The 144,179-nt window shown below is 44.0% G+C and overlaps 1 protein-coding gene and 1 long non-coding RNA gene across 9 annotated transcripts; one reads left to right on the top strand and one right to left on the bottom strand.

Moving 5' to 3' along the window:
* Nucleotides 1-53,388: 53,388 nt before the first annotated feature.
* On the top strand, nt 53,389-112,452 carry LOC308578269 (receptor-type tyrosine-protein phosphatase epsilon-like). Of its 6 annotated transcripts, none has more exons than XM_081178520.1 (19): nt 53,389-53,582; nt 81,682-81,784; nt 82,100-82,173; nt 86,254-86,384; nt 89,483-89,573; nt 91,322-91,398; nt 91,528-91,564; nt 93,882-93,979; nt 95,712-95,831; nt 96,495-96,655; nt 100,713-100,848; nt 102,772-102,921; nt 104,369-104,462; nt 104,696-104,772; nt 106,163-106,297; nt 107,392-107,517; nt 107,785-107,936; nt 108,942-109,077; nt 109,907-112,452. In XM_081178520.1, the coding sequence occupies exons 1-19, from the start codon at nt 53,426-53,428 to the stop codon at nt 109,979-109,981; spliced, it is 2,130 nt and encodes a 709-aa protein (XP_081034646.1). In that variant the 5' UTR covers nt 53,389-53,425; the 3' UTR covers nt 109,982-112,452. The 6 variants fall into 6 exon arrangements, with proteins under 6 accessions (XP_081034646.1, XP_081034644.1, XP_081034645.1 ...); XM_081178518.1 differs by having other exon boundaries at nt 53,391-53,582; nt 86,251-86,384; XM_081178519.1 differs by having other exon boundaries at nt 53,392-53,582; nt 96,492-96,655.
* Nucleotides 106,328-124,711, bottom strand: LOC308578277. 3 transcript variants are annotated; one of them, XR_014003851.1, is made up of 4 exons: nt 124,634-124,711; nt 120,243-120,303; nt 107,543-107,590; nt 106,328-106,402 (listed from the first exon to the last, which is right to left on the bottom strand). It is a non-coding gene; the product is annotated as an uncharacterized lncRNA (long non-coding RNA). The 3 variants fall into 3 exon arrangements; XR_014003852.1 differs by lacking the exon at nt 124,634-124,711 and adding an exon at nt 123,678-123,807; XR_014003853.1 differs by lacking the exon at nt 124,634-124,711 and adding an exon at nt 123,440-123,492.
* Nucleotides 124,712-144,179: the final 19,468 nt, after the last annotated feature.

The following is a 144,179-nucleotide window of genomic DNA, read 5'->3' as shown; positions in this document are numbered from 1 at the left end:
ACACCCACTCACGGATTCTGCTAGCGACTAAGCAGCAGCGCAAAGGGCTGCTCAGTCAGGGAAAGACACAACCACACCTAAGCGGTTTGGAACGGCTGGAGATTTACACACAAGCAACCCCATTTCCCGTGACAGCAATCCGTGAGTCCTTTACGTTGCTTGTGTGCAAGAGGACCGGGGTACAGTCATGAGTCAAACCGGAGGAGCCGGCGCAGGAGAGGGGGCCAAAGGCGGACAGAGTCTGGAGGAGAGAAACCAAGACTTGGAGCAGCAACTGGCTCTACTAGCGGCGCGGCTGGATGAAAGGAGGACACATGACGCCCAGGGGAAGATTACCCCCATCGCAAGAAAGGTACGGGGACTTGTGCGGACTTTTGGGGGCAACCCCAGAGATTATAACGCTTTTAAGACTGAAGTGCAGTATGCGCTGGATCTGCAGCACGATGACTTTGCCGACGATGGGGGAAGAGTCGCTTTCGTGGTGGGGCACCTGCAGGGGAGGGCCAGAGATTGGGTCCGACCCTTAATGGCGGCGGAGAACGCGGCTTTGAAGGACCTGAGAAAGTTTTTTAGCGCGATGGATCACATGTTCGCGAGTGATGTTGAAGAGAGTGTGACTCGTAAAGAACTGATGGAGTGCAAACAAGGAAACCAGTCAGTGAGAGAGTACTGGTCGAGATTTGCTATGCTGATCCATAAACTTGGGTGGGATCTGAGTTCTCAACCAGTACAAATGTTATTTGAGGAGGGCTTATCCCCTTGGGTGAGAGACGAACTTTCCCGCTCACCCCGCCCGGAATCGATGGACCAGCTGACCAAGTTGGCGCTCGCTGTAGGAGTCAGGCAAGAGACGCGCGCGCTGGAAAGGCGGGAAGGGAGAGCAGAGCGTTGGCATGACAACCGCACTCCAGACGTGCCAGTGTCTACTGTGCCACCCGAGGAGCCAATGGAGATTGGAGGAGCGCGCGCGTGCGGGTTTTCAAACTCCAGCGAGGTGCGTAAGAAGGAGGGGAAAACCAGTAAGAGGTGTTTCCTATGCCAGCAGCCGGGACATTTTGCCAGAGTATGCCCTCAGAAGAAGGCGTGGCAAGGAATGGTGGGGGCAGTGGGGAGTGAGGAGGAAAAGAAAGAGGCTCCGGGAAACGGCCGTGCTTGGCTGCAGGAAGGAGGGCACAGCAGCCAGGCGAGCAACCAGTAGTAGTGCCCAAACCAGACCCCCCCCCCCGAGCAGCCATCGCAATAGAGGTGGTGCTAGAACTCCCAAACGGACACCCCATCAAAGTGAAGGTGCTGCTGTATTCAGGCAGCTCTTGCAACTTCTTTAGCAAGGATTTTGCGCTAGAACACCAGCTACAGGTGGTGCCTCTAGAACATCCCCTGCAAGTAACCACGATAGATGGGAGAGAACTTTTGGGAGGGGAAGTGACCCACCAGACCCCGCCCATGAAAATGACAGTTTCCAGACACACTGAGACAATTGTCTTTCACGTAGCCACCTTAGCAGGACCACCTATCATACTGGGAATGAGTTGGCTGGCACTGCACGACCCAGTAGTAGGGTGGCACCAGCGGACAGTCACCTTTGGGTCAGCTCACTGCGTAGAGCATTGCCACGGAGGGGAAGGCCTGAGGATGGCAGTAGCCAGGGTGGCAGGGATGGCAGTAGGGGAAAAAGGGAAGATACCACCTCAGTATGCGGACTTGGAAGAAGTCTTCAGCGAGAAGGAGGCGGATCGGCTACCCCCCCACAGGCCCTTTGACTGCCAGATCAACTTGCTCCCAGACGCTCAGCTGCCAGTGGGCAAGCTGTACGCCATGTCAGATAGGGAGATGCAGGAATTGCGGAAGTTTATTGACAAGAACCTGAAGCGAGGGTTCATAAGGGAATCGAGGGCGGTGGGGGGTAGTCCAGTGTTCTTTGTGGACAAGCGAGACTCCCATGAGCCCAGGCTCGTAGTGGACTACCGTGGATTGAACAGGGTGTCGGAACCAGTGACCTTCCCAATGCCCAGAATTGATGACATTTTGGCCAGGGTAAGGAAGGGGAAGATTTTTACCAAGCTGGACCTTCGGGGGGCGTACAACTTGATAAGGATGAGGGAGGGGGATGAATGGAAAACCACCATGTTCACCCCTCTGGGAGCCTTTGAGTACTTAGTTATGCCCTTCGGATTACAATCGGGATCGAGCACCTTTCAAGCTTTCATGCACCACGTGCTGGGGTCCCTGCTGTACAAGAATTGTGTAGCCTTCCTGGACGACGTCCTAATCTACTCAGAGAACGAGGAGCAGCATGTAAAAGACGTCAGGGAAGTGCTGAAGAGACTGCAGGAGCACCAGCTGTGGGTCAAATTGGAGAAGTGCCAATTCCACGCTCGAGAGGTGGAGTTCCTTGGCTATCGGTTGTCAGACAAGGGCTTGGCCATGGACCCGGGGAAGGTGCAGGCTGTGCTAGAATGGAAGCCTCCCAAGAACAGGAAGGACGTGCAGAGGTTCTTGGGGTTTGCAAATTTCTACAGGAAGTTCATCAAGAACTTCGCCCATCTAACGGCACCCATAACGGATTGTCTCAGCAGTAAGAAGAAGTTCGAATGGACAGAAGAGGCCCAGCGTTCCTTTGAAAAGCTTAAGAGGGCTTTCGCGTCGGAAGAGCAGCTCCTACATGTGGATCTGCGGAAGCCGATGAGGCTAGAGACGGACGCGCCAGACAGAGCTGTGGGGGGCATATTGCTCCAGCAGGAAAATGGGGAACAGTGGAAGCCGTGTGCCTTCTTTTCCAGGAAGCTGAACAAGTCAGAGCAAAACTATACAGTGTACGATCGGGAACTGCTGGCAATTCACGAGGCCTTTCGACGATGGAGACATTTTCTCATAGGCGCACAGCACAAAGTCCAGGTGTGTACTGACCACAAGAACGTGGAATATTGGAGAACGGCGAGAGTGCTGAACCAACGACAGGTGCGGTGGGCACAGGAGTTTTCCAAGTTTGATTTTGAGATTAGGTACGTGCCTGGGAAGGAAAATGTCAGAGCAGACGCCCTCTCCCGCAAGCCCGAATACGCAGAAGGGGAGGGAGGGCCAGAAGCACGTCATGTCATTCCCGAGGGCAGATGGGTGTGTGGGGGAGTGTTCGTCGGGAGGCAAGAGCTGGCCGGGTTGACGAGGGATGATCAATATGCACAAACCAAAATCCGAGAAATTGGTATCACTGGGGAAACTCAGGGGGGGGGTTCGAAGTAAAGGACGGGGCACTGTACTATAAGGGTGCATTGTACATACCTGAGGGGGATTTGAGGAGCAGAATACTCAAACAACTGCATGACAACCCCACGGCAGGACATTTTGGACAACATAAGACAATGCTACTGGTCACCAGGCAGTTTTGGTGGCCACGGGTGAGGGAAGATGTGAAGGAGTATGTACGTGGGTGCCAGTGCTGCCAGAGAGCGAAGGGGGAGAGGACAGCACCTGCAGGGTTACTGGAGCCCTTACCCACACCAGAGAGGCCATGGGAGGTGGTATCAATTGACTTTATGACGGACTTACCCAAAGCCAGGGGGAAAACGGCAGTAATGGTGGTAGTTGACTTGATGACCAAAATGTGCCATTTTATTGCGTGCTCGCATGCGGTGACTGCAGAAGAAACAGCAAAGCTGTTTGTAGAGCATGTTTTCAGGTTGCATGGCGCCCCCTTGAGGATTTTATCCGACAGAGGCCGGCAATTCACGTCCAGATTCTGGAGGAAGCTCATGAGTCTGCTGGACGTCGAGGTTGGGTTCTCAACGGCCAGACATCCAGAAACCAATGGACAAGCAGAGAGAGCTAACAGCATACTTCAACAATATCTACGCTGCTACGTCTGCGAGAGGGAGAAGGATTGGGTGGACAAATTAGCGCTGGCTGAGTTTGCATACAATAATGCAGAACATGTGTCCACAGGGATGAGTCCGTTTATGGCGAATTACGGGTGTCACCCCAGGGCTTTCCCCGGGGAAGGGGAGGGAAGTTGGAGTGTTCCCGCAGCTGAAAAATTTTGGAAGAAATGGAGGCTTTACACCAACAGCTTAAGTTAAACCTGGAAAGGGCCAAGGAAGAGTACAAGAGGCAGGCAGACAAGCACCGCAGAGAGGGAGAAACCATAAGAGTGGGGGACCAGGTGTGGTTGTCTACCAAAGGGTTGCCGTTCAAAGGAGGGTGCAAGAAGCTAAGGCCAAAGAAACTGGGACCGTTCGAAGTAGCCCAGCAAGTTAATCCAGTGGCCTTTAGGCTCAAATTGCCATCTCACATGAAACTGCACCCCATGTTCCACAGGTCCTTACTCTCACCGTTCAGGGAGGGGAGGGAATTTCTGGGTCAGCAAAGTGAAACACCCTTGCATCCACAGATGGAGGAAAGGGAATTCAGTGGCCATGCAGCTGAAATTCTTGATTCCAGGTGGAGAGGGGGACGAGTGGAATATTTGGTGGCGTGGGAGGGGGAGCCAGAAGCGGAAAATGCATGGGTCCCAGCAGAAGAGATTAGGGATGAGTATCTGCAGGAGGAGTTTCATAGCAGGTATCCGGGAAAGCCCAAACCACCAGAGAGGTTCTGGGGGGAGCAATTTGGCACCACCGATGAAGAGGAAGAGTTTGAGGGTTTTCCCGCCTCCGAAGAGGAGGAAGGGGAATTGTCCGAAGAAGAATCCGACTGGGGAGATAGGGGAGAGAGAAGAGACAGCAGCAAATGGAGAGGGGTGTTTGAATCATCAGATGGAGGGGAGAGTTCCTTCCGGGGGTTTCCTGCATCACCGTCCGAGGAAAGGACGGGGGGGGGGTTGGAGGGCCCTGGGAGGGAGGTGGATGTCAGGGAACTGACATCGGAGCAGAGGGGAGAGGCGAGGCTCCCGGACTCTGCAGGAGAGGGGAAGAGTAAGGGAAGAGAGAGAACGTCATCTGGGGAAGGAAGTTCAGGTGACACCAGGAAGAAGGGAGAGGCAGAGAGCAGCTCGGAGGCGAGGCTCCGAGACTCTTCCAGTGAAGTCAGTGAGGAGGGTGGAGGACCACCACTCGGCACGCCCACTCTGCGCAGAAGGCTTCCGCGCAGAGAGGCGAGGCGAAGGTTGTCCGTTAAGGAATTCTTATGCTGGAGGAAATTTAGGAGACACTCACTCACGGATTCTGCTAGCGACTGAGCAGCAGCGCAAAGGGCTGCTCAGTCAGAAAAAGACACAACCACACCTAAGCAGTTTGGAACGGCTGGAGATTTACACACAAGCAACCCCATTTCCCGTGACACATACGTTAGGGAAAAGTGTGCATCAAAAATACATATATTTGTGGCAATAACAAGCAGAAATGTGTTATTTTGGGGAAAATTGCTTGGAAAGAAATTAGGGGAAATGAGAACTAAAATTGTGTGTGTGTGTGTGTGTGTGTGTGTGTGTTTATTGGCTTATATAAACAAGAATAACATTATACAAGTTTTCTCATGTCATTAGTATGTCACAAAAATAGCATAATAATTGTGGAAAAATATCTGCAACATATGTTTCATTATTAGTGATCAGTGTATAAGTTCTTGGTTTATGAACTGGTTTAAACAATTAGGAAGAAGAAGAAGAAAAAAAAGACAAAAGAGGGAGAGGGGTGGGGTCGGGTGGTTATGCTTCTCTTATTCTACTTACCACATTTTTCGCTCTATAAGACACACTTTTCCCTTCCTAAAAAGTAAGGGGAAATGTGTGTGCGTCTTATGGAGCGAATGCAGGCGGGAGGCTCTGCTCAGTGCTCCCTTTTATTAGCCGTGTGGAGCTTGTGTGCGGCTCTTGGCTTTTCCCCAGAGAAAGAGCGCTTCACAGGCTCTTTAAAGGGAGCACAGGTCTTGGGGGAGCCTTAGCCATGCGCAAGTTCTCCCGGGCAACAGAAGCCTTCATCCTGCTGCCGGGGGCTGCGTGTGGCTATCCCAGAAGCCAGGACAGCAAGCGGGATCACTGCGATCTCGCTTGCTGTCCTGGCTTCTGGGATTCAGAATATTTTTTTTCTTGTTTCCTCCTCCAAAAACTAGGTGCGTTTTATGGTCTGGTGCGTCTTATAGAGCAAAAAATATGGTAGTGTGTGTGAGGGGTTGTGTCAGCATTACTTGTATGAGTTCTTTTACTATTCACTTGTATGGGGAATTATACTTAAAATTATATAGAACACAATAACTATACAGTGGTACCTCGGGTTACATACGCTTCAGGTTACAGACTCTGTTAACCCGGAAGTAGTACCTCGGGTTAAGAACTTTGCTTCAGGATGAGAACAGAAATTGCACGGCGGCAGTGGGAGGCCCCTTTAGCTAAAGTGGTGCCTCAGGTTAAGAACAGTTTCCGGTTAAGAATGGACCTCCGGAATGAATTAAGTTCTTAACCCGAGGTACCACTGTATATGAAAATGAAAAATGGATATGTAGGTCAACATTTAATTACCCTAGAATCATTTTATCCAATTCATCCGAGCAGAAGCAACAACCACTGGACAGATGATCTTAGGATTCAACATGCTAATTTCCAGCAGTGTTCTCAAACTTGCAATTGCCAGTAGTGTGGCACCTCTGTTTTTGGTTCAATATAACAATTTAAACATTGTATATTTGTCTATTAAGGGTTTTCCCCCAAAGCTAAGTACAACAAAATAAAATACAGATACAGAAGTATGCAAAGGAACACAAATGAAACACAAAAATTTCCTTTGCTGGGGGCAGCATGGAAGAAAAAGAAAAATTGATGTCCTCAGAAGGCATGTAAAAGGTGAGTTCAGGTAAGTGCATCAGTTAGACAAGCCATAGGTTCTGAAAAACCATGGGTACAATTAAAAAACCTACTTTTTTCTTACAACAGTCTTCCAAGGTAGGCCAGTATCACTTTCCTAACATAGCAGTGAGGTGACTGAGACTGAGAGGGAAGGTTCTTGCATCAAGTTACAAAATACATAAGAAGCTGCCTCGATACTCGCTCAGAATATCTGAATGGAATTAAATCTATCTATTCCGAACAATTCGCTAGATTAATAATGACCGCTCCCCGCTTAAAATGGGGGGCGCCCTTTGCGTGGACGCGTGCAGCCCCTAGATCTGGAGCGGCTCCAACAGCATAGGCTTGGCTTTGCCTTCCCTCAGGTGGGATACCTGGAGGTCTCCACCTACCTCAGTCAGTTGTCCAATCCCACCTGGGGGAAGCGTTGCCAAGGAGACCAGGCCAGGTAGGGGAGGGATTACCTGCCCACACAATAGAGGGAGGATCTTACCTAGGAATCCACACTTGGCTCCAGAGCTTCTCCAGGAAGGACGTCGCTGGACTTCCTCGCTCCAAAAGGAGGGATCCCAAGGGATAACGGGGGTAATGGACTTCAGGATACCCCTTCAAAAGGGGATCCTTTTCCTTAGGTGGGCCCTGATGCCCTGGGGTGTTGGGTGGTGGCACGGGGGCCCCACTAGCTGCCCCCCCATGCCTGCGGGGGCGTGTGGGCCGCGGGGGGGGAGGCAACGCCACGCGCAGCCCCTTCCCTTCCCCCGCCAGGCCTGGCGGCCCTGGGGTGCGGCGGGTGGTGGAGGGGGGTCCCCGGTCACCTCCCAGGGCCTTGGTGGCCCCCAGATGGCCTTTTCTAGGCCGCAGGGAGGCCCGCGGCGTTTCGTGAGGCCTTACTAGGCCTCGGGGGGGCTCCTCCGTGTCCCCCAGCCCTGGAGCCTCCCCCGGGCGGCGGGGGCCTTCCCGCCGCCCCCGTGATCGCCGGGGGGGGCCGCGGGCCCCGCTGTTGATTTTAAGCAGAGTCTCGTGCCCAGCGGAAGGATGAGGAGTACGTGCTGCATACTCTATATTGCTTTATTTACAGTTCAAAGCTGGTATATTACAGAAAGACATCTTGCCTCTGCCGGAGCAGAAAAGCATCCTCTCGACAGCTCGGAGAGAATCACACAGTGAAAAACAGGAAACCAGTGTACGTCACATCCAGCTTCCCTTTCCCGTGAGAAACTCCAACAGTACAGACTGTGGAATGTAAACACCTGTCTCGTGACAAGCCCTTTCGCTGCACAGTGAAGCAAAGCAGAAACCAACATCCTCCCCCTTTCTGTGAACATCACTGGGCAGCGTGTTCGTACAATATCAGTACAAACCCAATTTCTGCACATAGGTACAGTGTTGATCCTTTGATATAATCTTGGACAATACATCAGCAGGAATTTCATTACCTGGCATATAGGACACCGTTACGAGTCCCTTCTGAATACATTCCCTAGCATGTTGCACCTTCAATTGCAAGTGCTTCGTGCTTTGCTTACAACCTTCCGAATTCAGCAAAGCCAAACATGCTTTGTTGTCCTGGTAAACCTGGATTGGACATTTGACAGGAATTTTCATGTCTTTGCACAATTGTAACAACCATTCACAATCCTTAAGTGAATAAGACAGTGCATTCAGTTCAGCTTCACAAGTACTTAAGCTAACTGTTGTTTGCTTCTTGCAAGACCAATCAAACAGACCCTGATTGTACATGTAGCAAACTCCAGACGTACTTTTCCTGTCTGCAGTGTCACTTCCAAAACTTGCATCTGCAAATATCTCAAGACCACCAGACTTCTGATTGTTAAGTCTCAGTCTGTAATGCATAGTGCCTTTCAAATACCGCGCTATGCGTTTCAGAGCTTTCCAATCCTTGACACTAGGATTGTTGACTTGTCTGCTTAGCAAATTACAGCTAACAGCAATGTCAGGTCTTGAACATCTGGCAATGAAGTTTAGCTTGCCTAGAACACTTCTGTACAGTGTAGTGTCAGAAAACGCTTCTTCAGTGTCATCTACCTGATAACCTGTTGTCATCGGTGTGTCTACAGGGTTAGCATCCATCAGGTTTAGTTTGCTTAACACATCAGCAATTTTTCGTGACTGGTGTACTAGAATGTTACCATCTTGATCTCTCTCTATTTCCAGAGATAGGTAGTTGTTTACGTCACCAAGATCTTTCATGTCAAAGTGCTCTTTTAGTTGAGCTAGGGCGTTATTGTACATTGCGACATCTTTCCAAAAGAATAATAAATCATCAACATAAAACAAACAGTACAGTTTCTTTTGCCCCTCCTCTTTGACAAATACACATGGATCAGCTTTCCCTTGCTGAAAACCTAGAGAAAACAATACTTCAGTGAGTTTTGTGTGCCAACACCGTGCACTTTGTTTGAGACCATAAAGGGATTTCTTCAGAGCACAAACAAATCCCTGTTTTACCTGTACGCCATCAGGTGGAAGCATATAAAGTGATTCATTCAGAGATCCGTACAGAAAAGCTGTATTAATATCATGGTGACTAATGTGTAAATTTTCCTCTGCAGCTAGCTTGAGCATAAGCCTAATGCTTTCATATCTCACTGTGGGTGAGTAGGTCTCGTGATAGTCTTCACCTGGTACCTGTGCAAAACCTCTGGCTACCAATCTGGCTTTGTGTCTGACTATCTTGCCATTTTGATCTGTCTTCGCTTTGAAGACCCATTTGCTTCCAAGCAGTTTCATTCCTGGAACTACTGGAACTAGTTCCCATGTTTTCTTCCTTTCTAAGGAATCAAGCTCAGCCTTCATGGCATTTAACCATGGCTCAGCTTCCTTTGAATCCAAACCCTGGATTTCTTGGAAACTTGAAGGTTCAAATACCTTCTTGGAGCTTTTAACAGCTGTTACTGCTATTGTAGCAAACTCATCAGCAAATCTCTTTGGAGGTTTGCCTTTTGTGGCTCTCTGTGACCTACGAATTAGCCTTAAGTCTTCAACATTCTCCTCTTCCTTCTTAGGAGAAAAACGACCTATTGTGAACAATGGTTCCTCCAATTCTTGATCAGAGCTTTCAGAGGGTCGCATAGAGGCTTTCGCACTCTTGAAATCCTCTGAATCACCCGATTCAGTTTCAGATTCAGACTCAGAATCTTCATCAGTGGGTTGTTGTGGTTGCTTTTGACTATCCTCAGTCTTATCACCGTCATCAGGATAACATTGGAAAATTCCCACATTCTCCCCCCACTTTGCATTGTACTCAACACTTCTCGTGAGCTTTATTGTCTTAGAGTCAGTCATCATTATTCTGTAAGACCCTTTCTGATAACCTAGAAAGATACCATGCAATCCACGCTTGTCTAACTTGGAGTTTTGTGGTGAGCGAACCCACATGTCCGAACCAAAAATCTTCATGTGTTTGATGTATGGCTTCTTGCCAAACATCTTCTCATAGGGGGTACAACCAATCGCTGAAGATAACCTGCGATTGTAACTGTAAACAAAACACGAGAGAGCTTCGGCCCAATAATTCTCTGGAAGATTGGCATCATGCAGCAAGGTTTTTAACCCTTGAAGCAATGTCTGATTTGCCCGTTCCGCAAGTCCATTCTGCCATGGCGAGCGAGGACTAGACAAATCGTGTTGAATTCCTTTCTCAGTCAGAAAAGCTTCAAACTGCTGAGAAGTGAATTCTCCCCCGCGATCACTGAAAAGAGTCTTTATCTTCTTACCATGCACATTTTCCAACCAAGCACAGAATTCCTTGAACCTAGGAAAAGCCTCTGATTTCTGTTTGAGATTGTACACAAAAATATATCTAGAAAATGCATCAATGAGAACCATGAAGTACCTATTTCCACCCAAAGAGGGCGCTAGTGGTCCAACCAAATCAGCATGAACAATCTGGTATGGTTCTGTAGCTTGCCTACTAGACACCTTACCTTTCGCAGCCATTTTCACCTTGTTTGCTGCGCATGCTTTGCACTTCATGTGGTACCTGCAGGGTTTAATAGTCATATCTTCAACCAAGGTAGGCATTTTAGATACTGCCTCAAAATGCAAATGACCAAATTTTCTATGAAAATCATGAATACATTCTGCATGCAAACTTTTGTTAGAACCTGCAATGCAACAAGTGTCATCCTTTTCAACATCATCATAATACAAAACAAACAAACGATCAACATATTCAGCATGCAATACATAATCATTTTTCTTTGTGATGATGCACTTCTTGTTCTTGAAGGACACGTCAATGTTCCGTTCATTCAGCTGTCCAACGCTGAGCAGATTATGATTGGCGTCTGGCACATAAAGTACATTCTGTATCGATAAGTCCAAACTGTGAAGAACAACAGTTCCGTAGCCTTTACTTGGAATAGTGTGGTCATCCGCCTGGTGAATCGCACCTTCCTGCGGTGTAAAAGACACAAACAGTCTCTTATCGTTGCACATGTGGTGGGTTGCCGCTGAATCAACAACGAAGAAAGATCTAGACGTCTTCTGGACCTCTGCAGCCTTTGGAGTGAAGCGTGAAACCATAGCCTTGTGCTGCGTTGTCCTAGACACCGGACCTTTGCCTTTGCCTCGGCCTTTTCCACGCGATGAGCTTTCGCTGCGCTGCTCTGTCTTGGCCCTGGGATATCTGCATTCCCTCTTCATATGGCCTAGACGTCCACACGAGTAGCATTTCACTGCCTTCAAAGCTTTGGCGCCATCTGGTGGTTCCACTGCACTAAGGGACGACGTCTGTGAAGACTCCCCCTTGCCCATGCAGCTAGCACCCCGGCGATCCGCTTCATTCAATATCACGGCAGTTACATAGTCCACTGTCAGCTGAGCGGTTGGCTGCACAGCAATCTGGGTTGCAACAGACTCCCAACCTGAACCCAAAGATTGTAGTATCATGAAAGAATACACAGCCTCTGGAAAGTTCAGTCCTCTCTGTTGCAGCTCATGTCTCAGATTTTGCATCTCCATCAGATGTAAACGCACATCTCCACCTTCAGCAAGAGCCATATTATGCAGCTTGTTAAAGTAAAACATAGTAGATCCAGCTTCTGTCCTTAAGTGAGCCTCTCTCAAAGCGTCCCAAATTTCTCTGGCTGAGGTCTTATCACGCAATAGACAGAGCTCTTCTGGGGATACTATCAATGTAAGCGTTCCCCGTGCTTTGGAATCCTTAGCTTCCCATGCATCTGTAACTGGAACTGGGGGGGGGGGTCTGTAATCACCTCAAACAAACCCTCTTTCCGCAGAATTGCCTCTGCATACAGAACCCAGTCAGCATGGTTTTTCTTGTTGAGCGTAGGAATCCCACAAGCATCCTGAAGGGCCATCATGACTCTGGCATTAGCCTTCAGCGTCATATATGCTGCTTTAAATCTTGCTGCGTCACTGCTGCAGCTGCTTCATTCCAAAAGCGCACTTAAAAGTTACTTTCGATTTCCCCAGCATAGTGACTTGTGCCTGGGAGCCTTTTGCCTGTTCCCGGCAAAACGGCTTTAAATGTTCAAAGTCCAGCCATAAAGCAATTAACTAGAAGCTGGCAGGCTGCCCGGAGCAGTAGCACATACCTCATCAATCACTTTTACGCGCAGAGCAGATACCGTTCCGATCTGTCCCTCTGCATTCCGATCCTTTGCCGGCACTCCGATTCGACTTCTGGAGCCCATAACCACGTGTTCATTTAAAGCAGAGTCTCGTGCCCAGCGGAAGGATGAGGAGTACGTGCTGCATACTCTATATTGCTTTATTTACAGTTCAAAGCTGGTATATTACAGAAAGACATCTTGCCTCTGCCGGAGCAGAAAAGCATCCTCTCGACAGCTCGGAGAGAATCACACAGTGAAAAACAGGAAACCAGTGTACGTCACATCCAGCTTCCCTTTCCCGTGAGAAACTCCAACAGTACAGACTGTGGAATGTAAACACCTGTCTCGTGACAAGCCCTTTCGCTGCACAGTGAAGCAAAGCAGAAACCAACATCCGCCACGCGGCCTCCCCCGGCTCCGGAGGGCTGCCTGGGCCGCAGGGAGGCCTGGCTGGGCCTCGGCGAGGCCTTGCCGCATTTTGCAGCCTAGCCGGGCCTCTGGCGGCCCTGGGGCCTTTCCTGGGCGGCGGGGGCCTTCCCGCCGCCCCCGCGATCGCCGGGGGGGCCCGCGGGCCCCGCCACACGGCCTCCCCCGGCTCCGGAGGGCTGCCTGGGCCGCAGGGAGGCCTGGCTGGGCCTCGGCGAGGCCTTGCCGCATTTTGCGGCCTAGCCGGGCCTCTGGCGGCCCTGGGGCCTTTCCTGGGCGGCGGGGGCCTTCCCGCCACCCCCGCGACCGCCGGGGGGGCCCCGGGCCCTGCCACGCGGCCTCCCCCGGCTCCGGAGGGCTGCCTGGGCCGCAGGGAGGCCTGGCTGGGCCTCGGCGAGGCCTTGCCGCATTTTGCGGCCTAGCCGGGCCTCCGGTGGCCCTGGAGCTTCTCCTGGGCGGCGGGGGCCTTCCCGCCACACGCACAATCGCTGGGGTGGGGGTGGGGGCGCGGGCTGCGGCCCGTGCCCTCCCCGGCTCCGGGAGGCGTAACCGGGCCTCGGAAAGGCTCTGCTGAATAGTGCGGCCTAGCTGGGCCTACAGCGGCTTTGGAGCCTCCCCTGGGCGGCGGGGGCCTTCCTGCCACCCCCCCATTCCGTGGGGGGGCCGCGGGCCACACCGCATGGCCTTCCCCCACCTTTGGTCAGCCTTTAAGGCTGCAGGGAGGCCCTGCCGCCTCATATGGCCTACACCAGGCCTCTGGCGACCCTGGAACCTCCCCTGGGCGGCGGCGGGGGGGGACCTCTGCAGCTGGTGGGCATACCCGCCTCCCCCCCCAGATGGCCCCGGGGGACAGTGTGTGCCTCTGCTTGCCCCACCCCCCCATAAACCGTGGTGGGGCCTGCTTAGTGGTGGCCCCAAGTCTGCAGCCATTTCAATGGCGATCGCATGGCAGCAGCCATTGCGCCGGTGACTACATGGCGGCGGCCATCCTGGATCTGGCTGCAGGGGCGGTCATGCTTCGGTGGTCCTTAGGCGCACCTATGGCCTCATCAGGTAAGTATTGGTTTTGCATCTCACTATCATAGCTTGCCAGCAGGTGCAGTGGACAGCAGGCATCGCGCTCATTATCGACGAGGGGAGACTGCCCATGGACCTCAACTGAAATCTGTGCAGTGATTTTCTAAACTATTGCTTGTTTTATTTTGCAGCCTTTAGTAGCGATCCCTGCTGCGACTCAGTCCTTGCCTTATCTCCTCCCCTCCCATTATTTGAACCCTTACCTTTATCACTAGTGTGTGTTTGCAAATTGATAGCGGGCATTTTCTACCAATCATTGCCCCCCCCCTTGTTCTACGGATTCCCTAGCATACCCTACTCTATTAGCCCCACACCATGCCACCAAAGCGTCAGGCTGCTTCTCCGCCCCGCATTAGAAGGGGCACTGTAAGGGGCGCGTCCACCAAGCCTGCCCAGATACAGGCCACTGAACAGCGTAAGGCGCGTGCGACCAGGGAGGAGCAGCCCAAGAAGACCGCGCCCAAGAGGGCAGCAGCACCTAGAGGGTCTTTTGGGTCCATAAGCCCACTAGCCATGGCGAGTCGCGCCGGCAAGGGCTCGGCTGCCAAGCCGAGATGTACAGAGAGCTCCTCCTCTACCCGCTCCTGCCTTAGTAGCAGTCCCTCGCACCCGGTGCGTGGAGACAGTAAGGATAGGACCATTGCCCGGCTGAGGCGCCGCCTGGAGCAGCGGGATTCGCGCACAGGGCGCTCTGGGTCACCTCACAGCCGCAGGCAAGGGCGCAGTAGCAGCTCCGCTGACCGCCGTGTCCAGGAAGGCGCATCACGCTCATCATCCCTAAGTCGCACAGATCGCGTCATCGTGGGAGGAAACACCGCAAATCCAGGAGGAGAGCCACAAGTCCAAGAGGGACTCTTCTGGATCATCTAGTTCCTCAGGTAGGTCCAGCTCCACTGATAGTACACGGGGGGGAGCATCAAAGGCTATTGGGTTACAGGCCCCCACGCCCCAGGGCTGCCGCACTGGGTCTGGCGGTGCCGCAACCGGAGGCACAGGCGTGAACATGGTGCTATTGCGCTGTGTGGTGAGGAGGGCATTGACTCCAGAGGTAGCATTAGGAAATCCAACTTCAAAAGAACTGACCAGCCCCCAGGCCTTCGCCTGCGCGAGAAGTTGCGGGAACGCATCCTTAATGGGGAGTTTGTGGATTTGTTTGATCTGCTATCCCCTGCCTCTTCGACATGCCTAAAATCTAAATCCGCCAAGCAGAGGAAAAAAGATAAAAAAGTGAGTGTTGAGCGTACCTTTCGTAATTGGCTCACTGCATACACCACTTACATGGGTATTATAGTCGCTAGTTACCCTGACAGGGGTTGGCACCTGACCAACTACCTACTTATCATCCTAAAGGCTGAAGCCATGTATGGGGGGGGAGGCGGCACTTGCCTATGACCAGGCATTCAGGGAGCGGGCGGCAGGGGACGACACAGCTAGATGGGATATCGAAGATGATGACGTGTGGTCTGAGTTGGTTGCCCCATTCTTCAAGAAAGGGTCTGACAATGTGAAACAGTCCAAATACCAATCCAAGGCCCCCAAGAGATCTTGCTGGGAGTATAACAACGGTTCCTGCTTCAGAGAAAAATGCCGATTTGCTCATAAATGCGAGCGCTGTAGTGGATCTCACCCCACCACAAAATGTTTTTGGGGGTAGAAGTTTTTTCAAGGCTCCCGCGGATCAGGCGCAGGCACATCTCAAGACAAAAGAGAGGCCGGAGCCTCTACAGGCTCCTCTGGCACACTGCAAAGCAAAAACAATGCCCGCAAATAGTGTTCTCCTTTCCCTAGCCCCCTCACCCGTATCTATATCAGCAATGCTGCCTTTTTACTCCAGTACCCCAATAAAGAGGCAGCAAAATACATTTAGGAGGGCTCTAGGGAAGGTTTCCACATCCCAGTGGTAGTCACCCCTTCATGCACCAATCCCCCCAACCAAAAGTCTGTCTGAGATATGCCACACATTGCTGAGAAGAAGATCACCAAAGAACGTTTGCTGGGGCGAGTGGCAGGTCCCTTCTCAGAACCTCCATTTCCCACCCTCATAGTGTCTCCACCAGGTATCGTGCCTAAGAAGGCCACAGGCGAGTTTCGATTAATACACAACCTTTCTTACCCAAAGGGTGGGTCAGTAAATGATGCCAATCCTCAAGAACAATGCTCAGTCAAATATGCATCTCTTGATCAGGCAATCAGGCTGGTTAGGGAGTGCGGCTCGGGCGCGCTCATGGCAAAATGTGACATCGAATCGGCCTTCCGTTTGTTACCAGTCCACCCCAGGGACTTCTGGTTGCTAGGTTTCAAATCATATCTGGGTATTGAACTGGATTCTGTCAGCCAAACCTCTTGCCTGCCCCTGGCCGAACTCGCCACGTTGAGGGAATTGGTTACCACCACGATGGCCCAGAAAACGACTACGTTGCATCAGGTCCAGACACTCTTAGGACACCTCTATTTTGAAGGCAGGGTTATCTCGCCCAGTCGCGCCTTTTGCGCACGCCTAGCCCGTCTCATGGTTGGCGGTGTTGCCCCCCACCACCACATCAGGGTCACTCATACCATAAGGGAGGACCTCAAAATGTGGCTGACCTTCCTGAAAAGTTACAATGGGGTATCCTTTTGGCGAGATTGGCTGCTGCTTAAGGAGCAGCTACAGGTGCACTCTGACGCCTCTGGTCGCTCTGGCTTCGGTGTCTACCTCAGGGGTCACTGGCGTGCGCAGCCTTGGCCGACATCTTGGCACGCGGAGGGCATTACACGCGATTTAACTTTTCTTGAGTTCTTTCCAATCCTAGTAGCTCTCCGGGTTTGGGGGACCTTCTCAAGGACACCAAGGTGTGCTTCTGGTCAGACAACCAGGCGGTGGTAAGAATCATGGCGAAGCAATCTGCAAAATCCAACAGGGTAATTCGCGTGCTCCGTCTCTTCGTGCTGGAATGTCTGAAAGGTAACATCACCTTTTCCGCGCGGTTCATCCCGGGCCTCAATAACGACATTGCAGATGCCCTGTCTCGCTTTCAGATGGAGCGTTTTGGTGACCTAGCACCCGAGGCCGATCAACTCCCAGAAGCCTTTCCGGAGGACCTTGGGAACTCGGTCGAGAGAAGTGACAGCAGGGGTACTGAGCCCCCTTGCACCATCAACATTGCAATCCTACACCGGAGCATGGTCCCAATTCGAGGGGTTCAGAGATAAGTTTGGTTTACGACGCAGACGTGCAGCTAAGGAGTATGATGTTCTAATAGTTCACCTAAAGCGTAGAGGCATGGCCCCTTAAGACAATCAGCCTGCACAAGGCTGCTTTCTCATACTTCAGCAACTGTTTTTGGCTCCCAGACCCCTGTAACAATTTCCACGTAAGGAAGCTTTGCAGGGTGGCGTCACTCCCACCCGCCCATTCCAGATAAGAGGAGGACAGTAATCATTGAGATCCTCCGGCTGATATTGGATGTGCTCCCCAGTATCTGCTGGTCCAGCTATGAGATTAGGCTATTCAGGGCGGCCTTCTCCCTGGCCTTCCTTGGTGCGCTCCGTATCGGAGAGTGCGTTGGGGGCACATTGTCATCTCATCGCAGGGGCTTGTCTGTGGCTGATATCAACCCTGACAGGCGCATGCTACAAGTCAAAATCCGAGCCTCCAAAACCGATCAACTAGGTAGGGGTACCACGCTAAGTCTAGCCCCCTCCCCACACACTGGACCATGCCTGGTCGCGGACACACGCAAATTCTTGAAGGTACGTCCTCCAGGACCAGGCCCTCCCATTCATGCATCAGGCCGCCCCATGACCCGTTGCCAATTTGTTTCAATATTGCGTAAGGCCATCCATGCTTGTGTAGGTGACCCGGCACAATTTTCTGGGCATTCCTTTTGTATCGGTGCAGCAACCACGGCAGCTGCAAGCGGCCTCCCGGCAGAACACATAAAAGCAATGGGGCGGTGGCGTTCAGCTGCCTTCAAAGGCTACATTAGATACAACCAGCAGACACTGACAGATCCTTTCTTTCAGGCTCAACCCCCAAACTTCGGCCACAGCATAGTGCATTGGGCGGCCATCCATGCCACCACTGGTCCAGGCGGAGAACATCTGGGTCTGCAGCCAAAGATCTCCATTGCCTGGTTCGGACAACGGGGAAGGCGTTGGGATCCCCTGCTCCCTCAGTTGCGTCACGAACTTGCGTTCCACGGTGGGATGCCCAGCTCCCTCGGTTGCGTCACGAACTTGCGTTCCACGGTGGGATGCCCTGCTCCCTCGGTTGCGTCACGAACTTGCGTTCCACGGTGGGATGCCCTGCTCCCTCGGTTGCGTCACGAACTTGCGTTCCACGGTGGGATGCCCTGCTCCCTCGGTTTCGTCACGAACTTGCGTTCCGCCACCCGGCAAGCGCGGTTGTGCTCCACCTCTGCGAAAATGACTTGGTCGTGCGCAAAAGCATAATTTTGATCAAAACAGCGATCGCAGACCTGGAAAGCGTGCACGCCACTCACCCCAATATCACGATTTTCTGGTACGAACCTCTACCACGCTTGCATTGGCGTGGCAACATCAAACCCACTAGACTTAATTACACTGTGGAAAAAATCAATAGGGCAGTGCGCTCTGCAACCACTCGCATGGGAGGTCAGGTCATGAAACACCCCAACATTAAAGTTTACATGCAGGAGCTATTTCAGCCCGATGGCGTGCACCTATCGGACCTGGGTAACGAGCGTTGGCTGAGCGACATCAGGCATGGCCTGATTGATTGGTGGAGGATGGCAAAGGCGTCTTTCAGATGTTGGTAGTCTTGGCGGCGAGACCGCAATTGCGGTCTCGGGTGGCGGTATCAGGCCTTGGGCGGAATCCTTTTGTCCATCTTCCTCTTGCGGCGGCGATACCAGGGTTCCCCGTTAAAGGGGTTTTCTGGAGGGAGGCTTTGGCCGTACACCGAAAGGTCGTCATTGCTCCCTCCTGCGGCGGCGTTACGGGGGCGGCCATCTCTGCTTGAACATATGTTCTCCAGAGCCGGCCCATCCCCCCCACACACACTGGATAACCCTGATGCTCCCTAGGTCCCCGGCTGGGGACCGGGGAGGGAGAACGCCCAATGCCTGAGCCAAGGTCAACCCACATTTGAAATTTAATAAAGTTGTGGCCAATTTAATCCCATAGCACGTTGTCTTGAGTCGTTATTCACATGACGGGGGGACCGTGCAGGATCTGGGGACTCCGCCTGTCCACGCAATGACCGCTCCCCGCTTAAAATGGGGGGCGCCCTTTGCGTGGACGCGTGCAGCCCCTAGATCTGGAGCGGCTCCAACAGCATAGGCTTGGCTTTGCCTTCCCTCAGGTGGGATACCTGGAGGTCTCCACCTACCTCAGTCAGTTGTCCAATCCCACCTGGGGGAAGCGTTGCCAAGGAGACCAGGCCAGGTAGGGGAGGGATTACCTGCCCACACAATAGAGGGAGGATCTTACCTAGGAATCCACACTTGGCTCCAGAGCTTCTCCCACCCTACCCACCCTCAGTTAAGGTCTTATTTTGCAGGTTAACTTTTCTTCACAGGTTTTGCAGGTTAACTTTTCTTCACAGGTATGCGGGCGCTGCTACGTTAAGGTCGCTGTTAAAGGGCCGGAAAGGAATTTCCCTGCATTGGCAGGTTTCGCCTTTCCCGTAGCAAAACGTCACAACTTTGGCGGTATCAGGCCTTGGGCGGAATCCTTTTGTCCATCTTCCTCTTGCGGCGGCGATACCAGGGTTCCCCGTTAAAGGGGTTTTCTGGAGGGAGGCTTTGGCCGTACACCGAAAGGTCGTCATTGCTCCCTCCTGCGGCGGCGGCGTTATGGGGGCGGCCATCTCTGCTTGAACATATGTTCTCCAGAGCCGGCCCATCCCCCACACACACACTGGATAACCCTGATGCTCCCTAGGTCCCCGGCTGGGGACCGGGGAGGGAGAACGCCCAATGCCTGAGCCAAGGTCTACCCACATTTGAAATTTAATAAAGTTGTGGCCAATTTAATCCCATAGCACGTTGTCTTGAGTCGTTATTCACATGACGGGGGGACCGTGCAGGATCTGGGGACTCCGCCTGTCCACGCAATTAACAATACTTTAACGGAAAGAATTGAGATAACGAAGGGGACAAGGCAGGGCTGCCTGCTATTGCCATTATTATTCATAACAACACTAGATGTTCTGCTGGAAAAAAAACTGAAACAAAAAGAGTAAAAGGTATAGAAATTGGTTTAAAAGAATACAAATATAAAGCTTTTGCAGATGATGTAGTGTTGACGTTGGAACAACTAATAAATAGTTCAATTGAGGCAATGGAAAAAATAGAAGAATATTGTCATCTTGCTGGATTTAAATTTAATAAGAGCAAAACAAAACTACTAACAGAAAACATGGATAGTAAAGAAATAGAAGAGTTACAAATGAAAACAGGACTGACAATTGCAAAAAAAAGTAAAATACTTGGGGGTATGGCTAATGACAAAAAACATCAACTTATATAAAGATAATTACGAAAAGGTGTGGACAGAGATTAAACAAGACCTGGAAATTTGGACCAGAATGAAATTATCGTTGATGGACAGAATTGCTGATATTAAAATGAACATGCTTCCGAAACTGTTAATCTTATTCCAGACCATTCCTATTATATGTGGAACGAAACAATTTGACATCTGACGAAAACTTATTTCTAAATATATCTGGCTGGGAAAGAAACCTAGGATCAAATATAAAATCCTGACTGATGCAAAAGAAAGAGGTGGATTCTCCCAGCCAGATCTAAAAATTTATTATGAAGCATCTTGTTTTTGTTGGTTGCGTGATTGGATAGCATGAGACAATGAGGAGGTACTAGATTTAGAGGGATTCGATAATAGATACGGGTGGCACGCCTACCTGTGGTATGGAAAGACAAAAGTTCACAGAGGGTTTCTGCACCACATCATTAGAAAATCCTTGTATGAGGTATGGACTAGACATAAAAATCTCTTAGAACGTAAAACTCCGTGAGGTCTGACCAGAGCAGAATACAGTAGCACTATTACTTCCCTTGATCTAGATGCTATACTCCTATTGATGCAGCCCAGAATTGCATTGGCTTTTTTAGCTGCCGCGTCACACTGTTGGCTCATGTCAAGTTTGTGGTCAACCAAGACTCCTAGATCCTTTTCACATGTACTGCTCTCAAGCCAGGTGTCCCCCATCTTGTATTTGTGCCTCTCATTTTTTTTGCCCAAGTACAATACTTTACATTTCTCCCTGTTAAAATTCATCTTGTTTGTTTTTGCCCAGTTCTCTAATCTGTCAAGGTCGTTTTGAAGTGTGATCCTGTCCTCTGGGGTGTTAGCCACCCCTCCCAGTTTGGTGTCATCTGCAAATTTGATCAGGATGCCCTTGAGTCCATCATCCAAGTCGTTGATAAAGATGTTGAATAAGACCGGGCCCAAGACAGAACCCTGTGGCACCCCACTAGTCACTCTTCTCCAGGATGAAGAGGAACCATTGATGAGCACCCTTTGGGTTCGGTCAGTCAGCCAGTTACAAATCCACTGAGTGGTAGCATAGTCAAGACCGCATTTTACCAGCTTCTTTACAAGAATATCATGGGGCACCTTGTCAAATGCCTTGCTGAAATCAAGGTAGGCTACATCCACTGCGTTCCCTTCATCTACCAGGCTTGTAATTCTGTCAAAAAACGAGATCAGGTTAGTCTGACATGACTTATTTTTGAGAAATCCATGCTGACTATTGGTGATCACAGCATTCCTTTCTAGGTGCTCATAGACTGTTTGCTTAATGATCTGCTCCAGAATCTTCCCTGGTATTGATGTCAGACTGACTGGGCGGTAATTATTTGGGTCCTCTCTTTTCCCCTTTTTGAAAATAGGGACAACATTTTCCCTCCTCCAGTCTGCCGGGACTTCGCCTGTTCTCCAGGAATTCTCAAAGATGACTGCCAGTGGTTCTGAGATCACATCTGCCAGTTCTTTTAATACTCTTGGATGCAGTTCATCTGGCCCTGGAGACTTGAATACATCTAAACTAGCCAAGTATTCTTGTACTATCTCCTTAGTTATTCTGGGCTGTGTTTCCTTTGCTGAATCATTTGCTCCAAATTCTTCAGGTCGGGCATTGTTTTCTTTATTGGAGAAGACTGAGGCAAAGAAGGCATTGAGGAGTTCAGCCCTTTCTGTGTCCCCTGTTTGCATTTCACCATCTTCTCCTCTGAGTGACCCCACTGTTTCTTTGTTCTTCCTTTTGCTACAAACATACCCATAAAAGCCTTTTTTGTTGCTTTTAACCTCTCTAGCAAGCCTGAGTTCATTCTGTGCTTTAGCTTTTCTGACTTTGTGTCTACACGTGCTGGCTATTTGCTTGAATTCCTCTTTGGTGGTTTCCCCCCTTTTCCATTTTTTGTACACATCCTTTTTTAATCTTAATGAGGTCTCTGTTATTCTTCTCTCCCTTAATTTTGACCCAAATGCTCTCACTTTGGCTTTGAGGTTCTAAATCTTGGATCTCTTCACAGGTATACACATCCCTGACATATAACGCCACTCCTCCTCCTTTCTTGTCTGGTCTGTTTCTCTGAAATAGATTGTATCCCCCCATTATTACATTCCAATTGTGGGACTTATCCCACCAGGTTTCAGTGATGCCTATTATGTCATATTTAGTTTGCTGTACCAAGAGCTCAAGCTCATCTTGTTTATTTCCCATGCTTTGCGCATTAGTGTACAGACATTGAAGTCCATTAATCATTCCCCCGTGTCTCTTATTTAAGGATTTTTTCCTCCCACCACTAGGTCTGCGTGCTGTTTGCTCCATTTGGTCTATGACATGTTACTGGAGGGGGATGGTAAAGTAAAGTTAAAATCATTCAAAGAATTGAGAGGATAATTAACCGATTGGTTACAATACCACCAATTACAAGATATCTTTAAGAAAGACAATAAAAGCAATGGTTTTAGTAACATCCAATCAGAGATTAAGACAGAACTGCTGGGTAGTAATAAGAAAATGATATCAAAAATGTATAAGGTACTACTAGAGTGCAAAACAAAGGATGAGGAGGTAAAGAGTGTGATGATAAGATGGGCACAGGATCTGGGGCATAATATTGATTTTGAGAGGTGGCAGGTAATGTGGAATAAAACAATCAAATTTACGGCATGTGTGGCACTTAAAGAAAACTGAATGAAAATGATGTACCGTTGGTACATCACACCAAGTAAATTAGCCAAAATGTATAGAAGCCAAGATAAATTATGTTGGAAATGTAGGGAAGAAGAAGGGAATTTCCTACATATGTGGTGGACTTGTATCAAAGTTAAAATCTTCTGGGATACTATTTATAATGAATTTAAAAAGGTCAATACCTTTTAAAATTCATTATAAATAGTAAAAAGCCAGAAGTATTTGTATTAGGATTAATTGACGAGGAAATCCACCAAAAAGATGTTAACCTATTCATGTACTCCACAACGGCGGCAAGAATCCTTCTGGCCCAAAAATGGAAACAGCAAGAGCTCCCCACTCTAGACGACTGGCAGATAAAGATGGTAGAGTACGTGGAACTGGCAAAGTTGACGGAGAAAATTAGGAACCGACCCGCTGAAAGATTTCAAAGGGACTGGAGCAAATTTATAAATTATTTGAAAGAAAGTTGTAAACACCTAAAAACGTTTGTAACATTAATGTGAAATGTTTTGTAATGTGGAAAGAAGGAGCTAATTTACAAATGAAAGGGTGATTGTTAAATGATTATATATGGTAAAGAAGTGATTATAGAAATGTGACAAATATGTTAAACTAATAGGAAAGTCAGAAAGAATGATGGAAGGAAGTCGATGCTCGCTTGGAGCAGTAATATAAGCTTGGGATATGTATTATAAAATGAAATGAAATATGGAAAACTCAATAAAAACCATGATTTAAAAAACAACAACAACAGAATATCTGTCCGCATAGCCCTGATGGGGTCTCAGGGAGTGACAATTCTTCCCTAGTTCTTATTTAATCAGAGATGCCAGGGAAGGGACCTGGGACCTTCTGCATGCCACCGAGCTACAATGTTTCCCCCTCAAATACATAAATATGTGGTGAAGAGATTAGTCATTTGAAGAGAGAATTTTCCATGTTTGTGTCCTGATAATCTGATCAAGTGACCAGAGCCTGATTTCATGATGGCTCAAGATAGACTCAGCAGACCATTGGGGGTTGGGGTGTAGCATGAGGACACAGCCCAGGAAAGCCTGTTACTGTGGTTTCAGCTGACAATGACAGTCAAGGCCAAAGAAACGGATGCTCAGACTGATACAAAGTAATGTGACCATGGCATGTGTTGCCTCACCACTTGTACCATGTATCTCAGAAACAAAAGAAGCCGACACCATTCTATGTGGCCAAAGAATGGAAATGGAGATAAGCACAGCTGTGGTCACCTTGTCAAATATCAACGCAGCAGTCTGTTTGTCTTATGCCCACTCTAGCTGTCAGCTGAAATGTCCCGTGCTGCTATTATGTCATCCTGGCCACCCCAAAAGGTAGCCTGAGCTTGTGGGGACTCGCGAAGCGGGCAGTTCAGTTCAAGGGTGGCTCGGGGGCCAGTTAAACGACCCCCATGGGCTGCTTAGAAGCCACCCAGAGTGGCTGGAGAAACCCAGCCAGATGGGCGGGGTACAAAGAATAAATCATACAATGTTTTTAAACAAATAAAAAAAACCCCCTAGTTTAATCCATGGTAACATTAGCACTGTATACAGCAATGGGCTCCTTGAATATCTTTATGTATTTATTTAAAATATTTTTACTTTTGCTCTTGTTACCGGAGAATCCGAGGGCTCCCTTGGGCAGAAATCAAGACACCAACCAAAGCAATTTGGAGCAAATCAGCAGCCTGTAGGCTCGGTCTTTATTGAAGAAAGACTGTCGCGACAGGACTCCCACCGCCCACGAGGTGAAGCAAGATGGAAGCCCAGAACAAAAGAAGACCCCAACTTTTATTAGCTTCTAATCCCCTGAGTTACACCCCTAGAAATACATCGTAACTACATCATGACTACATTAAAAACAGGAGGAGTCAGGGGAGGGGTTGCTCAGGTAATCTGAGTACCATGACACCTGGCCAGAGCCCCTTTCCCCCCTCCCCATGAGTCATTTCCAGAAGACAAAAGGATAGGCGCAGTTTCCTGCCCCCTGAGGGGAATCCGATCACTGTCCCTTTGTCATAGTCCGTGTTGAATCCACTAGTGTATGCAGTTCGTTGTGTTCTTGATAGTCTTCTGTCTGAGCCCATCAGGATGACTATCAAGGTTGCCATGCCAACTGGGAAGGGCTGTAGTGTACGTGCCTCCTTGCTTGAGGGATTATGGCCACCCCCCTTTGATAGTCCTTGTGATATGAAGCAGAATAAAAGTGGTCCGGTGAAGATCCGATGTACGGCTGATTTATAGTGAATTTATGAAGAAAACTGTCCTAGAAGATCAAAGCGCTTTCGCTTTTCCGGAAGCTGGTTGCAACATTTTGATTAGATCAGTCACAGTCAATTGAACTCGGAAACTTTGTATTTGAGAGCTGTCAAAGTATAGGGAAGCGCGCCTTTGCCTGCAGTACCTGCGTGGCCGCCACAAGGGGCGCTGTTCGGTAGCACTGATTGGTTGAAGCGGCAGCCGATTGACCTCGAGTTCGGAGAGTTGGTCAACCCATAAGAATAGGGCGAGGTAGAGTTTCACGGTCTACTCAGGGAAAAGATATGAAAATAACAGGGGCAAGCTGCCAAGAGATGTTTTTTCTGTCAGAAAACGGGGCACTTTGCCAGAGTGTGTCCAGAGCGTCGTAACTGGCAGGGTGTGATGGCCTGGGAATCTGATTCAGAGACTGAACCGGAGGAATCCCAGCCTGCACAGGAGTCCCCGCCTCCAAGGCCGGCTGAGCCGGGGCAGGGCCTTGAGTCTGAAGCGCCTGCACCTGTGTCGGATCCTCAGGAGCAGACACCAGATGAATCCACTCTGGCTCCGGAGGTGATTGAGGACCAATTGCCTACAGGTGCGCCTCTCCCAGCCCTGTCAGGGGAAGGTGAGCCTCCCCCTGGGTCCAGTAACCCTCCAGCCTCTCCTGAGCTGCAGAGGCTCAGGGCAGAGAGGCGGAGGGAACTGGGTTCTCTCAGGAGGAGTGCTCGCCTTAAGGCCAGGAGAGGCGGGTCACCTGTGGGCCGGGACCGCCCCTGGCCTCAGAGAAGATAAAGGCCAGGTTGCGGGAGCAACGTCGTTGGAAACCTGTTTCTGCCAGCACCCAGACCTGTTCTTCCAGAGCTCCCGACCTTGCCCGGCCCCTCGCTTTGGACCCCGCTTCACCCTTGGGTGGACAGTCTCCAGACCCTCAACCCAGGACCGGACTCTGACCACGCCTCACTGTAACCTCCCCCTGGGACCAGCACACAGGGAATGGTTGGGGCCACCCAGCAGGCAGAGGCAGAGGAACCCCAGACTTCAGGAAACGGGGAAGCCTGGCTGGTGGTGAACCGAGGCAACAGCCAGGCGGGAGCAACAGCGAAAGTCCTCGGCTCGGACACCCCAAAGCAAGCATAATGTTGAAGGTGGTCTTAGAGCTCCCGAATGGCCACGCGGTGGAGGAGTTGGCTTTGGTTGATTCCGGAGCTTCGGCGTCATTTTTGGAGAGCCACTGTGGTGTAATGGTTAAGAGCGGTAGTCACGTAATCTGGGGAACGGGGTTCGCGTCTCCGCTCCTCCACATGCAGCTGCTGGGTGACCTTGGGCCAGTCACACTTCTCTCTGAAGTCTCTCAGCCCCACTCACCTCACAGAGTGTTTGTTGTGGGGGAGGAAGGGAAAGGAGATTGTTAGCCGCTTTGAGACTCCTGAAGGGGAGTGAAAGGCGGGATATCAAATCCAAACAACTCTTCTTCTTCAAGGAGTTTGCAGAGCAGCACCAACTGAACCTGAGGCCTTTGGATTTTCCGCTGCAAGTCACTACAATTGCTGGGAGAGAACTGTTGGGAGGTGAAGTGACCCATCAAACGCCTCCCATGAGGATGCGGGTGTCTACCCACTCCGAGGTCATCGCCTTTCACGTGGCCACATTGGCGGGTCCGCCTATCATACTGGGCATGAGCTGGTTGGCCTTTCACGATCCGGTGGTCTCCTGGCATCAACGGTCACTGATTTTTTTTTTTCTTCTGAAAAGATCAAGGCAGTTAACAAAAAATACAAAAATCAAGCCATAATTTAGCAATTTAAAATATTTGTTGGGAAAGCAGAAGCAGGAAAAGAAACCTACCCCGTACCTCTCCTAGCAGAGAAGCTCCTATGACAGCAAGGACCCCTTGCAAACAAAAAGATACAAGAAAGATCCTTCTTCTGGGGCCTGCCTGGTGTTAGCCTGTGTGTAGTTCAGATTCGGAAGTTTGATTGCATTTCCTGCCATTTTGGGTGCAGAGTGCTCTGTGTCAGAGCTGGCCCACACCTCCTTGCAGGCATGTCTTAAGCAACTGTCCAACTGCAGCAGCCCCATTTCCTTTGTAAAAGACGATGAGGAACCCAACAGAGGATGAAGTACCAAGGCACTGATGCCCCTGCTATTTGCAGAATTCTAATGATCCCAGCAGAGCTGATTCTCTACTGAGGACTTGTTGCCTCAGTTGGCCGGAATGACTGACTGCAGGTACAAGGCAGGGCAGACCTCGTAGATACCCAGGGCTTTAGCCCCCTCAATATTTCTAGGAAGGGTGCTCAGTCCCCCCAGTATTGAGGGGACCGCCATCCCCCACCACCAGGCTGTTGCTGTGGCCACAAATGACTGTCCCCAGCAGCCGTGGGAGGCCAAGGGCCCTGTTAGCCACGAGGGACATGCGAGAAATATGAATGGCCACGCCTGGCAGGGGAGGCGAAGATGGAGGAGAGGAGAGGGGAGGGGGAAAATTTGATTTAATCCATTTGCATTCTGCAGGGTATCATAACAGGTTTCCAAACAAATAAACAACTTTTAACCAAGACGAAGGAACCAGAATGATTGGCAACTCAAACTAGAGCAAAATCCTTAGTTTTTCACCCCATCTTAATGCAGCCTATGGGACCAAACAATTCATTTGGCGCCGGGCGTAGGTACCTGAGCGGGACGTACGACAGGTGTGGATGAACACATCTAGGTCACATTGAGTAATTTGACCACACAGATGGGCCAGTGAGTGAAAGATGAAGGAGAATTTGGAATGTTAATAACTCCTCCCACCCATCTCAGGCAAACTGGTGGGGCAGCTACATGCATTCTCGGAAAACACAAGATTATTAAATCCATTCCCAGCTGGATTAAATCCTGGCCATGGGGGCTCAGCCCGCCCCCCCCCCCACTATCCCCCATCGCCAGGTTGTAGTTATGGGGCTGCAAATGACAGTCACCTACAGCTGCAGGAGGCACACACCATAGGTAGCCGAGTGGGACATGAGAGAATCAGAACAGGTGGAGTCTTCACCATCTATCTCCTATGAGAGAAGCAACTGTGACAGTAAGGACCCCTTTCTAAACCAAAAGATACAAGAAAGCAGGGGTAACGGGTATATGGGGCTTCAGCCCCCTCAATATTTCTAGGCAGGGGGATCAGTCCCTCCGATACCGAAGGGGCCGCCACTGGCCACCGCTGGGTTGTTATGGGACTGCAAGTGGCCGTCTTGAGCAGCCACAGGAGGCATGGGATGTAGGTAGCCAAGTAGGACATGCGATGGACGTGGATGGACACGCCTGGGTCACATCCAAGGAATTTGACTGCAATTTGGCAAAAAGCTGATTACAGAATAGCAGCTGCCTCTTGAATTGTGCCCGCCATCCCTTCTCCTGCCTGTGAGTAGCTGCTTGGTCTGCCTATGCAGCTTCAGTCAAGTTAGCCTTGAAAAGTTTGTGCATTCTGGCCCCACCATTCTCCCCCCACCGCCGCCACTGCTTACCTATTCGCCTACTTTTCACCTTTGAATCCCTGGATTAGTACATGTGGAATGTGCACATAAGCACAGAGAGTGAAATTATGTGAACAGTCAAGTCCACAGTAATTTGAAATGAAGCATTTCCAGGTACAGGAGGTAATTATCCCTCAGGTGAGAGACAAATTTCTTTCAAGAGGAATTTCTTGGTAGGCTGAAGCAGTATTTGCCTTACAGCGCCTGTCACCAATATCTCCTGGAACTGAATCATAGGCCTTCTAAGCACCGATCATTGCAGGAAATTGTCAAGATCTAGTGGTGACCTGATGCTTAACAATGTAGCAGAAAATGTGATTTATTGTTTTTCATACCTCATTATCTACCACAAGATTCTCTGCGGGTCATTATGCCATCCACATCCTTCTTTGGAGGTCCTTTAAGCAGAGGCTTGACAACCATATGTCAGGAGTGCTCTCATGGTGTTTCCTGCTTGGCAGGGGGTTGGACTCGATGGCCCTTGTGGTCTCTTCCAACTCTATGATTCTATGGAGCCTGGCAACCCAACAAAGCAAGATGCATACGCGAGGGCACTAACAATGAGCAAAAAAAAGAGGCGAGAGCACAGTTTAGCCTTTTGAGAAGCAGAGGGGCTTATGGAATCTGTGTGTCAAGTTTTGCAACCTCTGGGGAACTTGCTTGTGATGCTGCAGTTACTTGGCACAGAGAAACGAAACATCACATCTCTCTTAACTGAACCATCCTACAGACTGGAAGTACTGTACATTACGAGTGCATGGCGAGTTGCTGCCAAATGTTTGCCTGCTTGATTTCCCTCGCACATAAGCAGACTTCAGCTGAAATCACATGTGGGCATGTAAGCATGAACTGAACTACTGACTGAAACACTGGCAGGCATTTCTGTGGACACAGATGTAATTTTCTTCCAGCTATGATCATGGGGACAGCTGTACCTGACTCTGTTTACAGTCCAAATTGCATTAACATTTCCCTGGTTGGAAAGACAGACACAGCCGAAGAGGGTACATCTGGTCAAGTGTAGAAGGAAGTCAGAAAATGGGTGATTGATACCCAAGTCATTTCTTTCCCCTGGGATGTAAACAGGTTTTGCCTTCTCACCCACGCCCCACCACTTTCATGTGACAAAGAGTGTTCTCCTTAATGGAGAGCGCTGGTTGCGGTGGGGTCTATCAGGCCACACACCCCCTCCTTGGTTGCCAGGCATGATTGAAAAGTTGGCCTGTGGCAATGATTAGTTGGTTGAGTTGCTGGGGCAATTTATGTGTTGCAATTTGGTGGGAGGGATCTAATGCTTTATACTCTGTGCACGCAGCTTGGAAACTTTCTCTTTGCTGTGTGCATCGGAACACCCGCCCGCCCTAAATTTAAGGGTTTTCTGCGTCGACCTTGCTATGCCTGTCATGGGGTCATCTGCTGTTGTGGCAGGGGACTGGTAGGAATTTTGTCCATCTGGCTGATTTGTTTTTTGCCTACTGCAAATCGTCACAACTTGTAAGTTGCGGTTAGGCATTGGTTATCAAATTGTTTGGAACAGGGGCAAGGATTGGCTGGGCCTGCCCCTCCAACGCTGCTGCGGAAAGGGAATTCCGTTAAAGGAACCCAGGGGCTTGCCATGTTTTCGTCCGAATCCCTGGAATGGGGCTAGGACCGGCAAGCCCTAGGGAGCATGCGGGGAGAAGTGAGGGCCTGTCGCTCAGCTCCATTTCTCCCCAATATTGTTTTCCCTTACTGGCTTTCGGTGGAATCCGGAAGTAAGTTCTGTCCCCAGGCGGGGGGCGGGGGGGGAACAGATAGTCTTAACCAATGCCGCACGTAGACAGGATTGGAATGAGTGGCACAGGGAAAGCAAGATTGGCTAAAACGAAAGCTAAACAACTGGTACAAACAACCTTGACTTCTCCGCCACGCAGATCATCTGTCCCAGCTGTTTTAGGGACACAAGAAGGGGTAGCTGAGCAAACACCATTAGAGGATATGGCTTCAGGAGGATCTGCAGCAGTCTTAGATCAAATTTTGGGACAATTGGAAATTTTAAATAAGAAGGCGGATGAGCATTCGTCCAAAATTGACCAAGCCACAGCCACTATAAGCAAACTGACTGACCAAGTTGCTCAACATACACAAGCAATTGGGAATCTCCAGGAAGCAACTGCAGAAAATCGCAAATTGGCTGAGGAAGCTAACCAAAAAGCCGTGGAAGCCAATCAGAAGCTTGAGGCAATAAAGGTGGAGGTAAAGCCCTTGCACAAACAGATTGGTGAACAGCAGGCCTACCTGTCTATGGTTGAACTGAGAAATAGGGAAAACAACCTTAGATTGAGAGCAATCCCAGAACTTGAACAGGGAGATTTGATCGGCTATTTGACATCGGAATTCTCAAAGTTCTGGGGGATAGAAGAAGATAAGGATTTTAAAATTGTAAGTGCTTTTAGATTGGGAAGAGTGGTGAGGAAGGACAGATCCAGAGACTGTTTGATCATTTTGAGATCCAAGCAAGAGAGAGATAAAATACTAGGCCTTCATTTTGGAAAATCACTTGACATTCAAGGCAACAGAGCAGAAACTTACAAAGATATTCTGAAACAACTCTTGGACCTTAGAGCTACATATACGGAATTAACAAAACTACTGAAAGGCAACTCAATTCCCTTTAGGTGGGAATTTCCTCAAGGATTATCCTTCAACTTCAAAGGAAAGAAAGTTAAAATTAAGACAGCAGAAGACCAACAAAAGTTTTTGAACGACCACAAAGAGGACCTTCAGAAAGGAGCAATAGCATCCTGGCCACCACCTCCGCCGGTACCTGCACCTACACCTGCACCCTGGGGACCAGAGGATTCAAAGGAAGAGACGCCACCACCAAAGGAATAACAGATTGATCCAGGATGACTCTGCAGCTTCTTAGTTGGAACATTAATGGCGGGAATTCCCCGGAAAAAAGAAGAAGAATATTTCACATATTGCAAAAAGAACAATTGGACATTATTTGCTTGCAGGAAACGCATGTGACTAGGCTCCATAGGAAAGTGTTAATCAATAAAAGATTAGGCCAAGAATTTATCTCATCGGAGAGAGTTAAGAAAAGAGGAGTGGTGATTTATGCAAAGGAGAGCCTGTCACCAAAATTTTTATTTAAAGATGAGCAAGGAAGAATTTTGGCTATTGAGATACAGACTCAAGGAGAAAAGTTTTTAATTTTAGGAATCTATGCACCGAATGAGGGGAAATCAGAATTCTATAAGAAACTGCATGAGACAATGCTGGACTATTTGGACTATACCAACATCATTATGATGGGAGTTATGAATGGGGTGGTCTCCACAAATATGGACAAGTCACAAAATCAAAACTTAACAAAAGACGGCAGACTACCTAAAACCTTTTTTGAACTAATTGACAATATGGACTTGATTGACATTTGGAGGACAAAGAACCCCCTAGGTAAAGAAGGAACATTCTTTTCTGAAGCCCATCTGTCTTGGACAAGATTCGACCAAATATGGATAACTAGAGGGCTGGCACCTAAGACCAGAAAAGTGGAAATCTGCCCCAAAACCTGCTCCGACCATAACGCTATGAAAGTGGAAATGAGACTTACTCCAATTGGTTCCTTCAGATGGAAAATAAATGACACCCTATTAAGAGATCAGGAGATTGTGAAGAAGGCCCAAAAAACTTTGAAAGACTACTTTGAAATAAATTTGAATACCACGGTGGAAAAAAGAGTAATCTGGGACGCAAGTAAAGCTGTTATGAGAGGGTTTTTGATACAACAGAACACGATAAAGAAAAGACTTTGGAATGAAAAAAAGATAAGATCTTAGAGAAGATAAGAGATGGTGAGAAAAAATTGAGATCAAAACCAAAATCACAGGAGGTTCTGAGAGAAATCAAATTCCACCAAGCACAATATGCTAAATTGATAAATCAAGAAGTTGAGTGGAAAATTAAACAAATGAAACAAAAATCATTTGAATCAGCGAATAAGTGTGGGAAACTGCTAGCATGGCAGTTGAAGAAGAGACAAAAATTGAATACGGTTACAAACCTAGAGATTGAAGGGAGAAATATCCAGAAACCAGAGGAAATTAGAAAGTGCTTCCAGAGATACTTCAAACACCTTTATACGCAAGGGCCGCAAAATGAGACGGAGATAGACCAATTCATAAAAATTAATGGGTTACCGAAATTATCTCAGGAAAAGAGAACAATCCTGAACTACAAGATAACACAACATGAAATTGAGGGTGCCATTCAGAATATGCAACTAGGCAAATCTCCAGGGCCAGATGGTCTTACCTCCAAGTATTATAAAACATTGAAAGATTTTTTGATACAACCACTATTGGAGGTTTGTAATCAGATCATGGAGGGGAAGAAGGCGCCGGAATCGTGGAAAGAAGCTTTCATCACATTGAAACCTAAATTGGAAACTGAAAAGACTCAACTTAAGAACTACCGTCCCATCTCACTCCTAAATGTGGATTACAAAATTTTTGCAGATATCTTGGCAAATAGACTCAAAAAAGTGTTAAATGAAGTAATTCATAAAGACCAGGCAGGCTTTCTCCCAGGTAGACATTTGTTTGATAACACTAGGAACATTATTGACATTTTGGAACTTTTGCAAACCAACATAAATACAAAAGCAGTGCTAATTTTTATTGATGCAGAGAAGGCCTTTGACAACATTTCTTGGAAATTCATGAAGAAAAACCTTGAAGGGATGGGAGTGGGACGGGGGTTTGAAAATGGAACAGAGGCAATTTACTCAGAGCAAAAAGCTAAACTGATAGTTAACAATGTGGTGACAGAAGAGTTTAAAATTGAAAAAGGAACACGACAAGGTTGCCCCATATCCCCTTTATCTCAGTCCTGGAGGTGTTTTTGAACATGATTAGGGAGGACCGGTTGGTGCAAGGAATACAGGTCGGAGTGAAACAATACAAACTGAAAGCTTTTGCAGATGACTTGGTTTTAACATTACAGGAGCCAGAATCTAGCACGAAAAGAGTTTTAGAATTAATTCATGAGTTTGGTCGTGTGGCGGGGTTTAAACTGAACAAGCAAAAAACCAAGGTTTTGGGAAAAAAATTGACAACTGAGGAATCAGAAAGGTTTCAGAAAGAGACAGACCTAAAAATTGTAAAGAAGGTGAAATACCTAGGGGTAAATTTGACTGCTAAAAACCTGAACTTATTTAAAGACAATTATGAAAAATGTTGGCTAGAAATTAAAAAGGATCTAGAAACTTGGTCAAGATTGAAGCTTTCCTTGTTGGGTCGAATTGCAGCTATAAAGATGAATGTATTGCCAAAGATGTTGTTTTTGTTTCAAACCCTACAGATTGTGGACAGAGTGGAGTGTTTTGGAAAGTGGCAGAAAGATATTTCTAAGTTTGTCTGGCAGGGCAAAAAGCCCAGAATAAAACTTAAGATTTTAACTGATGCAAAGGAAAGAGGGGGATTTGCCCTGCCGGACTTAAGGTTATATTATGAAGCCGCAGCCTTCTGCTGGATGAAGGATTGGTTACTGTTAGAGAACACTGATGTCCTAGATCTGGAAGGGTTTAATAATGCTTTTGGATGGCATGCATATTTGTGGTACGACAAGGTAAAGGTTCACAAAGGATTCAAAAACCATATTGTCAGAAAAGCAATATTTATTGTCTGGACAAAATATAAAGACTTATTAGAAAACAAGACCCCGAGAATGGTTATCACCAATGGAGGCGAAGGCCCGAAAAAGACTCAATATGGAGGCCGGTTGGCCGAAATATTGGGAAATAATAGAAAAAATCGGAGATAATTGGAGGTTGCAGAGTTTGGAAAAATTAAAGAATAAGGTGCAAGATTGGTTACACTACGCTCAAATTCAAGAGGTATTTAAATTGGATAAAAAGATAGGATTCCAGGTGGAAAAATCGAAGTTAGAGACAGAATTGTGAGAACCAAAGACTAAGGTACTTTCAAGAATGTATAACTTGCTGCTTAAATGGAACACTCAGGATGAGACAGTCAAATCAGCCGTGATAAAATGGGCACAGGATATTGGGCATAACATTATGTTTGAGGACTGGGAAAGGTTATGGACCACCGGAATGAAATTCACGGCATGTAATGCCTTGAAGGAAAACATTATGAAAATGATATATAGGTGGTACATGACCCCAGTCAAGCTTGCAAAGATATATCACCTGTCTGATAATAAATGCTGGAAATGTAAGGAGGCTGAAGGGACATTTTTTCACCTCTGGTGGACTTGTCCAAAAGTGAAGGCCTTCTGGGAAATGATCTACAATGAGCTAAAAAAGGTATTTAAATATACCTTTACCAAGAAACCAGAGGCCTTCCTTTTGGACATAGTCGGCCAGAAAGTGCTAAAAAAGGACAGAACCTTTTTTATGTACACGACTACAGCAGCAAGAATACTTATTGCAAAACATTGGAAGGCACAAGATTTGCCCACACTGGAAGAGTGGCAGACGCAACTGATGGACTATATGGAACTGGCTGAAATGACTGGCAGTATCTGAGAGTTGGGAGAAGAAACAACGGAAGAGGACTGGAAAAAATTTAAAGACTACTTACAAAAACAATATAAGTTATATGAATGTTAAGAAATTGCATGGTCTAGAAAAATATGGCTCCAGTAATTTGATTGTGAGATATAGAAACTAAGTTATAAGTAAGATAAGGTCGAAGTTTAAAGTAATACAATGTTTAATTTAAGGTACAAATAACTGACAAAAACTACTTTAAAATTAAAAAATATAACGTTTGAAAAGTACAAAATAAGATATGAAATAAGGTAACAATTTGCTGGTATTTTCTATTATAAAGAACGCAGGGTAAGGGAGATGTGAGGAAGTCCAGTTAGTTATATAAAAAAGTTTTTGAATAGTTATGTTTTTGTTTTTCTTTTTTCTTTTTTCTATCTATAGTGTTTGTTGGTGTTCTTGCATTTGGTGTTTTGTTTGTTATTCTGTTTGGTGAGGGGATTTTGTGTGTTTACTCTTTATTGTGTGTTTTAAAACTTAATAAAATAGTTTATATTTAAAAAAAAAAGATAGTCTTAACCAATGCCTAAGCAACCACTAACAATCATGTATGTTAATAAAGTTGTGGCCAAAATTATGCCAAAAACCTTAAACAAAAATTATGTGTGTGTTGTGAGTTATTTGAGGGGTGGCTTGGGGACCTTGACACGCAATTACACTTATCAAGTAATGGCAAGGTTGTGTGAAATGCCTGCAAAGCACATAGGGTGTTTCCCACATTCAGTACCAGAGAGAAAAGCAGGAATGTGTTTAAGCTAAAGGTGTACTGCAATGTTTCGTTATAAAGCTTCTGAATTTCATGGATTAGGAAGTACTGAAATTTTCTAATATATATAAATGTTTTAGCTGGGCTTCTATGGGTGAAAGAAAATCAAAAGCCTTTCTGCCTCGCCCCTTTCTCCTCTAAGAACGCTGAAGCCTCATTATCAACAGCTGTGTCTTTCCCCAGCTACCGTAAATTTCGCTCTATAACACGCAGATTTTTTCTCCTAAAAAGTAAGGGGAAATGTCTGTGCGTGTTATTGAGCGAATGTGTGGTCCCTGGAGCTGACTCGCCGGAGCGCAGGGGCAAAAATAGGCAAAAATCAGGCAAAAATAAGATCGGGCGGGCGGGCGGGCGGAGGGAAGGCGGAAGCTGCTGCTTTCCTGCATTCTGCCTCAGGGTCCTACTGCCCACCTGCTTCTGTTGCTGCGTTTGCTCAAACTCAACAAAGAGAAGGGAATCCCCTGCCCTCCTGGCAAGCAGAGGGTTAAGGAAAGGATCGAGTCCTTCCTTCTAATTCTTTCCGAGTCACACTGCGTGCAGGCTCCAGCCCACCACCTCCTCCTCTCCGTGCTCTAGGGACTCGCAGGCAGCCGAAAAACATGCAGGTGGGAGAGAGAGGGGGGGCTGGCTTGGGGGGGCCTTTTGCTTTCCTTTCCTCCCCCCCACCCCGTTAAACCCCCTCCCCTGCATTCTTAGCCAGCTGCTTCTCCGCACACCCCTCTTGTGCTCCTTGTCCCTTCTGTGTTTTTCCTTCCCACCCCATTTAAAACGTGGTGACAAAGCACGGATCCACATGGATCCTCAGGATTTTTGCACTGGGTCACCCCAAATTCACCATCAGATCACATTACATGTCCATGGCTACAGTCTGTACCAAAAGAATCGCGCACCCACTGTTGCCTGGGGCTGCAATGGTGCAAAAACGTGGTTACAAAGCACGGATCCACATGGATCCTCAGGATTTTTGCAATGGGTCACCCCAAGTTCACCATCAGATAACATAGCATGTCCATGGCTACAGCCTGCACCCAAAAAATCACGCACCCACTGTTGCCTAGGGTCGCAGTGGTGCAAAAACATGGTTACAAAGCATGGATCCACATGGATCCTCAGGATTTTTGCAATGGGCTACTCCAAACTCACTGTCAGATCACATGTCTGTGGCCACAGCATGAACCACAAAAATCATACATCCACTGTTTCATTTAGAATATTTTTTTTCTTGTTTTCCTCCTCTAAAAACTACGTGCGTGTTATGGTCTGGTGCGTGTTATAGAGCGAAAAATACGGTATTCCTTTTCCAGCTTCTCTTCCAGCTGGAGTCCCAATAGCATCCAAAAGAGTCACAGATTCTCCATTACTATTAGCAAACAACTATGGGAACTGTAAGTGACGATTGTTTAAATGTTTTCACACTTAATATTAAAACAGCACAATCTTTTGGAAACATTGGCTTTGAAATTTTGGGTCCGGGCCTAAAGCTTAAGCTTGAATAACGCCTAAACGCAATAGGCTATGCAAAGCTGCCTTTGCTTTTTGCTACTATAAAAGTTGTATTAATATTTGGTTTTTATGTAGTAGGAAAACTGATAAACCAAATGTTAAGTAGGTACAAATATTATGTCTAAGTAAATAATTCCCCCCCCCCCCACACACAAACAAAAAAGATAGTTCCCGTCCTCAAGTTTACAATCTCATTGCTAATCCTCTTTGGGTAGTCTGAAAGCTTTTTTTCTTTCTTTTTTAAGGTGGGGGAAACCCGAGATGAAAGTAGGAATGTGTTTAAGCTAAAGTTGAATTGTAATGTTTGTTTATAATGCTTCTGAATTTCATGGACTGGGAAAAGCCTCAATGACCTTGCTCCCAGCCCTCCCCTTGCTGCAAAAAATAAAATAAAAATATCTACAACCACAGGAGTTTTACCCCACATTGCCTTAGATGGCTAAGCTAACATGTTTAATTAGAGAAAAATCATTACTAGCATTTGTTAAGGATTGGAAGTTTCCTATGGACCTTTTGTGTGAAAGAGAAAATGAACTTGCAGTATCTGAATTTGAAGATTGAAAAAAAAATACTCTCTTTAACATTCTATTTTCTATAAACCAGTATCATACGTAGCTACTGAGACCCAGAAGTCCTTTTATTCTAGTCTCTCCCTTTAGTTTTCTTTCTTTCCCTTTGTCTTCTACTTTTGTTTTCTCTTTTTCTTGTATTTTCTTCCTTCTGACTTTCTTTCTGCTCTTTCTTAGCTTAAGTAGCTGTTTTAACTCAGTATATTATAAAATATATGTTTATAATGAATATTATTTCTGTCTGTCTTAGAATAAGTATCAATCAATAAATACAAACTTTTTTAAAAAAGGATTTTTACACCACAAACTCTTTCCCCAGTGTTCTGTCGCAAACTGTTCCCCCAAGGAAAACACCCTAGCAGTTTCTTGCTGCAGCCTCACCCTGCCAACCCCACAAATCCCACTCCCAGCCAAGTTCTGTATGCCTCACCCCTTCCTTCTCCTCTGTAAGTACCCCGAAGCCTAATTTGCAACAACTGTGTCTTTCCTCAGTTGCTCCTAATCCTGCAGATATCCTCCACCTGCTGTCCAGGGACCCAATACAGCATCTATGCAAGAGGGAAATCCAGAGGCCTGACATCAGCACACCCTGTGGCATGACTGCACAGCCTATAGTGGCAAAGGACTGAGGACCCCCGAAATTTTAAAGAAGGGGTGGGCCCCTTCAAAATTCCCTGGGACAGTGAGACTTTAACACTCCCTATGGTGTGCTTGAGATATCTAGGGGATCAAGGTACTCCCAAAATTTTCAATAGGCGTGGGCCCCCTCAAAATTCCCTGGGATCACACAATGTCAGCACACCCCCATGGTGTGCTTGTGACATATACAGGATGGGGAGGCCAAGGACTCCAAATTTTCAAGGGGGTGCCCCCCTCAAAATGCCCTGGAGCGGTGTGATGTCAGCACATGCCATCTAAGGGGACATGGGCTGAGTGTTAGTTTCTGCTCTCTTCACTGTGCAGCGAAGTGCTTGTCACAAGACAATGTTCACATTCCACAGTCAGAGTACTGTTGGGTTTTCCCACGGGAATGGGAGACTGGATGTGACGTACACTGGTTTCCTGTTTTTCACTGCTCTCTCGGTGTTCTTCGTTCCGAGGAGAAGGACGGTTGCTTCTCTGCTCCCGCAGAGGCAAGATGCATGTTTGTAATTTCTCAACATTGAACTGAAAATAAAGCAACGTTAAGCATGTGGCACGTACTGCTCATCATTCCGCTGAGTACAGGACTCTGCAAATACAACATTTTTGGTTATGGGCCCAGAAAGACGCAATCAAACTGAAGAATGGAGACTCCAGAAGCCGAGTCGGAATGCCGGCAGAGGGACAGAGAAACGGATCGGAGTTATCTGCTCTGCGCGTCGAGTTTGATTGATGAGAGGTATGTGCTCATGCTCCGGGCAGCCTGCCAGCTTCTAGTTTATGGTTTTATGGCTGGACTTTGTACTTTTAAAGCCGTTTTGCCGCGATACAGGCAAAGGCTCTAAGGCAAAGGCTTGGAGGCTGGGAAAGCGAAAGTACTTTTTACAAGTGCTTTTGGAATGAGGTTTGAAAGCAGCAGTGACGCAGCTTGTTTAAAGCAGCAATGATGGCTAATGCAAAGCTGGTTGATGCTTTTGGGATTCCTAAGCTCAATAAGAAAAACTATACGAACTGGGTGCAGTATGCAGAGGCTGTTCTGCGGAAAGAAGGTCTGTTTAATGTTATTACAGACAACCCCTCAGCTCCAATTACAGATGAATGGGCTACTAAGGATTCAAAAGCAAGGGGAACGCTTACGTTGATAGTATCCCCAGAAGAGCTCTGTCTGTTGCGTGGAAAGACCACAGCCAGAGAAATTTGGGACACTTTAAGAGAGGCTCACTTGAGGACGGAAGCTGGTTCCTCAATGTACTACTATGCCAAGCTGCATGGTATGGCTCTTGCTGAAGGTGGAGATGTGCGTACACACCTGATGGAGATGCAAAATCTGAGACATGAGCTGCAACAGAGAGGACTCAACTTTCCAGAGGCTGTGTATTCCTTCATGATACTACATTCTTTGGGTCCAAGTTGGGAGTCCGTTGCCACTCAGATTGCTGTTCAGCCAACTGCTCAGCTCACAGTAGCATATGTTACTGCCGTGATCCAGAATGAAGCAGATCGCCGGGGTGCTAGCTGCATGGGTATGGGGGAGTCTTCACAGACGTCATCCCAGAGTGCAGTGGAACCACCAGAGGGCGCCAAAGCTTTGAAGGCAGTGAAATGCTACTCGTGTGGACGTCTAGGCCATATGAAGAGGGAATGCAGATATCCCAAGGCCAAGACAGAGCAGCGCAGCGGAAGTTCAGCGCGTGGAAAAGGCCAAAGCAAAGGCAAAGGTCCGGTCTCCAGGACAACGCAGCACAAGGCAATGGTCTCACGCTTCACTCCAAACGTTGCAAAGGTCCAGAAGACGTCTAGATCTTTCTTCGTTGTTGATTCAGCAGCTACCCACCACATGTGCAACGATAAGCGACTGTTCGTGTCTTTTACACAGCAGGAAGGTGCGATTCACCAGGCGGATGACCACACGATCCCCAGTCAAGGCTACGGAACTGTTGTACTTCACAGTTTGGACTTATCGATACAGGATGTACTTTATGTCCCAGATGCCACACACAATCTACTCAGCGTTATGCAGCTGAATGAACGGGACATTGACGTTTCATTCAAGAACAAGAAATGCACCATCACAAAGAAGGACGATTTTGTATTGCATGCTGAAAATGTTGATCGTTTGTTTGTTTTGTATTATGATGATGTGCAGAATGAGACTTGTTGCATTGCAGGTTCTAACAAAAGTTTGCATGCAGGATGTATTCATGATTTTCACCGAAAATTTGGTCATTTGCATTTTGAGGCAGTATCTAAAATGCCTGCCTTGGTTGAAGGTATGACTATTAAACCCTGCAGGTACCACATGAAGTGCAAGGCATGCGCAGCAAACAAGGTGAAAATGGCTGCGAAAGGTAAGGTGTCTAGTAGGCAAGCTACAGAACCATACCAGGTTGTTCATGCTGATTTAGTTGGTCCACTATCACCCTCTTTGGGTGGAAATAAGTTCTTCATGGTTCTCATTGATGCATTTTCCAGGTATATTTATGTGTACAATCTCAAGCAGAAATCAGAGGCTTTTCCAAGGTTCAAGGAATTCTGTGCTTGGTTGGAAAATGTGCATGGTAAGAAGATAAAGACTCTTTTCACTGATCGTGGGGGAGAATTCACTTCTCAGCAGTTTGAAGCTTTTCTGACTGAGAAAGGAATTCAACACGATTTGTCCAGTCCTCGCTCGCCATGGCAGAATGGACTTTGCGAAAGGGCAAATCAGACATTGCTTCAAGGGTTAAAAACCTTGCTGCATGATGCCAATCTTCCAGAGAGTTATTGGGCCGAATCTCTCTCGTGTTTTGTTTACAGTTACAATCGCAGGTTATCTTCAGCGATTGGTTGTACCCCATATGAGAAGATGTTTGGCAAGAAACCATACATCAAACACATGAAAATTTTTGGTTCTGACATGTGGGTTCACTCACCACAAAGCTCCAAGTTAGGCAAACGTGGATTGCATGGTATCTTTCTAGGTTATCAGAAAGGTTCTTACAGAATAATGATGACTGACTCTAAGACAATTAAGCTCACAAGAAGTGTTGAGTACAATGCCAAGTGGGGGGAGAATGTGGGAATTTTCCAATGTTATCCTGATGACAGTGATGAGACTGAGGATAAGCAACAGCAAAAGCAGCCGCAACAACCCACACCCACTGATGAAGGTTCTGATTCTGAGTCTGAAACTGAATCGGATACTTCAGAGGATTTCAAGAGTGCGAAAGCCTCTATGCGTCCCTCTGAAAGCTCTGATCAAGAATTGGAAGAACCATTGTTCACAATAGGCCACTTTTCTCCTAAGAAGGAAGAGGAAAGTGTTGAAGACTTAAGGCTGATTCGCAGGTCACAAAGAGCCACAAAAGGCAGACCTCCAAAGAGATTTGCTGATGAATTTGCTAAAACAGCAGTAGCAGCTGTTAAGAGCTCCAAGAAGGTATTTGAACCTTCAAGTTTCCAAGAAATCCAGGATTTGGATTCTAAGGAAGCTGAGCCATGGTTAAATGCCATGAAGGCTGAGCTTGATTCCTTAGAAAGGAACAAAACATGGGAGCTAGTTCCAGTAGTTCCAGGAATGAAACTGCTTGGAAGCAAATGGGTCTTCAAAGCGAAGACAGATCAGAATGGCAAGATAGTCAGACACAAAGCCAGATTGGTAGCCAGAGGTTTTGCACAGGTACCAGGTGAAGACTATCACGAGACCTACTCACCCACTGTGAGGTATGAGAGCATTAGGCTTATGCTCAAGCTAGCTGCAGAGGAGAATCTACACATTAGTCACCACGATGTAAATACAGCATTTTTGTACGGATCTCTAGGTGAATCACTTTATATGCTTCCACCTGATGGCGTACAGGTAAAACAGGGATTTGTTTGTGCTCTAAAGAAGTCCCTTTATGGTCTCAAACAAAGTGCACGGTGTTAGCACACAAAACTCACTGAAGCATTGTTTTCTCTAGGTTTTCAGCAAGGGAAAGCTGATCCATGTGTATTTGTCAAAGAGGAGGGGCAAAAGAAGCTGTATTGTTTGTTTTATGTTGATGATATTTTATTCTTTTGGAAAGATGTCACAATGTACAATAACGCCCTAGCTCAACTGAAAGAGCACTTTGACATGAAAGATCTTGGTGAGGTAAACAACTACCTATCTCTGGAAATAGAGAAAGATCAAAGTGGTAACATTCTAGTACACCAGTCACGGAAAATTGCTGATGTGTTAAGCAAACTGAACCTGATGGATGCTAACCCTGTAGACACACCGATGACAACAGGTTATCAGGTAGATGACACTGAAGAAGCATTTTCTGACACTACACTGTACAGAAGTGTGCTAGGCAAGCTAAACTTCATTGCCAGATGTTCAAGACCTGACATTGCTGTTAGCTGTAATTTGCTAAGCAGACAAGTTAACAATCCTACTGTTAAGGATTGGAAAGCTCTGAAACGCATAGCGCGGTATTTGAAAGGCACTATGCATTACAGACTGAGATTTAACAATCAGAAGTCTGGTGGTCTTGAGATTTTTGCAGATGCTAGTTTTGGAAGTGACACTGCAGACAGGAAAAGTACGTCTGGAGTTTGCTACATGTACAATCAGGGTCTATTTGATTGGTCATGCAAGAAGCAAACAACAATTAGCTTAAGTACTTGTGAAGCTGAACTGAATGCACTGTCTTATTCACTTAAGGATTGTGAATGGTTGTTACAATTGTGCAAAGACATGAGAATTCCTGTCAAATGTCCAATCCAGGTTTACCAGGACAACAAAGCATGTTTGGCTTTGCTGAATTCGGAAGGTTGTAAGCAAAGCACGAAGCACTTGCAATTGAAGGTGCAACATGCTAGGGAACATATTCAGAAGGGACTCGTAACGGTGTCCTATATGCCAGGTAATGAAATTCCTGCTGATGTATTGTCCAAGATTGTATCAAGGGATCAACACTGTACCTATGTACAGAAGTTGGGTTTGTACTGATATTGTACGAACACGCTGCCCAGTGATGTTCACGGAAAGGGGGAGGATGTTGGTTTCTGCTCTCTTCACTGTGCAGCAAAGTGCTTGTCACAAGACAATGTTTACATTCCACAGTCAGAGTACTGTTGGGTTTTCCCACGGGAAAGGGAAGCTGGATGTGACGTACACTGGTTTCCTGTTTTTCACAGTTTCTCTCGGTGTTCGTTATTCCGAGGAGAAAGACGGTTGCTTCTCTGCTCCAGCAGAGGCAAGATGCATGTTTGTAATTTCTCAACAATGAACTGAAAATAAAGCAACTTTAAGCATGTGGCACGTACTGTTCGTCATTCCGTTGTGCACAGGACTCTGCAATATCAACAGAGGCCATCTGTGACCCACCATTTTAAGACACTGATTTTCATGAGAGCATATACTGTATTTTCCCATGTATAAGACTATATTCCCCCCACCCAAAAAAAATTAAGTTTAAAATTGGGGGTCGTCTTATACACGGAAAAATATGGTAACTAGATACAGTAAGGTTGAAGGCACAATGTAAACTGGACTTTGAAAACATATTGTTGAATAATGCATTATCTATAACTAGACAACAATGTAATGATCATCAATAAGTTTAATGTGTTAATTAACTTTCCAATGCCATTTGTGTTTCTTGTGAATGGGTTCCTGCTTCACTTCAGATGTTAATACAAGAATCACAGCAATTATCACCAATCTGCTAATGTAAAAGGTTAAAATTGTACCTATTGAACATATATTTAAGCTCTAATTGTCACCAACTGTGATTATTATTATTATTATTATTATTATTATTATTATTATTATTATTATTTTGCATCTCACTACCATTCAAATCTCACCATACAATTGTTTCATGTCATGCAATCTGACAAAGTGAACAGAGCCCATGAAAGCTCATGCTTATAAATGAAATAGTCTTTAAGGGACCATAGAATTATTTTTGCTGCAAGCTACTCATCTGGAAGCTCTCTCCCAGTAACAATTACGGTATAACTATTCAGTCTTTCAGAGCTAGGGTGTCCTTGTTCTTTTTGGACAGCAATCAGCACTATTGGAGCACTGCATATTTTTTGTCTCAGTTGGGAGATTTGTGAAGAAATCATGAGCAGCATGCAACTAACTCATTCCATCAGCACAACGACTGACACTCAGTTTACGGAACTTCTCCCTAACCTCATGTTTGGAGGTTCCAACAATCTTCCAGAGCAGATTTGGGGGAGGGTGTAGAAGGGGAGGAGAGACAGAGATAAATTTTGTTGTGCAAACATAACTCTTTACACTGATGGAAAGCATTGGCTGGATTGTGTCCTGTCTGAAACGTTATGTGCCTTCTGGGGGGGGGGGGAGAGCTATTTCATCTTCTAACATGTTAAAAGATTTCTGTTGACATTTTGTGCAGGTCATTTTGGCTCATTATTTTTCATACAGTAAAACACCAGAACATCCCTGCTGGATCAGGTGATGGTCCATCTTGTCCAGCATCCTATTCTCATGGCCAACAGATGCCTATGAGATGTGTGAAAGAAGGACTGGAACATAACAGCATCCTCCCCTCCTGTGGTTTCCTAGAACTGGTATAAAGTATTGCACTTGGGCAAAAAAAATGAGAGGCACAAATACAAGATGGGGGACACCTGGCTTGAGAGCAGTACATGTGAAAAGGATCTAGGAGTCTTGGTTGACCACAAACTTGACATGAGCCAACAGTGTGACGCGGCAGCTAAAAAAGCCAATGCAATTCTGGGCTGCATCAATAGGAGTATAGCATCTAGATCAAGGGAAGTAATAGTGCCACTGTATTCTGCTCTGGTCAGACCACACCTGGAGTACTGTGTCCAGTTCTGGGCACCACAGTTCAAGAAGGACACTGACAAACTGGAACGTGTCCAGAGGAGGGCAACCAAAATGGTCAAAGGCCTGGAAACGATGCCTTATGAGGAACGTCTAAGGGAGCTGGGCATGTTTAGCCTGGAGAAGAGGAGGTTAAGGGGTGATATGATAGCCATGTTCAAATATATAAAAGGATGTCATATAGAGGAGGGAGAAAGGTTGTTTTCTGCTGCTCCAGAGAAGCGGACACGGAGCAATGGAGCCAAACTACAAGAAAGAAGATTCCACCTAAACATTAGGAAGAACTTCCTGACAGTAAGAGCTGTTTGACAGTGGAATTTGCTGCCAAGGAGTGTGGTGGAGTCTCCTTCTTTGGAGGTCTTTAAGCAGAGGCTTGACAACCATATGTCAGGAGTGCTCTGATGGTGTTTCCTGCTTGGCAGGGGGTTGGACTCGATGGCCCTGGTGGTCTATTCCAACTCTATGATTCTATGATTCTATTCAGAAGCGTATTGCCTCTAGTAGCCATTGATAGCATTTGTCCTGCATGAATTTTTCTAATCCTATTTTAAAAGTATCAAAGCTGGTGGCCATCCTGAGGGAGCAAATTCCACCATTTAGCTATATTCTATGTGGAGAAGTACATAGGTAAAGGTAAAGGGACCCCTGACCGTTAGGTCCAGTCGCAGACGACTCTGGGGTTGCGGCGTCCATCTCACTTTATTCGCCGAGGGAGCCGGCGTAGAGCTTCCGGTAAGAAAGCTTTAAAGATGCTTCCATTATCATTACAATGGAACTTAGATTATAGAGTCCTAGAAACAAACACTAAAACAGCAACCTAAGTGGTTTCTAAAGATACAAAACAATTACGTGCTATAAATGCAACAGCAGCTGCACTAAACTTGGAACAGTAAATTCCTCGTAAGTCGGGGTGAACAAGTGTTCTGTAACCTGATGTGGAAGCCCAGTAGCATAGGAGCAATTTGCACCTCTAGAAGAAGGGGATTTGGAGTCAGGTGCCACTACAAAGAAGACTATATTCCATGTCTCCCCACAACAAGCCAAACCTTGTTCCATCAACTTGGATCCAAAGTTGCTTAGGTCTTTATGTATCAGCATATGCCAGTGCTATATGTCCTACAGAACTAATGTTATATGACTGCACAGGTATACCTGGTAGCCATGCTCAGGACCAACTGATGTTTCTGGACCATCTTGAAATGTAACCCTATCTAGAGTTTATTGCAGTAGTCTGGACATGAGGTGAGAGTATGGATCACAGCAGCAATGCTGTCGCTGACCAGGAACAGGCATAGCTGATGAATCAGCCACAGCCGAGATAGACAACCCTTGCTACTGATGTCAGGACTCACGTTGTCAATGCTGGATCTAGGAGTACCCTAAGTGTCAAGGACAGCATCTAGAACAGACTATTGAACCACCTCCCAGGCATGAGAACCACCAACCAACAGTAGTTCAATGTTCTCAGGATTCAGCTTCAGTTCATTGGCTGTCATCCAGGCACCAGTTCAGCATGGCTTCATCTAGTTCACATGGTATGGAGAAATAGGGCTGGGTATCACCTGCATTAAACTAACCATAGTTGGTGCTAAACACAGCACAGGCAGCAAAAGCTTCTGAACTCCTCCTACAGGTACTCACCTCAAATGATGAGGGAAAGGGAGTTGGAGCATGTGAGCCCAGGGAGAGATGTGATTAGTGTTTATGCAACACTAATCCATGTTTCAGCATTATGCTTTAATGGAAGCATTATTTGTTTATCATTTGCCTTTCCATTTAGAAAACTTCTGTACTTCAGTTCGGAACAAGATGGTTTAGAACATTAAAAACTAAAACCTTAGGATTGTCCCACTTGCATTAACCTCCCGTCGAAGCTTTGTGATCAGTTTCACACTAGCTTTGCTTCAGTGACTTTGCATTCTCAGGTGGCCCCAGGCCATTCGCTGGGTCAACAATTTTAAGACATAAACAGCTTCAGTAAAAGCACCACTAATAATTGTAGACTAAAAACACAGAAAAACAGCAGAAGCATTAAGAGTGATAGAATAATACAGTGGTATCTCGGGTTACAGACGCTTCAAGTTACAGACTCCACTAATCCGGAAGTAGTACCTCGGGTTAAGAACTTTACTTCAGGATGAGAACAGAAATTGTGCTCCGGCAGTGCAGCGGCAGTAGGAAGCCCCATTATCTAAAGTGGTACCTCAGGTTAAGAACAGTTTCAGGTTAAGAATGGACCTCCAGAACGAATTAAGTTCTTAACCTGAGGTACTACAGTGGTACCTCGGGTTACATATGCTTCAGGTTACATACGCTTCAGGTTACAGACTCCGTTAACCCAGAAATAGTACCTCAGGTTGAGAACTTTGCTTCAGGATGAGACAGAAATCGTGCTCCGGTGGCGCAGCGGCAGCAGGAGGCCCCGTTAGCTAAAGTGGTGCTTCAGGTTAAGAACGGACCTCCGGAACGAATTAAGTACTTAACCCGAGGTACCACTGTACTGTAAAGTCTGGGTCTGGTACCTACAATATTTGGTGTCAGTGTAGCTCCCATTGTAGTGCAGAAGTAGCATCTGGAGCTGAGCATTGTCCCAAGATCTTAATCAGAGATGAATCTCAGTGGTGTACCTTCACATGAAGGGATTGCAGGAGTTTTAATCCTTTCAAGTATGCATTTCAATCAACCACTTTGCACTGAACTCGTTTTTGTTTTTTGCAAAATTATTAAATGGGTAGGGAGCCTCAGGCAGTCTTCCAGGTCTCTCTGTCTGTCCTTTGGGACTCTCCTCAGGCTACACTTCTCACTTGACCTGTTTCACTTTGTCCTTCATTATTTGTTGCCTGGCAGTGATGTGTCCTTGAGCTCAGATGATGACTCTTCTTGCTGAGATGAAGATTGAGAAAGGTGTGTGTGTGTGTGTGTGTGTGTGTGTGTGTGTGTGTGTGGAAGCTAACCTACTGTCCAAAGGAGAAACTTGCATTCATTGTTCCATCCACTTCTGGCCCTTCCCACCACTGGAATGTGGCCCTTGGAATGTGGACCTCGGGCTGTAAAAGGATCCCCACTGCTGCTGTAAAAGGTCATGGTAGTTCTCTATAACAAAAGAAGTGATCGTATGCATACTCCATCTAGGCATGCTGTATGTATTGAACTATTTTCACACTTGTCTGTGTTAGAAATATTCAGTTTGTTTTTTTACCTTTTTCACATAATGCTACATTTATTTTTTAAAAAAAGTTTTGGGGATGTGATATGGATAGAGTTTCTTATGTTTCAGAAAGTGCAGGAAAAGCAGAAAACTGGCATTTGACATGGCTCAGGTCTCTTGCTATACAGCCCCATCTGCTGTACAAAAATATAGTGGCACCTCAGAAATGCTGTCCAACCCAGGAACGGGCATAATTTTACCATTGAAACATGTTTTACATCCTTCTTTAAGCTCACGCTATTCCTTTCATTATTATTATTTTTCAGAAATACTGTATAGTGTTTTTGCAACTAAGCAATGAAAATTCTACAAATAAACCTACAATTTTTTTTTTGCCAAACCTCTAGTTTCAAGCTGGCTATATTTTTTTCCTGGTGGATATAATTGTCCGCCACATGGTTTCAAAAGCTGCGATTTATCTGTGTGTCATTGGAATAGTCAGCTTGGGTATTGGATGATGTAGAACCAACAGGAGGAAGCAGCTTTTGATACATGTGATTAATAAAAATGAAGTCTGGCTACTAATTTACTTATTCATTGATTCATTTGTTGCATTTGTTTCCTGGCCCATCTGAACAGGTCATACTGGCCTAATTCGGATTTCCTGCAGAAGCCTTGGCTCCCCCTACCCTACAGGATTATAAGGAAGAGCTGGGAAACTTTCATTTGAATTTTAAATTACTTACACCATGTCACAATATTCAAATCTGGACAAAACATGGTTAGTCTTAGCTTGCTTCAACAATTTTTTATTTATTTATTTTTTACTTTAGACCACAGTTAATGAACTTGGAATTTTTTTTTTAGCAAACCATAGTTAAGATTAACAAGAGTTTAGGGTCCAGATGACATGTTAGTATGTGAATAATCTAAAATCTATTTTCTTTTAGTCAGACAAAGGTTTGGGCAATTCTCCAGTGGAAAAGGATTTCATAGCTGAGAGGCAGACATTGCACACACCACTGTATGCTCTTGAAGTGTTGTCTTTGTGCGTCGTTGGTAAGCTGAATAATCAATAGTGAGCTTAAGATGCTGCCTATACTAGGGATTGTAATGGGAGACAGAGAGGAGGGCAGTTTAGCAATGGTGCAGTGCTCAAGCCATTTACAGCTTTGGGAATCGTTTTTAGCTGTGCTGTGTACTGTCTTGTTTATTGCTTGTGTCTTCGAAAGATTAAAAAATAAGCAGAAATCATAAAACTACTTCCTTGCTTTAGAATTTTAATATATACTTTCCCTCCCATAGCATCTAATCATATATTTAGAATAGTTGACGGAAGTATCCATGTGAATTTAGAATTGAATTCGAGCTTTTCCTGTTTCTTATTTGTGAATCAAAAGTAGCCTACATATTCTCTTGAAGCATCTTCTGAACACATTTTAGAGATAAGTAAAGCTGAGTTGTGGGGCGCGGGTGGCACTGTGGGTTAAACCACAGAGCCTAGAACTTGCCGATCAGAAGGTCGGCGGTTCGAATCCCCGCGACGGGGTGAGCTACCGTTGCTCGGTCCCTGCTCCTGCCAACCTAGCAGTTCGGAAGCACGTCAAACTGCAAGTAGATAAATAGGCAGGAAGGTAAACGGCATTTCTGTGCGCTGCTCTGGTTCGCCAGAAGCGGCTTAGTCATGCTGGCCACATGACCCGGAAGCTGTATGCCAGCTCCCTCGGCCAATAAAGCGAGATGAGCGCTGCAACCCCAGAGTCGGCCACGACTGGACCTAATGGTCAGGGGTCCCTTTACCTTTACCTTTAAGGCTGAGTTATAATGAGGTTGGGGTGGCTATCATAATTGGTAAATTGTTGTCAACTTACTGGGACTTCGCGATGTCATTTTAAAAATGTTTGTATTGATGAAATCCAAGGTATGCCTTCTCAGAAGCCATAGCTCTATTGCTAAAGAGGAATAATTCGGACGGGTGTAAGAATCACCTCTTTGCTTCTCTCCAACCCCCATTAGGTTGTTATGCCTGTCACTATTTTGAATTTCCTGGTAGTAATCATTCTCACTACTACTGAAGAGATGCAAAAATTCTCTATTATTCATTCCTGTCAACTATAACTTCGCTACTTGGTGAACAGTGATACCATCTGGAAGATCTGTCTGTGTCACTAGAACTGTACTTGGTGTGCTGAATTTAGGTGTTCAGTTCTTCGCTTGTAATAATGTGTCTTAAGAAGAAGAAGAAGAAGAAGAAGAAGAAGAAGAAGAAGAAGAAGAAGAAGAAGAAGAAGAAGAAGAGTTTGGATTTGATACCCCGCCTTTCACTCCCTTTAAGGAGTCTCAAAGCGGCTAACATTCTCCTTTCCCTTCCTCCCCCACAACAAACACTCTGTGAGGTGAGTGGGGCTGAGAGACTTCACAGAAGTGTGACTGGCCCAAGGTCACCCAGCAGCTGCATGTGGAGGAGCGGAGACACGAACCCGGTTTCCCAGATTACGTGACTACCGCTCTTAACCACTACACCACACTGGCTCTCAAAAAGACTAGCTAGGAATTGAGTCAATTCTTGGATTGTATTTCATCCTTCAGTTATTGTCAGTGACTACTGAAATGAATATAGGCTGCCTGAGGCTAAAAAAATATGTTTTGTATAGTGCTTTAGGAAAGTCTGGTGATACAATTTAGTATTACAGTGGTACCTCAGGTTACATACGCTTCAGGTTACAATACGCTTCAGGTTACAGACTTCGCTAACCCAGAAATAGTGCTTCAGGTTAAGAACTTTGCTTCAGAATGAGAACAGAAATCGTGCTCCAGCAGCGTGGTGGCAGTGGGAGGCCCCATTAGCTAAAGTGGTGCTTCAGGTTAAGAACAGTTTCAGGTTAAGAACGGACCTCCGGAACGAATTAAGTACTTAACCCAAGGTACCACTGTACTGAATTGCGGTTCTTGACCCTTCTCTATCCACTCATGCCATTCAAAAAGTTTTTTCCTGACTTTGTCATCTCATATTAGAACCAGTAATTTTTGATAAATTATATTTTAAAGCCCTGTGTACTTTTAAAGGTTCTCTCCTGCACAAGTTCTGTTATGCCGCTGTCAGGATTTCTCTGCATGCTGGTATTGTATATTTACATGGTATAATGAGGGAGGGGCAGATGACAACTAGTTTTGCCTAGTTCATAATGTAATCCTATGTACCTTTAATGAGAAGCAAAATAATTTTTAAAAATATAGTAGGTTCGGTCCAGTGTGTATGTTGGGGCACTCTGTGAACACATTACAGAGAAAGAGAAGCAGCCAGAGTATTCTTATTTTAGTTAGTTGTTCAGGGCTTTGTAGATTGGTACACGAACCTTGTGCAGGAATTTATAGGCAGCTGGTGTATATGTTTTGGCCAAGGTGTGACATCCCACTGTCTCGCACTGCCTCCCACCGTCACCAGTCTATCTGCTGCATCAGTTGGTGTTCCGGGACAATGCCCAAGGCAGTTCTGCATAGCACGTCTCCCAAATTACTGTCGAGCCCTTCCTATAGGTCAGCCTTGCATTATTTGATTGAGCAGGAAGAAGAGGGACAGATGAGGATATGGGAGGAATGTGGAGAGCTCCCATGATGTGCCTGTGAGTATGGAAGAAGGAAAGGAAGGGAAAAGGGATTTGGTTACATTCAGTGGGATCTCCCGCCTCCCCCCCGGAGACTGAATTGAGCCTGCTGCGTGTGGGTTTTTAGGAGGCAAACCAGACCTGCAGTCAGTAGTATAATATCTAGTTATAATATCTAGTCGTATGATTACGAGTTATACTTAAATTATTTTATGTATTAGTGGAGCTGGTGTTGTAGCAGCTTCAAGCGTACCAGTTCCGACTGCATGTTTTCAGTGCTCACTTGTGGAAGAACAATAACAATCCAGCAACTCATCATATAAGAAACTAAGTTGTCAGCAAGAAAAGTAGACCGGAACAGCAGCAGATTGTTACAAAATGATCATCACACAACCTAGGAATTTGTTCCATTTTCTGCATATGTTGTTTAGTTTTATACTCACTAGAATTTGTGTCAGATTTCTTCTTGAACAGCTTGTAATCTCTGCCAGCTTTTGGATGTGCAAACAAGCAGCAACAGAGGAAATGTGGGTGACTCGCATTTCCTCTTTTTGTACTTCCATGTAATATGCAACGTGAGAACTTGTGCACCTTTCCCCTGGTGAGATACTGAAGGCCAAATGTTGAGGAAGAGGCAGAAACCCCCAGTTTGCATATCCCAGAAGAAAAGAGGAAGGGCGAGTGGGGCATGTGTCCTATCTTGCAGTTTCTGTGTAATGCCTGGAGCTCCCTTTTTTTTTTTTTTTTTTTTGGAGTAGCAAGTTTTTATTCTTGGTGTTTTTCAAATCCCTTAATTTTCCAAACTTGGAAGATTTGTGGTATAGAATAAGACTTTGGGCACTAGGGTGGTAGTTTCACAAATACTTATAAGACTTTGGACACAACAGATAAATCATATTCCCTTACAAAAGTCATTCTTTCAAAAAAATAAAATTCAAACCTCCTTCGTGATAGTATGAACATGACATGAGTATGTTAGTATGGGTTTTATATTTTTCTCTGTGTTTGCTTAACAGGTCCATGATGGAATACTCCTGTTCAGTCTTGCTAATTTCCATTAGTTTTCTGCACGGCGAAGCGTTGCGTGGCAATGGGACTGCATCACTTAATGATACAACAACAAGTAAGAAACACTGAATTTTGGGGGTTAGTCTGCGTCAGTACCTTGTTCATATAAATCTTCATTCCTTTGGTTTCAGATGGTGTTTCATGCTTCCTTCTTTAACATTTATAGCACCATGTCACATATCTTATGAAATCAATGTGGGATCAGGCTTGCTTTCTTCTCAACTCATACACGCTGAACATTATCTGTAATATGTATGAGTAATTGACAATTTCCCATTGACAAATATTTTGTTATGATGCTCTACTTTGGAAGCTTCTCTGAGGCTTTTCTACAAAGCGTGTTCTCACTAAAAGAGAGCACGTGTTGCGGATGGGGCCGAACAAAACTCCACTTGGTTGCCAGGCAGTATTAGATTCAAGGGGCCTGGAGCAGATTGGAGGATGGTGTTACTGGGGTAAATTTGATGTTGCCAATTTAGGGGTGGGATCAGTGGTTATTTAAGCAAGGTCCACAGCTTTCTCTTTCTCTTTCGCTGTGGACATCGGATCACATGGAGCACTTGGACTGTCTGGAGGACAGTGATGCAAACTTCTCATTGTCTGGTTACATTTCTTTAATTCCCCCTTCTTTTAATCCTCTTTAGTCCCTTAAATAATTTAATTCCCCTTTTTCCTGTTCAATTTCCCACCCCACCCCTTACCCTGCCCTGTGGGAAGATTCTCCCTGTATCTGTGGCTTGCCTTTCTTTCGCAAAAAGGTTTCCCCCATTTCTCTTGTTGAAATTGTGGGGCTAGTCAGGGCTGTTCTCAGCTTAGCTGGAATCACTTTCGTTCATAGCACCCCGAAGGTTGGCTTTATTTGAGTGTGTGCAGCGCTGTTGGCCAAATTTTAATCTAGCCTTGGGCGGGAGCACTATTTTGAGTTCCTTTAATATTGCTATGAGACTAAGATTCTCAAGAGCAGAGGCATGGAGGCCTATTCGGCCTGGGCATAACTTCCGAGCCTAAGTATGCTACAGGTAGCAGTTAATTGTTAAGTCTCTGACCTCTCTATAAGAATGTACCTGCTTCCAGGCTCAGTTGCTGCTAATGTATATCTGAGGCAGTCAGAGGGCGGCAGAGGCTCTCAGTGCCTCCAATGACTATGAGCACTCTGTATATGCTCTTGAACTATGCTGTTTCTGAACAAGTTTATTTTCTTTAAGTTTGTTTTGCCCTGATAGTGGCGACTGCCATTTTAGAGGCGAGCCATTGTGATTTAGTGGCTAAAGTGTAGGACTAGGACCTGGGAGACAGGGTTCATATCCCCCTCTTAGCCATTGTTATAACAAAACAAAACAAACTGCTCCTTTTGGGCTATTCTGTTGCTGGGTAGTTCAGCCCATTTGTGATAAAAGAACTTTGGGTTTCTTGAAGGGGTGCTTCCCTCTAAAAGGGCAAGCAGGGGTACCTGGACAAGCTGTGGGCTGCCTCAACTCTGCTATTTCACTGGAAACATTTATGCCTGGCCTGGCAGGTGATCCTAGGGCTTTGCCCTAGAATTCGATGGCCTGGAAGCGTTTCCGGCCTGAATAGTGTCCCCATGTGGTCCATGAAGCATTGGTTTCACCAGTTCCTTACATTGTTTAGTTTTTGCGGACTATGACTGGGCTTTTGCAAATGCCTCAAGAGCTTGCCTCTCCTGCAGGGGATGACTTGTGGACGCCCCAGGTGTCTTCTTCCAGAAGGAAGCATCTTCGAAGGCTGCAATCCAGGAGGAGGGCAAAGAGGAGCAGGGATCATGATTCAGACATCACCTTGGACCTCTACAGGGGTCAGGGTGAGGCTGTCCCGGGTCTTTAGGGATCATCCTGGATAGCTCAGCTGGTCAGCGCATAGTGCCGGTAATGCCTAGGTTGCAGGATTGGTCCCTATATGGGACAGCTGCATGCTCCCCCATTGCTCTACCTGGACACTTAGGTCCAGTGTCGAGGGCCTTTTGGTGGTTCCCTCACTGCGAGGGATGTAACAGGCGCCACGTTTGCAATATGCAAGCGGGAGAAAGCACCTTTGTGTGCCCGCACTGCAGTTTGCTCTGTGCGTTGCAGGGCACAGCGCTGCACGGGCTGCATTTGCATTGCATTGCGTGAGAGATTTGCATTTGCATTGCACAGAGGTTGTGCGCATTGCACAGAGGGTGTGAGTGCATTGCACAGAGGGTGTGTGTGCATTGCACAGAGTGTGTGTGCATTGCACGGAGGGTGTAGTGGCATTTGCACAGAGTGTGTGTGGTTTGGTTTTTGTTTTTGTTTTTTGTTTTGCATTGCACAGAGAGTGCATTGCACGGAGTGTGTAGTTGCATTGAACAGAGGGTGTGTGCAGTGCACGGAGTGTGTAGTTGCATTGCATGGAGGGTAGTTGCATTGCACGGAGTGCGTTTTTGCATTGCACGGAGTGTGTAGTTGCATTGAACGGAGTGTGTAGTTGCATTGCATGAAGTGTGTAGTTGCATTGCATGGAGTGTGTAGTTGCATTGCATGGAGTGTGTAGTTGCATTGCACAGAGTGGGTAGTTGCATTGCATGGAGGGTAGTTGCATTGCATGGAGTGCGTTTTTGCATTGCACAGAGTGCGTTTTTGCACTGAGTGTGTAGTTGCATTGAACGGAGTGTGTAGCTGCATCGCACGGAGTATAGTTGCATTGCATGGATTATGTGAGCACTGCACGGAGTGTGTTTTTGCATTGCACAGTGTGTGTCTGAAAAGGAAGCTGGCTCGGCGGCAGTTTTGTCGGGACTTTTTTTAGCGGTTCTGGCCAGCGTCGGCCCTGTAAATTTACGTATTATGATGGCAGCACAAGATGCCCCCTGCCCAAGCGGGGCTGGAAGCTGGCAAGCAATACCTCAATACTTGCCCATATTCCCATTTTATTTAGGGATCCAGTTGGATATCATTGCTAAAACATACCACTTGCCTATGGAGAAGCTGTCTGCCTTGAAGGAAGTTATTTTGTAATACTTCCTCTGTAGCAAGTGATGCTTCATCAGATCCGATCTTGCTGGGTCACTTAATTAATCTTGCATGCAGAGTGGTTGCCCCAGGCCGCCCCTTCCCTTCCCACTAGGCCAGGCTGCCTGCGGCCTGAGGTCCCCTTACCTTTCTCATGCAATGGGATCTCATGCAACGGTTGCAATTCCTATATGTATGCAATAGTAGTTGGCCATGGCAGGATACTTGCACAGGGATTTTTCAGGTTCATGCTGATGCTGCTGGATCTTTGCCCTTTGGTTTTTTATTTCAGGGGCTGCTGGTGTGCAAAGCCATGGCCTCAAGCCCGGTATGGTGAGGCAATCATGTGACCTAACTTTTGAGTTTTCCCCATTGTAGTAGCAGTTCACATGTGGCCCGAGGAGTTCAGTGACCATCGGATCTGCTTTTGGTCTGATAACCAGGTAGTGGTGAGCGTCTTGGCTAAACAGTTCTCACGCTCCAGCAGAGTCTCCGCCCCTCCGCTCATGCTTTTGAGCTGCACCGCTTAAGGTTTAATATTGTGCTTTCTGCTCTCCTGATTACGGGATCCTCTAATGATGTCTCTGACACTCTATCCCATTTTCAGATGGAGCGCTTCAGATCCTGGGCTCCAGACTCAGCTATTGCCAGACTTTTCCAGACCACCTGTGGCATGTTGACAACAATTAGTAATTACAGAGAGCAGCAGCTTCCATTTCCCCTTCTGCTTTTAGCTCTTATGGGAAGGCCTGGATGGATTTCTTAGCCTTAAGCTGGCAGTCCTCGGCCATTCAGATGAACTGGCCCCCATCCTCTGAGCAGATCCTGCAGTATTTGGTCCACCTGCCGCAGATTGGGCGTCCTGTTATAACTATAAGAATTCAGTCCGCTGCAATGTCTGTTATACTGAAGCTTTATTTTTCAGAGACCCTTGCATAAAGTTTGTAATGTGCAGGGCCTTGGAAGGTTGGAATAGGCTCCAACCTCATAGGACAGTGGGCAGGAAGTCGGTCAATTTTACCTATGCAGGATCTGCAACAAGTTAAAACTTTTCTGCTGGTAAAAGATCAAGGCGAGACTCCTTTCAGTATTCCATTGCATTTTGGGCACTGAGGGTTGGGGAAATGGTTGTTGGAGCCAGCACAGGGCTGAGAGTCTGGAGGCTTATTGCTTCAGGACTTTTCCTTATCTGCTTTGGAGCTTGTCATTAGAGTTGGGAACTCTAAAACAGACTTAGTGGGCAGGAGTGCCACAATCAGGCTTCCCATTACACATGAGGAGGGCCCTTGCACGGTTATGGATACCAGAAAAAATTGGCTTTTCATTCCCCTGGGGGCTGGCCCACTCCTAGTGCATGAACATGGGTTCCCGTTAGCCAGGCATTAATGTGCTTACGCCGTGCACCAGTTATTACGGCCTGCGGCTTGCCTACCACTGAACACGCCTCATTCCTTCCGAATAGGGCTGCTGCAACGGCTGCACACTGGGGGCCTGTCTGTAGACAGGATTGTGAATACGGGTCATTGGAAGTCTGACGCTGACAAGGGTTATATCAGGAAGTGTCACAATGATGTCTGTGCTGATGCTTGTCTGTTATTTCCTTTTCTCATAGGAGCAGCGGTGCACATTTGGGCCACAGCATTGTACACTGGGCTGGCAAGCGCGCTGACAAGTCTGGACTGGGGCGCCATCTCAGTCTTCCTGCCCATGTGGACATATACTGGATGTCCAGATGGGGAATGCTTTGGGAGGAGGTCCTTCCTTTGGTGCGGTCGAGTGTGACCTGTGCAGGTCCTCCCGCAGGGCTGGTGGTACAGCTGGGCAAGAATGATTTGCTGTCTTCCTCCAGCATAAGTTTGCATTCCTGCATGCAAGAGGGCTTGGATTGAGTTGATGGCAGCTCTCCCTGGACTCAAAATAATTTAAGGCATTTGGTTCAAGGTGGTCTGGAGGGGGGGTTGGAGCACCTGTCCCCTCCAATGCGCAAAGATATTCCATTACAGGAAACCAAGGATTTGCCATGCTTTGTCAACCCCTTTCGAGGGGTAGGGCCACGCAAGAGTCCCTGGGAGCATTTGGGGTGAGCTTCAGTCTGATCCTGGTTCATTGCTCCCCCACGCTGTTTACTTGTACTGACGATATGGTGGGGCCCAGTCGTCAGTGCTGCCCTGCTGAGGTCAGGTGCAGCTAGTCGGGAACCAATGCCTAGACAAACTACCACCGAGCAGGCCAGAAAGCATGTTAATATGGCGGTGGAAAATAAAATAAATAAAGTAAATCAAATCAAATAAATAACATATAAAATAAAATAAAAAATAAAATAAAATAGGTCCTTGCTTTAGGTGGTTCTGTGATATTGCACCCTGCTATTTTCTTCAAGACTGTTCCCCTCTTTGGGGCAGATGGGGGGTGCATCTTTCCCCTATGGGGAACGACACCTGGCGGGATGCGATTGCCTTGGGATTCATTGCTCCCCCACAATGTTGCTGGTACTGACGATATGGTGGGGCCCAGTCGTCAGTGCTGCCCTGCTGAGGTCAGGTGCAGCTAGTCAGGAACCAGTGCCTAGACAAACTACCACCAAAGAGGCCGGGAAGCATGTTAATAAGGAAGTGTAAAATAAAATAAAATAATAATAAAATAAAATAAAAATAATAAAGTAAAGTAGGCTTTGCTTCAGGTGGTTCCATGATTTTGCACCCTGTGATTACCTTCAAGGCTGCTGCCAGCTTTAGGGTGAATATTTCCCCTATAGGGAACGACACCTGGTTGGCTATGGTTGCTTTGGGATTGAAGGAAGGGTTGCATTTGTGAGTGGTTTGGCGGTGAGCTAAGGCTCTGTGGCGGTTAGGCATTGGTTAAATTGGTTGGTGGAGGGGTATGGATTGGCTGTGCCTGCCCCTCCAATGCTGCTGCTGATGGGTATTCCGTTAAAGGAATTCTGGGGCTTACCATCCCTTCGTCCAAACCCTTGGAGCAGGGTGCGGGCCGTGTAAGTTCCCAAGGAACAAGCAGGGAATAGCTGAGGGTCTGTGTCGCAGTCCCAGCTGTCCCTGGTCTTGTTCCTCCACACGCTGACTCACGGGAGTCAGCGCTGTCCCCAAGGCGGGGGGGACAGATAGTCATAACCAATGCCTAAGCAACCACTCTCAATTTGTATGAAAATAAAGTTGTGGCCAAAAGTATGCCAAAAACCTTAAACAAAAATTATGTGTGATGTGTGAGTTATTGGGGTAGGGGTTTTGGGGGACCTCAGCACGCAATTCTAGATAAGAAGCTACAAACCTCCAGTACTTGTCATTAAGGGCTGCCAGTAGTTCTTTGGTAACTCTAAAGAACAGGGATTGAGCTTCTTTTACTGCTGCCACAAAAGCCTTGATGGTTTCCAATTAACTTCATTAATACATAAAGCAGTAGCTTGAAACTGACTGCTCTTCCTCTTACTGAGTTCCCTTGCATTTAAATAATCTTACTCCAAATGCAAGTTTATTTCTTGGTTCAGGAACCTCTGCTTATCTAAATCAGCAGTCATGCATATTTTCATGTCTGCAACATGGGACCTCTTTTTGTTGTCTGTATCCATTTCTCTCTCTATTTTTTTTTTGCTTATTGCTTTTTCCCAGTGGTCTGGCTTGTATAAAGAAGCTACCCTCTAGACCTGTGGTTCCCAATGTGGGGCACACGCCCCAGAGGGTGCAATTCGATTTTTAAGGGGGACAATTCGAGAATGAGTTATTAACAGTGAATGGCCTTTCAGGCTTCCTCCACATGAATAGGAGCTGACTTTTTGAATAATAAGAATTATATGTCACGGGGCGTGGGGCATCAGGATTTTAGAGATGCTTAGTGGGAACCAGACAGTCTTGCAAGATGTGAATTGTGATCACTCCTCAAGTTTCAGTTTTAAGAATTCCCAAATTGTGTATTTACGGGCCTCAGCCAAGAAGAAAAACGGGACTCTGTGAGCATGACAAAGAAAACACTTCCTGCAGAGCTCAGTCTCATCTCGCGTCTCATGATAGGCCAGCAGATAAACAAAGGTGCATGTAGTGTGCCTTATGTGGGTCAGGGTGAAAAGTAACACAAAAAATAACTTGCAAAGTCAGCAAGCGTCACAACTCAGATGGCAGGTAAAACGGTATGCACTGAACCAAAAGTGAACTGTTCCAGAAACTCTGCAAATGCCATCTTGGTAGTCAAAATAACCCCACAATTAATTGATAGTTGTTGTAACAATAAGGTCGTGTATGTTTATATTAATTTGCTTTGATATAGGCTAATTGGCTTGCTTTGATGTTATCCTTACCTGTGGGCTTGGGATCTATTGGTAAGATTTGGGTATTTGCCATCAACTGGTCATGTGAGGTGATGCAATGGCCTGGCCAAAGTGACATAATGCTGCTTTGTATATAAAGAATGTGTGAATGGTTGCTTGGACGCAGACAAGCCATCTCCATGCTGCAGTGTCTGTCAGTCCTGCGTCTGTAAAGTCTGGGAGATCAGCAGGCTGATTGCTTAAGTCTACACCTTTCCTTCTTTTTTAAAAAATAATTTTTATTGATTTTTGCACAAATTTTCCAACATAACAACTCCAACACCATATAACAAATCTTTGGCTATCACGGCCTAAGACTTCCTTCGACCCCTTCTAATGGTTTTCTAAATTTCTTTTTATTTTTGCATTTTATTACTATGCTTATTGCTATAAGTCCAATCTTGCATCAGTTAATTTTAGTCCCTTTCCCATTAATTTATATAGTCCTCCTTACAAAACTTCTTGTAACCCTACAAGTGATGTTAGGTAATTACAATTGTCTTTCAGATACAACATAATTTTCTTACAATCCTTTAGGAAAGTCTGGTCCTGCTGGTTTTGAATTTTTCCTGTTAGTCTCGCCAGCTCAGCATAGTCCATTAATTTCATTTGCCACTCTTCTTTTGTTGACATTTGCTCTTGTTTCCATCGTTGGGCTAATAATATTCTTGCTGCAGTGGTCACATATAAAAACAATTTTTTATCATTCTTATGAATTTCTGTACCTACCATACCAAGTGAAAGAGCTTCTGGTGTTTTTTAGAAATGTATATTTCAACATTTTAAAAATTTCATTATAAATCATTTCCCAGAAGTCTTTTACTTTTTTACATTCCCACCACATATGGTAAAACGTGCCTTCTTTTTCTTTACATTTCCAACATTTGTTGTTTGTTTTGTACAACTTGGCTAGTTTTACTGGTGTTATATACCATCATTTTCATTATATTTTCTACACCTTTCTTTAATAAAGCACTAGAACTGATCACTCTAGTTTTTTGAAATCCTTCTGTTGTATCCCTGCACCCAACCGTTCCCACAAGTTCTCCTTTGGGCCGGCAGTTCAGAACAACATACCCCTAGTTTTGTTTTTAAACTTTGTTATCTGTTGCCAAAGTTGCCATCAGACCTTAATGTATAATGTTCAGTTTCCCAGAAGAATGCATCCATTTCCCTTTCTGATCAGTTTGGCTTGTTTATAGCTATGGAAGTGGATTGTAGTTTCAGGATGAGAAAGAATTATAACAAACAAACTGGAAAATCGCTGTCGTTTACTGATGAAGATGCTAAAGCATGATAATGCCACTGGTTGGGTGATTTGTTGAGTTTACCTTTGCTTGCATGGTCTATCCTCTTTCACCAAAGTGTAGAAGCTGCTTCCACATGGGGCATTCTCTTGATAGAGAAGAATAAATGTGATGATGTGGGCTAGGCCAGTAGCATAGACCTGAACCACCCAGTTGATACAGGTTACAGATGAGTTACCCTAGGTAAAATCTAAACAAGGTTGGCCACAGAGGCCCTGTGAAATAAAATTAATTAATGGCTAAAATTAACCTGAAGATTGCCACTTGTCCAGTTTTAATTTTAATTTGTTTGAATTAATTCTGGGATGTATCTTAATTTATTGATTGCTTGTTTTTATGCATTGTCTTACTTGTATGATGTTAGCCGCTCTGAACCCAGCTTTGACCAGGGAGGGTGGGATATAAATAAAAAATTATTATTATTATTAAAATTAAGCAGAGTTTGGACACTGATAGATTTTGCTAGATTGCATCCTTTCCTGGTTACCCCATACAGTGGTATCTCTGGATGTGAACGGGATCCATTCTGGAGCACCATTCGCATCCTGAAGCGAACGTAAGATGCAACAGCACGTTTGCACGTCTGCGCGGGTTGCGTTTTGCCGCTTCTGTGCATGCGCGTGACGTCATTTAGAGCGTCTGCACATGTGCGAGTGGCACTCCGTTACTTCCAGGTCACCGCGGAGCGCAACCCGAAAATATTTAAGCTGAAGCGTATTCATCCCGAGGTATGACTGTACACTTAAATAGCTCAGTCAGTAGAGGGTTGTGGGTTCAAGTTCTACATTGGGCAAAATATTCCTTCATTGCAGGGGGTTGGACTAAGTGGCCTTCGTGGTCCCTTCCAACTACAGTTCTATGATGATTCTAACTTTAATATTCTCTGAATAAGAAAAAAATAGAAGGTAGCAAAAGTATTTCAAATTTATTCGTGCAAACAAGTTTGTAGCTACTATCCTTACAAAGTGTTGAAAAAAATATCCCCTAGGAAGATTGGGGGGGAGGGGAGGAACATCCAGAAAGCACTGAAAGAACAGCTATGGGAAGGGGAACCTGTGGCCCCCCAGATATTGCTGAATAGCAGCTCCCACTATCCCTGTCCACAGACCATGCTGACTAGGACTGATGGAAGTAAGTCAGCAACACCACAGAATCCTCTCCTCTGGAAGAAGTGGCCTGCTAATAGAAAGTTGATGTGGAGTTCTCACCTCGTGATATATTGCTTTTCAACATACCAGCGCTGAGTGTGGCTGTGGGGCAAGGGAAGCAAATTGTGCTTGACCGGTGAGGGTCCCCCCCCCCGAAAAAGCAAGGAGCAACTTGGCCTGCTTAGCCCCCAGTCATATTACATATTCTCTCTCTCCCCCCTCCCGTTCCGTGTGTGTGTGTGTGTGTGTGTGTGTGTTCTCAGGCAGTTATCTTAGCAGGTAAAGCCTCTTGGGCTTGCTAATAGGAAGGTTGGCAGTTTGAATCCCTGCGACGGGGTGAGCTCCTGTTGCTCTGTCTCAGCTTCTGCCAGCCTAGCAGTTTGAAAGCATACCAGTGTGAGTAGATAAATAGGTACCGGTGCAGTGGGAAGGTAAATGGTGTTTCCGTGTGTTCTGGCTCTCATAACAAACCTCTGTGCGCCAATAGTGGTTCAGTCATGCTGGCCACATGACCCTAGAAAGCTGTCTGTGGACCAACCCTGGCTCCCTTGGCCTGAAAAGCAAGATGAGCACTGCAACCCAAAGTCACCTTTGACTGGACTTAACCATCCAGGGGTCCTTTACCTTTACCTACCTCTCTTCTCAGCAGCAATAATGTGGCACATTTCCTTCTCCTGTTTCTTCTCTCCTTAAGTTCCTTTACCTCCATGTCCCCTTTGGGATCCTTGCATGCTGAGTATTGTTGAATGCAATTCTTAATGAGTTACTTGAAGCATTTTTTTGCTCAGCAAGAATGCCGACTGTTCTAGGGACTTTGGACAAAAGCCACATAAATGCCCAGGGGAAGCAGGTATGTCACCTGTTCTACAGTAGCTTAAATAAACAGTGTAGCAGTTGTTCTAATAGAGAATGCTCATACACCATACATTTAAAGAACATAACTTCCCTCACAGAATCCAGGGAATTGTAGTTTGCTAAAGGTGCTGGGAACTGTAGCTCTGTGAATGGTGAACTACAGTTTCCCAAGATTCCTTGGGGGGAGTCACGTTGTCTAAATGTGCTTCAAATGCTTGTTGTGTATGCAGCCAAGGTGAGGCACGTGTAAGTTGTTTTTGGCGATACATCGGTTGTGTGTGGGATGGCGGGGTGTTAAACAAAAATACCTTACCTTATTTGCAAAAACGGCAAACAGCAGACAGTACTAAATGTTAGTATTAAGAGACACACAGGCCACAAACGTGTATAATGGTGTCATAGAGGAAAATAAAGATTGCTGGGGGTGGGGTGATACAATAGAGGTTTCTAAAAATAAGAGCATCAATATAGAACTTCCCCCTTTCCTCATAATGCCATAAATGGGTGGCTTTGCCTTCATGCCTTGTTTGTCAGCTTCCAGAGGCATATGACTCTCTGTTGTTGAAACAGGAACTAGAAAGAAGAGCTTAGCCTAATCCACCCAGGCAGTTATCAGCTTTGATGAATGCTACCTTATTGCCACAAAGCCTGCTCAGAAGTGGGGAAATGTATTTGCTTTAATGTACTAGATTTTGAACATATTCCTTCTTGCAAAATTTCACATCCTGGGTTAGAGAGTACCTGCTGGAATTTACCCCCTGGTTGGAGCAATAAGAATCAAGCACCTAAAACCATCCTGTGCAGAACCTGGAAAACAACAAAGTCATGCCTTGGAAACTGCCATGCTTTCTGCCAGTTCCCCCCACCCCACCCTCCTCATTTGACAACCCTCAGGATTTTTGCTGTAGGGCCTGAAAGCAGAAATCCTATGGCACAGCAATGCTAAGATGGCTATCAACACAATCCCAGTGACAGCTGCTTCAGGGTCTGTGGAAACATTTTGAAAGCTCATTCTTTCAAAACCAGAATTGTACATTCAGTAATGTCATAGCTTGTATTACTATGAAATTAAGCATTTAGCTGCCTGTCTAGCAGAGGTGGTGTATGCATGCACATTGAGTCTTGCCCAGGCCAGGTGGAGAAGAGCCCATGTGCTAACAGACCTTTCTCTTTTATATCAAGCAACAATATGTATGAAGCGTTATAGAACGTGGACTTTCTTTGTCCCCTTTTATTATTTATTATTGTTGTTGGCTAGGCATGCATAAAGGTCTGCAGTGATGGTTGAGACTGGTGTCATGGTTGCGGATGCAAAGCAATATTCCATAATCTAGGGGTTAGAGGGCAAGGATGCTTAGAAGAGACATTCCTTTTTTTATTTTTTTTATTTTTTTTTTAATTCCGGTCGGCGCCAGCGTTAATGGCGGTCCTCTTTCCGAGCTTCGGAGGAGGACTGCTCTGCGAGTTCGGGTCTGACCCGCTACGGCAAGCGGGGGACCCCTAAAATCACAGGCGCTGAAGCCTGTGAACAAGGAGACTCGGCGGGCACCAGAAGCGCCCCCCCTTACTGCAGAAAGAGCCTTTTTAAAGGCTCTGGAACGGCATCGGGAGAGCGCGGTGCTGAGAGTCGTTACCCAGCCTGCAGAGTGAAGCCGCGTCGCCATTGACGGAGAGCGCCGATTCCTTCCTGTAAATCTGGGACTGAAAAACCTGTGAGTAAGACTGAACGCTAATTTGGAACCTTTTAAAATTGAAAATTTGGCTGAAAACGGGGAAGGTAAAAATTAAGGAAGTCTGCCTTCCCCCGACTGCATGACAGCTAAAGCAACGGAAATTTAAAGCTGCATCCGTATGAAACATTCCTTGACTATTTAACCTGACATTGGACTTAGATCTCCCCTCTAGCAAGCAGGACAGAGGGAAGGAAAAAGGGACAATAAGAACTGCATTACTTATCTAAAAGGGAAAAATCTTCTGCTGCCTTAATACCCTGAAACAGACTGCCAAACAAGACAATAGAGCACTGAACTGTCTTTAAATTCTTGGGAAAGTTACATGGTTGAAGTTTCCTTTGCTACAAAGTTTTTAGACCTTGTTGCTACAGTATATTGGAGTATGCTGAAATAGTATCCACTGGAAAAAGTGCTGTAACATATATTTACAAGCCTCCTGATATACTTGTCTTTAACTTCTTTGTCTCCGTACTCGGACATTTTGCTTTGCTCCCCCTAGAGGGCTTAAGTAACGGTTGTAACAGTCTAGGACAGTGGAATTTTCCATCAGGGGACTGTTTTCGTGGGAACGTCCTTGGGACATGAGTGGCCCAGCAGAAGAGATAACCACCAGAGCCAAAGCTAAGCAGCAACAACACCAGCAACAGCAACAAAAGAAAAGAGGCTCAATTACAGGCGTAACTCCTACAGGAACATAAGGACAAGAAAAAGTGACAGCTGCCTCCATGGAGTCAGTGACACAAGCGTTACTCAAGATAAATCAATCTTTGGAGACCTTGACAAAGCAGAGTACAGAAAATACACAGAAATTAACAGAACTAACAGCAAGACTGGACTTGAACACAGAATCTATAAACAGGCTGATTCAAGAAAACTCTGCAACACGTAAGATTCCAGAGGAAGCTAGAACTATTGCTGGAGAGACACAAGAGAACTTAGAACCGATTGCTAAAAAGGTTCATGAACATGATGCAACTTTGGCTTTGTGGGAATTACAGAGAAAGGAAAGAAATCTGAAACTGAGATTGATTCCCGAGAGCGAAGGAGACAACCTCGTGGAGTATTTAACACAAGAGTTTGCTGATTTCTGGGAAGACTTGGAGGAGGAAGAATTTAAGATAATAACAGCATTTAGACTGGGCAGAAGACTGAACAGAAAGACCCCGAGGGATTGCCTGATTACCCTTAGATCTAAGGAAGAAAGAGATAAAATATTAAAATTACACTACCAAAAGGCCTTGCAAATTGAAAATTCATCTATACAGATTTTTAAAGACATCCCTAAATATATCTTGGAGTTGAGAACCTTCTATAAGGATCTGGTCTACCTGCTGAAGAAGAACATCATTCCTTTCAGGTGGGAGTTCCCACAAGGACTGTCCTTTGACTACAAGGGAAATAAGGTGAAAATAAAGACAACACAAGACAAAGAGAGGTTCCTGGAAAGAAACCAAGAGGACCTACAGAAGGGAACTGTGGACCCAATCGCAGAACAAAGGAGAGCACTAGATATTTTGAACTTATCGTTTGGACTTAATCCACCACCATCAGAGGAAGAGCAACAACTGGGAGCAGTTGGAGGAACAACGGAAAAGTAACAAGATGGCCCTGCAATTCCTTAGTTGGAATTGTAATGGGCTCAATATGCCTTTGAAGAGACGTCAAGTTTTTCATATTTTGAAAAGAGAACAATTGGATTTGATATGTCTACAAGAACAGTGGGGTCACTCAGAGGAGAAAATGGTGAAATGCAAACAGGGGACACAGAAAGGGCTGAACTCCTCAATGCCTTCTTTGCCTCAGTCTTCTCCGATAAAGAAAACAATGCCCGACCTGAAGAATTTGGAGCAAATGATTCAGCAAAGGAAACACAGCCCAGAATAACTAAGGAGATAGTACAAGAATACTTGGCTAGTTTAGATGTATTCAAGTCTCCAGGGCCAGATGAACTGCATCCAAGAGTATTAAAAGAACTGGCAGATGTGATCTCAGAACCACTGGCAGTCATCTTTGAGAATTCCTGGAGAACAGGCGAAGTCCCGGCAGACTGGAGGAGGGCAAATGTTGTCCCTATTTTCAAAAAGGGGAAAAGAGAGGACCCAAATAATTATCGCCCAGTCAGTCTGACATCAATACCAGGGAAGATTCTGGAGCAGATCATTAAGCAAACAGTCTGTGAGCACCTAGAAAGGAATGCTGTGATCACCAATAGTCAGCATGGATTTCTGAAAAATAAGTCATGTCAGACTAACCTGATCTCGTTTTTTGACAGAATTACAAGCCTGGTAGATGAAGGGAACGCAGTGGATGTAGCCTACCTTGATTTCAGCAAGGCATTCGACAAGGTGCCCCATGATATTCTTGTAAAGAAGCTGGTAAAATGTGGTCTTGACTATGCTACCACTCAGTGGATTTGTAACTGGCTGACTGACCGAACCCAAAGGGTTCTCATCAATGGTTCCTCTTCATCCTGGAGAAGAGTGACTAGTGGGGTGCCACAGGGTTCTGTCTTGGGCCCGGTCTTATTCAACATCTTTATCAACGACTTGGATGATGGACTCAAGGGCATCCTGATCAAATTTGCAGATGACACCAAACTGGGAGGGGTGGCTAACACCCCAGAGGACAGGATCACACTTCAAAACGACCTTGACAGATTAGAGAACTGGGCAAAAACAAACAAGATGAATTTTAACAGGGAGAAATGTAAAGTATTGCACTTGGGCAAAAAAAATGAGAGGCACAAATACAAGATGGGGGACACCTGGCTTGAGAGCAGTACATGTGAAAAGGATCTAGGAGTCTTGGTTGACCACAAACTTGACATGAGCCAACAGTGTGACGCGGCAGCTAAAAAAGCCAATGCAATTCTGGGCCTCATCAATAGGAGTATAGCATCTAGATCAAGGGAAGTAATAGTGCCACTGTATTCTGCTCTGGTCAGACCTCACCTGGAGTACTGTGTCCAGTTCTGGGCACCACAGTTCAAGAAGGACACTGACAAACTGGAACGTGTGCAGAGGAGGGCAACCAAAATGGTCAAAGGCCTGGAAACGATGCCTTATGAGGAACGGCTAAGGGAGCTGGGCATGTTTAGCCTGGAGAAGAGGAGGTTAAGGGGTGATATGATAGCCATGTTCAAATATATAAAAGGATGTCACATAGAGGAGGGAGAAAGGTTGTTTTCTGCTGCTCCAGAGAAGCGGACACGGAGCAATGGATCCAAACTACAAGAAAGAAGATTCCACCTAAACATTAGGAAGAACTTCCTGACAGTAAGAGCTGTTCGACAGTGGAATTTGCTGCCAAGGAGTGTGGTGGAGTCTCCTACTTTGGAGGTCTTTAAGCAGAGGCTTGACAACCATATGTCAGGAGTGCTCTGATGGTGTTTCCTGCTTGGCAGGGGGTTGGACTCGATGGCCCTTGTGGTCTCTTCCAACTCTATGATTCTATGATTCTATGATTCTATGATTCTATGATTCTATGATTCTAAGAAACCCATGTAACCAGAGCACACAGGAAACTACTCATAAATAAAAGATTAGGACAAGAATTCATTTCATCGGACAAAGTTAAGAAAAGAGGAGTTGTGATTTATGTAAAAGAGAAATGGGTTCCAAAAATGATGTTTAAAGATGAACAAGGAAGATATTTGGCAGTTGAAATACAAGTGCAAGGAGAAAAATTTCTAATAGTTGGAGTTTATGCACCAAATGAAGGCAAGGCGGAATTCTTCAAGAAGCTCCATGAAACTTTGATGGACTATTTGGATTATAATGTGATAATTATGGGAGACATGAATGGTGTGGTTTCTACAAATATGGACAAAGCACAAAGACTGACAATTTCAAAGGAAGGGAGACTTCCGAAGACCTTCTTTGAAATGACCGAGAACATGGACTTAATAGATATATGGAGAACGAGGAACCCTCTTGAGAGAGAAGGAACATTCTTTTCTCAAGCAATGATGACCTGGACCAGAATTGATCAAAACTGGATCACTAGTGGGATGGCTCCAAAGATTAAGAAGATAGAAATCTGTCCAAAAACTTGCTCCGACCATAACGCCGTAAAGATGGAAATGAAACTTACAACAACTGGTCAATTTAGATGGAGGATGAATGACACCCTGTTTAGAGACAAGGAGATCCACATGAAGGCCCAAAAAACTCTAAAGGACTATTTTGAAATAAATCTAAAGGCCGATGTGGAAAAAAGAGTGATCTGGGATGCAAGTAAAGCTGTGATGCGAGGTTTTTTGATTCAACAAAACTCAATAAAAAAGAGAAAGCAGAATGAGAAGAAGGAAAAGATCCTGGAAAAGATAAAAGGAGAGAAAAAATTAAGATCAAAACCAAAGTCCCAGGAGATTTTGAGAGAGATTAAGCTATACCAGACACAATATATGGAATTGATGAATCAAGAGATTGAGTGGAAGTTAAAGCAAATGAAACAAAAGACATTCGAATCGGCAGACAAATGTGGCAAACTTCTGGCATGGCAATTGAAGAAAAGGCAGAAACTAAATACAGTTACAAGCCTAGAAGTGGATGGAAAGAACATATCTAAACCCAATGAGATTAGAAACTGTTTTCTGAGCTACTTTAAAAAACTTTATTCTCAAGGACCACAAAATGAAGAGGACATAGATAAATTCCTTAATAAACATGGATTACAAAAAATCTCTCATCAAAGCAAGGTGGATTTAAACCAGAGAATAACAGAACAAGAGATAGAGGGTGCCATTCAGGACATGCAATTGGGCAAATCTCCAGGGCCAGATGGACTGACTTCCAGATATTACAAATCTTTGAAGGAGTGGTTGGTTCAACCGTTAAAGGAAGTCTGCAACGAGATCTTAGAGGGAAAAAAGGCACCAGAATCGTGGAAAGAAGCGTATATTTCACTCATACCAAAGACAGAGACTGAAAAGACTCAACTTAAGAACTACCGCCCAATATCATTACTTAATGTGGATTACAAAATCTTTGCAGACATTTTGGCGAAAAGATTTAAAAGAGTGTTGATGGAGAAGATTCATAGGGACCAAGCAGGCTTTCTCCCAAAGAGGCATTTATCAGACAATGTAAGGAATATAATAGACATTTTGGAACGGCTAGAGGTGAATATAAACACCAAAGCAGTGTTGATTTTTGTGGACGCGGAGAAAGCCTTTGACAATATTTCTTGGAGCTTTATGAAAAAGAATCTTCATGGGATGGGGGTAGGCCAAGGTTTTGAGAATGGTATGGGTGCGATATATTCTGAACAAAAAGCTAAGCTGATTGTAAATAATGTGATAACGGAGGAACTTAAGATAGAAAAAGGAACACGACAGAGGTGCCCAATTTCCCCATTGCTTTTCATTTCTGTTCTGGAGGTGTTGCTGAATATGATTAGAAATGACCAGCAGGTTAAAGGTGTACAGGTCGGGGTTAAACATTACAAGTTAAAGGCCTTTGCAGATGACCTAGTATTGACTCTACAAGAGCCAGACACTAGTACGAAAAGGCTGTTGGAGATAATCCAACAATTTGGTCAGGTAGCCGGATTTAAACTGAACAAACAAAAAACTAAAGTATTAGAAAAAAACTTAACAGATACGGAGAAGGAGAAATTTCAAGAAGAGACAGGTTTGACAGTGGTTAAGACGGTGAAATACCTAGGGGTTTATTTGACATCTAAAAATTTGAACTTGTATAAGGACAACTATGAAAAATGTTGGTCAGAAATTAAAAAAGACCTAGAAATATGGTCAAATTTGAAATTGTCAATGTTAGGCCGAATTGCAGTGATTAAGATGAATGTATTGCCTAGAATGTTGTTTTTGTTTCAAACTTTGCAGATTCTTGACAAGATGGACTGTTTCAAGAGGTGGCAGAAAGATATTGCGAAATTTGTCTGGCAGGGCAAAAAGCCCAGAATAAAATTTAAAGTACTTACAGATGCAAAAGAAAGAGGGGGGTTTGCCCTGCCAGACTTAAAACTGTACTATGAAGCAGCAGCGTTTTGCTGGCTGAAAGAGTGGATGCTCCTCGAGAACACAGATATCTTGGATTTAGAAGGTTTCAATAATACATTTGGTTGGCATGCATATCTATGGTATGATAAAATCAAAGTGCATAGGGCCTTTAAGAATCACATTGTCAGAAAAGCGTTGTTTAATGTATGGATAAGATATAAAGACTTGTTGGAAAATAAAACCCCTAGATGGCTGTCACCTTTGGAGGCTAAGGCAGTGAAGAAACTCAATATGGAGGCCGGATGGCCAAAGTATTGGGAAATTTTGGAACAAGATGGAGATAAATTGAAATTACAGAGTCATGAGAAATTGAAACCAAAAGTACAAGATTGGCTCCATTATTATCAAATAATGGAGGTTTACAAACAAGATAGAAAAATTGGCTTCCAGGTGGAAAAATCAAAATTAGAGACTGAACTGTTAGAACCCAATACCAAGAATTTGTCAAGAATGTACAATTTGCTGCTGAAATGGAATACACAAGATGAAACAGTCAAATCGGCTATGATTAAGTGGGCACAGGATATTGGCCATAACATTATGTTTGCTGACTGGGAATGGTTGTGGAACACCGGTATAAAATTCACGGCATGTAATGCCTTAAAGGAAAATATTATGAAAATGATTTACAGGTGGTACATGACCCCAGTCAAGCTAGCAAAAATTTACCATTTGCCTGATAATAAGTGTTGGAAGTGTAAAGAAACTGAAGGTACTTTCTATCACCTTTGGTGGACATGCCCGAAGATTAAGGCTTTCTGGGAAATGATATATAATGAAATGAAAAAGGTACTTAAATGTACTTTCCTTAAGAAACCAGAGGCCTTTCTCTTGGGCATAGTCGGCCAATTGGTGTCAAAGAAAGATAGAACTTTCTTTATGTATGCTACAACAGCAGCAAGAATACTTATCGCAAAGTATTGGAAGACACAATATCTACCCACCCTGGAAGAATGGCAGATGAAAGTGATGGACTATATGACATTAGCTGAGATGACTGGCAGAATCCGCGATCAGGGAAAGGAGACGGCGGAAGAAGAATGGAAGAAGTTTAAAATTTATCTTAAGGACTACTATAAACTGGATGAATGTTAGAATGTCGAGGTTTTGAGAAAGAAAGGGTTACAGCGATATAAGATTAGATTAAAGGAAAGATTAAGAGGACAGAGGCTTGACAGAACTATTTAGAACTTGCTGAAAAACTTTGGACATTGGGATACAGAAAGGGGAGGTATGGGGGAGTCCGAGAAACAAGGTTTATGAAAAAAAGGGTACGAAACTATACATGTTTGTATGTCTTTTTATATGTTTGTATTGTTTTTAAAAAATTTGTAAAACCAATAAAAATTTTTTTTTAAAAAAATAGAAGAGACATTCCTAGGCTTACAGATTCCTTGGCCACAGGATCTTTTCCCTTACTCACAGCTCTTTGACAGTGGCCTGGTTTGCATATTACACCAAGCCCAAACCATGGTTAAGGATGAATGTGCAGGCTCTCAGGGAGGGGGTAATGGATGCCATGCTCCTTCCTGGTCATTCATCTTCTTCTGAAGCTTTTCCTGTTTATAAAATTTTATACAGGGAGAAGATCTTTTTTAAGACGGGGGGCCGGACCTCTGTTTTATTTAATGCATTTCAAGTAGGAAGAGGGTGAGTGCCATCTAATAAGAGGCAATATTTGCATATTGAACAGGGAGGTTATTTACAAAGATTGGCTGGATCTGATTATCCAGACGATAACTGAAGCTTCTCATAACGTGGACCCTAAATTACTGTTGCTACAGCTCTCCAAACCTTTCAAACCACATAGCCCACCGAGTGTCACATGTTTAACAAATTGCCATACTCTATTTTAGGCCTGTACTGCTGCGGTTGACTATTTGTTGCAATGAAAAGGACTGCAGCAAATAGATCTGTAGTTCATTGCTTGTGTTTGCTTTTAGTATAACTGCTGAGTATATTTATTATAAGAATTGTTAAATTATTATTATTCAGGTTGCATTTATATGCTTCTGTGCATTTAAAGTGCAAAGATAATTCACTTTCATAAGAGTATTACAAGTTTGTATGCATATGGAAATCAGAAAATCACTAAGTAGCTTTCCCCAGTGTGGATTTTTGAAAATTCTGCTCTTGTGCATATTATTTCCAGTGGTGTATCTAAGAGACTAGGTTGCAAATCATGAAGTTCCTGGTTTGAATCTTTTCTCAGCCATGAACTTAGTAGGTGGCTTTAGGCAAGCTGCTCTCAGCCTCAGTCCTCCCATCCATTGTAAATGGATAATACAGTACTGACTAACCTTTTCAGGGATGTTACAAGACTGCAACTAGATAATAACTGGAAGGTCCTGCCCAAATGTTTTAATTCAATGCCATCTGTAAGTTCATAAGGACAAAAAGTTACGTGTTCCAAATACTTTATGAAAAATGTTCTTCTCTTTACCCCACCAACACCAAAAAGGGATCCATTAAATATTACAGTATCATTTTCAGGGTTTGCAGAAGTATACACTACCCCTGTTAAAAAAGACAAACCAGCCCAGGGTGAACTGTGCATTCTTAGTAGCTGCAGAATGTTGAAAGATAGGAAACAGAAAACTGGTTGTGTAGAGTAGAATGCCCTCCATGATCCTCTGACAATTTACAGAGTTGTATGCTGGAGAAGGGTGTGGTGGATGGGTGGGTGGATGGATGGATCCCTAAGCAGGAACATTCCTTCCATTTTTTCCCTTTTCAAATTATGAAGCTCAAAACAGGAAAGCAAATATTGTGAACATACAAAGTTTTAGTAATAGCTTCAAGAGAAAACAACAACATCGCCTGAAAAATTAGATGTGCATGTTCTGTTACACACATGACACGCTGCAAAGAACATCCATAACAAAGTGAAAGTTGTTGTGATAACACAGGGTGATGATGATGATGAAGTATCACTGTTTGGATTCAGTACAGAGCTAGGAGTCACCTTCAGTATCTACCTATTATATGTTACAGTCGCACTGCCAGTGTTGGTAAGGTGGTCCCTGTTGCCCTTCTTGCTTGGCTTCACTGGATGGCTATTTGAACACAGGAAAATAAATTTTATGGAAAATATGGGTGACCTTACAAGACATTGATTCTGATGTCCATCATTCCAAAAACACATATTTTCAAAGTAAAAAATTCATAATAGTTCATAGTAGTGAAAATTCACTCACTTAAGAGATGTATTTTATTGTGTGTGTGCTTTTATGTTCACACACACTACACCTGAGCTGTAAGAGTATATCTCCTGGAGTTTTGCAAACTTTTATATGCATACAATAGTTTTCACCTGCAGTGTGCAGCTTGTAGCACCCGTGGTCCATAAGTGCATAAGTAATTCAGTGTCATTTGTAAGTAGAACCATGTGGAATGGGTGCGACAGCCTAGTTTCTTCCATGCCAGCAGTGTGTTGTCTCAGTGGCATGGAAAGTAACCACATAATTGCACTCATTTCATGAGGCATTTCTACCATAATAATTATTAGTTTTATTATTGTTATTTACCGTATTTTTCGCCCTATAGGACGCACTTTTTCCCCTCCAAAAATGAAGTAAGGGATATGAAAAAAAGGTTATGAAATTATACATGTTTGTTTGTCTTTTTATTTGTTTGTATTGTTTAAAATTTTTTTGTAAAACCAATAAAAAATTTGCAAAAAAAACAAAAAACAAAAATGAAGGGGAAATGTGTGTGCGTCCTATGGGGTGAATGCAGGCTTCAGGAAGCTATCCGCAAGCCTTGGGAGCCCGCGGGAGTTCCCGCCGGGCTCCCAAGGCTTGCACATAGCAGCCTGTTCTGGGGGCTGGGGTCGGGGGAAGCTTGGGCTTCCCCCACCCCAGCCCCATGCCTGGGGGGGGGGGAATAAATTATTTTTCTTTATTCCCCTCCAAAAAAAACCCCTAGGTGTGCCCTATAGGGCGAAAAATACGGTACATACAGTGATGGTTCCAGGAGCACGCCCAAACTGCAACCTGCCTCTTTAAGGGGGATGCCTGGTAGATGGCGGCGCAAGCACTTGCAGCGGCTCGGCACTCCGAAGACCGGTATTCAGTGATTTGTGTTTTATTTTTATCTGTGAACTTATTGCTGCTATGGACTGTGAATACTCAGGCACAAGTAATTTATAGTCGTCAAGAGCTCTTAAGTATCGGCAGAGGGGAAGGCTGCAACCAGGAGGTCTCAACCTACAACATTCCAGCTGAGCTTATCAGAGAGCCTCCATATCTTGCACATTCTTGGGATACTCCCCTTGCTCTCCTTGCCAGAAAGAAAAGGAAACGGAGAGGGCGCAAGCAGAAGAGGGGTTGCAGGGCTGGACTACGAGTGAGGCTAGGTAAAAACCCCCACAAGCCTGCATTGCCAAGTCTCCTTGTATCAAATGTGAGATCCTTACCCAACAAGGTAGAGGAGTTGGAACTTATTACCTCTCGGCAGAAAAGTATCCGGGACTGTTGTGTTATGGTCCTTTTAGAGACGTGGCTGGATCCCTCCTTTCCACAGGGACTTCTGCAGCTAGAAGGACGCTCAGTAATTAGAGCGGATAGAACCGCCAAATCCGGGAAGAGCAGAGGAGGAGGAATTTGCGTTTATATAAACAACAACTGGAGCTCAGACATTAAACAAATGGACACGCATTGCTCTCCTGACTTGGAGTACCTAGTGGTGAAGTGCCGCCCTTTTTACTTGCCACGTGAGTTTAATGTTGTTATAATAACAGCGGTGTATATACCTCCCGATGCAAACACTACTACAGCTATGGGCCACCTGCTGACTGCTATTAGCAGACAGCAGCGGGCCCACCCGGATGGAGCACTTGTGGTTGCTGGTGATTTCAACCGAGCCGATTTAAGGACTGTGCTCCCTAAGTTCCACCAGTATGTTGATTGTCCCACTAGGGGGGGAAACACCTTGGACCGAGTATATAGTAACATCATGCATGGATACAAGACCAAGCCCCTGCCCAATTTGGGGCAGTCAGACCACATATCCTTACTTATGATACCATCATATAGACCTCTCGTACGCAGAATTAGACCATCAACTAGAGAGATACGAGTGTGGCCAGTAGGTGCATCTGAGCAACTCCAAGACTGCTTTCGGAGCACCGAGTGGTCGCTTTTTGAGGAGAATAATGTGGACACATATGCTTCAACAGTACTGTTTTACGTTAAAAGCTGCATTGATGTTGTCACTACCACCAAACAAATACGGGTGTTCCCTAACAACAAGCCCTGGCTAAACAGGGATGTGTATCTTCTGTTAAAGGCAAGAAATGCTGCTTTTCACTCTGGTGATGCGCAGCAGTATAGAGAAGCTAGAGCCAAATTGAAAAAGGGTATTAGGAACGCCAAAGCTATGTACTGCCGGAGGATCGAAAAACATTTTGAGAGCTCCGACCCTCGTCGAGTATGGCAAGGCTTGAGACAAATTACAGGGCAAAATACTAAAAACGAATTGGCTAGCAGCAGTGCGCACCTGGCTGATCAACTGAATCAATTTTTTAGCCGCTTTGAGGAGGGAACCGGAACTATCGTCACTACAGCATTGGCCACCAGCACATCATCAGAAACTACTACTGATAGACAACCACTTTTATTACAGACCTGTGACGTACAACATGCCTTTCGGAGCATTAACATCAGGAAGGCAGCTGGACCGGATGGAATCATGGGACGGGCTATTAGGGACTGTGCTGCAGAATTAGCCGGCGTATTTACGGACATTTTCAACCTATCCCTGTTGCAGGGTTATGTCCCTACCTGCCTGAAGACATCGATTATAGTGCCAGTCCCCAAGCAGTCAGTGGTGGTATCTCTCAATGATTATAGACCAATAGCCTTAACATCTGTTGTTATGAAATGTTTTGAGAGATTGGTGCTAGATTATATTAAGGCTAGTCTTCCATCCACTTTAGACCCGTTCCAGTTTGCATACAGAAGAAACAGATCTACTGATGATGCTATTTCCATCGCCGTCCATACTGTATTGAGTCATCTAGAACGACAGGGAACCTACGCAAGGCTGTTGTTTGTGGACTACAGTTCTGCCTTCAATACAATTCTGCCAGACAGGTTATTTCTTAAAATGACCAACTTGGGTATACATCAGAAGATCTGTCTCTGGGTAAGGAATTTCCTGACTGATAGGCCGCAGACAGTGAGAATGGGACCTTACTATTCTTCTACTCTAGTATTAAGCACAGGAGCCCCTCAGGGATGCGTGCTAAGTCCCTTTCTCTATTCTCTGTACACATTTGTTTGCACCCCACTGTATAAGTCCAACACAATCATCAAATTTGCGGATGATACAACAGTGGTGGGGCTCATCAGTGAGAACGATGAGACTGCTTATAGGAAAGAAGTACAGGGGTTAATTCAATGGTGTAAAGAAAATAATCTTATGCTTAACACCAAAAAAACCAAAGAACTCATAATTGACTTTAGGAGAAAGAAAAGTGTATTGTTACCATTGCACATAAATGGCGAGGAAGTGGAGAGGGTTGGTAGTTTTAAATACCTGGGCATTTATATCTCGGAGGACCTCTCATGGACTGCAAATGTTAATATGGTTGTGAGGAAGGTGCAGGGGAGGTTGTATTTCCTGAGAATGCTCAGGGGACTGAATCTATCCCAGCACCTACTCCTGTCCTATTATCATAGTACCATCGAGAGTGTCCTAACCTATAGTATATTATCGTGGTATGGGAGCAGCTCTGAAACGGATAAAAAAGCTTTACAGCGAACAATTAAAATTGCCCAGAACGTTATTGGGCTCCGACTACCAACCCTGGATGAGATCTTCACGTCTCGCATCTTGAAGAAGTCACATAATATTCTGAGAGATCCCACCCACCCTGCTCACAACTTCTTTGAACTATTGCCTTCGGGCAGAAGATATAGGACAATGAAAACACGAACCACACGCCTTCTGAATAGTTTCTATCCAAGAGCTCTGATTGCACTAAATAATGATCTCAGGGCCAGTTGCAAGGTTTAGTAAGTAGGGAGTGGAAGGAATGAGATAGGTTTTAGGTTATGTTATGTTTTTAATAGGTCATGCTATATTCTGGATTATGTATGTTTTATAGATTATGTCTAAATAGATGAGAGTTCGGAGATACGTGCAAATGTATATGTGAACCCGGTCTTTGGGTGGGTGTTTGATTTTCGTTGTTGTGTATACTGTGTATATACGGACAATGACAATAAAATTATCTAAATCTAAATCCCATCCAGAGCACACAACTTTGTCATCTGCACTTTTGCTAAAGAGTAGTATGAATGATCTCAAGCTTATGATAAGCTTCTCCAAGTTCTGATATTAAGGACCACCTGTCCCCATATGAATTAACACAGACCCTACAACCATCATCTGAGGCCTTTCTCATGTGCCTGCTCCCCGAGAGGTCCAGAGGGTGATGATACAAGAGCAGGCCTTTTCAGTGACGGATCCCCGTTTCTGGAATGCTTTCCCCAGGGACGTTCGTCTGATGTCTTCATTACATATATTTAGGCACCAGGCAAAAATGTTTCCCTTTAACCAGACGTTTGACTGATTAACTTGCTATGTCTTTTTAAACGTATTTGGGGGAGGGGTTTTATTGGTTTGTTCTAATTTTTATTATGTATTCTGTGTTTTTATGTTGTGAACCGCTGTTGTGCTTTGCAAGAGAGTTGTTGTTCAGCAAAAGTCTGTTGCACATGCACAATCTCGTGTGTTCCATGTAAGGAGATCTGCTGCTCTATTTAAAGTTCAGAAGCTGTGAGAAGGAAACAATGGGTGGGGAAAAGAGGGGGGAACCTTATCAATTAAAGTAAAATAATTAGTTTGGATTCCTCTAGGTTATGAGGCAGAATGAAGTATGCTTAGTCCTATGGGTATTTATTAGTTTTGTTGCAATGGATGGCATTGGATAGAAAAAGTATTTCATTATAAATAGAAGAAATCTGTAATTAAAGCTTCTGGAACTAAATATTTAGGGTGGTTCTGTGTCTGAAAAGCCCTAAGGATTCAGCAGACAATAATACTTTTGTTTCTACATAAGGAATGCCTGTCGTCTCAGTATTATTGTAAAAACAAAAATGTTATGACTATACACTTTTTTATCTCTCATATCTCATCGGCCATCTTTTCTTTCTTCCTCCCTCTGAAATATGATGTTGGTATTTTCTAAGATTATTACTCCGAGTATTTTTATATGCCTAATGTCAACACACATTTTTTCACCTTATATTATCCCTTCTTCATTTGCATTTGGTTTTAAACAGCAGAGGTTTGAGAGAGCCAGTGTGGTGTAGTGGTTAAGAGCGGTAGTCACGTAATCTGGGTAACCGGGTTCGCGTCTCCGCTCCTCCACATGCAGCTGCTGGGTGACCTTGGGCCAGTCACACTTCTTTGAAGTCTCTCAGCCCCACTCACCTCACAGAGTGTTTGTTGTGGGGGAGGAAGGGAAAGGAGATTGTTAGCCGCTTTGAGACTCCTGAAGGGGAGTGAAAGGCGGGATATCAAATCCAAACTCTTCTTCTTCTTCTAAAGCACAGTGGAAGGAAAACTGAAAAGAAAAAGTGATGGCTTAAAACCATGGCAAAAGTTTGAGTAGAGTGAGCAGGGGTGAGGAAATGGCAATTTAAAAGAGGGTTGGAGTTGTGCCCATCTCTGCTATTTTCCTTGTTAAAACTGACTTGTCTGGGTTTTCTTAATTTAAAAAAGTTCAGCTTCGCTCCATACCTGCTTTGCTTAAACCTGTGGCATTGTTTAAATCCACAGTTTTCATCTCGGGGTGGCTCTACCCCCAATTTACTTAAACTTGTGTCCCTGTTTGAGTACAACGAGAAGACAGGAACACTGAAAGGGGGAAAGTGACTGTTTTAAACTTCTCCCTCTTCCATTTCTCACCTAGCTCTTGTCAAAGAGATAACAGATGCAAAGCCCTGACATATTCCATGGTACATTCCCACAAATATGTATTTAATTCCTGGTACCACAAAGTTCCAGATTCAGTGTAGCACAGGGGTCAGCAAACTTTTTCAGCAGGGGGTCGGTCCACTGTCCCTCAGACCTTGTGGGGGGCCGGACTATATTTTGAAAAAATAATAATAAACAAATTCCTATGCCCCGCAAACAACCCAGAGATGCATTTTAAATAAAAGCACACATTCTACCCATGTAAAAACACCAGGCAGGCCCCACAAACAACCCAGGGATGCATTTTAAATAAAAGCACACATTCTACTCATGTAAAAACACGCTGATTCCCGGACCGTCTGGGGGCCGGATTTAGAAGGCTATTGGGCTGGATCCGGGCCCCGGGCCTTAGTTGGCCTACCCATGGTGTAGCACGTTAGCAGAGATTGTTGATGAGGAAGTAAGAACTGGTGGTGGTTTGTGAGTGGGGAAAACTTACTGCCCTTTTAAGTTTAGGATGAAAATCAGTTGGCATCCACCTGTTCCTGGTGGTCAAATATTCCACAAAGCTCAGAAGGGTACATGAAGGCCATTTATGGTTTGATGGCGTTGTCTGACAACAAAGAAGCAAATAGCTGTATGGCAAAACTATTTTGGAAGTGACAAGGGAATTGTTGCTGTCAGGATTCTCATTTCTAGCCAAGAACTTCAAAAGAGATTATAACTTGCTCAAAATGCTATGTGGCTAATTCGTGTTAAGTAATTTGTTAAGTAGGAACTGTGTGTATGCGATTTTATCTGTTAGAGATTAAGAAATTCGTTGTTTCCCCACTTCTTACTTCTCTTTTTAAACTCCTAGGCCCTCCAAAAGAAAACAGTCCACCGCCACATCTGTTGACTTCAATGCTGATCCTGATTCTGGTGTTTATAATTCTGATCCTTTTAGCTGGCTATTTCTTCAGGTAAGCAGACATCAGACGCTTAGCTTGGAACTAGTTCTGTCTTGTTTCCATGTGATCTAATGAGGAAATGAAAGTGTGTTGCGTGCAGCTGTGCTGGCTGCACTCACCCACATTAGCGAGGGCAGCGGAGGATGTTACACACACTGTTTCTCTCCACCATCTGAAGCTTTTACAAACGGAAGATGATTAGAAAGAGTTTTTCCAGAATTACATGGTTTGTGAGACAAGCTGCAGTATTATACGTAAACAGGTAACTTATTTATTCACAACAGATCTGCACTATCCCCCTAAATTTATCTTATTATAATTATTAAGGTTCAGGAAACACAGAAAAGCAGTGGTGACTTCAAGTGATAAAAAAATACCGAATGGAATCTTAGAAGAGCAAGGTAAAATATAAATTTGATTTACTTAATATTGAAAATCTTAGGTTTTTTAAAGTGGTAAATATAATGCTGAATGTAAATGTTTGGTTACTGAAATGTTTGTTACTGTTAGTTGTTGTTTTTATTTTAAAACTTTCTTTACTTTTTAAAGCAACTTTCGCTTTTGTAGTAATATGCTGCTTACAAGTTTCTATCTATAACAGGGTGTAGGATCCAAGACAAAGACTGGAAATTGAATATATTTATATTTAAAGTCTAGTTAGACTTGGGCCACTTTTTACATATTATAAATGTTAGGTATAGAACCGAGAGATCTTAAGTATACCTTGTCCTAAAATTAGGTTTGAAGAAGGGTATATAAATATTTTAAAGAAATAATTACACAAGAATGTTTTGTGAATGTGAGAAACAGTAGTTTTAAAACATGTGTATCATACCTATTCATTTGTGAAGGAGACAGAAATCACTGTACAACCCAGCTGAGTGAACTGGATGTTTTTATTTCATGTATTTAAAAAAGCCTTGAAACAGAGCCATGAACTGGACTTGCAGAAAGTTGCAGCTATTGAATAATACTTTTGTTTAAAAGTAGTGGCTCTTAAGCATCTTTATCTCTGCCCTAGATCAAAACCAGTGTGATGTTGCTAATACCTATCAATTAGATATTGCATTCCAAGTGTTCAGGGCACTTAAGACTGCAATCCTGTACACACTTACCTGAAGTAAGGTCACATCCTTTAAATCACTTGGCTTTCCCCAAAGAATCATGTGAACTTCAGAGACCTCAGCAAACTGCAGCTCCCAAGATTATTTGGGGGAAGTCATGTGTTTTCAGTGTATGGCGTGAATGTGACCAAGGTCCTACCAAACTTAACAGGACTTGCTTCTGTGTTGCTGTGCTGTGATTGTGCTGTGAGAAACATTCTCTTGGTGTGAAACTACAGTTTGTAACTGGAATTATAGCGGGTTGGTTAAGCAAGTATTTTGCTTTCCAGATATAACACCCCAACACCCGTAGTGTGCCCCTTGCTCACAAAATTTCAAGGCTTAGTTTTTAAAAATAAATAAATAAAATAAAATAAAATATGCGATTATAGTCCATTGTAGCTAAGGAAGGATGGAACATGCCTTACTCCAGGTATGCTGTGTCCCCAATAATACCCCTTCCCCTGTGAATGAAAAGCAAGAGGCAGCCACATGTGACATTTGTGTAGTTTAACTCTCAGTGGCTTGGATCCAGAAACTCGGTGAGCAGAACTAGGGCACTCCTGTGAGTGGAAGGAGGAAGTTACTATTTTGTCCTTTTCCCTGGAACTGCCAGTTCCCACTGAGAATCTGCTCTCAAAGGTTTCAGGCTCTTTGAAACACATGAGATTGCTTGGAGGAATGCAGGAAGAAGGTGAAGCTGGCAAAAATCTCTGCTCCCCCCCCACCTCACCCCCTCCCCGTTCTTCCAGTGGGAGTTTATACTAGGTTACAGTCTCTCTTGTGAATAATAATAATAATAATAATAATAATAATAATAATAATTTATTATTTATACCCCGCCCATCTGGCTGAGTTTCCCCAGCCACTCTGGGCAGCTTCCAATCGAGTGTTAAAAACAATACAGCATTAAATATTAAAAGCTTCCCTAAACAGGGCTGCCTTCAGATGTCTTTTAAAGATAAGATAGCTGCTTATTTCCTTCACATTCCACAGGGCAGGTGCCACTACCAAGAAGGCCCTCTGTCGTAAGGTCGTAAGAACAGCCTTTCAGAATCAGGCCAAACGCCCATCTAGTCCAGCATCCTGGGCTCACGGGGGTCAAGCAGAAGCCTATAGGAAGTTCACAAGCTGGATGTAACAGCATGTCCCCCATTTTTTATTCCCAGCAGCCTTGCATTCAGAGGCATACTGAGGGCAACTCGGGCTTCAACCCGTCATTCTTTCAATAGTCCTGTATTGTAAATTTCCATTTCATGGGCAAGGGGCTATGAGCTTGCCCAGGCGCAGCTGGTTTATAGCTGAGTTTAATCCTTAAACTGGTTGGCTAGACTCACAATTTACATTACTGACCACTGAGCTGCACCTGATTTTATGTATAAATAAATACAAATACATTAATAGAAATACAGTGGTACCTCGGCTTACGAACTTAATCCGTTCTGGAAGTCGTTCTTAAATCAAAACTGTTCTTAAACCGAGGCGCGCTTTCCCTAATGAGGCCTCCCACCACTGATGCCCTTCCACCGTTCGGATTCCGTTCTTAGACTGAGGTAAAGTTCTCAAACCAAGACACTATTTTCGGTTTTGCGGAGTTTGTAAACCAAATTGTTCTTAAACCGGACTGTTCTTAAACCGAGGTACCACTGTATAGGCATAGTAAGTGTTACACAAGAATACACCATCCAGCTGTTATAGCAGACCTATAGCAGAAACATATAATAAGGAAACAAAAAGAGGGGGAATCATAGAATTGTTGGAAGGGACCCCAAGGGTCATATAGTCCAACCCCCTGTCATGCAGGAATCACAGCTAAATTGTTTCATGCCTTTTCTTCATTACAGCTTGTATTAATGCTCATTTTTTCAAATGCTGTGCGTATTTTTACAAAACCAATATATACGGCAGTCGTCTGGAGAATTAAATGTCTTTTATTGTGTACGTATTTATTTAACACATAGTCCTGCTTTCCTCCAGTGAGCCCAATGTGATATATGTTGTTCTCCCCTTCCCAATTTATCCTCCCCCAAACCTGTGATGTAGGCTAGGCTGAGAGAGATGGTGGCTGGCTCCGAGGTTACATAGTGAGCTTCATGGCTGAGTGGGGATTTGACCCCTGGTCTTCCAGGTTCTACTCCAATGCTCTAACCACTACAACATATTGAAAGCGTTAAAAATGAATGACACAATAGTCAGCTTGTCAGATTCAGCAGAATAAATATTGGTGGGTGTTTCTAGATGTGGGGCTTCCCTTCAGAAGAGCTCATTGTGAAATTGAGCTCATTCAGCTATGAGTTCAGAATTACTAAACTGAAGCATCTAAACTGTTCAGATGTGTGATTCCCTTCCCTTCAGTCCCTCCCATCCCAGAAAGGAACCCCCCCCCCTTTTTTTTTTTTTGCTTTGGCACTAATATTCCTGCTATGGGATATTTTTTTCCTTTCTTTCTTCTTAGAACTTATAGCCCACCCAGCACCAAATGATCTGAAGTCAGGTGATACAACATAGTTAAAACAAGTACAATTTACCATATTTTTCTGTATATAAGACTAGGTTTTTCCCCTTTAAAATGTCAAAAATTAGGGGGTGTCTTATACACGGATACATCTTTCCCCATTTTCTTAAATCTGAGTCCTCCAAAATTCCGTCTTATAGATGGAACAATACGGTACATTAAAATTATAAAATAAAACCACAAAGTAACAAACCAGCAGCTTCTACTGACAAACTTCTCTTTCAACAGTGTCTCATCCTTTTCCCCGCTGTTATTGTGAGGCTTTTGTTTTCATCAGCTCCCCTTTGTATGCTTTTATGCCTAGTGTTTACTGTTTGATTTATTTATTTTTACTTGTGTAAAGTATGGTAAGTGTTTCCATTTTGGAATTGTAAAGGTTTGCTCTGTATTTTAAGAGGATTAAAGGTACATCCCTCCTCTCAGCTAAATACTCCATTGATATTCACTGTTAATTATGAGCATGCTGGCTAAAAACGTAGTGAGATCCCCCCCCCCCCCCGCTGTGTTTCAAGTCAAATTTGCACAGTACAGTATTGTACACATTGCTTGAGTTTGATGTGTTTCTATTCCACCCACTGTCTGTCCCCAATTTCCCAGTCTCCCCACCCACCACAGCTCCTATTGGTGAAGCTTTCATCCACCCCAACCCCCTCCCAAATCATCATCTTAGGAACACACCTGAGAGTTGAAGATTAAATTCTTCCTTAGCATTACTAGACTCTTTTTACACATTATCTTTTTAAAAGCCAGCACCCATCTTCTTCTTTTGGTGAGCAGGGGATTCTAAATGAACATTTGAACTGCAGTGTCATTATTCATACCATATGTAATAATATATATTATGTTGGCATTCTATCCAGCAGAACAACAGATGCTTCTCAGAAGGTCTCCTTCTGGCCCAAAAAAGTATTTTCCTATTCCAGTGGAACATCTGGAACATGAAATACGGATAAGAGCAGCTGATGATGGAAAGTTGTTTCGGGAGGAATTTAATGTACGTCTTCATATTTTGTATTTAATGTTGCGTTTTCTTCAAAGACACAGCAAGTACAGGTAACAAATTGTGTGTAATACTTTTATTTTATTTTTTATATCCTGCTAATCTGCCTGGGCTCCCCCTGCTACTCTTCCTCTAAAAGAAGAAAAGGTGTAGGACCTCATGTTTAAAATTTACATGTGTGCATCAGTTGGCATTTGTTTCAGGCTAAGGTATGGGCCTGTACTATGTAAACCTTACCATCTTTCCTTTTTGATACCGTGCCATTTAGAAACATTAAAAATCTTGCTGAGGCATGACCAGGTTTGCCAGTGAAGCCATGTAGGGGGCTGGCCTTGTATTCTATTTACAATCCATGATGTGCCTGAACTCAAAATGGCTCTTCATTCTCAGCTCCTGTGTGCTTAACTATGTTTCCTTTTATCAACTTATCTCATACAAAATAATCCTGAAGAGGAATATAGTGCCAATAAAAAAACACAATAGAGTTATACAGTCCAGCTGTCAATAAACAACAAAGCAGGAAAGAACACATAGGTAGTTAAAACACCTGTTTGCAAAGTGCAGCATTCAACCAAAAGGCTGGGTGAATAAGTAGGTCTTCCGTTCACACTGATAGTTTATAAGGCTCCTTGCCAGCTATATTGGGGGATGGGAGGAGTTCTGCAGGGTGCCTCTATTGAGCAAACACCATCATAGTTTTACTCCACCTGGCTGGTTCAGGTTCAGGGCAGCTTTGCTTCCAGTCTGCCCATCCTGACTGGTCATTCAGCCACCCCTCCAGGTTCTCATGTGCCAAGTTCCTGTACATCATTTCCAGCACACACAGAGCCACTGTGCTACAGCATAAACAATTAAGGGCCTTGGCAATTCTCTCCTGTAGAAATACTGAAGAAGGGGGAAAGGCAGAAAAAGCAATGTCATTTCATAGTGGTGTTCATATTCTCCAAACCTAGGGAGTTTCTCCCAATACTTACATATCTGAGCGACATTCTGTCCCGTGTGCCACAACTTTCCGAAATCCTATCTCCTATCAAACATTCTGACCTTTGCCTTAAAAGCTATGGAGTTTCCCACTCCACAGTGCCTTGTTGCAAGAAATGGGGATTAGCAACTAGTTATTGTGGAGAAAAGAGATAAATAATCACCAAGCTATCCCACAACTCAGAATAGCGTGCAGGCATATGGGTAGGTGCCGAAAATCCGTGAATCTTGCTGAGGCCTGAATTGTGGTAGCAACTGTGCATCATTGTGCTGTTATTTGCCGCTTTGCGAATGGGATGTGGAGAGAACTGAAGCTTCTCAGATACCTAGGGAAATCTACAGCTTTCCCCTTCGAATCAGTGACCTGTGATATCCTGACCTTCCTACCGATTAAAAAATATATGACAATTTTGAGGAAGCAGAGGCATGTTGTTAATCTGAGCACAACCCAGAGAGGAGTGTATGTTGCTACTCAGGAACCTTTCCCCCAAGTTCTGGCTCCCTATTAGCAGTAGTCCCTAAATATCTGCTTTTAATGGTGCTGAAGGTTTCTTGTAAATACGATCCTCACCTCGTTCAGTAAAGCAGGCTTGCTCTTTCGTTTCCTGCTACATTGTGGTTGCATACAGCAAGGCTTTCTTTTTCCTGGCTGCTCGCTCACTAGCAGAAAGGAACATACTATGTTGGGTTTGCTCTCTGACCTCATATGAACAGTTCTGTGAAGCTGAACTTACTCCTTACATCAGGTCTCATAGATGCAGCCATGGCAATGAAGGAACAGCATTAGTTTAGATTTGAGTTCATCTAAGTGAAAAAGCAAATGCCAATTAAACCGTCTCTGTTATGCAGCAGTGCTATAATATAGGAGGAGGCTATAATTGTCAGGATTGCATGTCAGCAGTTTTTATTATGATTATATGCTTAAAATGTGCCTTTTTAAAAGTAATAGTGCATCTCTGTCAATTAAATGTTTTATCTTTGCATGTCTATAAATAAATAAATCATAAATAATAATAATTAAATACATCCTGATGCCTTGGCACAGTGTGGATCTCCTAAATATATTAGGTGATTTCATAGTAAAAAAAACTTCTCCTTCACTAATTATGTTTATTACTTTCTAATGGTAATTTACCCTGCCTCCAAAATGGAAGAATGTACCAATGTACCTATTTTAAATGTAGTAATGCAAACTACATGAAACCCTATTTTAAAACACGGAAGTCCTGGTCCGGATAGAGTGATGTATAACAAGGTGTTGCATGTTACTACTGGCTTGAGAGAGAGTGTATTTATTCCTACTAGGATTGAATGATTTGACTCCAAGGATATATTGTGGTACAGGTGTGCACACTTTCCAGTGCAGCTGGAAATCTGTTCATAGAAGCATGCCTCCAGGTGCATTTCTGCCCTAATTGATTGGGACATGAACCTAGTGAATATCAACGCTGCCTTCTGGCGTTGATGGTCAGATGGTATGTTATGTATTTGATGGGCATGTCTAAGGCGCAAACTACATGTGTCACTTAAATTGTAAGTGAGTGCAAGTTTTCTTCCACAAATTACAAGCACAAGGTCCTGGTGTGGATTTGGAACCTGGATTTCTATGCAGACATATCTTCTTTAAAAACTTTAAAAGTTTATAGTCATTATAGTTTCTAATGAGCATTTATATGTGGATTGAAATAGATTTCTAAAAACATAGCACATTAAGTTAATCACATCACACACACACTTTGATTGTCCTATTGCCTTGCATATTTTGAACTTCTTATTTTGGATTCACATGACTGGGATTTTGAGTCCTTCATCCATACTCGATAATCTCGTTCATTTTCAATGTTTATGCTTCAGTTCTTAATGGCATGGTCACTACATGAGTCATTTTGAGATTGTTATTTCAAGTTGCCAGTGCAAACAACAAACACACATCTTTCTTTGAAACTGGAACTTATTCCTGGGGTTGATGGATTCAAAGAATTTTGTTAACCTTTTCATGTGGGCATTATTGAGCTCCATGGGATACAACTGTTTTACTTAAACCATCTCCTCTATGTAACTACTCACTATAGTATGCTGTTTTGAACTGACACTACATATTTTTCCTGTAGTCATTACCTCCTGGATATATGCAAGGAACACTTGAGATGGCAAATAAAGAGGAAAACAGAGAAAAGAACAGATATCCCAACATACTACCTTGTAAGTATTAATGATTTGTTGATTTATTATAAATAATAAGGTTTATATTAGGAAGGACCAAATTCTTATTAAAGTAATAGTGTTTTCCATGCAAGTACCCATCTTAATTTGTTGCAGAAAGAAACAACTGTATTGTGGCATCTAAAGGCTACAAGCTTTAGCCCTAGCTTTTATCGACTAGAGTCTCCTTCAACAGATCCATGCATTGGTACTATTCTCAGTTGGCAGATACAAATGCGCATGGATAAAGTGAAAAATAGTAAACATTTCGGCCAAATGACCAAGATGTACAGTGACTGTTGTGTGTTAAGCTTAAACGTATTTACAGTGGAGACCTGTCCCATTTTGCTACCTGAGGCAAAACAGGAATTGCCTCCTCTCCCCCTCCTCCACTTCCGCCATCACCACTCCCACCTCTCACCAAACTTGGTGGAAGCCAGGGCACTCCTCAAAGTGTTGCCACTTGCTTGGCAATGTCACATGCCAGAACACCTCCCTATTGGCGGCACAAGCAGGCGGACGGAGCTCTTGCACTTCTGCCACCTGAGGTGGACTCTTCACCCCCATCATGGGTGGGCTCTGTATATTTAAGATAATCACATTGACAATTCACAACACTGATAACATGGTTTTTTCTAACCTTTGCTAAACATATATAACTGGGGAGGTAACCATTATGGTTTGATTATGGTCTAAATAAATGGACTCAAACTTCCTGAGTTCTCCTTCAGCTTTGTCCTTGTTGGTAGGTGATACCAGGATGACAATCGTTGCTTTGATTTCTTTCTTGCCCTTCATCATAAGGCCTCAGATGACCTGCAGCAATTTAAAAGTACAATATTAAAATCAATTTAAAATAAATTACAGTCAAGAGAATAGGGTGACTGCACATGAATGAATGAGTTCCTGTTGGTGTTTATCTGATGCCATTAGGTCCTGTAACAGTTTTGCCTGAGTGCATTTGGGGACAGAGCTGGTATCAGGGTTTGTAGCAGTGCCCTGTCCCAGGGCTTCTGTCTCTCCGTTAGGCTGGGTCACCTTTTTACACGAGGGGCTGAATGTAAACAAGGGAAGGCCTGTCACCCCAGGCCTGTGAGAGAGAAATATAATTGTTTAGGATGGCTGTACATCACTGATGATACATTGGCATGGTTTTAGCTGGTTGCTGCTGGAGGCAACAGTAATAGCATCAGCCATATTAAGGCTGTTCATATGCTGATCCCGGACAAGTATCACTTCTAACCTGCCCTTCTTCTGTCTGCGTAAGACAAACAGGTCAGTCTCTACATGAAAATTATAAATGGACAAATATTTGACAATAGAAATGGCTGCATTCCGAAACAGTGAGATGGTATTTTAGTCTTAGATGAAAACTTAATGTTAATATTCTTTGAGAAAGGAACTTTAAAAGTGGACCGCGGAGTAAAACTGCTGAAGTAGAATTCATCAGTAAATTTGATTTTGTTTCATGGTCTCATTAATGGTTTTTGTTTTGTTTTGTGTTTATTATGTATTCTCATTTTGCATTTTTGTGTTGTGAACTGTCCTGGGATACTCGGATGAAGGGTGGTATACAAATTTAATAAATCAAATGGTGTCGCTATTGGCTTAAGGTATTCATCAGGCAGAATAATGTTTTTAGAGTTTGTTTTGTTGCTGAGAAGAAAACAATGTGTTTCAGAAGGTTGTCAGCACTGTATCTATATTTGCCAAAGGAGCTTCTAATTGTGTATGTTTGTTCTTTACAGACGACCATTCCAGGGTAGTTTTAACGCAAATAGGTGGACTTCAGTGTTCAGATTACATCAATGCTTCATATATAGATGTAAGTGAATAGATTTCTTTTTAAATTACTTTTTAAATTTGTTAAGCAAGCAGCACATTGACAGTTTTGAAATTCATATTGTAAGAGCGTAAGTTTAAAAGACAACTGTGTACATTTTTTCCCCTCCAGGGCTACAAGGAAAAGAATAAATTTATAGCAGCTCAAGGTATCTCCATTACAGTGGTGCCTCGCAAGACGAAATTAATTCGTTCCGCAATTCTCTTCGTCTTGCGGTTTTTTCGTCTTGCGATGCACGGTTTCCCATAGGAATGCATTGAAAATCAATTAATGCGTTCCTAGGGAAACCGACTTCAGACCAGGTCCGGGGACAGTCTGTCCCCGGACCTCTTCTGAAGGCTGGGGGGGGGGGACAAGGGCTTTTCTTCCCACCCCCAGCATTTTAAAAAACCCCGGGACAGCGGAGGACTTCTCCGCTGTCCGGGGCGATCTTAAAATGCTGGCGGGCGGCATTTTAAAATCGCCCCGGGACAGCGGAGGACTTCTCCGCTGTCCGGGGCGATTTAAAAGCCCCTGGGAAGGCAGGCAGGGGGGACAAAGACTTTTGCCCCCCGCAAGCCTTCAGAAGAGGTCCTGGACCTCTTCTGAAGGCTGGCGGGGGCGAAAGTCTTTGCTCCCCCCGCCTGCCTTCAAAAGCTGTCCGGCCAAGGCTTCGCGGACCTCTGCCGGCATGCCGAAGCCTGCGCGCGCTGACATTAGCGCGCGCAGGCTTTGCGGAGCGCTCCGCCAGCAGCGGCACCGCTGCCGCTGCTGGCGGAGACTTGCCCGCAGGCGGAAGCCTGCGCGCGCTAATGTCAGCGCGTGCAGGCTTTGCGGAGCGCTCCGCTGGCAGCGGCACCGCTGCCGCTGCTGGCGGAGACTTGCCCGCATGCCGAAGCCTGCGCGCGCTGACATTAGCCCGCGCAGGCTTCGCGGAGTGCTCCGCCAACAGCGGCAGCGGTGCCGCTGCTGGCGGAGACTTGCCGGCATGCCTCTCCTGCCTTCAAAAGCCGTCCGGGATAGCGGGAAGCGCTTCCCTGCTATCCCGGACTGCTTTTAAAATGCTGGCGCTGGGGAGCAAAGCCTTTCGGCCCCCGCCAGCCTTCCTGGACCTCTTCTGAAGGGGGGGGAAGGCTTTGCTCCCCACCGCTAGCATTTAAAAGAGGTCCCTGGAGATTTCCCTATGGGCTTTCGTCTTGCGAAGCAAGCCCATAGGGAAATTCGTTTTGCGAAGCGCCTCCAAAACGGAAAACCCTTTCGTCTAGCGGGTTTTCCGTCTTGCGAGGCGTTCGTCTTGCGGGGTACCACTGTATTTCATCCATTTCTCTTTTTAAATGTTTTGCTTTAAACATCTGCATGTACAAAGCAATTTCAGCAAATGTGTTCTTCAGAATTTACCCTTATGCTTAGGCAGTCAGATTTTAAAGAGCTTTTTGAATACAGCTTTGGCTTTATACCCCACTCTGCATGTTCACACATTCCTTAGAGAAAAGGGAGGGTAGGTGAGTAGCCCTGCTCCAGGCATTTAGCCTTGGACTGTTTCTATGCCATCCATTGCAGCTGGCATGCTAACTCAGAACTCAGAACCCAGACTTGAAGGATGGGCTGCTCAAGACATGGACTAAGCACTTAGTGCAATTTCATCCATTTCTCCAAATTACATCAACAGGCAGCCAGGCCCAAGGCTGAGCCCTATATAGCACATCGGGAAAAGGTGTGAGCAGCCAGGCAACAGTAGTGAGAAATTAACCACCACTTTGCCAACCTTCCACATGAGGAATTACATCTTCTACAAAGTCCCTGCCTTGTCCCGTCTCCGCCCATCTCCTGCTGGTGCTCCAGTTGTGTGAGAAGTTGCCATCTAGAAGCACCCCAAGTCAAAATGAAAGGGAGATTTTGGACAATGAAAGATAGCATGGTCACAATGACATCATTCCTCTTATGTAATATCTCTATTTTGTGAGAAATGCTATTTTTTAATAAGCTGCATTAAGATGCATAGCTCCGCTTTAAACATACAGTAAATATGGGAAGCACATGGATTTGTTATCAGACCATTTCCATCTAATGAAAGTGCAGCCTTGTCCTCTATGAAGTTACCCATTACATCATATTTGGAGGCCCTACACTGAGTGCCCTATCTTCTGAGATTAGACAGGACCTTTGCTGCCTCTTTGGATAGCCTGTCTACATTTGTATGCATGACACATATGCTAGCATTATTTAGGTGCTAGATGAAGACAGATTTATTTGCCTGGGCTTTTGTTTGACAATTTTGCTTCTGGGCAGCATTGCTACTGCTTTAGTATTTATTGTGGAATTATTTGGTTGGTTTTAAATCTTGTGAACTGCTTTGAACATTATTATCGATGAGATATTTTTAAATAAAGGAAATAAATATTTTTACCCTTTTCCTTTTTAACAGTACAGTAGTATTGTTTGTGGTCATCATAGTTTTTGATTAAATAGCTGTGTTGTATGTGTAGGCCCTAAACAAGACACTGTAAATGATTTCTGGAGGATGATATGGGAACAAAAGTCTGCAACTATTGTCATGTTAACAAATGTGAAAGAGAGAAAAGAGGTAGGACACATTTTGAAAATATTTCCCCTCATACTGTTTGGAGTTTTCCCATAACTCACAAGACTGTTACTAATGTTACCACTTCCTGTTCCGAGTTTTTTAATAAGTCTGGGGTTTCTGACACAATCGCTGCAGCATGCTGGCTTAACTAAACTTTCTTTACTTCTGAGCAAATAATTGGTGACTAACTGAGAAACTTAATGGTGTCTGTGTGTCATTTCTGAATCATGTTTTCAGTCAAATGTGAATGTTCGGGCTTTAGCCCTGGTTTATGGCAGTTGTGAATTACCTTTAGAGATACAGTCATACCTCGGGTTACAGACGCTTCAAGTTGCGTTTTTTCGGGTTGCAGACCGCCGAAACCCAGAAGCACTGAAACGGGTTACTTCTGGGTTTCAGTGGTCGCGCATGTGCAGAAGTGCTAATTCACGCTTTGCGCATGCGCAGAAGCTCCGAATTGCAACTCGCGTGCGCAGACGCGTCACTGCGGGTTGCAAACGTGCATCCCGCACAGATCACATTCACAACCCGAGCGTCCACTGCACATAGTTTTCATTGGTAGGAAAATATGTATTATTTATTCTGCATCTATTTTCCACCTGGGAATATACACTTGCATAGGGTTAGGAAAACGTCTTTTAAGATAGTAATTTGTGTAAGAAGTCAAGAAGAGGCTGCTGGATCAGGCCAATGGCCCATCTAGCATCCTGTTCCCACAGTGGCCAGTCAGATGCCTGTGGGAAACCTTCAAGCAGGACTTGAACGCAAGAACACTCTTCCCTCCTGCAATTTCCAGCAACTGGTATTCAGAAACATTACTGCCTCCAGTGTTGTGGGCACAGCATAGTTATTATGACTAGTAGCCATGTGTTGTGGGGGGCAGGAATGGCTGAGAATTGTTTGACTGCATTTTTCTCTTCCCTAATCCACTGCCAAATTTCGTTATCTTTCCTGGAATGCTAGATGGACTTTCAGGCTCCAGCTTACCTTCCAGCCCAATTACTAGTTCCTAGAATAAAACTGATTTCATAAAATACAATATGAAATTTCCCAGCACATCTGCAGCAGGGTAGAAGATGATGGCTGGAGCGTATTCGTGTGCATATTCATTTCCTGTTGTGCTTTTTAGGTAGCTAATTAAAAGTGAATAAGGTGTGTTTGGAAAGCAGAAAATTATAATAGTAATAATTTTTAAATTTATATCCCACTCTTCCTCCCAAAGAGCCCAAGGTGGCAAACCCAAGCAGTAAGACAAGAAAAACATCTAAAGGCAATTCCAATACAGATGCTAACAAAATAAATATATCTCGGTCACTGAGAAGCATGCAACTTTTATTGCTCAAGGATGACCTCTCCTGGCATTCATAGAGAAATGTTGACAGAGTTCTCAACAATTCTCTCATTGTATGCAGTATAGATTTTTAAAAGAATGTCATGTAACCATTGGCTACAAATGGCTCTGGATTGAAATTATTGCATCCTGCAACCTGGAGAAACGGGCTTTTAGAAATCATAGGGGGGTGAAGTCATACCTTAATGAATTTTTGGTCCTATTATATTTCATAACTCACTATTAATATAGTTAGGCGGTGTCAGTTTCAGTTTTAGAATTTTAAAAAGCATACTTTAAATAGACTCAAAATAATTGTACAGCTTTATAGTACAGCTCAGTTATTTGAGGGGCATATATTGCAGCTTGAAGTGACTGTGTGTGTTCTTTACATTTGCACAGGACAAGTGTTTCCAGTACTGGCCTGATCAGGGATGCTGGACTTATGGAAACATCCGAGTTTCTGTGGAGGACTGTATAGTTCTTGTGGATTATACTATTCGGAAGTTTTGTATTCAGTCAGTAAGTTATAGACCCCATTTAATATTTCTCATAACTGGAAAACATTCCTGATCTATTTTTAACCTCTAAAATACGTACTTGGAATTGTCTGTTTTTGTTGAGTGAAAACTGTTTTTGTCAGATGAAAACTTAGCTCTACTCAATACTTACATTTTATTAAACTGTGCCCGAAGTGAGATTTCATTTGGCATTCTGCATGTAGTTTTTGTTTTCATGTTGCCATTAAACACCGAAGGCTCTAGTAGCTCTCTGTTCTCTGAAGCTTCTTTTGGGAGCGAAGTGTCTCTAGCTCCAATTGGGGTAAATCGTTCCCCATCCACTTGCCAGTCTCAGGCCAGGGGTGCTTACAGGTTAAGGTGTCCCCACAATAACTCTTGCTGAAAGAAGGGGAAATGTGGGTGCATGAATACTAAGTTCTAAGTGAGCACAACATGCAAGGTCATGGAATATGCTTATGACTTGCAGTTTCTATGCTTTTTGCTGGCAGCTGAGTGACTCTGTAATTCTCTTTATATACTGAACATTTTAAATTAATTCTTAGTCTAGGCTGCTATTGCTGATGTCTGAAGAGGGAGGGATCGGTCACACTAACTGGATTGTTTGCTGATTTTAGCCAAAGAAATCAATGGTCATACTCATATTCTGTTTCTGGCTCTCTAGCAGGTTTCTGATGGCTGCAAAGCTCCCAGGCTTGTGACACAGCTTCATTTCACCAGCTGGCCTGATTTTGGAGTGCCTTTCACACCTATTGGAATGCTCAAATTCCTAAAGAAAGTAAAATCATTGAATCCTGCACATGCTGGACCAATTGTGGTTCACTGCAGGTATGTGTATGTATAAATATGCAGGTACACACACATACCCATGAAAACTTACCTTGGGGTGGCCTAACAGGAAGTGGGCAAAATCAATTTTTGCGTGCTTAAGCAACAAGTGTCTCCTTAATGTGGGCTTTTCCTACTAGGGTCTCTGAGAAAAAGCAGAACAAGCCAACATCAGAACTAGTATCAGGAAACTGGCTTCTTCTTGATGATGATTATTATCCGTATTGTATCACCTGTGAAAAAAAAGCAAAGGTTTCTCCTTAGTTATTCATCAGCAGGGATTAATTTGTCCCCTTTTCCATTTTGAGAGACGGACCATTTGTTGTGACTTATGCCAAGATAAGCTTGTGCAAATCTCCCTTCAGGAATCTTTTTTACAATTTTAAAAATAGCCCATCGTTCAAAACTTTACTATCAGCATAAATATATTCATAAAGTACCAGCAGTTTTCTAGGTTAAGAAAACAATACAGTCACTGCCGCAAGCTTAGATATGGCACAGAAGTGAAAAAGGATAGCGATGGAACAGGAAAAGGAACAAGCTCTTTGTAGTAATGTAGTTGTATTCTTAGCAGTCTATGTAGCTACCAGTACCATGAAGGAGGTAGGGGAAGGCAGTTTGAGTCTGATGGAGGAGGAAGCATGGGTGATTCATGCATTCTTAAAACACACTTGAAAGTAATCAACGCCCAATCAAAATATAAAAATGCTCTTTGTACAACTTGTACCAGGATGCTTAGAAGAAGTGGTATCGCTGATAAACTTTTTTGTGTGTATATATAATAAATGGGAAAGGGTCTAAGGAAATAAGTTATGATTTAGAAAGCTGGAATATGACATCACAAGAACAACAAACCGAAATAAAATAATAGGATACCAGAGGAACATTTATGCCTAGCACAGGATGCCAGGCCCTTTTCCTCTGAAAGGAAGGCTGAAAATCATTTGAGTTATCATTAATCAGAAGCAACCATGCTCCCTCTAGTGGTTGTGCTATTAAACACTAGGCCAGTGTTTCCCAACCGGTGTTCAGCGGCACACTAGTGTGCCGCGAGACGTTGCCTGGTGTGCCGTGGGAGGGAGGCGGGCGAGTCGGGCGGCGAGAGGCGGGGCGGCGGCGGCGAGGAGAGGCCGCCCAGCGCGGGGCTCTCGCCGTCTGCCTGCCTGGCTGCCTGCGTGGCGCTGACGTCACGGGGCTGTAACGTGCCCCACATAGGCACACGCGGGGCGGCGAGCGAGCGAGCTCCCACATCCCATCGCCGCTCGCTTCGGCCGGCCTACTGGGCTGTCGCAGGCGGAAGGCCTGCGCATGCGCGATGTTTTCGCGCCTTCGGGATTCCCTTCACGCCTTCCTCCTCCCGGGTCCTTGAGAGCGCGGGAAGCGGCAGCGCGAGACCGGCCGTTGAGCCTGGCAGGTATTGCGCTTGCCAAGGCAGTCATGCAGATCATCCTTTATTATCCTTTTTAAAAGTTGCATGTGGGATTGTGGCATTGTGCAAAATGCATGAATAAATCTTTCATGGAAATGGGCAGTGACACAAATCCGTAGTCATCCAGGAGGTTCTGTAAAGCAGGCAGCAGTTGGGCTTGTTTGGGCGGACAGTCTCTTCCCATACTATGAAAGAAAATGGATAGTCAGCACAAGGAAAGCCAAGGCCAGGTGAAATAAGGATCACCTGGGAAATACAGAGAACTGGACTATCAGGAAATTATTGAAATCCTAATCACAAAGAGTTTGAACAGTGTCCCACATAACCTTTGTGGAGCTTTAAATAGATTTTATTTTATTTTATTTTATTTTATTTATTGCAATGCATTGCATTGCAAACCACTCTGTGGGTATTTCTTTATCCCGAAAGGCAGCCTAAATACTTTAATAAATAATAAATCAATTCATTATAAATGAAATTGAATTTAGATTCACAGTATAAGCACAATTTAAATCAGACTCATGCCAGCTACATTACTGCCCTGGAGATGTTTGGGTTGAAAGGCTGAATACTAATTCAATTAACAACGCCAACAACAACCTTTTTACAGGCATATGTCAAGGGCTCAGCACCTCCTTTTAAGTATTTGAATCTGTTACGTTTACATGGATATTTCCCCAGCTTCTAATAACATTTGCTCTCTTCTCTCATAGGATTTTCTCATAGGATTTACTTTCTTTGTGTTTATTTGATTCCTATTAAAGAGAATTACTTTATATATAGTCAATATAGGCGCAGAGTTAATTTTTTAAACATTTTCTAATGGTGGTGTGCCTCGAGATTTTTTTCATGAAACAAGTGTGCCTTTGCCCAAAAAAGGTTGGGAAACACTGCACTAGGACAGTATTTTAGCATTTCACAGTAAATCAATACTGTACATTTTTATATCTAATGTTCATATTGGTGTCAAAATGGTATTTTAGAATTCAATTCAGTATACAGTGTTACCTCAGAAGTCGAACGGAATTGTTCTGGAAGTCCGTTTGACTTCCAAAACGTTTGGAAACCAAGGCACGGCTTCCGATTGGCTGCAGAAAGTGCCTGCAGCCAATCGGAAGCCGCGTCAGATGTTCGGGTTCCAAAGACCGTTCACAAACCGGAACACTCACTTCCAGGTTTGCAGCGTTTGGAAGCCAAAACATTCGACTCGCAAGGCATTCGGGATCCTAGGTAAGACTGTATTTAGCTCTTTATAAGGCCAGCATAGTTGCTAGTTAAAAATAAAAGGTGAGTCTCAAGTTCAAGATCCTAAAGTAGTTAACTTGAGGATGTGCAAAGTGTGTCTTAAAGTGAAAAGAGTGGGTGGAGGAGGGAGCCCTTGTCTTACCTCCTGATTTCCCCTCCTTAGCCCATCCCATGGGATAATTTTCCACACAGATACCGAAGTGAGTCCAGCTGCTAGAAGAACAGCAGCTGAAGGATGGCTCTACGTGGAAGAGCAGAAAGCAACAGGGAGGTTTCAGTAGCCCCTGCCTACGCAGCCGTTTTGTCACTGTAAATTGTACTACAATATGTGTGATCGCAGCACACTTGCAATTAAAGGCACAGTGAACCCCACATTATGTAATTTGGCCATAAGCAGCAGGAAGTAGATTCAATATTACTTATGGGTATGGTCCAATGGTTACTTGAATCTGAGCTACTTTGGGTTTCTATCCCAACTTAGATTTATTTATGTTCATTCAGACTTCTTGCTGTGAGTCAATGCGAAGTAGCCCTGGACAAAGAATGAAACCCTGTTGCCTTGGGACCTTTGCAAAAAGACTGTCTCACAACTGGGCAGGATTCCCAGTACGTTTCCGAGCACAATTCAAAGTGTTGGTGCTGACCTTTAAAGCCCTAAACGGCCTTGGCCCAGTATACCTGAAGGAGCGTCTCCACCCCCATCATTCTACCCGGATACTGAGGTCCACCACTGAGGGCCTTCTGGCGGTTCCCTCATTGTGAGAAGCCAAGTTACAGGGAACCAGGCAGAGGGCCTTCTCGGTAGTGGCACCCTCCCTGTGGAATACCCTCCCACCAGATGTCAAAGAGAACAACAACTACCATACTTTTAGAAGACATCTGAAGGCAGCCTTGTTTAGGGAAGCTTTTAATGTTTGATGTATTACAGTATTTTAATATTTTTTGGAAGCCGCCCAGCCAGATGGGCAGGGTATAAATAATAAATTATTGTTATTGTTATTGTTATTATTCCAGGTTGCGAGAAAGCCTTTGAGCATGCAGCCATATTTGCAAAGGACCCATACATGTTTTTTACATAAACACGGAGGGTGGGATTGCTTGGCGATCCCTACTCCTGTGTTGTTAAGACGGAAGCATTGCCTAAATAGGGGGTCCTGTCTCACAATAAACTAAATGCAGGAGATGTTGATACTGCCACTAAACGTAGTGGAGAGAGTCTGCTCTGACCTGTCATAGTGCTTGCAATATAAGTAAGGAAGACAAAGAAAATCAGAAATATTGGGAGTAAGACTTCAGAAGAAGGATTGCCAAGTCCAAAAAAGTTACTGCAATATGTTTCATCATTTTCCTCCTAATTCCTGTTGCGTTTCCTTTCTTCTTAAGTGCTGGTGTGGGTCGTACAGGCACATTCATAGTAATCGATGCTATGATTGACATGATGCATGTCGAGCAAAAAGTTGACGTTTTTGAGTTTGTGGCAAGAATCCGCAATCAACGCCAACAAATGGTTCAGACCGATGTAAGTAAATAAAATACACCTTATGTCAAATTTATCAATCTTTTCAGCTTAAAAGATGACAGAATGACTCAGCCAATTGGAGGGAGGTGTTGGCCAACATTTTCTGCCCTCACCCATGAAAAACATTACACCTTTTGTCACTTGTGAGTAGGAGCAGGAAAATGTTTGCACCCTGGGAATTCACCTGTGCTCCCTTACCAAAAAAGAAGTACTTCTTTCCTGTCTTGATCTGCTGTTCCTTTAATACTAAATCAGCTTTGCTTGTCCTCAGTGACATTGTCACTTGGCTAATCATGGTTGGCTATGTGATGACATCCAATCCAATCCAAATCTTTATTATGGTCATAGACCAGCATCTAGTTCATCTATGTAATGACATCATTATTCCAAAGCAGACAAGACCTATTTTTTAAAAAAGTGTGCCAAAGCAGCAGCCAATTAGAGCAACAAATTGTGGGGCCAGGGATAGTGGAAATTAAGGCAGATAGTGGAAGTTCTCCACAGCGAACTCAGTCAATCCACAGGGGTCAACTCGCCATCCAGGGATCAGCCGCACAATGAAGTTTCCCACAAAGAGCTCAGTGCATGGCCCAATCCATTAGAGTTGATCAGGCAGCCCATCTGCTGGGCGGTAACTCCAGCCCTGCTTTCTGCAGGGACAGGCTGCGTGACTGAGTTCACCACGCGGCAGTCAGTCATGCAGCCACGCATTTACCTGCCCTCACCTGACCATGTTTGACATCGAGTAGGAGGCAGGTTGAGCACGGTTTGAGGAACGTCCTTGTGGGCTTAAATTCAGCCCACAGCAGGAGGTTCACCACCCTGGCCTCTATGATACACGGGTAGTGGGGTGTTCCTAGTTAGTGTAGACCAGGGATAGCCAATGCCCTCCGGATGTTGTTGGGACTGCAGCCCTGGTCATTTGCCATGCTGGCTAAGGCTGATGGGTACTGTAGTTCAGGGACATCTGGACGGCACCATGTTGACTACCCCTGATGTAAACAATACTGGGCTAGTCTGACATAGTATAAGAGAACTTTCTAAGTTCCAGAGATACAAAACATCTGTATTAATCCTCTTGCCCTGAAAAGCTTCAATTCTTGCACCTTAGCACGGTCTTATTTTTCGCCATATTTAGTCTCTGTTTTCTTTTCTTTTTTTAAAGGTGTGATTCATTATTTGTGTTCTAAATGGCTCTTTGTGATTCTAGAATGCTTTTATGGAGTGTGAGCTGTTAATTTATTCTGAAGGATGAAGCTTCTCTGTAGTTTAATGTTGTTTTACCTCTCCAGACAAATCACTAGCTGAAACCAAGATTCTTCCTTTCCTTTACCGTTTGTGGTTTGTCACCAAAATTCCTAAATGCCATAAGGATGAATTATTACATATGGATAAGATACGTTTTATCATTATGGGAATAAACTTAGGTCAAGCTCATGCTTTTTCTAGCCTTTTGTGTGGCCAGAAAAAGGGGATAGTAGGTTTCACTTCAACTTTTGTTGAACTGCCTTAGGATGATTAATCAAAATTCAAACAAACTGTGATTAATCTCCAAGCCTTGGTTTTTGAATCTGGATTGTTTCAATAAACCATATATTAGCCACATTTTAGGATTTTGATGTAATGCTGAGCTTGGGTTAATTGAAAATGGAAGTGAAAACTTCCAAGCTCCTTCCAAGCTCCGGTGGATGAGAGAGGGATAAGCCTAGACTTGTTCCTTTACAGTAAACTGTATTTTATTGGCTTATTCAATCATAACGTATGTGTAAGTTTTTTACCTACCACTCGTAAAGGCAACAGTTACATTTCTGACTACTGTATAAAAGTGTATGAGATAGCTTGAGGTTATTCATATCATATATTATATGCGATTAGTAATATTTAAAGTGTCCTGGCTTATAAAATGGCTTACGTTCTTTACAGATGCAGTATTCCTTCATTTATCAAGCCTTACTTGAATACTACCTCTATGGTGACACAGAACTAGATGTGTCCTCCTTAGAAAAGCACCTGCAGCCATCGCACAATGCAGCACCAAATCTTGTCAAACTAGGGCTAGAAGAAGAGTTTAAAGTAAGTATTAAATAAAATTTTACAAAGATTTCAGGCTCACACTTAAAAGAAATAGTTTCTTACTCTGATTTTTAAAAGGTTAATCATCTTAGAGTATTGGGTTGGGTATTTTTTAGATAAAGAAACTTCACCTGAATTAGAATTTGGTGATAACAGTCATATTATGCATAGCATATATAATATGTCTGGAGTTATGAATATAGTGAAGTAAAGTTTTAAGGCTAACACCAGTTATACTTTCTCGACTTAACTGTATCTCAAACCATTCTTTTGCATTTTGAGATCTGCTGAATTTGCAAATATGAACAAAAGTAATTGTCCCTTCTACTTTTGGAAGTTTTTTAATGTTACATTCATACATACATTTGCGGTATAACATCAATGTTCAGCTTTCCTGTATTGCAGGAGGTTGGACTAGATGACCCACAGGATCTCTTCCAACTTTACAATTCTATGATTCTGTGTGTAATACTTATTGTTTAATATGTACATACTACCTTTATTTTTTTAACTTACTTTACTTAAATTTAATATACCACGCTTTATCCATAGATCCCAGGGCAATGTACAATATTAAAAAGATAACTTACATAGCATATTTAAAAAAAATAAAAAACCACAGAAAAATCATAATAACAGTCTCTCCACATATAAAAAGCCATAGAATATTTAATGGCCAAAGGCTTGGGTTAAAGAGGAATGTTTTTGCCTGGTACCTAAAGACATGTAACGATGGCACCAAGCAAGCCTCTCTGGGGAGAGCTTTTCACAAATGGGGAGCCACCACAAAAAAGGCCTGTTCTCATGTTGTGAGCCTCTGAACCTTTTGGGGAGGGGAGGGACAAAGAAAAGGCCCTCCAAACACAGGGGCTGGGTAGGTCCATATAGGGAGAGGCGGTCCTTAAGGTCCTGAGGTCCTGAGCCGCTTAAGGCTTCATAGGTCAGCACCAACATTTTAAAATGGGCCTAGAAACCAATTGGCAGCAAGTGCTGTTGGGCAAGGATTAGCGCTATATGCTCAGCTTGTCTTGCCCCAGTGAGAACTTGGCAACTGAATTTTACATCAGCTGAAGTTTCCAAACTGTCTTCAGAGGCAGCCCCATGTATAACACATTGCAGTAATCTAACCTAGAAACAAGTAATACATACAAGCTACTAGAAATTGAACTGTACATATCACTCTTTCTAGCTACATACCTTGCCTGCAGAAAACAAAAGCAGTGTGTCTTAGTTTCCAGGTTTTAAAAAATTGCTTTCCATATAGGTGTAACATAAAAGAACACAGGTGAAGGTTTATGTGGTTTGGGATCAGGTGAATCAACTAGAAATCTCTAAAAGGAACAGAATATCATGAAATTTTGATGTGTACCTGTTAGCCATTTTTGGTATTCTGTGTTTTTATACAGTAATCTACAAAGTCCTAGCCCAATTTCTCTTTTTGCTGTAGAAATTAACAAATGTTCGAATAATGAAAGAAAACATGAGAACTGGTAATCTGCCCGCAAATATGAAGAAAGCCAGAGTTATCCAAATCATCCCATGTAAGATACTAATTTTCCTCTTTGTAAAAACCGAAATACTTGTATTTATCCAAATTAGTAGTGTACGGTTATGTTACACATTCAACAGCAGGTGGCACTGCTAGGCTGAAGTACAAAGATATATCGTAAACTTGATTCTACGAAAGCCTGAAGCTTCATATCTTTATTGTATTATTGACTATAAAATGCTAAGTATTCTAAGAAACCTAATATGTGGTGTTTTTGTATTTTAGATGACTTTAACAGAGTGATTCTTTCAATGAAAAGAGGTCAGGAGTATACGGATTATATCAATGCTTCCTTCATAGACGTAAGTGTTTCTGTGTATGTGGAATATGTGTAGTACTGATTTTTACAAGTCTTTTCAGCAGTCAACTTTGTTTTCGACTAGCAGGCAACATGGTTGCACATGTGCCTTTATCATTACCACATGAGCTATATTGAAGAGTAACTTGAGAATTTTCAAAAAGAATCAAATTATCAACATCATAAAAAGTATGGCTTTGCACTTAAAATGTCAACAGAGAGAGACAAACCTCCCTGCTCTCCTTGTTCCTTAAGAGAAAACAGAAATTGAGGTCCCCACCTGCAGCGAAGCATTTTCTAGCTATCAAATAAGAATTTTCCTCTTCTCCACTTCTTCCAAATACAGTTCAGCTGCCTGAACAGTATTTACTCCTTCATGGTCTCAGTCGTAGGGTTCATCTCTATATACACACTGCCATCTTTTTTCTCTTGACCCTTAGATTTTTATTTTATTTTCTAATACTTTAATACAGTCCTCAAGGGAAGCTTAATAAGTCAGTTAATGAACCCGGTTAAATTCCCACAGTCTTTCCAGTGCCACCTAATTACATTTTCAGACACCTGGTGGATTGTCCATTGGCTTTTTCTCTCTTGTGTGTGTGTGTGTGTGTGTGTGTGTGTGTGTGTGTGTGTGTGTGCGTGTGCGTGCGCCTACAGGGCTTGCATGAAAGTCTGTCTCGCAGGAGGTGGGTGGTGAGAAGCACCTGGCTCCCTCTCTCACTCTGAAGGACCCCATTTGCCCGTTCTCAGAGGCCTCACAGAAGTCTCACATGGGTGGCAGCAGTAAACACAACCATGCAAGGCTTCTTCAGGGCTGACTTGGCAGCCAGGGGGCCAGGTGGAGTATCAGTTCATCATGCCCACATGAGGCAGCCACCTGAGATTATTGCCTGAATTCAGATCATGAATGGCAGCTGGTGTGGTGTAGGGGTTAGAGCAGGGGTAGGCGACCTGAGGCCTGTGGGCCAGATGTGACCCAATTGCCTTCTCAATCCGGCCTGCGGACGGTCCAGGAATCAGCATGTTTTTAGTAGAATGTGTTCTTTTATTTAAAATGCATCTCTGGGTTATTTGTGGGGCATAGGAATTCGTTCATGATTGCAATGCAATGCAATGCAATGCAATGCAATGCAATGCAATGCAATGCAATGCAATATAAATCTTGTGTTTTTCTATTCCTGAACTGGTTTCCCTCTTCTTCCATTGTATGTAAGGGACTAACTACAGTTTTCTGGATTTGTGGCTCATTCTGGAGCTTTCTGAAAAGAATAGTTTGTTCTAATATTTCTGATATTTCTAGTTAGTCTAGAATCACTTTTAGGTTGCCTGGAGTTAAAAAATTGAAATCACCGAGGCATCAGGTAATCGTTGCATGTATTTTTTTTACTGTGAAGGGCTATCGCCAGAAGGATTACTTCATTGCAACACAAGGACCTCTTCCTCACACTGTGGAAGACTTCTGGCGAATGGTGTGGGAATGGAAATGCCACACAATTGTAATGCTCACCGAAGTTCTCGAAAGGGAGCAGGTATGACCACTTTGCCCAATTTAAAAAAAAAACAAACATATATTTTTATGAATAGCGTAAAGTGTGATGAGGAAATGAAATTTTTCTTCAGGACATTCCAACCCACTAAAAAAAAAAAAAGAAAGATAATTAGCCTATAAATAGCCACAAATATGCTTCATACCACCAAATCTTAGCAAAGCCCAGCTGTGTTTAGCTGCAGAGTGCTGTGCAGACTGGGGACTTTGTGATGTCACTGTAGTGTTTTGCTGTTCTTATTCCTCACCCCACTTTTTTAAAAAAATGCTTTGCTCTTGAAAAAAGATTTCCAGGCTAGGAATGAGACATGTAGTAGCATGGTTTCTGATGCACACAGCTTCACGCGAATTGTACCTAACCTGGCTTGATGATCCTCAGTACTGAAAATTCAGACAAAAATTGTCACAATTCTAGGGAAAGTTACATATAATCAAGTCAATTGGGAAATCAATGGGAATTAAGTGTGCTCAACTGAGTGCTAAGATGTCAGTGGAGCTTAATAGTGCTTACTTAACGTCCTCTGGACTGCACTGCGTGTCAGCAGTTGCATGGTGTCAAGAAGTCTGCATGTTTGGTGCAGCATCAAACTACATTTCTTAACTTAAGGTGAGCTATAATGGGTTTTACAGTTATATCCATTTCAAGCGTTGCTGAAATCATTGTTAAGTCATTACAAAAGCAACTTGTGTTGTCATATGATTCGTGAAAGTTTTTAATGTGTCTTTCTAACTTTTCCCCTTTTTAAAAACTTTTCATTTGTCTCCCAAAGTACAGAAGTATTGCATGTCAAACATATGCTTGTGTGACATCAATTTCACATAGAAAACAGGCATCAACTAAAACATGGAGAATGTAGAACTTCCTGTATTTTTCTTCTTCTGTTCAGTACTCAGATACAGGGGCATTAAATAGTTATTCTATATAATATGTAATGTGCGATTGGAGGGAGGGGAAGGAGACAGGAACTAGTTCTTACTAATGTTTTTGAGGAACCAGTGCTGTATCTGCATGAATATATTTCAACCAAGAAGTTCTGGAAGCAGCATTCATTCCCTTTTCTTCCCTCAATGTTACAGGAAAAATGTTTTCAATACTGGCCATCAGAGGGATCTGTTACTTATGGAGAGATTACCATCGAGATAAAGATTGACTCACTGGCTGATGCCATAAGCGTCAGGGACTTCCTGATTATGCACAATCAGGTATTAATGATAACATTTTAAATACGTCTGTGTCCGCTGTGGTTTTCTGAACTTCAGGGTTGCTTAAAGCCAACTGAAATGTAAATTTAGCTCAATTTAGATTACTCGTTAAAATCCTCTTACCTTATATAAATCACATGATTAAGTTACATTGACCATATATGAAAAGGTTCCTATAGATAAGAAGGTATGTAGCTGGCTTCCAGTGTTCCGTTCCACTCTTGAAGCTGCATTGAATTTGTGGTTTTCTTGCTTTTGAATGACCAGGAGAAGCTGGGCAGACTTGTCCGACAGTTTCATTTTCATGGATGGCCTGAAATTGGAATTCCTGCTGAAGGGAAGGGAATGATTGACCTCATTGCAGCTGTCCAAAAGCAGCAACAGCAGACAGGAAACCATCCCATTACAGTGCACTGCAGGTAAATAGTTTTGTATTTTATTTTGCTCTATACTCCTTTGCTTGTTTGTAAGTTTGCAATATTTCTATTCTGCCCATCAATATTTCCATGACAAATATTTACAAAAATGTAAAAATATATTTACAATTTTTTTAAAAAAGACAATAATTTTCTATAAAAAACATACACATTTACCAATCTAGTAGCCTTGAAACGATTTTCTGTACTCTGGGAGTTTAAGAGGGAATGGACAACTATGACAAGATACTCAGTTATCAGAAATGGGGCATTTGTCAGCAAAGCTTTAATTTCACTTTCCTAGAGTGATAAAGTGATATTAAATAAAGTGATATTACACAAAGTGATCAGCAATGGGGAACCTCTTGGCCATGGACCTAATTAGGTCTGCCTGGCTTCTGAATTTGGGCTGCAAGACCATTTTGGGCAAACTACACTCACCTACCAGTCACCTATTGTCATAAGATGTCAGCTACGGAGATCTGCTTTTGTTGGATAAACTGTGTTCATGATTTTGAAGCCCAATTTCTTATTAGCTAGAACTATAATTCATACATTACGTTAGCTTCAGTGTGTAATGCACAGCAGTCAGTCACATAGTGATAGTCAGGCTCTGGCTGCTGAGACAAGGATGTTTCTAAGAGTTTCCAGAAGTGCTAGGAACTATGTTTATATATTGGTAGTTTAGAAACAGCATGATGTAAACATTTATGCACATAAAGTGATTGCAAGATTAAGGTTGGGTGGTTGAAAAATTTAGACGTGAGTTTATATTTCAAGAAAGTTTTCCTTGGCTAGTAGAACTAAATTCCGTTATCTGCATGAAAATGTTTATATTAAGCAAATTGGCATAATTTATTCTGCTTCTGCCAGTCCTTGGAAAGAACAATGAGGCAATGCAGGGATTCTTCTAAGTAGCAGGGAATCAATTCAGGGTGTATTTTCACTGTATTGAATATGGATTTGGTAATATAACCTGTTAAAGAAAAAAAAGTATATGTATTATAGTGCTGGAGCTGGAAGAACAGGTACATTCATTGCACTCAGCAATATTCTGGAGCGAGTCAAAGCTGAGGGTCTCTTAGATGTATTTCAAGCTGTGAAGAGTTTACGACTGCAAAGACCACATATGGTGCAAACACTGGTATGTTGTTTTAACCACAAAAATATTTGTCAAAAGGATAATAGGATGTTGGTATTTGAGCAAAGTGTCACAACACAGGACTTGGGTGTTCACAAATACATGTCGTGCCAATGCTTAGTCATGTTGCAAAGCCACACCACAACAACTTTTGAAACTGCTGAATAGCCTCTGCACAGTGCTATAGGGTATCTTGGATTTTGGGGGGCGGGGGAGAGGAGTGTACAGCTGGTCCTCTGAACAGCTAATAGCAGTGGCAAGATCCAAATATCATTGCATACTTTTGCAATCAAGGAATTACGGCAAGGGTGGCCTCCCTGTATATAATGGGCAGATTAATTAGAGCTGGTTATTTGTGCTCTGCTTGCCTCTCACAGTTGTTTTTAAAAACAATAGCAATAGTCAGGTTTACATATGTGTCCTGGTATCAGAATATAGCCATTTTTAGCTGTCTTTTGATGGCTCCCCTACCCTGAGAGGCAGGCTATAACTAATTAAAATGAAAAAGTAAATGGGAAACTTCTTGATTTGACAGTGACTCCTGATAGGATTTATGTTTTTTTTAAATGCTCCCATTGGGCTCACTGTCCACCTCTCATTCAAAGTCTGCTTTCTCAGTGAACCAACTGTTGTTGTTGTTGTTTTAGTTATATTTTAAAATTAATTATGCTACCACCTGCAAAAAAGAAAGTGTTTTAACAGGATAAGAAATTAAAAATGTTGTCTGTGAGATATGATTATGTTCTAGTTTAGAGTTAAACATGCTTCACTGGAATTGTTATGATTCAGAGAAATTTTCATCAGAGTAAATGTATTCTTCTTCTCTTTTCAGGAACAGTATGAATTCTGCTACAAAGTGGTACAAGATTTCATTGACATATTTTCTGATTATGCCAATTTCAAGTGAAAACTCCTGCCTTATTATTATTAATTTAATCATCTGTACAGAGATTTGTAAATCATGTTAATTTATTTCCATTGACTTTTTAAAAACTCTAAATGTACATACTACCATGTTTGGCTTGCTCGGAATGCCTCCTTAGATGTATAAATTATTCAAGACTTTTACTCTCTGATCCAAAGGAGCATGCGCAGAACTGTTTCAAAAAAAAAACCAAAAAAAACCACCTGAAGAACCTGTTTGATTCCAGAGTCCCACTTTCCTTCCCAAACAGCCAAACAGCAGGATTGCTATTGTTTTGAAATGCTCAACATGTGCAGCTTCAGCACATAAAATAGGGGAGCTGCACATCTAGCACACTTTTGCATGTGGGACACCCCATTCAGCTGGGGATATATGTGCAAAGGCTGTGTCTGTGTATCTAGTTCCCCAAGCTGGATCAAGGTGATCTTTAAGTTTTGCATAACAGATGGCCGTGTACAATATATCACAGTATAAACTATTATAAAAATAGGGCACAATCCAGCCTATGTTAGGCATATTCAATACCCACAGATTTCAGTGGGTGTATTAAGCTTATGCTTAAATTTTTCCCATTGAAGTTAATGGGATTTGGAGTCCAGTTAATGGTCTGGGAGCACTTGATGCTGCAGCACTGCTGAAGCTAAGTGTGCATGGATCTGATCAGCCCCTTGGATGGGAGTCCATCGAAGAACAGGAAATAAATACTTTTAAAATTCATTAATGGGACTTCAAAAATGCTTGGTTTTGGCTGGATCATACCCATATTTTCCCCTGAACATCTATGAAATTCTGACTTTTACTTTTTACTTTTTAACTTTTAGATGACTTATAAAATAACCCGTGTTTATAAAGCAGAGGAATAAGAGTAAATAGGCTGGATCCAAATCCGCGCACATGACAATTATTTCTCTTAGAGCAAGTTCCACACAATGGCCACATGCTACTAGGAAACACTGTGTGAACCCCACTGAAATGAGTGTGGCCACCCAAGAGCATATGCATTTGCTTGCTGCATTCATCTCAGTATTTGCAGAGTATTCTTTTTTCGGTTGTGGCGGTGTTTTGATGCTTTTATGTTCATCAGCACCTTGCTCCACTTGTAAACCTATTGATGCTAATGTGAACTGCTGACTGTGGAAGACACTATTTGAGGTGCTCTAGAAAGTTGGTTAATATTCTACAACTATTAATCTTAACGGTCAATAGCCAGGTTATATCTGTTTGCTTTTTTTTGTATTTTTAAAGCATTCTTCCTGTTAAGCACAACTCATTCAGTGGATTATATATAATGGTACATGAATCCTCCACAAGCAACTGTCTAAGATTTTGAACCTTAGCAAAAAACATAAAACGTATAATTATTTTTGAAGACAAGATTCTCTAGATAGTTCTGTTATAATTGCAAGCTGTAACTTAGCACCATAATGCAAATACTGAGTTCGTTGAATTCAGTTAAATAATCTTAAAAGATCACCTTAAGTTATTTAACCTGATATAATTTTTAAAAAAGAAATATTAACATAAAGTAACATATTTAATGTAGGTTAATTAATCAATATTTTGAAACTATTTTGTATTTTGAAAAGAAAGAGGTTCTGTTCTTGCTATCACAAAAAGGTATATTGCCAGATAGAAAGCAAATATATAAAGGAAAACATATACTTTCAATTTAAAACAATCTAGCTTAAGATAGTTATGGCTAAGCACTACTGAAAGCAACACAACTTCAGTAATTACATAGTGGCAAACTTGCTTCACTGGTGTCAGTGGAGTATAGTCATGACAAATCTTTAGCTGAATCAGGGAATAGCATCTACTGAAGTCAAGACATTTACTTCCAAGTCCTTAGAATACTGGTGTTAGTGTTCAATTAAGGACACAGATAAATACACTTGTGCTCCTTTAGTGTTGGTGGTACTTAATGGGAATGAACAGTGTCCTGAATTGTGTTCCTACAAATGGTGTGGTACTCAATGCCAGTATGCTTTCAGACCTCCTATATGACCTATTATTTCACAATTTTCTTCCTTATTGTAAGTATACAGAACTATCCCAGGAGTGTAGCCAATGAAGTATGGACATGTAGGAGTGCCCACAAAATTTGGGTTTGGGCTGTTGGTGCACAACTGACCATTTACTGTTAGGGCACAAAACCCATTTGTTTTGAACTGACTTGTATGATGGGTTGCTTCCTAGGGTTTTTACTTTAATGGCTGTGACTATATATAAAGCCCCATGTGGCAATGTCATCGTCTGGACAAAACTAGCTTTGGAGAAAAATGACAAAACACACAGTACATTTTATATCTATTGCTCCCATCTTTTTAGAAGGCATAAATTAAAGAGCACAAGTACAAAAGAATAATTTGTATATAAATGTCTAATATGCAATAGTTTGGGCTTGTTCATTGGTGGTTTTTTTAATACAACAAGGAAAGCCTTATTGACAACTATGTAGACTTTAACCTGGTCATTACATTTCAGCTCCTGCATTATTTTAATCTATGTTCATTTTAATACACGACTGGAAGAAAGGTGGATACTTTTAGCAATTCAGAGGATTGCAAGGTGTCCACATGAGTCTTTTACTTACCGACTTTTAATTGAAAACAGTTCAGGTTAGTCTATAAGCACACTGTTTTTAAAGCACTGCCATTTTATTGCTTGTGTCTTCCCAGTAATGCACTTCTGTAAATCTATATGTATATGTACAGTTGTTATGCACTTAATGAATAGAATTTATTGTAAGAGGTGATTGATGTTAAGCTCTCTAAGCCCCAAAGCAAACACCATTATTTGGTTAAGAGTTGAATGTAAAATAAGCTTTCTATCATAATAAGTTTGGAAATCCAAACTCCAAAATGTGAGGAATGAACAGTCCAATACACTATGGACCCAAATCTGTGAGCACATTAACAGATGAAGATAGGTTTTTTAAAACCACTGTTTCTACCCACCAGTTTAGAAGCTGCTTCCGACAGCCTTAAGAGTGTCAGACGCTTTCTAATGCAGTACAAATTGTGTGGAAACTGCTGTTTTCAAAATACTGGGGTTTTGACAAAACCATAATCATATTCTTCCTAATATCTCTATTTTTGTTACAATAGAGACATGTGCTAGTCCTGGTATTGAGTTTTTGACTACTGGATATTAGTAACACCTTTAGGTCCTGGTGAATATGTCCCCTCGGTTTTCTTGGCTCCTTGATGAATGGCCTCTCTGCACTTAGCCAAAGTATCTTATTTAGCTTGATAACACAAAAATAGTCTTTACAGTTACCAATTTAGTCTCCGTCTTCTAATTTCCCACTTCCTAGCTTTCAGTAAACCTAGAATAGCATAGGTAGCTGCTGTTCCCTCATCCATGACACTGGAATTCCTTGCTTCTCTTAGTATCAGTCCAGTACCCCTTCCTTGACCTCTGACCAGCATCCATAGCTGTAACTGTGAAATCTGCTTAAGGGAAAGCATTGCAGTTGTTCCTTTTTAAATTATCCAAACAAAGTCATTTTCAGATGTAGAGAAAAATCCTGCCTTGGTGGAAGGAAGTAATTATTAGATAATATTTCTAATAGCATCCAGAACTCTCTTAATTTGTTGCTTGTTCTGTAAAGCAATATTTAAAAACGTAAGATGTGGACCAGAAATGCACATAGCGGAATCCATTAATGAAGTAGGGATGTTTTAACTTTTCTTATATTTACCCAAGTGAAGCCAGAATACTTGGGGTGAGGCTCATTTTGGTAATACTAATATGAGTGCACTTAAAATGGAGCAGCTTTCCTCCCCCAATGTGGAATAATTTCTATACTCAACAGTTTCAGATAATTCCGTGGGATTAAATTCTCTGAAGTAATCTGAAGCACAAAACCTTCTCTGTGGCTTTGTTGGATTCCCTTCAGACAATCTAGTTCTACTAGGTTCTCCCATTTGGTGATGACAAGACTTGCCACAGTTGAGGAAATACTGTGCTAAACCCAGCCAAATCACTTTTAATCACAACTAATCTGTTTTATGAGGTTGGTGAATTGCAACTTTAGAAAGCTTGTTTTTCACTTCAAGGTGTTTAGTCAAATAAGACTGTGATACTTCGTACAATGGTATAACAAACATATTTATGGGTTTCCACACTTAATTTTTTTTACATTGCATGAGATTGCATTAATAAATGCCAAACAGTGATTAGAAATTTATATGTTCTGATCTGCATATCTAGTCACTATGTGACTCAACTTATTGTCTTGTGTGACAGTGGACATTGATTGCCAAAGCTCTTAAGTACATGCTTAACTCAGAAACAGTGCACAAATAGTAATATTGTTAAAGCAGTTTATTTCGAAGTATGTTTCTAGAAACTCGGGGTTCCTTATCAATTTATCAGGGAGTCAACAATAGCCCTATTTGTGTGTTAAAACCCTCATGCGATTTTACTTGCGTAAGGAGAGGGCAGGGGCGTGTCAGCTCCCCAACTTTACCCTCCACGAGGCTGGATGTCTACTATATGCATGTAGATCCAGTGTGATTTAGAACCTTGCACAATCAGCATCATGTGGAGAGCTAACACTAATGCAGCAGCATCCTGGCTACAGATCTTTGCCCTCCAATGCATGGAGGGAGCAGGCCAGCACTCCCTTTATTGCATCTGCTTTTTAATGCCTTGCAAGGACTAACAACAAGATAAAGAACTGTAACTTAGCTAACCAAAAGGCATCTTATCATTTGTTACTGATACTTTCCTGGAAAGTATAGCAGCAGAGGAGACATGTCCTTTGCAGGCCTGGCACCAGGGATTAGTAAAATCTGCAGGGCCCCCTCTAATAGTTTATATACATAAATTTGCTTTAAAAACAAACAAGAGCAGTGCGCACACAGGCATGCAAATAGTTAATGTGGGGGGGGGGGAAATGCAGCTGTGTGGGGAAAGGAAGGCTCTGGTCTTGACCTTCTGTTGCCTGTATGACAGCCAAGGTCATACTATTCTATACCGTACTTGGATTCCTTGCTCCCCTGATTGCCACAGGATTTGCAGAGCCCACAATCAGCCACAACGTTCAGGATTAACTCCTCCTTGGCACTGTTGCAGAAGTTGGGAGAGCCTAAGCTCACAGTTTGCCTGGTCTCCCATGTTACCAGTAGTGGATGCTGTATCAGGCAGAGCAGGCTCCGTGCTCCCAACTCATCTGCTGTTAGAGCCAGCCCATCCGCACGCCCCATTTAGTCAGCCAGCTAGCCCTCTGCATGGAGCTTAGGAGCAAAAGAAGATATTGGAGGGAGCCCTGCTCATGCATTCAAAAGAACACCTGAGCTTGAAACAGTCCAGGAGTGTGTGCACCAGCCCCGCCTCCAGTATCCTCATGTGTGCCATCTCCACTCTCTCCTCTCCTGAGGTTTGAGCAGAAATATCTGCAGCAATATTCTAGCTGCATTCAGAAATTCCCTGCAGACCTTTGTGCTCAGAGCTCAAAAGGTTGGGAGTAGGAAGCATGCAGAGGGTTACTGGGGGAAAGGGCAGCACTGCATCCCTGTGACCCTACGCAATTTGAACTCTCATGCACTCTTTTGAATGCATGAAGTATGTACTCTCTTGTATTTGATGTGGATGTGTATCTCTGCGTGTTCAGGCCTCCTGCTGTCTCTTGCATGGGGTCCAAAGAATCCTGGAAACAGCCCTGGTGCTGTGGGACATACATGCTCTGTATAGAGGCCAGCTAGTCTCACTACGCAAATTTAAGAGGGTGACACAATGCACTCCAGAATTCCCTGCAACACACAACATAGTTCTTGGCAGACAACTCAGTGTGGAAAGCATTTCTTGATGCAAGCAAGTTTTGAAATCTTGTACTAAGTAAGATACTTAATGGCTTGGGTTAATCAGGCCCAACAGAAGAATGCCTGCTGTATTGATTAGTGTTTTGAAAATGACTTTTATGAATTGGTTTTTAAAGGAATTTGAACATCTTTGTTTCCAGCATTTGAAAATGTTTTCATTACGCAGTATCATTTTTAGTATGTTGCTACTGAACCTTATTCTGTATATGCAAAACTATATTTAATTTATGTCAAGATCTTTATAATATATGTATGTATTATACAGTGATATTTTCTTTTATTACATTTATAATTTGATCTTGCTGTATTTATAATGCCAGTGAATGTTGCTGAATTATTTGTATATGCAAATCGCAAGATCTAATAATTCTGATGCAAGAACAAGGTTTCATTTTTATTTTCAGGCTGCATTTCTTTCTTTAAATCTCTTAATTTCATTCCTCTACTATTTGCTCGTTTAAACTAAATACAGCAATGGTGCAAAGGACATAAAATCCCTTACTTAAATTACTTCCCAGAACTTTAAAAACTCTAGCTATTTGACTCAGAGCACTGTTCTGACAAAAAAAAAAGTTAAAAATGAAGCATTATACATATAACATTAATTTGCAACAGCAATTTATCTTCTCAACCAGAACACGCTTATTTATTCTAAGTAATCTGAATAAAAGTAATCATTATTCTCAGTTGTTCCAATGGATTATACAAAAGTAAATGTAATCTTCCTAGGCAGTACATTTTGGTCTACTTGAAACAAATATAGCCATGGCAGGCATTTTAGACCTTGTCTACACATGCATCAAAACGGATTTGGGAGGGTTAGACTGGACTGCAGGAGCAGAAACATGGTGGTGATGGGGAATGGCATAAAAAGGACATGGTGCACTTTTGTGTGTGCCAAGAGAGATGGTTCTGTTGCATATTTTAGATTTCTGAAAGAGAATGATACGTTTATGTTAAAACATCTTTCCTTTGAAGGAAGTACAAAAGGAATCCAGCAGTGTCTGGACAGTATGTCCTCTCCCTTTCTCCTCTCTGGTGCTGCCTGTGTTACAGGCAGTGTTCCACTTCAGACTGCAAATAGGTGGTCACATTTATAATGCTCCCCTATGTGCAAAACTCCTTCATGAGTAGAAAACAACTGGGAACAAGCTGTTCTAGAACCATTCTTCCTGGTAATGCTGCTTTTACTCGCAGGGTGTTTTAATATGCTGGAGCATTCAAATCTGGGGTGTCCATGGATAGTTTAACATGGTTGCATCCTGTCTCCTTCCTCAGCATTCTTTCTACACTCATATTGCTTTATGTGGAGACCATATCCTAGTTTGCTTCAGTCACTGCTCTGGATTTAGTAGGGTACTATTTTCTATAATTCAAAGGCACACACCACTGATATCTCAGCTATGTGGACAATATTGTATCCTGATTAGATATAATCTAATTAGACTGGATTTCATTGGAGCATAAAACTGGACAGAACCATTTATTTGGGCTAACGATTTCTTTACTCATATCAAAACCATTCTATGGTATTTGTATTTACCAAATGTTCCTAAATGTCCTGCCTTGAGGCGATCCACAGTTGTCCAATGTTACTTTCACTAATAGGATCCTGCTGTAAGATCTTCACCCAAGAAGTTCCAGAAATTGTTACACTGCAGATTACCTTCATCATGCTTTTAGTTGGTAGAACCCTGTTTGCTGGGGAGGTTTTCTGATGGGAGGTAGATAGCTACTCATAGCCATTGTAAAAGAGTGTCTGAATTCTATGAAAACACACAGACACACACAAAGTCACAAAGTTACAATTTTCAATTACATCCCTGTTGTGAAATTAACATATAGCAGCTATCAATCAGAGCCTATTGCTTGTAGTTCTTGAAGAATCAACTATTTTAGAAGATTTATTTTTTAAAAAAATTAAAAATCCTTTCAGTCACCAAGCAGTAGATAACTGCATGGTGTCTCACATAACTGAAATCCAGATCTGCCATCACCATGAGAAAACTACTTGTGAATTTCCATGAGCAAGTTCTTCATTTCTGACAGTTCCTTGTTTAATTCTTGGTAACCTAATTCCACAGACTATGGAAAAAAGCTTATAAAATTGACTACATGGGATGTCAGTGCTTGAAAGAATTTAAAATGTTTCCAATCTATTTTGGCCCTGTTGAGATCTCGTTTTTAGAAGTCTGATTCTGAATATTGAAAACCTGTAAATTGGTAGATTCTTTAATTATCCAGTCTAGCATACATCTATTCACTTTGCCAGAACATGTGTAAACAAAGACCACTGTAGCTGGATTATAAGTGACTTTCTCGGGATCATTCCCAGAATTTCTTACTACCCAGGCTATATAGTTTTATTTGAAACTGCAGTGGCAGACCTCATGAGATTTGTAGTCTGTTTTCTGAACATCCTCTATGGCTTTGATAATAGTGTATTTAAAAAGAATACATTAGTAAAAGTAATATTCTATATTATATTTGATCTAATAAAACACAGAACTCTTGTGGGAGAAGGGCAGTTGAAAGAAAAAAATCTCGACAATTTGTTACCATTTTTTATATCAAATAAAATATCTTGATGTTTTGGAGTTCTGTTTCCCCAGGTAATTTGCTACACTTTGCACTTTTATCATCTAAAAGATAGATAGATTAATTATTTGAAAGGACTTTAAATCTGAATTTAATATGAGCTTCTTATAAAGCATATTCATAAATGCATGCAAGAATCATGTCTCTGAGCTTTTGATTTGTGTCTTACAAATAGAAATAAAAAATACTTTTGATGCAGTTTTTATGAAATAGTTACTGATAAACCATACCTTCCTCAAATACTGGCATTCAGATTACACTATCTAGATATCTAGAATGAAAAAAATAAATGGCTATAGCTTATGCCAGTAACTGTCCTTAGCTAGAAAATAAAATGTGCAGACCCATCTTTCTCAAAAATGAAAACACATAGAGTTCTAAATAAAATAAAATAAGATTAGACCAACTCCCATCTAGTCCAGCATCCTGTACTCATAGTGGACAACCAACTATGGTTTCATGTGGGAAGTCTTTGAGAAGGACAGGAGCACAACAGCAGTGTCTCCCAGCAACTGATATGTAGAAGCATACTGCTTTTGACAGTGGAAGTAATACAGTCATGATAGCTCTTATTCCATACATTTGTCCAGTGTCCTTTTCAAGCTATCCAAGTTGATGGCCAACACTACATCTTGCAATCATGAATTCCATAGTCTAAGCACGTGCTGTGTGACATAGTTCCTTTTGTCGGTCCTGAATCTTTCAGCATTCTAGTTTGGTGGATGGCCCACGTTCTAGTACATGTGAGAAGGATAGACACGTCTCTCTAACCGAGGGGTAGTCAACCTTTTTATAACTACCGCCCACTAATGCATCTTTCTTGATGGTAAAATTTCCTTACCACCCACCAGTGCTTGATGGAAGGAGGATTCAGCTTGTGCCATAGAACCCCTACCGCCCACCTAGAATTCGGAAATGCTCACTAGTGGGCGGTGGGGACCAGGTTGAAAACCCCTGCTCTTACCAGTTTCTGCACACCATGCATAATTTTATACAACTCTATCATGCTCCACCATACCTTTTTCTGAACTAAAAAGTTCCAAATGTTGTAATCTTGTTCCAGCTCTCTGATCATTTTGGTTAGCTCCTCCCTTTTCCACCTCAACAATATCCTTTTCCAGCTCAACACAGTATTCCAGTGCTGTCACCATACATTATTGGACCTGTATCTTCCTGGTAGCAGACAACAGGACCATGAGACAGGTGTAAAATACTCAAGCAAGAGTTTTATTTACAACCTTACAAACACAAAGCATGTGGGTGTTCTCTTTTGCAGGCTAATGCAAACTGCAACTTCTCCTTTTGTACCCATCACCAGCTGTACCTAATCAGTCTAGAAAACCACACCATGAACTCACAGAAACAGTTCTTAAAGTTACAACAATCTTTTCTGTTTCTTTGCAGAATGACTCCTACCATAGATTTGTGTAACAGCATTATGATATTGACAGTTTTATTTTCAAACCCTGTCCTGATGAATCCTAATTTTCATACCTGCCACACACTGACTCAACATTTTCATTAAGCTAAGATCTCGTTCCTCATAAGTCACTGCCATTTCAGACCCCATAAATGCATATATGAAAAGTTAGAACTCCCCCTGCAATGTACATCACTTTAGAATTGTTTGCATTTATTGCACTGGCCATTTTAATTCCCACTATCCCAGTCTGGATAGATCCTCTTGTAGCTAATTTGCAAATCCATTTTTCTTCTTACAAACCTGAACAATTTGGTGTCAACAGCAAATCTGGTGACCTCACTGCTCACCCCTAACCCCAGGTTATTTATGAACAAGTTCAAAAGTGGAGTCTTACCAAGAATCTTGGGGGACTTGGCTTTCTACATCTCTCCATTGGGAGAACTGTCCATTTATTCCTGAGAAGGGAAGGTGACCTTCATTACTTCATGAAAAGCAGCGAAACTTCAAACACTCAGGGGACTCTTCTGAGAAGCTTTTCTTGGTCACTTCTCCCTGTTCTTTAACCAGTTACTGATCCATAAGAGGACTGCCTCCATAGCTGGTCTCCATTTTATTTCACCTCTTTTTATTGTTGGTTTTAATGTTTTTGGTAATTTGCTCCTCAAATTCTTTTTTAAATCCCTTATTGTTTGCAACCCCCCCCCCAAGGGCTGTGCTCCCTTTGCCAAATGAGAACAAAAAATAAGTATTTTTTCTGAATGAAGCCTTCTCCAATAGCTTCTCTGACTTTCCTCATTAACCACCCTGGCATTAGTGGTATCTCTCCTTATAAACTTGGTTCACTTATCTGTAAGTCGTAACATACTGGTAAAAAATCCTGAATGTGTGCTAAAGGCTTGGTGTCTTTCTTTTTTTATTACAGTAAAACTATAGTGAAGTTACTTTGCAGCATTATTTCTGCAGAAAATCCTTTCTTTTGAGTGCACTCCTATGCAGCAAGCCTTGGCATGTACCTCATTCTCGAGATACTGAAAATATGTGAAAATATAATTCAGATAATTACAATTGTATGGTCAAAATGATTTGTTCCTACATGCTGGAGTGGTCGGACTAGGATCTGGGAGACCAGGGCTGGTATCCCCACTCAGCCATGAAGCTCACAAAGTGACCTTGGGCCAGTCACTGCCTCTCAGTAAAACTTACTACATAGGGTAGCTGTGGGTATTAAATGAGGAGGAGGAGAACCATGTATGTCAACTTGAGCTCCATGGAGAAAGAGATGGAATAGAAATGCAATAAATAAAATAAAATATCCTATTGTGATGTCCCTTATAACTGGCTCAAAGGTGCAACTTCCAAAAGCATGTTAAAGAGCAACTCTACCATGATAAAATGATGTACATTGTCAGCTATTTACTCAATTACTGTACACCCTTGCACATGACACAGTAGTAATTCCAGAATGGTGTATTTGTATAACTGGGACTGAAAAGTTATACTATTTTGAAAATAACTAGGTTTTACTAAGTTGACCACTCAAACTTTACATATTGTAATCTAATGGCAAATTGACACTGCAATCCTAACCATGTTTCGTCAGAGGTTAGTCCAATGGGAACTGGATTCAGTGGGGCTTAGCTTACTCTCAAGTAAATGGGGTCAGGATGGCCTAAGCTGGATCGTGCCAGTAGCTTTGCCACTTCAGAGTAATTTAATTCCAAAGTGAAGCTAACATTAACAAAGCTGTTTACACTGAACTACAACACATTTGAAGTGACTAAACATCATAGCCACATGAAAACAGCAAATGAGGCAAACTATAAAAATTACAAAAGCAAAGCACAAATGTCAAGAGATTTTGCTTTTTGAAAGATCTAAATATTAAAATGTTATGCCCTGCAGCAGAAAAGAAAGTATGACCTTGCTGAGCCTTTGCTTCCTTTGTGTATATATTCTGCTCACAAAAACTTTATTAACTTGATACTAGACCATATATTCTACAAAGGCAAACTACTGGAAGTAAGTTAATATGCAGCATATAAATTGCAACGTATATGCTATTAATTTTCAGTATCAACTACTTTTACACAAAAATATATATAATTCACACATATATCACCTCCTTACTAAATCATCAATATACAAACACCCAGAGGTGTACACAGGGTCCCTTGTGCCCTCCCCTGAAAAAAATAGCCTTATCGCAATACCACATTAGAAATTACTAGATTTCACATGACTCAAGTACTCAAAATGTCTGGAGTGAGGGTGAGGCGAGGCGAGGCAAGGAAGTTCCTTATAAGTCCTGTGGGGTTCAGTGGGGTTTACTCCCAGGTACCCTTAATTAAATATGCAGAAAAAATTAGCATACGGCACGTGGGAGGGAAAACAGCACTTCTGCAGACCATGCATACAGTTTCTGTGTAACAAGTGTACAATATTATACATTACTGGCCATGGGTGGAGTATCCTGTTTTCTCTCCTCAACACTCAAAGACATTTAGGTGTACACATACACTGTACATACTCATTTTGTTTCATTCATGTGTACAGAGTTTAGAATCTATAACTATCTCAATCACCTTTTAAATTTTAAAGCAGTTTTCCTCATCTGCTTTTGATTTTCACTTTTCCACTTTTTTGAATCTGATGACATAATGGAAAGTGGAAGTGGAAGCAGCTCAGACAAGACTAATGTAAGACGATACAGATATGAAATCAAAATGACTGCAGGTTTTATTCAGATTGAGGTTGGGGAGAAACCCTCCTCCAGGAAGCCTAATTGGGAGGGAGGATTGGTTTCTCTGTATATAATATAAATGTAAGAACGTTATCAAACAGCCCCCACTGGAGGCTTGCAGTGCCACATCACAAACCTGGATTTGAATGAAGTCAGGGCAGTATAGAGGAGCAAATGTGAAGGCAAGCTGCACAACAGCAGCATGGGAGTGAGGAAGGGAGGCACACTGAGAGGCAGAAAGCAGTGGTTTAAAGTTGTGGAAGTTTGAGTAAAGCAGAGATGGAGAAAATTGGGAAGAAAATGGTAACTTTCAACACCAGCAGAAATTTTAGTAAATTAGGGGTGGAAGGTTTAAAGCAGCCACTCCCCTCCACCCCTTTCAGTGTTTTCTCCCTTCTTGTTATCCTGAAACTTATCCCTTTTGCATTCCTCAGCTGTCTCATTTGAGAGAGATAAAGGATGTGGAGTCCTCAAATATTCTATAGTATTTTTTTGCAATGTATTTCACTCCTGGTTCTGCATGAAGTTCCAGATTTGATGTAGCAACTTAGAACAGATATTTTATTAGCAAGCACCCAAAATATACACAACATCCATCAACTGAGTCATCAACCTTCTCAAACTCAACAACCTAACTCACAAAATTCTGCTCATATTAAAAAAAGAAATGTGATGAAATTAGAACAGCCAGCCCAAAGGTTCAAGAGGCCCTACTCCTTGGACCAGAAACTAAGAAACAAAAATCTTTGCATTAAGACTCTTTTGAGATGGACATTTCTTCTATTTTGGTGGAAAGCGTACGAGTATGCTATTTATAAAATACTTTTTCTTTCAGCACCACTTTCACTTACTGCATCAGAAGGAGCTTCCCAATTTAGATAAATATTGAAACTAAGTAACAAAGGAGTCCACTTCCCATTCACTTCCCATTCATATATTGTCCAGGGAAACAAGAGGCTACTTTGTAAAAGAAAAAGAAAAGAAAACAGAAAAGAAAAAGTCAAACCAGCACACAAAGGCACAGGAAAATACTGTAATTATATTAAGCACCGGTATTTGATGGTAGCAGGAAGGATTATATATCTATACCTTTAGAAATTCAGAAGACTCCCATGCATCCCCTGTTGCATAAATGTAGAAAGCATTTCTTTATAAATGTAGAATGTATTTATACGTACTCTTCTTTCTGAGCTAAAATTTCAAATATTTGAAATAAACCAGGTATGTTTTAGACGTATCTCTTTGTAAGTAAAAGTAGCTAATTTTTTCTGACGTGTCGTTTACGTATGATTGAAAAGCTGCAGGAGTTCACCATGGAGTTCACCACTGCAGCGATCTTGCACAAAAAAAATGCGGGGAGGCACGGACGCGGGGGTGAAGATGCGAACAAGTGTACAGTGGGACTGCATAGGAGAAAGGGTTTTTCAGAAATGGGAGTTGGGATGGTGAAAAGCAAGCTTTAGCAGTTGCATGGGCTTGGGACGGGCTGCGTACAAAAGAGATGCTAAACTGGAGAACTTGAGGGTTACTTGTGTGGAACTGCAATTGTCAAATCCTGTATCATAGGATCCAACTCCTAGGGACCGAGGGGTCTTCTCCCCCCGTAAAACATTTGACGGCTGTCCCCCCCCCCAGTTGATGGGCATGTGCGTGCCCGCGTCATGTGCTGAGCGGGGCTTGCTTGGCCCCCCAATATTTCAGTCAAGTTGCCACACCCCTGTCATGTGTAGTCACGTGGGTGCCCCCCATCCTCCATTAATTTAGGGGGCGTGTCTGCCTTGGCAAGTTTTTCCATTTTCAAAAAAAGAAAATAGGGTAGGGGGAATAATAATAATAATAATAATAATAATAATACCGTAATAATGTATTACTTATACCCCGCCCATCTGGCTGGGTTTCCCCAGCCACTCTGGGCGGCTTCCAACAAAACACTAAAATTTCTTTTTCTTAAAATTCAATCATTGTACTTGGAAGTTCTTCAGCTACTTCATAAGCACTCAAAGTTGTCATTATATCCCCCCTGTTGTGCTATTTTTAAGCAGCACCTCAGAACAGAGGAGGAACGGCACCCTCATAAGCACGCCCATTGAGAAGACTTGAGTTCAGAGGCGCTTACTCGCAGGTAAGCGGCATTACGGCTGTCGTTGCGCCATATTTATGCTTCCGCAGAAACCATTCGGAAGTAGTCCCCACGCAGCCCGCTCCCCCCCGCCCCCCAGAAAGCTCATTTCAGTGTGGGAGTGGTGGTGGGGTAAGGAACATTCTTATATTTTATCGGTCTTCCAGGGCAGGGGACAACTAAGTTAAAAGAAAAGGCGGCAAAGTTTTGCGTGGCGGAGAGATACAGACCTGGAGTGAGGAGAGTTTTACGTCGGAGTTACGGACGTGACGACGTCAGAGCGGGGATTTCAATTAAGTGGGGAGTTAGGCGCTCGCGCGCACGCGGGTTTGTTACTCGGTTTGGACTGTTAGGGGGGAGAGAAGGGGAGAGCGAGAGGGTCCTGCGTATCCTCGTTGGCGGAGGACGCGCGCGCAGGTAAGGGACGTTCAGCCCGTGTGGGGAACGGGGGGGGGGCACGACCCAGACTCTTATTGCGGGGGGGGGGGAGAGAGAAGTTGGCAATGGGGGAAGGAGCATTCGCTGCCCACGGTGCTAAGGCTTGTTTGGGGGCGAGCGGTTGTGCCGGCAAAGCGAGTGAGTTGGCCCAACGGCCTCTTCTTTTTTAGAAGCGTCCCCTCTGTGCTGTTCGTAGGAGAGAGAGGCGTTGGGGGAAATGAGGGTGTCATTGAGGGGAATCAGTGAGATTTGGCGGCAGGGGCCCCTTTACCTTTACCTTTAGTTTTTCCCCTTAGAGCCTTCACAGCCAAGGCCGGATTTAGGTTTGATGAGGCGTTAAGCTACTGACGATAATGGGGCCCTTTATATGTCCAGCTGTCCTTTGTCAACAACAAATTGTCGCTGTTTTTTTGTGTTGAATATATGCTACATGGTAATTTATGGACCTAATAGGTATCTAAAGCCATTTGCTACTGTTGCTGTATATAGGTTGTATTTCATTTGTGTTGTTTTATGGAAAAAGGTAAAAGGCGGATCTACACGGATCCTCGTGAATTCATATGATTTTTTCATTCAAATTAAATAAAACCACCATGATACTGTAGACCATGTCTTACTCTGTAGAAAGCATCAAAAAAATCACGCATCCACTGTTTTGGGGGGGGGCGCAGGGGCGCAAAAACATGGTTAAAAAACACGGATCCTCATGGATCCTCATGATTTTTCCACTAGATCAGCCCACAGTCACCATCAGATCAAAGATCATGGCCATGGGCACAGCATCCACCACAAAAATCACGGATCCACGGCTTCCTAGCAAAACCGTGGCCCAAAAACGTGGTTTTGAAGCACGGATCTTCATGGATCTACACGCTTTTTGCATCGGCCCAACCCAAACTCACCGTCAAATCACATATCATAGTCAGGGGCACAGCCTACACCACAAATAACTCGGATCCACGCCTGCCTGGCCATGCCCCGGCCCAAAAACGTGGTTCCGAAGCACGGATCCTCATGAATCCTCATTATTTTTGCACTAGATCAGCCCAAAGTCACCATCAGATCAAACATCATGACCAGCAGCACAGCATGCAACACAAAAATCACGGATCCACGACTTCCTGGCGAAACCGTGGCCCAAAAACTTGGTTCCGAACCACGGATCCTCATGGATCTTCACACTTTTTGCATTGGGCCACTCCAAACTCACCATCAAATCACACATCATTCCCAGGGGCACAACCTGCCCCACAAAAATTACGGATCCATGGCTTCCTGGCCACTCCGTGGCCCAAAAACGTGGTTTTGAAGCACGGATCCTCATGGATCCTCACCCTTTTTGCACTATATCAGCCCAAAGTCACCGTCAAATCACACATGATTTCCAGGGGCACAGCCTGCACCACAAAAATCACGGATCCACGGCTTCCTGACCATACCGTGGCCCAAAAACGTGGTTTTGAAGCACGGATCCTCATGGATCCTCACGCTTTTTGCATTGGGCTGCCCCAAACTCACCGTCAAATCACACATGATGTCCGGAGGCACAGCCTGCCCCATAAAAATCACGGATCCACGGCTTCCTGGCCACTCCATGGCCCAAAAACGTGGTTTTCAAGCACGGATCCTCATGGATCCCACGCTTTTTGCATTGGGCTACCCCAAACTCACCTTCAAATCACACATCATTCCCAGGGGCACAGCTTACACCACAAAAATCACGGATCCACGGCTTCCTGGCCACTCCATGGCCCAAAAACTTGGTTTTCAAGCACGGATCCTCATGGATCCTCACCCTTTTTGCACTATATCAGCCCAAAGTCACCGTCAAATCACACATGATTTCCAGGGGCACAGCCTGCACCACAAAAATCACGGATCCACGGCTTCCTGACCATGTTGTTGTTGTTTAGTCGTTTAGTCGTGTCCGACTCTTCGTGACCCCATGGACCAGAGCACGCCAGGCACTTCTGTCCTCCACTGCCTCCCGCAGTTTGATCAAACTCATGCTGGTAGCTTCAAGAACACCATCCAACCATCTCATTCTCTGTCGTCCCCTTCTCCTTGTGCCCTCCATCTTTCCCAACATCAGGGTCTTTTCCAGGGAGTCTTCTCTTCTCATGAGGTGGCCAAAGTATTGGAGCCTCAGCTTCACGATCTGTCCTTCCAGTGAGCGCTCAGGGCTGATTTCCTTCAGAATGGAGAGGTTGGATCTTCTTGCAGTCCATGGGACTCTCAAGAGTCTCCTCCAGCACCATAATTCAAAAGCATCAATTCTTCGGCGATCAGCCTTCTTTATGGTCCAGCTCTCACTTCCATACATCACTACTGGGAAAACCATGGCTTTTACTATACGGACCTTTGTTGGCAAGGTGATGTCTCTGCTTTTTAAGATGTTGTCTAGGTTTGCCATCGCCTTTCTCCCAAGGAGCAGGCGTCTTTTAATTTCGTGGCTGCTGTCACCATCTGCTGTGATCATGGAGCCCAAGAAAGTAAAATCTCTCACTGCCTCCATTTCTTCCCCATCTATTTGCCAGGAGGTGATGGGCCCAGTGGCCATGATCTTCGTTTTTTTGATGTTGAGCTTCAGACCATATTTTGTGCTCTCCTCTTTCACCCTCATTAAAAGGTTCTTTAATTCCTCTTCACTTTCTGCCATCAAGGTTGTGTCATCTGCATATCTGAGGTTGTTGATATTTCTTCCGGCAATCTTAATTCCGGCTTGGGATTCATCCAGCCCAGCCTTTCGCATGATGAATTCTGCATATAAGTTAAATAAGCAGGGAGACAATATACAGCCTTGCCGTACTCCTTTCCCAATTTGGAACCAATCAGTTGTTCCATATCCAGTTCTAACTGTAGCTTCTTGTCCCACATAGAGATTTCGCAGGAGACAGATGAGGTGATCAGGCACTCCCATTTCTTTAAGAACTTGCCATAGTTTGCTGTGGTCAACACAGTCAAAGGCTTTTGCATAGTCAATGAAGCAGAAGTAGATGTCTTTCTGGAACTCTCTAGCTTTCTCCATAATCCAGCGCATGTTTGCAATTTGGTCTCTGGTTCCTCTGCCTCTTCTAAATCCAGCTTGCACTTCTGGGAGTTCTCGGTCCACATACTGCTTGAGCCTTCCTTGTAGAATTTTAAGCATAACCTTGCTAGCATGTGAAATGAGTGAAATTGTGCGGTAGTTGGAGCATTCTTTGGCACTTCCCTTCTTTGGGATTGGGATGTAGACTGATCTTCTCCAATCCTCTGGCCACTGCTGAGTTTTCCAAACTTGCTGGCATATTGAGTGTAGCACCTTAACAGCATCATCTTTTAAAATTTTAAACAGTTCAGCTGGAATACCATCACTTCCACTGGCCTTGTTATTTGCAGTGCTTTCTAAGGCCCATTTGACTTCACTCTCCAGGATGTCTGGCTCAAGGTCAGCAACCACACTATCTGGGGTGTACGAGACATCCATATCTTTCTGGTATAATTCCTCTGTGTATTCTTGCCACCTCTTCTTGATGTCTTCTGCGTCAGTTAGATCTTTACCACTTTTGTCCTTTATTATGGTAATCTTTGTACGAAATGTTCCTTTCATATTTCCGATTTTCTTGAACAGATCTCTGGTTCTTCCCATTCTGTTGCTTTCCTCTATTTCTTTGCATTGCTCGTTTAAGAAGGCCTTCTTGTCTCTCCTTGCTATTCTTTGGAAGTCTGCATTCAGTTTCCTGTATCTTTCACTATCTCCCTCGCATTTTGCTTGCCTTCTCTCCCCCGCTATTTGTAAGGCCTCATTGGACAGCCACTTTGCTTTCTTGCATTTCTTTTTCATTGGGCTGGTTTTAGTTGCTGCCTCCTGTATAATGTTGCGAGCCTCCACCCATAGTTCTTCAGGCACTCTGTCCAGCAAATCTAAATCCTTAAACCTGTTCCTCACTTCCACTGTGTATTCATAAGGGATTTGGTTTAGATTGTATCTTACCTGTCCAGTGGTTTTTCCTACTTTCTTCAGTTTAAGCTTGAATTTTGCTATAAGGAGCTGATGATCTGAGCCACAGTCAGCTCCAGGTCTTGTTTTTGCTGACTGTATAGAGCTTCTCCATCTTTGGCTGCAGAGAATATAATCAATCTGATTTCGATGTTGCCCATCTGGGGATGTCCATGTGTAGAGTCGTCTCTTGTGTTGTTGGAAAAGCGTGTTTGTGATGACCAGCTTATTCTCTTGGCAGAACTCTATTAGCCTTTGCCCTGCTTCGTTTTGATCTCCAAGGCCAAACTTGCCTGTTGTTCCTTTTATCTCTTGATTCCCTACTTTAGCATTCCAATCCCCTATAATGAGCAGAACATCCTTCTTTGGTGTCACTTCTATAAGGTCTTGTAAGTCTTCATAGAATTGGTCAATTTCAGTTTCTTCAGCACCAGTAGTTGGTGCATAAACTTGGATTACTGTGATGTTAAAAGGTCTGCCTTGGATTCGTATCGAGATCATTCTATCATTTTTGAGACTGCATCCCAGTACAGCTTTCGCCACTCTTTTGTTGACTATGAGGGCCACTCCATTTCTCTTACGGGTTTCTTGCCCACAGTAGTAGATATGATAGTCATCCGAACTGAATTCGCCCATTCCCGTCCATTTTAGCTCACTGATGCCCAGGATGTCAATATTTATTCTCCCCATCTCATTTTTGACCACATCCAACTTACCCAGGTTCATGGTTCTTACATTCCAGGTTCCTATGCAATATTTTTCTTTACAGCATTGGACTTTCCTTTCGCTTCCATGCATATCCGCAACTGAGCGTCCTTTCGGCTTTGGCCCAGCCGCTTCATCAGCTCTGGATCTATTTGTACTTGTCCTCCGCTCTTCCCCAGTAGCATGTTGGACGCCTTCCGACCTGAGGGGCTCATCTTCCAGCGTCATAACTTTTATATGCCTGTTGTCTTTGTCCATGGAGTTTTCTTGGCAGGGATACTGGAGTGGCTTGCCGGTTCCTACTCCAGGTGGATCACGTTTGGTCAAAACTCTCCACTATGACCTGTTCATCTTGGGTGCCCTGCTCGGCGTAGTTCATAGCTTCTCTGAGTTCTTCAAGCCCCTTCGCCACGGCAAGGCAGTGATCCATGAAGGGGTTCCTGACCATACCGTGGCCCAAAAACGTGGTTTTGAAGCACGGATCCTCATGGATCCTAACGCTTTTTTCATTGGGCCAACCCAAACTCACCGCCAAATCACATATCATAGTCAGGGGCACAGCCTACACAACAAAAATCACGGATTCCCAGTTATCTGGCAACACCATGGACCAAAAACATGGTTTCGAAGCACGGATCCACATGGATCATCATTATTTTTGCACTAGATCAGCCCAAAGTCACCATCAGATCAAACATCATGTCCAGGGGCACAACATCCACCACAAAATTCACGGATCCACGGCTTCCTGGCCATACCGTGGCCCAAAAACGTGGTTTTGAAGCACGGATCCTCATGGATCATCACACTTTTTGCTTTGGGCCAACCCAAACTCACTGTCAAATCACACATCATGTCTAGGGGCACAGCCTGCACAACAAAAAACTCAGATCCACGGCTTCCTGGCCATATTGTGGACCAAAAAAGGTGGTTTTGAAGCACGGATCCTCATGGATCCTCACGCTTTTTGCACTAGATCAGCCCAAACTCACCATCAAATCACACATCATGGCCAGGGGCACATCCTGCACCACAAAAATCACGGATCCATGGCTTCCTGGCCACTCCATGGCTCAAAAACATGGTTTTGAAGCACAGATCCTCATGGATCATCACCCTTTTTGCATTGGGGAACCCCAAACTCACCCTTTATTCACATATCTTGTACATAACCACAGATCTGAACACAAACATCATGGTTCTACTGCTTCATGGCCCTGGCCAGATGCTACCCTGGATATATTGGCCAATTTTTAGGTGGGTGTGCTGGGATGGAGGAAACGGAGTCGGCTGAATCTCTATCCTTTAAGGATGGGCGTCCAATGGCTGGGCCAGAATGATTTCAGTTTGTTTTGCCAGCTCCCAGGTCTTCATGGGGCGCAATAGTCACCTGTAGCTGCCATCAGGAGTCCTGGTGTGATCCTGGATGCTTCTGTCTCTATGGAGGCATTGGTCACAAATGTAGCCAAACTGGAATTTTTGAATCTATATCAGGTTAGGAGATCGGTACCGTACCTGTCCCTTTCCAACGTAGCCATGGTGATCCATGCAGTAGTCACCTGCAGACTAGACTACTTTAACTTGCTGTACACCTGAGCCGGGGAGTGCAGGGTATAAATGTGATAGAGAGAGAGAGAGGGTGAGAGAGATAGATATGCAGGGCTACCCTTGAGACTGCTCCAGAAACTCCAAATGGTCTAAAATGCAGATGCATGAGTTCTTACTTGGACTTTGTGGAGAGCCCACATTCAGTTGGTTGTTCATCAGCTGGATTGGCTCCAGGTGGAGTATCGAATCAGGTTCAATGTTTTGGTGCTAATCTTTAAAGCCCTAAACAGTCTGTGACCTTTCTTATCTGTGGGAATTATCTTCCAATACACCCCCCATGAGTGTGACGCTCATCTAACAGCAACCTACTGGTGGTCCCTGGCCCAAAACATATCCAGCTGTCCTCAACCAGAGCCAGAGCCTTTTTGGTGGAACGCTTTGTCTAATGAGAACCAGGGCTCAGTGCAATCTATCTCAGTTCTCTCACTTGTCATGGTGAGTGGGCTTGCACATTCCTATGACCCTTGTGAGTGAAGCCATTGGGAATCTCGTACTCCCAGCAGGGTCACCCAAGGTGGTAAGGTCAAAGAAAATTAAATATGCTCAGAGTCCTGTAGTGATTTCATGCTCTTTATTGCAGCTTGTAAAACAGTGATTGAATTTCCCCCAAAACCTCAGGCTTTTATATACATTATTTACACAATGAGTCCCGTCTGACTAGCTGATTCTGCTTCCCTCCTGGAGCCTGATTGGTCTTTTCCTGCAAGCCAATCAGTTCTTGCATTCTAGGAACCTACTTGCCTATTGTTCTAGGATCCAAGCTTAGTACATAACAGGGAAGGAGTTAGACAAAGAATGATCCAAGAAGTCCTCAACGGCAGAACAGGCGGGTGATAACAAGCAGTGTGTTACAACGGCTCTGAAGGCGGATGAAGGCTGCAGCAGATAGGATCCACCAGTTTGTCATGACTACTCATGCCATCAGAACAGAGCCCTACTGCGAAGACTGTGCGTTGGTCAGCGTGCACTAATCTACACACATAAAACAAATTCACGCACAGGCGTCTTCCAAAAACCAAACCCAACCTCCCCAAACCCTCCCCCCATGGCCATCACTAAATGGCTACGGGGGCAGGAATGTGAAGCCCCTAGTCATGAACCGACACATGGGCGGTCAGCCGTTCTGACTCAAGGAATGAGGCCGTTGAGCAGCTCAGCAGCTGTATCCATGACTGAGCAGCCCTTTTTAGGATCCACTATGCTCACCCCGAAAAGGGGAAGGGGCTGGAAACGGTGCCCTAAACATAGTATGCCTCCCTTTTTCCCTGACTGGATTACCACGCCCAGGTGGAATCTCTTTTCCCATAGTTTGAATCCATTATTCTGCATCCTAGTCTCTAGAACAGCAGAAAACAAGCTTGCTCCCTCTTCAACATGACATCCCTTCAAATATTTAAACATGGATATCATGTCACTCCTTAATCTTCTCTTCTCTAGATTAAACAAATCCAGCTCCCCAAGTCTCTCCTCATAGGGCTTGAATTCCAGACCTTTTACATTTTGGTCACCCTCCTCTGGACATGCTCCAACTTGACAATATCCTTCTTCAACTGGACACAGTATTTCAGGTGTGGTCTGACCAACCAACCAGAATAGTGTGGTAGCATTCCTTCACTTGATCTAGACACTATACTCCTATTGATGCAGCCCAGAATTGTATTGGCATTCTTAGCTGCCACATCACACTGTTGACTCATATTCAGCTTGTGGTCGACTAAGACTCCCAGATCCCTTTCACAGGTACTGTTGTCAAGCCAAGTGTCCCCCACCTGTGCATTTCATTTTTTCTATCCAGGTGCAGTACCTTACATTTCTCCCTATTGAACTCCATATTGTTGGTTTTGGCCCAGCTCTCTAGGCTATTCAGGTCATTTTGAATTCTGACCATGTCCTCTGGTGTATTAGCAACCCCTTCCCAGTTTGCAGTCATTTGCAAATTTGATTAGCACACCCTCTATTCCATCATCCAAATCATTTATAAAAATAGTGAATAGCACCAGGCCCAGGACAGAACCTTGTGGAACCCCAGTAGTCATTTTTTTCCAGGATGAAGGTGAGCCACTGATGAGCACTCTTTGGGTTCAGCCCATCAACCAATTACAAATCCACCTAACAGTAGCTTTGTCTAGCCCACATTTTACTAGTTGTTTTGCAATAATATCATGGGGGACCTTTTCAAAGGCCTTACTGAAGTCAAGGTAAGCTGGTACAAGGGAAAGCAGGATTGTAATTACCGTAAAAATTACTGATTACTTTGGATCAGCAGTTTCAACCTAACCCGCTATGTGGGGAGAGCCACGTGTTCCTTTGGAAGGCAAGTGGAATACAGTGTGATATACTGACAGCTGTTTTAAAAGATGTAACTGTGACTTAAAATCCAGTATCAGGGGAAAAAACAAAAATAGATGGTCCCTGTGTGGATAGTCATGTTTGCATGATGGGGCCACCTCCAGTGACCATGTGGCCTGATATAAGAGGGTTCTAAAATCAGTCCTGAAAGTAGACTGATTGAGAATGACACACGCATAGCTTTTGCTCTGCCATTAACAAGGTGAGCTGAAGCAAATTCTTGCCTCCCTTTGGGCTTAGCAATATTTCCTACAGCATTCTTGTTGAAGGGCATTGGAGAGTTAGGTGAGGGTCACTTTTCTGTTTTTTCATCAAGCTCCCAGACAAGAATGCTACAGCATCAGCCCCAAACACTCAGTCTCATAACAAAAAATACTCAACGGAGTTAGGGCTGAGGGTAGGGGAAGTACAATTATGATCTTTCCAGTCCTCTAGAAGCTGACCCTTTTGGTCATTTTGGTCATGGAGCCAAATATCTGTTTCCAAGTTTAAAGAGTCTAAACAAGTAAAGAACAAGCTTGCCCTTTACATGCAAAAGCCCTGAAATTCAGCCCATTGGGCAATGATAGGCTGGGAGGAGGGAGGTAAGGACTAGCACCTTCTCTGCCCTCCACCTCCAACAGCTACACCTGAAAGTTTCATGATGGGGTTCGATTTGAGAAGCTGAATGTTTATAAAGGCACTTAGCCAATTTCTGCCACGGAAATTCTGAACAGAAACACTCTGCAGGTTCAGCCCCCAAAAGAAACTGCTCTATGGTCTCTGTGTTGGGAAATGGGAACAGATCTTGCTCATCACCAACCTTCCCTCCACAAATCAGTATCACTATGAGGCTGAACTGAACAGCTTGCTCCAGAGTTTTAAGAGATACGTTTCTGTGGTGTAGTAGTTAAGAGCGGTGGACTCTAATCTGGTGAGCTGGGTTCGCTTCCCCGCTCCTCCACATGCAGCTGCTGGGTGACCTTGGGCCAGTCACACTTCTCTCTGAACTCTCTCAGCCCCACCTACCTCACAAGGTGTCTGTTGTGGGGGTGGAAGGGAAAGGAGATTTTTAGCCACTTTGAGACTCCTTCAAGTAGAGAAAAGCAGGATATAAAAACTAACTCCATAAGTAAGAATTCTATGGAAAAGGACCATCCCTGCCATGATGATGAAAACTATATGTTTGGATTTTGCTGTATTATACCAACCTGTGGAATATGACAGTTCGCAGTTTCAAAATCTATTTGGCCACAGTGGATTGACAGTCTGGACACACAAAAACCTCTGGAAGATCTTTTGAATCAATGCCTATGCGAAAGCAGTGGTACCAGTCCTTGCAGTTTCCTTCACAGTAAGCCATAGTTAGGTCACCACTGGGCCTCCTGCACCCTTCCTTCAAGAAACATAGTGACCAGCAGCCTTCAAACAAGGATATCTGAGCAATAGGCTAGTGTATCCTTCCATCCCTCTGGGCATGATCGAGACACAGTAATGTAACTCTCGTTCAAGATTTGTCTCTTCTTGGGAGGAACAGCATCAATTTCCACTTGAAAATATTTGTCTTGTCCTTCAAAATAGGTTTTCCCACAGTACTGTATTATTTCTTTTGCAATCCAGGGTCTAATGGCAGCCATATCCTTTTGTATGAACTGTAATTGGGCAGCAGAAGCAATCAGATGGGCAATGGTACATGTGAAAGGACCGTAGTCACTGGAATTACGGTACCTTGCCTGGGTATATCAGTTGGTGCAAAAAATGATCAGCTGCAAAACTATAGGGATATTTTGAATCCATCTCATACAGACATGCTAAGAAGGATGTTATTGCATCAATCACAGAGTGGTTCAATCCATGTTTGGAATCTAGATAGAGCATGGTCTTCCTTTTAAAAATGATTACTATCAGTTTCCAGTGGACTTCTCTGTCATTTACTGGAATAATCAAAACATCTTTCTTTAGCACTCCAAATCTCAAACAGTTCTTCAGAGCTTGCACTGGCAATCTTTGACATATCTGCATGAAGTGGCAAGTACGGTAAGTGGGAAAATTGTTCCATTGTGACCTAGCTCTTTGGCCATGATCACCCTGGAGGCAAGAAAGGCATCTATTATGCGATCATTTATCCAGTTTGATCCTTTCAGTGTGTTTATGTCATAGTCATACACACAGATGTTGCCAACTGAACCCAAGTCCCATGGTTTGTAGACTGAGTGTGGGGAAGGTACAGTTGTGCCATGGGGGAACTGATGTACAAATCAGTGATTTGTCCAAACACTTCTCACTTTGTGTTGAGAATATGGGGCTGCTATCAAAATAATCAATATTGGTCACTGTCAAATCCTCTTTCCCACCTTTTGGCGTGGAGGTCATCTGAGGCTGAGTGCTTTCCAGGTGTCTCATAGTCAGTTGGTGATCTTAAGGAGTCAACCCCCTCAGCAGCCTGCACTGAATCAGATGCTGGAGCTACTGTTATCTTTTCCTGCAGTCTGGGGAACTTTCTTCCCGATCTACTCTTCTGTCTTTTATTTCACTTCAACTGTGTGAGCTGCAACTGGCAAGGCTTCCCTGGTTCTGGTGGCATGCCGATAGATTTTGTGGCAGCTATAATATGGTAACAAGTCCTGGATGATGTCCTGTACGGACTGTGCATGCATGGCTGCCCGTATGGTCGCCAGGAGAGCGGCTGCCCATACAGCCTGTACGGCCGCCGTGAGAGGAGCTGCCTGTACGGACGCTACGCGAGCAGCAGCCTGTACAGTCACCGTGAGAGCAGCTGCCCGTATGGCCCATACGGTCGCTGCGAGAGGGGCTGCCTGTACAGTTGCCGCAAGAGTGGCAGCCAGTACAGCGACCTTACTGTCACTCTCCCCCCAGCATGGCACCCTGGGGCACCATCACCCCGCTGCCCCTTCATATGCCCCTGTAGTCAATCAAATGTACTATGAACAATCTGAAGTCATGCTGGGCACAATTCACCACTAATCCTGTTCTTTTTCTAAAAACACGTGGTGGACTCCAGGAAAGCTGTCAGCAGGCAACATGATTCCCATGGGCACCACGTTGGAAACCCCCTATTTCAAAGTTTGCACTGACAAAATCTGTTCTCAAAAAAACTTGCAGTTAAACCTCCATTTATAATTACTACCCCTGCAAAGCAACCAACTTTTGTCCCAAAACCATTTGTAGCTGAATTGACGCAAGACAGGTGATTGTTTTTCATGGTTACTTTGGTGGTCTCCATCTAGTTGGTTTGATAATTTACATTCACAGGTAAGATCATCACAATCTCTGCCTTGGACATTCTTGAGGTTTAGCAGTGTCAAAAATTTCCAGGTGCAGTTCTTCACAGTGGAAGCTATGAATATGAATGTCATTTTATTTCAATGTTCTTGCTAATGCAGAACCATTTCAGATAGCGTTTGTATTTCGGTCATTCCATAGACATTGGTGTGATCTTACAATATAATTTGGTGGAGTCCATTTAACAATCATGCCGATCCATGAGGATTAAAGTATTTAATATAGTGTTTGTTCCTTGGCTGTGCTCTGTGGTTTTTGTGGTTCGTTCTGTGGTCATATACATCAGGTGTGATTTGATAGTGATTTCAGGGTGACCAAACATAAAAAAACCCTAAGGATCCATGGGGATCTGTGCTTCATGAGAATCTTTTTACAGCATGGCAGTGCCCCAAAGTGATCTGGCCATGAGCAGCATAGGTGGTTGGGTAATGAATATGGGGCGACCCAGAGAACTGTGGAGCCGTAAATTTTAAAAATATATATATATTCAATTTTATAAGGATAAGGAAGTACAGAAAGGGAAACGGGGGAGGGGATAGATAGATAGATAGATAGATAGATTAGAAATTTAAAAGACCTATAAAGATTATCAAATCCTACAAAGTACTACTACTACTACTACTACTACTACAAATATATTTGTACCCTGCCCATCTGGCTGGGTTTCCCCAGCCACTCTGGGTGGCTTCCCAAAAAATGAAATAAAAATACATTAAAAAGTCACACATTAAAAACGTCCCTAAACAGGGCTGCCTTCAGATGTCTTCTAAAAGTCTGGTGGCTGCCTTGACATCTGGTGGGAGGGCGTTCCACAGGGCGGGCGCCACCACCAAGAAGGTCCTCTGCCTGGTTCCCTGTAGCTTTGCTTCTTTCAGTGAGGGAACTGCCAGAAGGCCCTCGGTGCTGGACCTCAGTGTCCGGGCTGAACGATGGGGGTGGAGATGCTCCTTCAGGTATACTGGGCCGAGGCCGTTTAGGGCTTTAAAGGTCAGCACCAACACTTTGAATTGTGCTCAGAAATGTACTGGGAGCCAATGTAAGTCTTTCAGGACATGTGTTATATGGTCTTGGTGACCACTCCCAGTCACCAGACTAGCTGCTGCGTTCTGGATTAGTTGTAGTTTCTGGGTCACCTTCAAAGGTAGCCCCACGTAGAGGACATTGCAGTAGTCCAAGCGGAAGATAACAAGAGCATGCACCACTCTAGTGAGGCAGTCTCCGGGCAGGTAGGGTCTCAGCCTGCGTACCAGATGGAGCTGGTAGACAGCTGCCCTGGATACAGAATTGACCTGTGCGTCCATGGACAGCTGTGAGTCCAAAATGACTCCCAGGCTGTGCACCTGGCCCTTCAGGGGCACAGTTACCCCATTCTGGACCAGGGAGTCCTTCACACCAGCCCACCCCCTGTCCCCCAAGAACAGAACTTCATTATTGTCAGGATTCAACCTCAATCCACTAGCTGCCATCCATCCTCCAACCGCCTCCAAGCACTCACACAGGACCTTCACCACCTTCACTGGTTCTGAGTTGAAAGAGAGGTAGAGTTGGGTATCATCCACATATTGATGGACACCAAGCCCAAACTCCCTGATGATCTCTCCCAGCAGCTTCCTGTAGATGTTAAAAAGCATGGAGGGGAGGACGGAACCCCGAGGCACCCCACAAGTAAGTCTGAACACTCATCCCCCACCACAACTTTCTGGACACAGCCCAGGAGGAAGGAGCAGAACCACTGTATAACAGTGCCCTCAGCTCCCAGCTCCTCTAGACGGTCCAGAAGGATGTTATGATCGATTGTCGCGACCAAGGCAGTTTCAGTCCCATGAGGAGACGTGAATCCCAATTGGAAGGGATCCAAATGGTCTGCATCCTCCAGGCGTGCCTGGAGTTGTTCAGCAACCACCCGCTCAATCACCTTGCCCAAGAATGGAAGATTTGAGGCTGGGCGATAGTTGGCCATACTGGCCGGGTCTGAATATGTTTTTTTAAGAAGCGGTTTAATGACCGCCTCTTTCAGCTGGTCTGGGAATGCCCCCTCACAGAGGGAAGCATTCACCACCCCGCAGAGCCCATTGCCCAGCCCTTCCCGGCTTGCTTTTATTAGCCAGGATGGGCAAGGATCAAGGAGACAGGTGGTTGGTTTCACGCATCCAAGCAGCCTGTCCACATTCTCGGGGGTAACGGATTGAAATTGATTCCATGCAACTTGACCAGACAGGGCTCTAGCACTCGCTCGCCCTGACCCTGCTCCCACGGTGGTGTCTACCTCCTTCCGAATATGAGCAACTTTATCTGCATAAAAATTTGAAAAATCGTTGCAGGAGGTCTTGGGGTCTTTACAAGGCCCCGGTGGTAAAGGTGGTTCCATTAAATTGCAAACCACCTGAAAGAGTCTCCTGCTACTATTTTCTGTAGATGCTATAGAGACGGTGAAGAAAGTCTTCTTCACCATTGCTATCGCCACTTGGTAGGCTCAACATTGAGCTCTAACCTGTGTCCGGTCCAATTCAGAATGAGTTTTCTGCCACTGGCACTCGAGCCGTCTCAGCGATTGTTTCCTCACCCGCAGCTCCAAAGAAAACCACGGGGCTGTCAGGGCTCCATGCAGTCGGAGAGGGCGCTTCGGAGCCAGACAGTCGATAGCCCTGGTCAACTCCACATTCCGGCAGGCCACCAGGGAATCAGCTGAAAGGCCATCAACATGGGATAAAGCATGCCCTACCACTCTCTGGAAACCATTTGGATTCATTAAGTGGCGGGGGCGGACCATCCACATTGGTCCCACCTCCCTGCAGAGGAGAAGGGTCACGGAGAAGTCCAGTTGCACCAGGAAGTGATCTGACCATGGCACTTCTTTTGTTTCACTTTTACCTAGTGATGACACTAGGTAAAAGTGAAACAAAAGAAGTGCCATGGTCAGATCACTTCCTGGTGCAACTGGACTTCATATCACCCATGTCACTATTGGTGAACACTAGGTCTAAGGCATGTCCGTGACTATGAGTTGGGCCAAACTTATTCAGGGACAGCCCCATGGAGGCCATGCTTTCCACGAAGTCCCAAACAGCCCCTTGTAAGGTCATGTTGGCATGGATGTTAAAATCCCCTAGGACAACCAAACTAGGTATCTCCAGGAGAACATCCGCAATGACCTGAAGCAGCTCGGGCAGGGAATCCTTGGTGCAGCGGGGAGGTCAGTACACCAAAAGGAATCCTGTACTGCCCCTATTGCCCAACTTCCAGAACATGCACTCAGAGAACTGGGTCTTTCATATGCGCAGAAGCGCCAAATTGCACCAGTGCCTGTGCAGACGTGGCGCTTCAGGATGCGAATGCTGTGGGTTGCGGACGTGCCTCAGTCACGGGTTATGTCTGCAACCCGAGGTTCCACTGTACCAATTTTGTTTTAGGGCTTAATTTGCAGTAAATTTTATTCCTTTATTCATAATTGTTCTCACTGTTCTACTGTGAACTGCTCTTAAAATTTTTGCATCCATTTTGTCATATAAGGTTTTGCTTGTTCGGGCTTGGTGTCATATTTGAGTAATAGTTTATAAATTTTACCCAGAAGGTAGAACTCTGTTATGATGGACTCAGATTCTATCTTTTCACTGATTTTCACTGTATGTTTGCCATACAGTCTTTCTTGAATCTGGATATTAGTTGACAGTATGTAAGCAGTTTCATATTTTTTCTCCTCTTTAATACTTTGGCATGTATTTGATCTGTTCTTGAAGATGAACCATATCTTGGTACAATATATACCGTATTTTTCACTCTATAGGACGCACCGAACCATAGGAGGGGGAGAACAAGGGAAAAAAAATTCTCCCCCTCTCCGCTCAGCGCCCCTTCAGCGAAGCGGGATGAGAAACGGAGCCCCTTCCATTTCTCCTCCAGCTTCACTGAAGGGGCACTGCGCAGAGAGGAAACATTGTGCAGTGCCTCTCCAGAGAAGCAAAGCCTGGAGAGCAAGAGGGATCGGTGTGCACTGACCCCTCTCATTCTCCAGGCTTCAGGCGGCTATCCGCAAGCCTTCGGAGATCAGCAGGAACTTGCGCTGTACTCCAAAGGCTTCAGGCGGCTATCCCTGAAGCCTGGAGAGCGAGAGGGGTCGGTGCGCACCGACCCCTCTCGCTCTCCAGGCTTCAGCGAAAGCAACGCGTAGCCTCTGGAGCGTGGAGGGAGCGCTCCCTCTGCGCTTTGGAGGCTTCGTGTTGCTATCGCTGAAGCCAAGGAGCCTGCATTCACTCCATAGGACGCACACACATTTCCCCTTAATTTTTGGAGGGTAAAAAGTTGTCTTATAGAGCGAAAAATACGGTAGTCATATATTCTCCTATCGGCACTAATAATAATATTGCAGTGGTGACATTAACAGTGCAGGTAAGGGGATTTTTGTGATTTTTGTAGTGCAACTCATGATTTGTGAGTTGTGCCCGTGGCTATGATGTGTGATTTGATGGTGAGTTTGGGGAGCCCCAATGCGAAAAGAGTGAGGATCCTTGAGGATCCGTGCTTCAAAACTACCTTTTTGGGCCATGGCGCTGCCAGGAAGCCATGGATCCATAATTTTTATGGTGCAGGCTCTGCTCCTGGCTATGACGTGTGATTTGACAGTGAGTTTGGGTTGGCCCAATTCAAAAAGCGTGAGGATCCATGAGGATCCGTGCTTCAAAACCACATTTTGGGGCCTTGGAGTGGCCAGGAAGCCGTGGATCCGAGTTTTTTGTGGTGTAAGCTGTGCCCCTGGACATGATGTGTGATTTGACAGTGAGTTTGGGTTGGCCCAATGCAAAAAGCGTGAGGATCCACGAGGATCCGTGCTTCGGAACCACGTTTTTGGGCCATGGAGTGGCCAGGAAGCCGTGGATCCAAGTTTTTTGTGGTGCAGGCTGTGCCCCTGGGAATGATGTGTGATTTGACAGTGAGTTTGGGGTAGCCCAATGCAAAAAGTGTGAGGATCCATGAGGATCCGTGCTTCGGAACCACATTTTTGGGCCATGGAGTGGCCAGGAAGCAGTGGATCCAAGTTTTTTGTGGTGCAGGCTGTGCCCCTGGGAATGATGTGTGATTTGACGGTGAGTTTGGGGTGGCCCAATGCAAAAAGTGTGAGGATCCATGAGGATCCGTGCTTGAAAACCAAGTTTTTGGGCCATGGCATTGCCAGGAAGCTGTGGATCCGAGTTTTTTGTGGTGCAGGCAGTGCCCCTGGACATGATGTGTGATTTGATGGTGAGTTTGGGGTGGCCCAATGCAAAAGGAGTCAGGATCCATGAGGATCCGTGCTTCAAAACCACGTTTTTGGGCCATGGAGTGGCCAGGAAGCCGTGGATCCGAGTTTTTTGTGGTGTAAGCTGTGCCCCTGGACATGATGTGTGATTTGACAGTGAGTTTGGGTTGGCCCAATGCAAAAAGCGTGAGGATCCATGAGGATCCGTGCTTCAAAACCACGTTTTTGGGCCATGGGGTGACCAGGAAGCCGTGGATCCGAGTTTTCTGTGGTGCAGGCTGTGCCCCTGGGAATGATGTGTGATTTGACAGTGAGTTTGGGTTGGCCCAATGCAAAAAGCGTGAGGATCCATGAGGATCCGTGCTTCAAAACCACGTTTTTGGGCCTTGGATTGGCCAGGAAGCCGTGGATCTGAGTTTTTTGTGGTGCAGGCTGTGCCCCTGGAAATGATGTGTGATTTGACGGTGAGTTTGGGTTGGCCCAATGCAAAAAGCGTGAGGATCCATGAGGATCCGTGCTTCAAAACCACGTTTTTGGGCCTTGGATTGGCCAGGAAGCCGTGGATCTGAGTTTTTTGTGGTGCAGGCTGTGCCCCTGGAAATGATGTGTGATTTGACGGTGAGTTTGGGTTGGCCCAATGCAAAAAGCGTGAGGATCCATGAGGATCTGTGCTTCAAAATCACGTTTTTGGGCCTTGGATTGGCCAGGAAGCCGTGGATCCGAGTTTTTTGTGGTGCAGGCTGTGCCCCTGGACATGATGTGTGATTTGACAGTGAGTTTGGGTTGGCCAAATGCAAAAAGAGTGAGGATCCATGAGGATCCGTGCTTCGGAACCACGTTTTTGGGCCATGGAGTGGCCAGGAAGCCGTGGATCCGAGTTTTTGTGGTGTAGGCTGTGCCCCTGGGAATGATGTGTGATTTGACGGTGAGTTTGGGGTGGCCCAATGCAAAAAGCGTGAGGATCCATGAGGATCCGTGCTTCGGAACCACGTTTTTGGGCCTTGGAGTGGCAAGGAAGCCGTGGATCCGAGTTTTCTGTGGTGCAGGCGCTGCCCCTGGACATGGTGTGTGATTTGACGGTGAGTTTGGGTTGGCCCAATGCAAAAAGCATGAGGACCCATGAGGATCCGTGCTTCAAAACCACGTTTTTGGGCCACGGTATGGTCAGGAAGCCTTGGATCCGTGATTTTTGTGGTGCAGGCTGTGCCTCTGGACATGATGTGTGATTTGACGGTGTGTTTGGGGTGGCCCGATGCAAAAAGCGTGAGGATCCATGAGGATCCGTGCTTCAAAACCACGTTTTTGGGCCATGGAGTGGCCAGGAAGCCGTGGATCCGTGGTTTTTGTGGTGGATGCTGTGCCCATGGCCATGATGTTTGATCTGATGGTGACTTTGGGTTGATCTAGTGCAAAAATCATAAGGATTCATGAGGATCCGTGCTTCGGAACCACGTTTTTGGGCCAGGGCGTGGTCAGGCAGGCGTGGATCTGAGTTTTTTGTGGTGTAGGCTGTGCCCCTGGGAATGATGTGTGATTTGACAGTGAGTTTGGGTTGGTCCAATGCAAAAAGTGTGAGGATCCATGAGGATCTGTTCTTGAAAACCACGTTTGGGCCACGGTATGGCCAGGAAGCCATGGATCCGTGATTTCTGTGGTGGATGTTGTGCCCCTGGACATGATGTGTAATTTGAAAGTGAGTTTGGGCTGATCTAGTGCAAAAATCATGAGGATTCATGAGGATCCGTGTTTTTTAACCATGTTTTTGCGCCATTGCGGCACCACGAAACAGTGGATGCGTGATTTTTTTGGTTCCTCCTACAGACTAAGATGTGGTCTACAGAAGCATGGTGTTTTTATTTTGTTTCAATATAAAAATCA

The sequence above is a fragment of the Podarcis bocagei genome (genome assembly GCF_964188305.1).
Source record: "Podarcis bocagei genome assembly, chromosome: W".
Lineage (NCBI taxonomy): Eukaryota > Metazoa > Chordata > Lepidosauria > Squamata > Lacertidae > Podarcis > Podarcis bocagei.
Note: the sequence above shows the minus strand (reverse complement) of the source record. Positions and strands in the feature narration are given on the sequence as shown.

Coding starts and splice junctions, on each gene's coding strand:
- LOC308578269 (XM_081178518.1), top strand. CDS start 53,426: ATGAGTATGTTAGTATGGGTTTTATATTTTTCTCTGTGTTTGCTTAAC. Junction 93,980..95,711: donor ATGTGAAAGAGAGAAAAGAG/GTAGGACACATT, acceptor ACATTTGCACAG/GACAAGTGTTTCCAGTACTG. Junction 96,656..100,712: donor CCAATTGTGGTTCACTGCAG/GTATGTGTATGT, acceptor TTTCTTCTTAAG/TGCTGGTGTGGGTCGTACAG.